General features: G+C 41.2%; 2 protein-coding genes across 6 annotated transcripts in view; one reads left to right on the forward strand and one right to left on the reverse strand.

The window, feature by feature from the left end:
* The first annotated feature begins 9,987 nt into the window (after positions 1–9,987).
* Positions 9,988–107,767, forward strand: RBM33 (RNA binding motif protein 33). Of its 5 annotated transcripts, none has more exons than XM_079300298.1 (19): positions 9,988–10,259; positions 21,514–21,592; positions 26,938–26,986; positions 28,812–28,888; positions 31,351–31,651; positions 32,741–32,851; positions 39,439–39,610; positions 44,456–44,664; positions 46,448–46,754; positions 51,840–51,898; positions 67,613–67,772; positions 68,660–68,991; positions 69,444–69,680; positions 70,435–70,740; positions 77,983–78,612; positions 91,480–91,683; positions 93,071–93,259; positions 104,287–104,375; positions 104,559–107,767. In XM_079300298.1, the coding sequence occupies exons 1-19, from the start codon at positions 10,232–10,234 to the stop codon at positions 104,605–104,607; spliced, it is 3,588 nt and encodes a 1,195-aa protein (XP_079156424.1). In that variant the 5' UTR covers positions 9,988–10,231; the 3' UTR covers positions 104,608–107,767. The 5 variants fall into 5 exon arrangements, with proteins under 5 accessions (XP_079156424.1, XP_079156425.1, XP_079156427.1 ...); XM_079300299.1 differs by having other exon boundaries at positions 46,598–46,754; XM_079300300.1 differs by lacking the exon at positions 91,480–91,683 and having other exon boundaries at positions 9,989–10,259; positions 46,598–46,754.
* A 26,706-nt stretch (positions 107,768–134,473) lies between these two features.
* The window catches only part of SHH (sonic hedgehog signaling molecule), a 9,778-nt gene continuing 72 nt past the window's right edge, over positions 134,474–144,179 (reverse strand). Inside the window, exons 1-3 of the mRNA XM_079302966.1 lie at positions 143,520–144,179; positions 138,605–138,866; positions 134,474–135,178 (exon numbers count right to left, since the gene is read on the reverse strand). The exon at positions 143,520–144,179 is cut by the window's right edge and continues 72 nt beyond it. Coding sequence (XP_079159092.1) covers positions 134,496–135,178; positions 138,605–138,866; positions 143,520–143,828 — 1,254 coding nt within the window. The 5' untranslated portion in view covers positions 143,829–144,179 and the 3' untranslated portion in view covers positions 134,474–134,495. The remainder of the gene's footprint in view (positions 135,179–138,604; positions 138,867–143,519) is intronic.

Here is a 144,179-nt window from a genome sequence, read left to right on the forward strand (position 1 = left end):
TTTTTCTTCATTATTTTCTCACATTATACAAGGTATCCTTATCACTGTTGGATGATGAATGTAATGTTAACTATATATAATTTAATAAATTTATGCCATTATTGACACCAAAATAAAACCTGAGATTGCATCACACTACTGTGATTTTATTATACTGTAAGTACAGTTTCAAACATAATAGGATTTATTCGTAGCATATTTACTCCGCTGAAGTGAGCATAAATATGTAAATATCTAAGGCTTAAACTGGGAATTGCCTACTGCTGCTTTCAAGTCATGCAGCACTCTCTGCACTCTAAATACAGGCTGACAGCAGAAATGGCAGAACTGCACTTCCAAGGAAAGTATTACAGAAGGATCAACCTTGCATATCATTACCTTACCCCTGACTCCTAATACAGAATGACAGTGGACACACAGTTGAAGCTTTCACACTACTTTAATGGAACAACTACAGAGAGAGAGCAAGAGAGCACACATTGCTGATTGGGGCAGCTCCCTCTGGAGTGGGATTTCAAGGAAGAGAAATCTCTTTTATAAGATACCATTCAAATGTACTAAGGAAAATAATTTCATGTTGAAATACATGTAAGTGAAGGGGTGTTGAATTTGTTCCCAGGTTGTCAGAGAAGAAGAGGACAGCAGAAGTGCCTGCAAGAAACACTCAGACAAAATCTTTTTCTGAGTGAAATAAACATGAATTGTGTGGTGGGAAAGTTATTCTGCTGTGGATAAAGCTTCACTGGCTTCTCTGGAGGATGAGGCAGCAGAGACCTGTTTCAAAGGCTTGCAGGCATGAGAGGTTACACCAATGTGAAGGAACTCCATGTGGGTTATATTAAAGTGAAAGGACCCTGCTTATAGCTATCTCAGAGGCAGAAATCTCAATCAGTTTTCAAAGTTGCAAATAAATAAGTAAAAAGACAGAGTAGAATTGCTCACGGGGCAATTACTGGAGGGTAGTTGGAGCAACAGAGAATAATACCAACTTTGCAGCTGGAATTTCAGATCTAAGCAAATACCTGAGTGATCAACTTTGGTCATGTACATATTTTAATTCACACTTTTTCACTCACTTATTGTCTCTGTGCCAGATAGTTTTTAAGAATGGGAATCAATTGCCCATAAAAGGTGTCATATTGTCAAGAATGGAAATGAAATCCCCTGGTTCCTGAACAAACAGACTCAAAGCAGCACTACAAACTTCTGCTCACCGCTGAGGCAATGTGCCTCTCGTGTAACCTGGAGGGTATCTCTCATTATAATTGCTACTCAGTCCTGGCTTGAATTGCTCCAAGCTCTTCTAATACAATCTGATCCCTTCAGACTCTGCTTTACTGCCCTTGTTCAAGCATGAAGAATTCAAGCTGGAACAGGTGCAGAGCAGGATGATTAACAATCTGGGGAACAGGGGGTCTTTCACAAGCAGAGCTGCCAACGCTATCAATTTATGTGGTAGACAACTGCTTTGGGCAGTAACCTACTGGATTTCCAGTATGTGGCAGCTTAGGTTCTTGGATGCCTGGAAATTCAGGAGAATTTCACAGAGTATACACAAAGCAACTTGAGGTGGAATGAGTCTGAATGTCCCTGGTCCCAGAAGGGGCACAGGGTCAATTGGTGGCTGTGACTTCTGGACTGGCAAGGACAGAGTGGTCCAAGGAGGTGGTAAAGACTGACTGATGTCTGGGCTTACATGGGAATGGAAATGAAAAACACTGGGAAGGAAGAAATGTCACTGTGCTAAAAGATAGAATCAGCATGGAAGAAAAAATAAGTATGGACTGGCCAGGGATACAGTCATACTGTAAACTGGAGATACCAGGTAATTCTGAGTGTACAGATGTTGAACAACAGCCTTCCTCTAGGGGAGGGGGAGGCAACAGCCCAGCTACTCCTAAAAAGAGCTTGAGCCTTTATGAAACATTTCTATTAAAAAAGTGTCTGTAACATTAGGGATTAAATCAGCTAAATCCAAAGATCCTGTCCTGTGTTCAACCATGCAGTGGCCCTTAAGCGTGCTTTTCTCATAAAAAACATATGCCACTCTCTCCTTCCTCTGGAATTTCCTCTGTGTTTTTCTCTACTGAGCATTAGAAGTAGTATTATTTTGTGTTTTCCAGTGTGTGCATCTTATTCTAAGTGCCACTTTTTTTTATTAGCCTTAATTTCTTTATAATTCTGCTTATATGTCTTTACATCACTTAAGTAAAAGACTAGAGAATTAGATACAATTTAGCTTAGTTGACACAGTTTTAAAATAGTTTAAAGTAACTAAATAGTTAAAATAACTAAAATAGTTTATTAAAATAACTGTGTTGAAAATACTTTTCCCTCATTTTTTGTCTATTGTGCAACCACAATTTTTTCTAAACTTCACAGTATAATCACAATTGTAACTCTCTGAAATAGTAAATGAATTAATCATTTTTATGGCCATGGGATCATGAAGCCCCTGGAAAATCTCCTGGAAATCAGAGGCTGTATTTCTACTTCATCTAAGAGCTGGTACATTGTGAATAAAAATGACATAAATCCTACTAATTTCACACAGTGAAGGCCACTGGCAACATCCCTCCCTACTACAACCTCCCTTACAAAAATCCATCTGAATCTTTAATACTAGGTCATGAAGAAAAAAAACAACCTAGAACTTAAAAAATAAGGTCTTTTCAATTAAAGATTTAAAAGCAGAAGGCACCTTATGTACCTTTTCCTTATCTTTCAGATAAAGACCTCTTGGGTAAGCTTGGTAAATCCTTATCTGCTAGATAAAGGGCCACTATGACGGGCCTTATCGCTTAATTAAATCCCAGTACTATGTACAATGAAGTCAATAATTTGTTATACAAGATAGCACTTCAACCTGTGCATTGGATAATGCATCTCTATCTGTTCCCTGTACCTCAGCCCACTGTAATGGGTCATGTTCCATAACCTGCTCCTGGGCTGCCAGGAATTCATTAAAAAAAAGAGTACCCAGCTTAACGTGGACAGGCTGTGATAAATAAATATGTTGCATCAACTAGACAAATTAAAATCCCCAAATGATTTGATACATAAGCCCTAATTCTATAATTCTTCCTTGTAAGGAATGTAGGTGAATGTAAAAAAATTGTGGATTTTGGACCAAATAAAATACTGGTTCTGCCAATGACCGAATCGTAAAAATAGGATAACCAAAGTTAATGTTAGAAGGTGTTGCAAAATCTGTGGACTAAATGTAGCTAGAGAAAAAACTACATGATAATGTTTAAATCCTGACCATCCTTGTGTTCATCAAGGTTCACATCACTCATTGCATTTACATCCACACATATCAGGATGGAAAGAGAAACTAATCAATAACAGCTCTAGCAACTATCACCGCATATCAACTGGAAAGGTCTTGCTGAATGTAAACCCAGTTCAAATGATTCTGTTTTCTACACAAATATATTTCCATAAAGCAGTCTAATACTCGCAATCCTTCATTTCACTAATTGGCTTATTAGTGAGGTGCTAGAGTGATCTGTTTGTGAGTCTGGCAACAACACTTTTGTACATATGGAAAACCCATAAAACCAGGTGCATTGTATCTCTGAGTCTTTGAAGGAGCCCATTGTAGCCCAAGCCTAGTACCCATTATGCCCAGCAAGCACAGAAATGGCTTAGTTCTGTAATAATGCACTGAAGCTCTCCAAGCCAGGAGTCTTTTCCTGGAAAGTGTGGAAAATGTTGGACTCAAGATCTGCTAGCAGCACTAATCTTGCCCAGTACTATAAAAATAGAGACTCTATGGCTGGGATTTATTTCCCTTCACTTTGACCAAGAGAGGTCTCCCATGGCTAAAAACCACCATTCAGCTCATCTAATGTAACTGAGTGAAGGAGGTTACACAAGGAGCTTAGCTCTGACCTGTACACAACCAGAGGCTGAGAACACTTATCCTCTCCTTAGGAAGAAGCCCTGAGGAGAAGCTGAGTATGGAGATGCAAGGCAAGATGTCTGTCTGTGAAGGAGGGGACATTAAAATTCTCAGGTGCTCAGTAAGACAAAAGGTCCAGATGAGGATGTGGTTCATGCTGAAGGTGCTGAGAGCATTGGAGTGTGTTGTCTTTACTAATTTATGCCAATGATGTGTTCAGACCTGCACCCTCAATGTTACGCAGAGACAATCCTAGCCACTGGGATAAACCACAAACTGACTCTAGATTATGGCACTCCAAAGCACCCCCATTAGGATTATTCTGTAAATTTAGCATCTCCACACATTTAAAGGGTTTATTGCATGTTTATCACATTCTGCTTTCATAAAGCTGAGAGTGCAAAAACTGCTTCCAGGAACTGCTGGTATTGATGCCTGGCTAAATATGCTCTAAGTTGCTTGAGCTGTGTGCAGGAGTTCCTGGATTTCACAGCTGGCTACTTCTAGCAAATTGTACTCCTTTCTGTGCATAGTCCCAGAGGATTTGCCCATAAATGCATAGACCTAGTTCTTGCATGTCTGGCAAACTCTTCTTGTATGCTTGCCAAGTTTTAAAGGGCAAGGAATCAACAGCTGATAATTTATGCCAGGAACCTACAATGATCCAAACTCACCCCTTGTGTAATTCTGGTAAAGACAGCAGAGTTCCAGGGGAGAAGTTGTTGGCTTAGCAAAGCAAATTTTCACTGACATTTGAGAAATACACAGTATCAATTAAAGCAGAGCTAATTATTGCTACTATTATTTGCATTGCAGTCGTTCCCAGAGGCTTTTAACGGGATTATAGCCTTCTGGCACAAGGAATTTTTAGGAATGTGAGCTCATATCTGGAAGTTTGTACAGGATTGCTGACATTTGGTACCTGTGTACAATGCTCAGAGGGGCTCCTCACAGGTATGCTTTGCTCACAGGTATGGGTCACAGGAACCTGAGCCACAGGAGTTCCCTGTGATGCTCTGAGGTTTCCTAGAGCCATCACATGCCCTCCTGCTCTTCTCAGCCTGGCTTGTGTCCAGAGAAAGCAAGTTCTTCCCAAAGCTGAGCATTTGGGCAAGACCAACAGTGCTGTACTTTGGCTCCTTGTCAGGAAGGCTTGGGAGACACTCCTAACCTTTATTTATTCTGATATGTTTATCATGGGATACCACCATGATAAACCTTCACCTAAGAATGGGAGATCTTTGACATTATCCACTACATTGAGTCATTCTTGAAAGGAAGGGCTGCCTTACATTTGTCAACTTTCATCCTGATTCATGTGCTGTCCCTGATCCTGGTGAAATGAAGCAAAGTTTAGTAAGATTTCCAGCATGCAGACTGAAAAAAAACCCCTAGAAATAAACCACTGTAAAACATTTAACACTTGGATTTCCTTAGTGTTTCTTGATTTCTTTTCACTAGATTCCTAAAATAGATTGCAAACACTGAGGCCCAGAGCACTACCCAGGCTTCTGAGTGCTGCTCTGTTCAGAACCCAAAGTACAGCCCAAACCCCTCTGCAGCCAGTTGGAGCTGGTAAAAATTTATATATTTTACACTACAAGAAAGTATGTGTTCTGTTGAGATTTTGATCTTTGGTGGTTGACCAGCTTTCTAGGGACTCCACACGTGACACATCAGTAACACATTTGACATGTTGCTCATTCAGGTCATTCCTCAGCTCACAAGCTCTCCTGTTCTCCACCCTCACAGCTGCTTCAGGGGTCCCAGGGTCACATTGCTCTGAAGAAATTATAGCTGAAATAAAATGCATCAAGTGGATTGCAGACTACAAGGCAGATAAATTGCAACAAGGGGATAAATATGTAACAAGAATGCAAGAGGAATCAGAAAGAAAAATTACAGGGAAACCAAAATTGGATACACACAAACACTGTTCTGAAACCACAGTTAGTCATGGGGCTGTAACACATTCAGAAATGTTTCTGTTCAAAGTTTATCACCAGTGTTTTTCATATACTTTGTCTTAATCTTCATACTACTCTCTTTCCTTAGTAAGACATTGATTAGTTTTTAAGTCTCTGCAATTTCCTAATCTGCCTCAGTCCTTCCAGGAGATTGCCTCAAAGGGAAAGCACCTTTCACCAGTGTCTCTCTTTCAAGAGGTACTGCTGCTTCCTGTGATTGCAGTCACTGCCAACAGGTCACAGCTCAGGCCCAGTGACACCTACAAGAGAGTAAATTTGTTTTTGCACCCCTGATTTGTACACTTTAAATGCAGAATTTCCTGTCGGGCATGACAGAACATTTGCTGTATCACAAGATATTGATGAAATAACTCAAGAAGTGTTTAGTGTCTGGTTTGGACTTGACCCAAAGCCAGGTTTAACTTTGGATGGAAGACGGTACCTCAGAGTGAGTGTCACTGAGAGGTTCAGCACAAGGAGGTTATGAGCCAAATCCATGACTGGATCACCCATCTGGGCCAGCCTGCCATGCTGTGAAAATTCAGTCTGTGGTTCAAAAGTATATTTTGTCTATGGAATTAGGAACCATTTGCTATAGATTCTAAACACCTCAAATTTATTCCAAGTGTTTAATGGAATTAAATTTGGAAGGTTACTGTACTGGATTTCTAATTGATTTTTAACCATTCTAGAGTGCAAAAACAAATAATGATTTAAATATAAAAACAATTTTTAAAAAGATTATGTCTGCTCCAGAAATAAATCACAAGTTATTTTGAAACTAAAATGTTAACATCCAAAGCCACTGCAAATAAAAATGATAATGACTATTACTGTGGAAATAGGTTAATGTAGGAAAGTTAGGATATAACAATTTTCACTGAAAGGTTTAAAAGAAGAAATCTGAGGCAGGAAATGCAAAGCCACCTGCTCCAGTAATGCAATGAGTGCAGAACCAGGATTACTGGATGTTGAGTTCTCTCTCTGTCATTTGCTTAATCCCCTTGCAAGATAATCTGTTGCATTCCTGACTGCAACAGGGTTTGCTTGGAAGACACACAGGCAAATATATTATTTATGCAGAACTTCCAAAAGTAAGTTTTAAACTGATGATGAATTAGTTCACATAAAATAATTTTAATTCTTGAGTTCCAGAAGCTGTATGTTAACTTACCAAAAAGACACGAGCACATTTGCATTTTATAGCATGTCATTTTATAGCATGGTGTAGATAATACAGAGAAAAATTTGTAGTTTTTTATACAGAATCCAGAGCAAGTATAGCTCCTGGAATTTGAAAATTAACAGAAAGTTCTGAGTGAAGATGAGTAGAGTCACCATATCTATCTCTGTCCTTCCAGGACACAATAGTTAAGTGTCCTGTTATACCTCTGTAACACTGGACTGGTCTGTTAAGAAGATGGTAAGTTGGTTTCTGTTTGGACTATCAGTCAAAAAAAATTGCTACTAAAATGAGAAAAAATATAGAGCATAAAATATCTATAAAATGCACTCTTCAACATATCTAAATTCCACAAAGCTACCCATTGTGAACACTGTTTATGTTCAACAATTTCCCAGCATCCAACAAAAGGGATACAGAGAATTTTAACAAGAGAGCTTGTGAATTGTGACAGGCTGCAGCTGAGCCTTGCCCCACACAGCCTTTAAAGGGCCCAGGAAACCTCTTCCCTTGCCAGGAAAACCTTTTGTATTGCAAACCAGCTTCAGGAAAAACAGATCAATACCAAGAAGCAATTGGTGAACTCCTGGCCCCCCACTGAAATCATCGTGGGTTTTTACCATTGGTTGCTGTCTTCACTTATTGACTGTATGTCAGGCAATCAGAGCTAGTCTGATGGACCACACATTAAATTATCAGCATGCATCACCTACCAATGGCCTGTTTCCCAAATTACAGATAGAATTTGGCTGAGTTTGTAGGAATACATAAAGAATAGCTGTATGGTTGTGAAGAAAACCTGAAAAATGAGATCAAATGCAATGTAGAGACAAGTCTGCAGGGAGCACAGAACAAAGTGACATGAGAACTTCCCTATTCTCATAGCGAGGGTTTAATCAGATAACGCTGATAATTTAAATACTAACATTGTTAATTATTTCCATGAGGACTTGTCCACCTGGGAAAGTTTTGCCGTTTACTTGAACTAGTCCTGTTATAGTAGGCTCCATTAAACTGTTTTAGGTCAGATTTGGTTTCCTTACAAGTAGCATAACCTAGAAGTTTGTTTTATATCATGGCATAATTTTATATTGCATTTAACCTGTCCTGTGCAGAAGTCTGGATTCCCCTGTTAAAACTTGGAGAAGTGAGGAAGGAAAAGTTGAAAGAAAAACTTTTTGGTAATTACTTTTGGTAATTACTTTTCTGATCAGTGATCCAAAGTGATATACTCACTGGGTCCTTTGAAAATGAGAGGGGAGCATGTAGCCAAGCAGCCAGGAGGGCAGTGCTTGGAGTGCCAGCAGGAAGGGATTCCCAGCTGGCAGTGAACTAAACTGAGCATGCTGTATCATCGAACCTGTAAAGAGAGAACTTGGGTGAGGTGTGAGTGGGGAAGGAAGAACCACACGATCTGAACATCTTCAGTTCAATTAATACATGGGTTAACTTCCCTGCATGCTCAAGCCTTGAAAGATGGGGGACCACAGATCTACAAAACACATCCTGACCCATGCCCTTCATGCTGTATTTAATTCATTAACTCATGAGGTTTTTTGTCACCCATGAGGCAGCTGGTGGTGGTTCAAGCTGGACCGTGACTCCTGAGGCCTCGATACAGCCCAACGTGTCGAGTTTGGGACCTTCCATTCAGGAAAGACCCGCTGGAGCGGCTCCACAGAAAGGCGAGGAAGCGGGGAAGGGTCCGGAGCCGGGAGAAGGGTCTGGAGCCGGGGAAGGGTCTGGAGCCGGGAGAGAATCTGGCGCCGGGGAAGGGTCTGGAGCCGGGAGAAGGGTCTGGAGCCGGGGAAGGGTCCGGAGCCGGGGAAGGGTCCGGAGCCGGGGGAAGGGTCTGGAGCCGGGGAAGGGTCTGGAGCCGGGGAAGGGTCCGGAGCCGGGAGAAGGGTCCGGAGCCGGGAGAAGGGTCTGGAGCCGGGGAAGGGTCTGGAGCCGGGAGAAGGGTCCGGAGCCGGGAGAAGGGTCCGGAGCCGGGAGAAGGGTCTGGAGCCGGGGAAGGGTCTGGAGCCGGGAGAAGGGTCCGGAGCGGGGGAAGGGTCCGGAGCCGGGGGAAGGGTCTGGAGCCGGAGAAGGGTCCGGAGCCGGGAGAAGGGTCCGGAGCCGGGAGAAGGGTCCGGAGCCGGGGGAAGGGTCCGGAGCCGGGAGAAGGGTCCGGAGCCGGGAGAAGGGTCCGGAGCCGGGAGAAGGGTCCGGAGCCGGGGGAAGGGTCCGGAGCAGCTGCGGCAGCTGCCGGTTTTCGGCCTGCAGAACAGGGACCGGGACCTCATCACTCTCTACACCCACTGAAAGGAGGGTTTTAAAGCAACCTGCGATAGGACAAGAGGAAATAGTCTTAAACTGCACCAGGGGAGGAAGTTCAGGTTGCACAAAAAGGCCGATTAGAGATTGGAATGGGCTGCCCAGGGTGGTGGAGTCACCGCTCCTGGAAGCGTTTAAGGCACGACTGGACGTAGCACTCAGTGCTGTGGTGTAATCGGTATGCTGGCGTTCCGCCATGGGTTGAACTCGATGATCTCAGAGGTCTTTCCCAACGTAACCGAGTCCGTGATTCAGTGTGAGCCGCGCATTTCAGAGGCGGTACGAGGAGTCACCCACGTCCGCAAGAGACACGTACAGACCCCCCAGCAGGGAGCCTTTCCCTCGCATTCTCGCTGCATATCTAGGCCAGCGGAACCTGCCCCGGCTCAGCAACCCTTCTCGCAGCCGGGACAGCGAACCCTACCCGCGTCGTGTCCCGTCCCGTCCCCTCCCGTGCCCCGCCCCAGCCGCCATTCCTCCCTCACACCGCCCCGCGCACGCGCCCCGCCCGCCCCTCGGCCGCGCACGCGCGCAGCCCTCCCGCTCCGCGCACGCGCGGGGGGCGCCGGCCTGGCCAACCAGCGGCGCGCGCCGCCCGCCCGCCCCCGCCGCGGAGGAGGGAGCGAGGTCCGCCGCCGTCCCAGCATGCAGCGCGGCGGCGACGGCGGTGGCGGCCGCCATGTTGTGCTAGTTTGTTGTTCACGGGCGGCGGGAGCGGGGCCCGCCGGGCGCTGAATCCGAGCCCTTCCCGGCCCCTTGCCCGTGTCCTTCGCCGCGGCACCGGCACCCCCCGCTCCGGCGGGCGGCACCGCGGCTCTGCCGCCACCCGCCGCCGCCGCCTGGGCCGGGCGCAGAGCCATGGCTGCCGCGCTGGGAGGAGGCGCAGGTGGGTGCTGGGGGCCGCTCGGGGCAGCGTGCGGGGCGCCGCGGGCTCCTCGGGGCCGGCTCGGGCAGCGGGGCCGCTCGGGGCGGCGTGCGGGGCGCCGCGGGCTCCTTGGGGCCGGCTCGGGCAGCGGGGCCGCTCGGGGCGGCGTGCGGGGAGCCGCGGGCTCCTCGGGGCCGGCTCGGGCAGCGGGGCCGCTCGGGGCGGCGTGCGGGGCGCCGCGGGCTCCTTGGGGCCGGCTCGGGGCCGGGCTGGGGGCGGCGCGTCCCGCGTGGTCCGGGCTCGGGAGCAGGAGCGGCCCTGGCAGCGCCGAGTCCCGGCGGCGCCGCTCCGGCCCCCGTCGTGCGGCGCTGGGAGCTGCTGTGGCCGCTCGGCCGGGACAAGCCCCGGAGGGACACCTGAGTGCGGGGACTTCGGGGGGCGTGGGTGTGTTTTATTGAAAAATATTCCAGAATCACAGGAGCAGTTAGATTGGAAAACACCTGAGACTATCCAGTCCAACCGGACATCACCGTATCAACTAAACCATGGCACTAAGTGACACGTCCAGTCTTTTCTTAACCACCTTTAGGGATGGTGGGTATTTTTTCACATAGTTTTTGCAGGTACAGGTGTATGGCTTGAAAAACACGTCTGTAATCTGCGGAGTAGTTATAATTTGTTTCACAGACTGTCCAGAAGTAGAAGATCTTGAAAAGTGTAAAATGAAGTCGGTGCTTGACTCCAAGACTCCTAGGTGTTAGTTCCACTGTGCTTCTATATGACTACGGGCATCTCTACACGTGGCATTTTAATAGACAGTTTAAAACCCTCTGTGGTTCTGACTAAGCAAACTTTAGAATATTTAGTTGGGTGATTAAAAGAAAGTCATTCAGGGGTCTCTCCAGAGTGTTCAGGAGAGATACAGTTGAGAGGATATGTGTGTTTTCTGTGCTTGCTTTCATTGGGAGTAGCAGTTTTTGATAAAGACTGATCAGAGTGCTCAGGTGACCCACCTGTCCTTGTCTGTACAAGAGTTTTTGGTGATTCAGTCTCTGTAAGTTGTTGTCGAGGAGGAGAGGGGTGGATGGTTCAGTGCTCACCCAGCTGAGGGATCTGCTCCATGGTTGGTTTGATGGTAACAAGGCAAAAATAAAAAGACGCTTTTATGGCAAGACTTGCCATACATTAAATCTTACAAAGAAATTCCCAAATTTAGGAGTTGAGTTTGAGAACAAGACTAGGAAGAACAGCACTACTGGTAAAATAACAAGTAGTTTAATACCTTGAGCATTTTTCTAATAGTATTAAATATACTGCAATATTGGAGTTACTTTTTAAAAATATTAGTGCTAATTTCTGTGGTTCAGATCTGTGGTTCCACTTGTGAGGTGGAAGTAAGGCTGCCATTCATGTACTAGATGGAAGTTTTTGTGGTATTTTAAGGATAGAGTAATTTAAAGAAATTATCACTTTGGAAGCATTTTAGTTCTTTTGGTTAAAACTGCTTCAGGTTGAGTGAACGGTGCTTTCAAGGATGTGTACTGCAGCAGAAGGCCTTCAACAGTGGTGAAACTACAATTTCAAGGCTGATTTTTGTTGTTGTTGTGGAGTTCCATTTGTGTCCAAGGGTGAATTGGGATCCCTTTGTTCTAAGTGGGCACAAGCAGTGGTTTGTTCCTGGTTCACACTGTGCTCATCAGTAAATGGTGCCACTTAAAGGTGATCCCTGTCCCATTTAGACAGTGTTTGTTTAGTCTTGGTGATCACTGTGCAACACTTGCTGAGTGGAGGAACCCACGGGTCACACACTTATGTCCATGTGACTACTCAGGGAAAATTCCTGGTTGAGGTTGTTAAATACACATTTAAAGCCCAGTCAAGAAAACTTAGAACTTACAGAAATTGAATATGCAGCTGTTTTTTAGAAAGGGACTGCTGCCTAAAGTCAGCAGTGGTATCATGCGAAAGAAGCTCTGAACTAAGTGGTTTTGGTCATTAAAAGTTTTAACTGTAGGAACTAATGTTTGGGATTTCATTTTTGAATTTTTGGGGTGAGGGAAAGACTTTAAAATACAGACATAACAGCACCCCGTTGTTTTCTTTAAAAAAAAAAAAAGCTAATCATGGTAAAATAGTACAAAATAGGTATTGGAAATACAAATTAGTGTGAATTTGATGACAAATTTATGATGACAAAAAAATGATGACAAAAAAATAGCTGACAAAATTAGTTAGTTTTGGCTTTCAGGATGCAGATTTAAAGTTTAAATCCTCTGTAAGGGTGTGTTACTGAGAATGAAATATGGAATGTCTGCATTGGCTGAACATTTACATGTATTTGATGGAAGTAAGGTGATTTGGCTATTGAATAGCATGCATGGACTCCTTGGTAATTTCTAATCTTTAAAGCTTTGAGGAAATACTGGCATGATTCTTAAGAATAAAGCATTCACAAGTACTTTTGTGACCAGATGTGTTGATGCAGCAAAGCTCTCTAAGGATGAGGGTTAAGGCTCTTTTGGTGTTTGGTTTCACAAACTAGAAAGTTTTGAAGTGATGGTCTGGGAGGTCTTTCCGAGTAATTCATAGTTGCATAATAGTTGGCAAATTCTTTAGCTAATCAGCCTGATTCAACCTGCTTCTAATTCTAGAATGGCTGCACGTTGAAACATGAAAAGTCGAGGTGGGTGTGCTAGTGATAAGGGACCTTGAGGGCTCATTAAGACAATGGTTCCAAAACTTTGTTCCAATTTTACTTACAAAAGCAGAACCAGAGGAAACACTGAATATTGATTAACATGATCTTAAAGGATGAGTATGGAGAGGATGGGGCTTTCTCTTCACAAGGAGAAGACCCCGAGGAGAAGACAGGTGATAATGGCTGTGAATTGCACCAGGAGAGGCTTCACTTGCTACAAGAAAGACTTAACGGGGAGAATAATCAATCACTGGAAAATTTTCCTCAGGGGCATGATGGAACCTCTGTTACTGGAGGAATTGAGGATATGTAGATAAATTATCTCATCTAGGCTCCCTTTTTCATGGGAGGCCAGGTGGTGTTGGAGGGTCCCTTCAAACCTGGACTGTTACGTGATTTATTGATATAAAGTAACAACCATTTTGTATAGATGCTGAAATTTTTTGTTGCTATTTAGTGCAGTCAGTGTGCAGCTAGTCTCATTTAGGGAGAGATGTTTACAGGTTAAACAACAAACCATGTTCAAAAGAAAGCAAGGAGCACTTTTTCATTGTCTGCCGTACTGCAATAAGGGAAAATTTTTATAAATTTTCATCCTTTCAAATTAGTTTACTTCTGATCGATGACAATAGCCTTGAAGACTTTGGGTGGAGATGTCCTTGAGTTGTGAGTCATGACATGGGATGGGGAGGAGGAGTTGGGAAGGAGTTGACACGTGTCCCTTCCTGCTGGAAGTCCTGTACCAAGAGTAGCAGAGTGGGTGTCTTTACCTCTGAGGCTGTCATCAGCTGCATTTCATTTGAGCATGTGTGAGGTTTGCTGTTGCACTCAGCAGTGTGAGGACTTCAAAAGCCTCTTGTGAAGCAGCTGATAAAAAGTGGAGAAAAGCTGATACTGCTGGCACAGCATGTGTGGTAAATTCTGTGTGTTGTGGGTCACTGTCCAAGGATGTGGTAAAAATTGCCCAGTGTGACAGATTTAGTTGAACTTGCTGTACTTTGTATCCATGGACTGGAAATAGATTCTGATTTCTGCCTATGTAGTGTACACACTAAAACTCCAAGTCCTAAAGGCCTATAGAGTTTACAGTTCATGAAATAATGTGCTCAGGGGTGTACCAAGAATTAGTGGCCTCGTGTTGTACTTAGTGTTGTACTAAGAACTAGTGCCAGAAAACAATGCTACTTCAATGTGCTTGAGGCAGGGAGCTCTCCTTTAAACACAGCAATTTTTAATCTCTCTGCTTTTTTGACAAGGTTTCAGTCTTCTGAATGTTTTGTCTTTTCAGGTCATCTGAAATAAGCATAGCCTTAGTATCAGTTGATTTTACAAAAGCCAGGCCCAACTTTTTTGTATCAAATATTAAATCTCAGATTTTAGGTCGTATAGAATTTGTTATCCAGAATTATTTAAATGATGGCTGTCCCAGGCTCGACCAAAAAACTCCAAGTAAATGATGTGATTCATCCTGTGTTATGTTGTGCTGTAATGCAGCCTCAGTTTTAACTAGAATTTTTGGTTGCTGTGAAAGATGCTGGAGAGTTTCTGGAGAGTTGCAGTTTCTCATCAGCATCCAAATCCATATGGGAACCAAACTCAAGTGGATTTTATTTAAACTCTTGGCCTTCCTTTGCTGTTCAGCATTAGTAAACCAAGGACTATGGCACTTTTGGATTTCCAGAGCAAATATATTTTCTAGTTTAATCAGACTTTGAAAGTAATTTTTTTTTTTTTTTTTGTGGCTTGGTAGTTTTGTGTTTATATGTAATTAATTAATTAAAAAAAAAAAAGGAAGAAGAAAACCCTATTTCTTTCAAGCACCGATTACAAAATTTCAGTTCCAGACAGCATATCATAATTAGTTCTGATCTTGCATATTGCTAGTGACTTGCTTTGCATACCAACTCTAAAAAAAAGTTAGTTTTAAGAAGATAAAAATAATTTCTCCACAGTAGAACTTTTCTTTTTGCTTTATTTCTTTGAGGAAGCTTTGTCTGTAGGAATAATTTGGAAACAAAACATGAAATACATTAATTGAGGAATGTGGTAGGCAGTTGTTAGGTTGTTGTACTTAGTCACCGAGTACTTAAGGCTTCTGTGAGTAATTGTTTACTGATATCAAGACTGCCTGGTGTCTGTTCCTGAACAGATAAACTGAACTGTTTGTGTTTGAGTGTGCTTTATTTGTGTGTAATGTGGTAGTAAGACTGAACATGATTTTTGTGATGTGTAGAGAAGTTGATTTTTTATTTTTGTAATAACTGGGACTGGATTAGTATTTGGCTCCATGAGGGGTTTGGTTTGTGGCCCAGACTTGGATTCAGAAATTCCTGTTGACCTTGGGGGTTTTTGCTGCCAGATGCTGTCAGGATTTGTTACCCGAAGTTTTTGTTCAACTGGTGTTAATAGCACAGACTATGCTACAGACACAGACAGACTCATGAAACCTGTTATTTTATGTAGCAAGAGATACCAAAATTCAGTTCTCTGATTAGTTGTTTTTACATGGTGTGCTCAGGTGAAAATCAAGTTTTTACAATTCCTGTGTGTTGTGTAACCTTTGGCAATGAAATATGAAGAAAAATATTTTGTAGAAATAAACTATTACATAAAGACAGTCTGGTAAAATGTTTTTATCTGGAATCTTGCTCTTGAAATGCTGTTGTCATGTTTAGTGTTTTGTATGGGGATGGAGCAAGATGGGCTTGTTATATTCATTTCTCTATGTGAAGAATAGATAAATGGTGTTTTCTCATGTGGTAAATGGCTTTTTCTCCTCAAATTTTATTTTATTTTTTATTTTACTAGCTCCCTTACCTATCATATAGAATCATATTTGGCTTATTTTTATTTTAAGCAGTGGGTTTTAGTTACTTCATTGAAAAATGTGTTGGATAAAGAGTGTGTAGAACACTTTAACCATTGAACTATAGATCATTGTGGCATCTCCATCTTGTTTTGGATAAGGAGAAGTCTTCAGTGCCATTTCAGTGCCTAAAACTACAATAATAAGCTTTGTGTTCATGAAAGTGAAATGTTGAAGCCAACCAGAATACAGAATTTTGTAGTTTGTGAGACAACATCTGCTTAGTGTTCCAGAAATCTTTCAGGTGTGGGTCTGGGAGGACTAAAAGTGCAGTTGTCAAATGTTTTCCTTACTCCAGAAGTCTTGGCCATCTCATTGCAGTGAAATATTCCATCGTAGCAACAGTTGCTATGTGTGACTACCTTTTTAGGCTGTTAGTACCATTTTAAGATGTTAAGAGCTCTGCAGTGTTCTGCTGATTCACCTCCTACGCTTGTGAGACTTGACTGTACAGCTTAAGATTTCCATTTTACACAGAAAAAATAGTGAGGGTTTTATTGGAGGAGTGTTCACAGAGTTAGAAACTGCCATCAGCAGAGCCAGAAAAGAAGTGAGGCTTGTATTTTGTGAATTTCTGATGTGGATGATCTGTTCTCATTGAACAGAAAATATACCAGTTTTGGCCATGTACCATAAAATCAGAACATAAGCTGTATTTAACAACCTGTATCACTGCTGGTGCAGCACCAGAGTAAATATAAAAAAATAGAAACCTTTTAGTGTGAGGCCCAAATATGTTTGTGTTTATTGCACTTCACAGCTGGCCAGAGCCTTCCATGGCAGGCTGCTGTAACAAATCAGCATCCTGAAACTTCCCTGCCACTGTGATCACAGTGCTTTCCTTAGAACTGCAGTAGGAAGAGCCAAGTGGTGAATTGGTTTAATTTTCCCCTCTTTAACTGTTCTGCTTCCTTATTCCTTATTGATGCTTTTCTGGTGTTCGATAGGCCTCATTTGATTTGCTGTGGGGTTCTTTTTGTTTTAATTGCTAGTTTTGCCTAGAAATTAGAGAGGGCTTAGTGTGTTTAGAGATCACCTGTCAGCATCTTGCAGTTGGTACCCAGCTGATGGCACAAGCATCACCTTGAGGAAGAGCTGTGGCCAGTGCCTGGTGTGTCCTAGCAATAGTTGCTGTGTAGGGCTGCAGCAAGACTGCTGGAAGAGATACTGAACTTCTTCCCTGCCATAGACATTTTAATGCTTTAAAAGCTTATGTTCATGGTTTGCCACCATCCATTTTTTCCTTACTATCTTCCACACAGTAGTATTGAGAATTATTTTAAAGAAACTTAAACTTTGCCTGTTGCTGACAGTGATTGTGTACTCTGCTGATGCTGAGTGGTTTTATTTCTGTACAAGTTAATGTTCTACAGGCATTTAACCACCCATGACACAAACTTGACTTACGAGTTTCTCAAGGAGAAGCAGCTGTAAATGTTACATTGATTGTTATTTACTGGTGTATTGCGATGTTACTGCCTAGAAAAATAAGTCTGTGTGGTTTCTGCAATGGACAGAAAATGATGCCTCCTGAGGTTGGTTAGGTATCACATCACATTGCAGGTGCAAGGCTGAGTCCATTTCAGAGCTGCTGTCTCACAAGTAACGTGGCACAGAATGCTGTTTGTAGATGTGTGACTGTTGTGAACTCATTTTCTAAAGGAAAGCTACAATCTGCTCTGGTTGGCTCTGACATTCCTTAATGTCAAAATGGCATAATTTGTAATGCTCATTTTCAGTGTCAGCTGTCATAGAACAAATAAGCATAAGAAAGAAAAGCTGTCTCCTCCTGTCCTGAAGATCTTTGTATCATGTGTGTTGAGATGGGGAGAGAAGAGATGGGAACAGGGAGGTGAATGTGGAGCAGATATTGCAAGCTGTGGTCACTACAGGCAAATGGAACAGTCATTTTTGAGGATTTTGTGTGCATCCTCCTAGAAGGCAGTGGAGGAAAAGAGCTTTGCTGGATGTAATTCAGCTTTGAATTTTGGTAGAAGTTGCTCATAAATAAGGAATAAGATGTGAGTAAGTTGGAAGGTTTGGAAGAGCTAGAGGGTGGAGGTTCATGATGTTGGCTGAGTGGTGAGAGTTCAGGTCCACACTAGAAACCTGCCAGGAACTAGGACCTTCCTTTGCTACAGTTCCTTCACTAGCAGCAATAATAGGTTGAAATTTTTATGGCTGTGAAACTTTGATATCTGGATTAGAAAAGTCAACTGTGAGTTGTATCAAAAAGTGTTTCCACTGTCATGTGGAGAGAAGGGGTTTGGCGTGTGATTTTGTGTTGTCTAGATTTAAACCTGTCTGGAGTGAAGGTCCATCTCTGGATTGTGTGCTAAGAGCTCAGATCTTCAAGTGCTCTTTATTTATAGTACAGTTTAAGTGCTAAAGGGGTGCCTGGTATGAGCAAATATATTTTGTAAGCAGACATAGCTTAAAAAGAATTTCCTGTCTTCCTGATGGTGGTCATTGTCTTGAGCTGTGTTAGGCAATATGTGGACACTTGTTATTTGGGCTGCTGCCAAACCATTTGCTTTACCTTAAAAAATAATCTTTGGTGGTGGTTACATCAAGTTAGTGGATTACTGTAATCCAGCTGTAAGAACAGTGTCAGTGCAGGATATTTGTGTCCTTAAAATGTCAGTGCACTACGACAGTCACTGCAGCAAGGTTTTGAATGACCATAAAAGAGCATTGTGGCCTCTTTTTTTTTTTTTTTTTTTTTTTTTTTTTTTTTTTTTTTTTTTTTTTTTTTTTTTTTTCCCCAGAGACCACAGAATTATTTCATTTAGTGTTCAAGAGGAAATACTTATGTATTTCTTTAGCTTTCCTCTGTGAGTGAAATAGGAATTGGAAGAGGAGGTTGCAATATGTAAATATTTGAGCAGAGAAATGTAAAACAAATGTTTTCAATTGTTTTAGCTCATGTAAATGAATTAAAATATAAAAGATTAATAAAAATAGAGATATATCTGTTCATAGTAAAGTGGAGAACCTGATCAAGGAGGATTTTAAAATCTACTGTTTCAAAATAAGAGTTGCCACATTTGTTTCAGGTTGCATCATAATTCATACTGAGCACTATTTCTTTCTTAGCTATTTATGATTGAAATTTCTGTTCTTAATATAGTGATGTTGCAAGATCTGGATTTTCTGTTTTTAATGTTTTTACCTTCTTTTAAACTTCCATCAGTCACTGATACTGATATTTTGATAAGATAAAGTGAGAGGTGAGTAGGTTTGTCATTGCACATGGGAGATACTTAAAGTTACTGGGCTGAGTTTTAAGAGCTGGAGACAGATTTGGTTTTGGAGATTTATCACAAAAAACAACCAAACAAAAAATCCACTTGAATAAAATAGTTCTTCCTTGGCAGTGTACTTGGTCAAAGAGTTGAATGAATATAGACTCTGGAGGATGAGTGGATTTATGGCATCTTAGTGATCCCAAATCTGAGTGTCACTGCAAGGACTGGATTGCTTGACCTCCTGTATTTTGCAGACCATTAAACTGCAGAAAATTTCCCTCTGTGTTGAGCATAACTTTTATTTTCCCACTTGTTTGATTCTTACCAAAGTTGTTAAAATGTGGGGAAAAGAGTGAATCTAGGTGTGCATTCTTGGGCTGTAGTCAGAGAAGGGGAGAGTGGAGGTTGAGTGTATATGAAGGTATGTGCTTCCATTTTCCAGGTGACAAGACATGTTGTCTGAAGAGACCAAATTTCCTTTGCATATTCTTGCAGAGAAACTGAAGCTTTTATATTTTTAAGTAGCAAAATTGTCATTTGCAAACTAAGCTATGCAAGAGGAAGTGGCAGGCTAAATTAGGGTATTTGTTGAGAAAAATATGGAACAGCAGTTGTTTCTTGGAAGTCAAGTGCATGTTCAGGTACAGAGTATAATCTGCTTCAATGACTTCTGGTGGTTTTACTGCCCCAGTTGGGATGACTGATGGTCCTTCCACCTGACTTCTCTGTTCTGTGTTATATTGCTGGTGCTGACCTGCCCTGTGCTGACCTGACGTTTACTCCTGTTTTCTAAGTGCCTTTGCAGGCTCAGTGTTAGTGGATAAATTTGTGGCCTCCAAGGCAAGCAAAGATTTGGCAGATGATATTGCCTTCACCTCCATTGCACCTCAGTTTCATGCATTTCTGGGGAACTGCTGTTTTTGGCAGAATTTGCCAGTGATTTAGCTCATGCTCTGGTGATCCTTGTCACAACAGCGAGAAGAGGCAAAGCTGTATAGTACATTCTGGGATTTTTTTTATTGTTGAGGAATGGAGATGTCAGTTGATAGTGGCTGACCATGAGCCAGAAGTGTGCCCAGGTGACAAGAAGGCCATCTTGGTTTGTGTGTGTGGCCAGCAGGGCAAAGGCTGTGGCCACCCCTTTTTGCTCAATACTGATAAGGCCACATCTCAAATCCTGTGTTCAGTTTTAGGCCTCTCACTACAAGAAACACCCTGAGGTGCTGGAGTGTGTCCAGAGAAGGGCAGGAAAGTTAGTGCAGGGTCTGGAGCACAAGTCTGACAAGGAGCAGCTGAGGGAGCTGCTGGGGGTCAGCCTGAAGAAAATGAGGTTCAGGGTGACCTTACTGCTCTCTACACCCACCTGAGAGTGAATCGTGATTTTAAAGAGTTGAGATTTTTGGCTAAGGGTTAGAAGCAATTCATATTGATCAGAGTGTAAGTTAGATAAACAAATGATTGGTTAATGGTTATTAGATGCTTAAGCTAGAGATAATAGAGGTATTGTTTGCCATTATGAGCTTGTTTCACTTTTGTTTATAGAAAGAGATGGAGTAAGTGAACTGTTACAAGAGCAGGTTGAAACCAGTAGAACAATGACTAGCACCTGGACTTTATACCAATCAATCACAAAGCAGCAGGGGACCTTGGATTGTGCCAGAGGGTCATGGAGACCTGATGAAGACATTCCTTACTTTGTCCTTCAAGACCACTGACCCAATTCGAGACAACCAACCCAATTCAAGAGAAGAATTGTGCATACATGAAGGACTATTGGCCTCATTTTAATACAGAGCAGGGATGGGAGGTGCTGGGGTTATGCATATGTATTGTATGGAAAACTTTGGGAAATAAATAGAGGGCAAGGAACCTTGTATGGGTCTGCCACATCTCTAGGGGACTGCCCCTGTGCAGCCTGCTGGCATCTTAATAAACAAACCACTCTCTGACTTTAGCTAGTTGGAGAGTCTGTGTCCGTGAGCATATCGGTTTTAATGATTCAAGAGGAGCCAGGTGGGTCTGTCTCTTTCCGAGGTGGCAAGGGACAGGATGAGAGGAAGTGGCCTCAAGTGCCAAGAGAAGTTTAGACTGGATGTTTGAAAGAACTGTAAAGCTTTGGAACAGGCTTCCCAGGGGAGTGGAGTCATCATCCCTGGAAGGGTTCAAAAACCATGTGGATATGGCGCTTGAGGACATGGTTTAATGGTGAGCATGGTGGTGGGGCAGGGTTGATGTTGAACCTGGCAATCTTACAGATCTTTTCCAACATTAATGGTTCTATAATCATATGCTGGTATTCATTTGTTTTCTTCATGTTAGTTGAAAAGTAGAAGAAGGTATTGTTGCATCTTCTGAGCAACATGCACATCCCCACACCCACCCAGAAAATCTCATCTGTGTGGTTGCTTTGGCAACCTTTCATTTCAGTAAGAATTATTTAATGTAGTCACCTTTTTTTTACAGATGATGACTTTGATCAGTTTGATAAGCCTGGTGCAGAAAGGTCTTGGAGAAGAAGAGCTGGAGATGATGACTGGGACAGGTAGGTAGAGTATTTTCATGCCCAGTTTGTATATGCTGAATTGCATTGTTCTGTTTTCCCATTCTGGCATTTTGTACTCTAACATTTAGAGCAGTGCACATTTAGATTCTAATGAAGATGTTGGTTGTTTTGTATGTGTCAGCCAATGCTAGATTGTGCCAAACATGTGCTTGCCTTGAGGAATATAAAGCATTGTGAAGAGATGCCATTTAAAATTGGATAAATGCAAACTATTCGCAGCGTGTAATTTTGCAATTAATGTTTCGGTTTTGCTTTTAAATATTTAGTAGACCTAGGTGATTTAAATAGAATTTGCTAGTACTTGAATTTGCCCAACTTAATTTTTAAAATATTTTTTTTACTTGTTTAAATTCTTATCCTCAAACTTCTACTTCAGTTTTAAATTGGGGAAGAGGAGGAGAGCTTAGGCATGGGCTTCTTCAACAATATGACTGTTTTAAATATTTAGAAGTTTGTGTGCTCTGGGTTATTTTGGGGGAGAATATATGTTCTTTTATGAGACAGGAATCAAGCTACACTGTTCTGCTCTTTTTGGGAGAAAACTTTCCTCTTATTTCTGTTATTTTTCTGTGATTCCTTTTTAGTAATACGCTTGTTCAGACTTGGCCAGTGGTTTTCACTCTAAAAGGGGGAAAAAATATTCCAAGTAGATTTGTCTTCTCTAATAATCACTCAAGTGATTGCAGTAAACAGATTTTACTGTAAGTAGTTTTCCACTGAGCTGATCCCTTGGAATATATCAACTGCTCTACATTTATTGTTATTCCAGAGGCATTAGTTTCCTCTTCCTTGGCTTTCTGCTAGGTTGAGTGGATAGCTTTCATTGCTTCAGGAGATGAGTCTGTGGCTGAGGAATTTGGACAGTAGCTCTGGTACATACAGGGTGTTCTGCTGTGTGCTGGAGAGCAGTGTCTGCTCTCTGTCAGGGTTGGATGCTGAAGTGCACCAAGGAGCTGCTCTGGGTTTGAGAGTGTAATTAAAATAACTTATCTAGGCTGGGTCACTCCTGTGCTGCCTTCTATCCCCAGGACTGGCTATTCAGAAACCTTAAAATCAGTATTACAGGCAGAATGTTTTGTATTAGAATATTTTCTGAACTTGTGGCCTTTGTTGCATGAATGGGTGAGCTCTTAGCTGCTGACGGGTTACATTTGGGTTTAGCTGCCCTACTCATCATTTGAGAAAATTTGGAACAGTCAAGCAGCTGTTGCATCAGGAGTTGGAAGCTTTTACCTGGTGGTAAACTCCTTGTTCAAAGCTGGTTTTAGTGGGGCTTTACAATAGTTTGAGTATTTTCACCAAGCTGAGACTTTGAAGTATACAAGGACTTAGTTTTAGGAAAAAGTTTTGTGTTTTCTATTAGCTGTATTTAATTAAAGAGAAGTGATCAAAAATTCAGTAGTGAAATTGTGAGGTGAGTGGTTTCAGGTAGAGAGCAGAGGATTCTAGAGTTTAATCTTGCTGATTATTTCAGAAATTTTATTTTACAACTGTATCTAATAAAATGCTATTTGCATGTGATGGAATATTTTTTGGTTAATGTTATTCTCTTCAGATTGCAAAGCTATCTTTATAAGTGTTGAGTTTTATTACAAATGCTGTACATGAGTTTGTTGTCTAATGTAATTACTTGAGAGTTTTACCTACTGGCCTAATTCAGTATAGAACATAGTTTCTTGAAGGTGGAAAAAAGGCTGGATGAACACAGTCTCAGTGTTTTAATCCTTTATGGCTTGTTTTCAACTGAAGCATCATTGGTGTGGGGGAGAGGTGGAGTTCTGCTAGTCACACATCTTCATCAGCCATCAGCTCTTACTGGGTTGTTACTTGACTGAGCTCCATCCCCCAGTCACTTAAATAATCTTGAGTTTTCAGATCTCTGTCTTTTCTCAAACCCTGGAGGGTGTCAACTGAGAGTTGAAAGACCCCAGTTATTTGGGAGTACAAATGTGACATTGTTCTTGGAGAATTCTTCCCATTTTTTTACAAATTATTTTCCTGTAACATTTGTGTCCTTGCTACTGCTCATGTTTAATGAAGCATGCTTATGAAATTGGAGACTTAAAAGGGCAGTCTGATGTCCTTATCATGTTAAGTTGTACATTTATCTCATTAAGTAGCCCAAAACTTGGCTTTGGGAAGAAACCTGCATTCTGGTGCTCCCCTTCAAGGTGACAGGGCAGATTTAGTAGCTGATTTTTGCTGAAATTCACTTGTTCAGATCATTCTTTGAGATTACTGATTTCTCTGTGCTGGCTGGAAACTTACCACCTTTTATTATCTGCTATTCACTGCTATTTTTTTATTTGAGAAAGCTAAATTTATTCACTGAGGAAAACGTTGGGTATTGGGAGTTGGGAAGAGGAGGAAAATCTGTCTCTTTCTTGTAAGAGCAGCAACCCCAAAATTATCTTAACCCAAAATTTCCTAGTATTTTTGTCTTGATGATAGCAAGGGTGAGATGCTTTTGGTACTAGCATAGGTGTGTACTTTTATTCCAGTTTAATTTATTCTGTGTGGATTGGAGTGGAAATTGCAGCCATTCATTTTTGTCTGTTTCTCTCAGCTATCCTAAGATCTGTTAGTGTCTGGAGTTTTCTGTTTGTTTGCTTTGTTTATTAGTCAGTTTTAGTCCTTGTGGTCCCTCTTTTTTCTATAGACAACTTCAGATTTGGCAACTTGAAAGGAACTTGAGATAGCTCCACTTTCCTGTGCAGGCTTTTCACTGTTACTTTGTTTATTCAAAAAGTTACTCAAGGTAATTTTTCTTCCTCTAATTTATCAATGAAAATACTGAATGACATTGAATATTTTAATAAGTTTTGAAGGGCAACCTGTGAACTACTTTTTCCTTCTGATACAAACTTCTTTTATATCCCAGTGTTAATTTTTTTTTTTTACTATCTAGCAATAGGCCAGAGTTTCAAAAAGTCTAGAATATGTCTGCAGTTAATTCTAGAGATAAAATGTGAATTTTTTCTAAGTAACCACATCAAGGACTCTTTTTAGTAATGTTGCAAATAGGCCTAGGTATGTATAGATAATTAATTTAATCTGAATTTCTTGTTACCTGAGTTTGGTTTTTGTCTTTGAATGCTGCTGTAACATATGCCCTTGCCATTTCATGGAATTTCTGTAGTGCAGTTTTATTAAAAGCTGTCAATGGTGGACCATAGTGCTGGGAAATATTTTCAATTTTGGTGCATTTGGCAGTTGAAAAGATTAGTGATTTTTTTTTTTTTTCTTTTTTTTTAGAGACAGAATTGAAGTAGGAAATTCTTGTGCAACCATTTCTGTTACATAGCATTTCCTGTCTCTGAAAGAGAAGGCTGAAATTCTCGTCAGTTTGCTCTTTGGAATGTGTGATGTGTCTTATCTCCCAGTTTTTGTTTAATATTACATTGAGCACAAGAGGATTACTATTTGTTAATGTTCAGTCATTCCTGTAACTATTTGTGATGAATAACAGTGTATAAATTTTGGATACTGATGATAGTGTCCTATTTAGGGCTTATTTGGCTATCATTTGTTCTTTGCTAGCCCACAAGATTTTTGCAACTTTCACTCCCATTTCTCTTCGATATTATCTGTACAGTAATGGGCTCTGAAAGAGATTGGTGCATCTGCAAAAAAAAAAAACTGATTTGTTTTGGGATTGCCTCCCCTTTTTCAAGTATTTGCCATGTAGTTCTAAGGGACTCTTACACAAATTTCTTTTCAGTTTATATAGACCATTCTCACTCGTGATGATTTGATTTTTATATACTACCTAAGGCATGGTGGTTTTTCTTTTTTTTTTAAGGTGTGCAAGTAGAAATAGTCTCGAAGTACATCTCCTATTTCAAATCAGTGACATCTCCTTTTAGTCTTGATACACGTATTCTAATACATGCTTTTGTCAGTGACAAGTGTTTATTATAGAAGGGGAATCTGGTCATCCCTGCCAGTAGATAATTCTTTCACTGAAGGAAGAATGAAATTAAGCAATTTTTCTAAAGTTTAGCTCACCTAGAATGTAGTTCCTTGTATTGAATCATATTTATGGAGCAGTTGCACTGTGATGGTAGGAGTGTTTAAACCAATATTTCTGTGCTTCCTGAATTCTTGGGCACAAATTAAAAATTGATGAAGCATGAATTTGATTTTTGTTACCCTGCAAATACGTAACATATTACCCTGAACTTGAGGAGAAAGGAATAAAATATTTATGAAAGATCAAGGCTTAAACCTGGCCTTTAGGAAGTATCCAGGTGAGTCATGATTTTAAAGAGTTAAGATTTTGGTTAAGGATAGAAGCAGTTTCCATGACCAAGATGTAAGTTAGGTAGGCAAATGATTTAGGTAGGTTAATGATTACTAGGTGCTTAAGCTAGAGCTAAATGTTATATTGTTTGCTGTTATGAGCTGGCGTGTAGGAGAAAGTGGAGTAAGTGAACCGTTAGAAAAACAGACTGGAACCAGTAAGAACAATGGCCAGCACCTGGACTGTATCAATTAATCACTAAGCAGGGAGCCTTGCATCATGCCAGAGAGTCACAGAGACCTGGTGAAGACTCTCCTGACTTCATCCTTTGAGACCACTGACCCACTTCAAAACCACTGAGCCAGCTCAGGAGAAGAATTGCACACACGTGCAGGACTAACAGCCTCATTGTGAATGGGATGGGAGGTGCTGGGTTGTGCATATTGTATGGAGGATCTTGGGAAATAGAGGGCAAGGAACCTTGTCTAGGGTGGAAGCTTCTTTTGGAGGTCACTCCCATGCTACCTACCAGTGAATAAACACACAACTTTCTAACTTTAATTACTTAGAGGGTCTTTGGCCATGATTGTATTGGTTTTAATGATTCCCAGCTCCTTGCTGAGGTGCAGCTTGGGACACATGGGGACCTGTAGACTGAGTCCTGCCCACAGGATGTCTCATGTGCTCCCTGCGGAGCTGGAAATCAGCAATTTGGACAAAATGGGTTTGCACAATGTGTCCAAATGGCCTTGAAGGAGTGATCTGGAATGGCTGTGTTTTGGCTGACTGTGCTGTACTTGGCTAGGTTTCTCTGCTGTGTTTAGTTGAGGGGATATGGGAAGGACAGGATATAGAAATGAAATGACTGTGCAACAGCAGACGTTTTTAATATATGAGTTCTGTTTTTTTCACTGAAAATACATACTTTTTATTCGCTGAATGCTTTGCTAAAATAGCCTTTGTGGTGGCTGGACAGCAGTTCTCCTTGGAGCAATTTCTTAAGGCATATGCCCTGTAAGGTTTTTGGTTTTGTTTTTCTGAAAGTCAGCTTCTTAAATTTCAATTTGTTACTGTTTTACAGTGAACTTGATGATGACTTGCTTGGAGAGGATTTGCTAACAGGAAAAAAGGTAAGAGATGTGCATTGAAGTGAATTGTTGCAGATATTTAGATGTGAATGTTGTTCAGCATAGCCAGTTCAGGGTTTTGGTTTGACCTCATGTATTTTACAGTCACTTCCCCAAAGCCTGACACAGCCACAGGTACCTGAGGTCTGCCTTACTGCCAGAGCATTCTGCACCAGGGATTTGTTTCCTTTTGTGAAATACCTCCAAGTATGGCTTTTAAAATAAAACTTAGAGAATTTTTTTTTTCAAGCCAGTTAGGTCTCCTGAATGCTGATTAGCATGATGGATAATTTAATCCAAGTGCCAGTTTCCTTGCTATTAAAAATCATTTCTCAAAATACCAGCAGTATTTACCACAGAGGGAATAAAAAAAGCAGTCAGTGTTGTGTGTGAAAGTTCACACTCAGTGTGCACAATCTGCTTCTTTGCTGTCTGATGAGCAGGCAGAGAATTTCCCCTTTTAAAGTGAGGGGAAAAATATGAGAGCAGCTAAAACTGGGAAACATAAACAAGTTTTCCCCATGTCTGCTATAGACTTTTCCTGCTGATACCTATTTCCAGGATTGACCTGTAAAAAGAGCTATCTTTGGATTTGCCAGATACCAGTAGGAGAAGACAGGACTTCTGTTTGTGAAATCAAATTGACTGGTCACTTCTTTCTGTATTTTATCTTCTAAATGAGCTAATTTTGAAAGTAGTTTTTGAAGTTTTAGTTAGAGATGAATAGGTTGTTAAGAAACTCAGCTTTATTAAGAATTGAATTTTATTTGTTACAGTTTTTTATAACTATCCTCTATATGATATGTTGGAAGTTAGCTTCTTGAAATTATTACAGCTTCTGTAAGCATTTCCTATTAAAGATAGGAAATTCCTTATTCTCATTTGCTGGTTTGAAGAGAATAAAATTCCACAGTATAATTATTAGAGATGTTTGTTACACAGTTACCAAAATCAGAAGCAGTTATCATTGAATGGGGGTGATAAAGCTACTTACTTATCTTTAAAAAATATATTTATAAATACTAAGCAGTACTTGATTCTGTAGTGTATTATGGTTTTTTGTGCTTTTTCTATTCTTCTTTTTTACTTTACCATGTTATAGGGCAGTATCCGTGGGTATGGACTCATGTGGTGGGGTAATAATGGACTTCTCAGAAAGTTTTCCCTGAGTTATTTAGGCTAATCTTCCTTCTACTTAATCTCATCCCAATACTTTGAGATAAATCTGTCATTGTATAACCTTTCTAGCCCTATTAGGGGTTGGAATTGTTGCTCAGAACTGCAGTTCTCTCCCTAGGGGGTAATTTAAAAAAAACAAACAAAAGCAACTGAAAGTTGTTTAATTTGACAGACAGATCAGGAGGAGACACGGTATTTTCTTCTAATTTTTTTGTCATAATAATTGTTTCTCAGTTTTCTTTATCATATCCTTTCCTCCAGCCTCCTGTCTCTCTTCTCTGGAAGTTGCTGTTCATGCATTTTCTTGACTTGCCTAATGCATCAAGGTCACAAGGCTGTGTACAAAAGCTAACCTTTCTTCTTCCTGGTCTGTCTTAAGTGACTTATCATCTTTGGCTGTATTTGAGAGAGCATCAGTAAAAAAGAAGTGCTGTTAGACAGGCAAATTTGAGTTCTGAAAATTTCTGTAGGATTGTCAAAGATGTATTTTAAGATTTGTGATCTTGTGTTTTTTCTCATGGAATTAGGTAATTTCTTTGAAAATATGGTCTTAGTTTGGGATGTGTTCTTCATTAAGGATATTTAGTGTTCAGTGCTTAGTTAAAAGTTTGTATTTTTATGTTCATGATTGACTTTTTTTGAAACCTAGAATCAGTCAGACTTGTCAGATGAGGAGCTGAATGATGATCTTCTGCAAAGTGACAATGAAGAGGAGCAAGAATTTCGGTATTTCTTTTTTGTATCTTATTTTGGATTACTCAAAGCTATGAATGACTCATTGCTAATAACTAATAACCACTAAACTAAAGTTATTGGTATATACTTAAAATAGTTTTGCTTTTTACCTAGCCAGCTACTTAGTGATGTATATGTAATGTACTCAGTAATGCTCTTAACATTCCAGTAAAATAATTTATTTTAATCTAACAAATTTATTCAAATCTCTGAAAAGCTTATAAGAAGAAATTGTGTCATCTGCTGTGCATATAGAATTAATTATAAGTGCTTACAGAGCTTTCTGTACTGCCTCAGTATTGCTTACTGTGGTAAGCTTCCTTTTCCTGATGCCAAGATGATTTTTTGCTGGTTTTTTTGTATCATTTATGTTACTTTTATGTAGCCTCTGTACTCTTAGCATGCATACTTGTAATTCCTAAAATATGATCATTTAGCATAATCCTAGTATCCTGTTAGGCCAGGAGACCAAACATCCATTGTAGTTGGAGGCTGGAAAACCCCACGCTATCTTGAGAAACCAAAGTCCTGTCTAGAATCCATCCTGTAAACAAGAGATTTGGCCCATCCAGGGGGAATTCCTTGGGGTGGGAGGATATCATGCTATCCATTCAAATCTCTTATTGGGCTACCTTTGTTAGATATGCTAATTTGTAAGGTCTGTAAAATGGTATATGCAGTTTATTGTGTGTGTGCATGTTGGCACATTCCCTTTTGGTGAAGTGCTGCACCATAAGGATCCTTACTAAATACCAAGGTAAAAACCCTTTATTCCTTAACTGTGTCTGGCTCTTAAATTTTAGGATTAAGGGAAATGCATCACTCCTATATAGTCCTTTTATGCCTTCTTTCTTTTGAAAATCTTACTTCCCAAGATTCCAAAGAGGGGAATTTGTGACTTAAATATTTGTGTACAATTACATAGCAGAAAATTTTGAACAGACTTAATAGACTGGAGTAGATATTTCCATGAGAGTTTACTGAGGATCCTGCCCTGTGAATACCCTGTGGTAATACAGCTCTTCAGCTGAATTATGGGCATTACAAGTCAAAATGAGTGTGTTGTTTTTACTTTTCAAACTGGACTGAAGTAGGAGAGGAGATGCTTGTGATGCCAAAGTGTTGCAGTGCCATTGCTGCTTTTAATGGCCTGTTGTTCCAGCTTTCCCCTATTGCATGCTGTGCAGGGCATGTCATCTGAAGGGCTATGAGTATATGTAAATGCATAACATACATAGGTGTATCTCCATCTCAGATCTCCTGTCTTGAGCTGTAATTAGGATAAGGACTCCTGTGTATGTTGAACTGATGAGGATGTGATAAAATGCACCACCATCAACCTCTTCATTGGCTACCATTTTCCTCCTTGCAGGAGTGAGGGTTGGACTGCTCCAGTTACAGTTCTTGGCTGTTTTTTTGCTGTATGTCCTCCTTGAGACCTGTGGGTAGTAGGGATGGTGTGACCAAACACAGCTGTGATAAATTATCTCAAATGTGGTAATATTGCTCAGTGGAAGCAGGCTTCTGTAGACAAGTTTTACACATTTAGCAGTTTTATTGCCAGAGAGAGCCTTTCCCTTCCCCTTATGTTTCCAGTCAACCCTATGCTTTTCTAGTTGGGAGGATAATGATAATCCTGCATAATGTCTTCACTTTTATGTTAAATCTTCTTAGAGATGCAAATATCTCAAAGCTGCCTGGATCTTGTTTCCCTAAACTTAGGAAAATGGAGGATAATAATAATGTTATTTGAAAAAAATACATTATTTGTGTTCTTTATACTTGGAGCTGTCAAATCAAGGACTAGTCTGCTGTTGGTTATTTGCTTTTTTGTGTTGGCACTAACTTTTGTAAATAGTAAACTCTTAGCTTTGCTTTGCCTGACTGCAGGTTATTAACTCACTAGTTTTTGTATGTATTTTTTTATTTTGGTGTCTGTGCTGATTGTCTTAAGAATGTCTTAATCATTTAAATTGCAGTTCTTGACTATTTATTCTATATTAAGTAGAACATGAAATATATCATAAAAATGCAATTGAATTCAAGATAATGAAGAATGACCAATGTTAATACATTAAGTAAAAAGTATTTTACTAGTGTATTCTGAAAGATTGTGAAAACAGATGCAGTTATATAAATTTTGTGTATTTCTATTTTGTTAGTCTTGGAATAAAACTTGAATCTGGTCTGCTTTGGTTACCAAGCAGGACTTCTGCCAGCTTGACCTGCTAAACCATCTGGTTGGTTTGATTCCCCTGGTCAAATAGCCTGCAGCTGGTGATAAGCTGCATTTTAGTATGCATTATGAGAACATGGCATAGAGTCAAATAGTGAATGGGGTATAATTCTATCCACCAACTTGGAGATTTCATGTTTGTTGGCTTTGTTTTGCTAAATCTTTGTGAGTAGTTTCCAGTTAGACTTCAGCCTCTGAATTTCTCCCTGTCCCCCAGATCTCCAGGTGTCACAGTGAGCCTCAATGCCACATCTGGCATCCTGACATCATATGAACTCTCAGAGTCCATCAACGATCCCTCACTGGAACATGAGTCTGAGTATGACCAAGGGGAAGATGAAATTGGTTATGACAAATCTGAAGCACCTGAAGAATATGCCTCTGAGTATGCAGAGGAAGGACATTATGAAGGCAATGATCCTGAACTGACAGAAGACCAAATAGAATATGGGGAAGAGCCTGGAGAAGAAGATGAAGTGCTAGACCTTGAAATCAATGAACCCCTAGATGAATTTCCAGTGAGTTTCCTTCTTTTGTATCTTCAAAGATAACATTGCTTCACGTGCATAGGGTTTTAGACTGATTTAAAATCTGTTTGCCTCCCTAGGGAGGAGGGGAAATTAGACCTATTATCACTGTCTGCCAGTTTCTTTATCTAGGCTGTGACAAAGTTTGTGTTGACAGCTTGTTTGGCGGTAGGTAATGCTCCTTTGTCATGCTGGAAAGCAGTTGAGAATCATGACCTTGAGGATTGTATCCTTAAGGAAGAAAACAGCTTTGTGTGGTGGAGATACTGCCAATTGTTAGAAGTACTTAATGCAAAAGCTTTTATCCAGGCTTTAGACAAGATCTGATAAAGTCCTTCGAAGGTGAAAAGATTATTGACCTGCTAAAGACATCTTTAAGGTGCTAATATCCCAAAGTGATTGATGTCCTGCTTGTTCATCCTTTTTGTAACTGAGAGCTGTCTAAACCTGAATAAAGAGATTGGAGGTTAGTTCAGAAAATGTCACCTGCATAATTCGATATAATTTAAGCAGTGTAAGTGCATTAAGAACATGCACTGGCTTTAATTGCTAATGAAATGATTTAATCTTAATTAAACTGTGTGTGATCAGTGAGGTGTTTGAAAACACAAGCTACCTTAAGCAAGATTTTGCTTTTGTTTTTTGTTCATAATTTTTCAGAGTTGAACCTACTTATATGCAAGCACTTGCACAATGCTTTAAGAATGTTTGTTTGATGGGGTAAAATCTGATGTTAATGTATATATGCTGTAGATGGGTGTTTCCTGTAAGAAAGTCCTGTTGTGTTTGCTTCATAAATTTATAATCAGTATAAATCAGGATGCAGATGTATAGAAATAGTTGGGGCAAACAGTATTAAATGGGATCTTTATGATCACATTGCTGGGATATGAATGGAAGCTGTTTTGATTTGGATAATATTGAAATTATTGTCCAGTTCAAAGCCCTGCTCATTATGGTGTATGTTGCCATACTGAGAGGTGCAATGCTTCTCTTCCACTCTGGAAGCTGTAGCAATGCAGTCAGACTCCACCTGTTCAATTGGCCTTGTGTCTTTCACCTTCCTGTTTCCTGCTTTAGGATGAAGATTACATGCAATCATACAATGAGCGAGCAATGGAAGAACAAGGAGGGTATGCAGCTGGTGAGGAGTTGGAAGAATCCCAGACAATGGCTAATGAATCAGAAGAGGTATGCCATAAATTTAATTGAAACTCTAACTAGTTTTGTTACAGTTTGATTTTGTAGAATTGTGCATACTGCTGGGTAAGAATTTATGCAACTGCCAGTGTTGAATTATTGGTGGAATTCTATGTATAAAATGAATTGTGATAACATCTATATTGTCAGATACATCAGATTTCTTCTTCCCCTTAGGATTAAAATCATAAGGGAGAGCTCAAAATGTTAATTTAGTCTTGGCTTCAACATTAGAAACTTCAGGGGCCTGTTTGGGTAGGAAATAACAGTAATACTGCAGTCTGGTAAATCTCCAAGAGCTATGGTGCTTCCCTTTACCAGATAGGTCACTGGTGCTGTTGGGATGTAAATACACTTCTTGGGTATCTTTGGTACACCCCTTTGTGGAGGAGTGTAAGTGTGGAAGGTTTGGTATTTTAGGCAGGCAAAGGTGAGGTTGTTGTTTTGAAAGTTGTGTTGAGACTGCAATTCCTGTGAGATTTATCTTTGAGAAAAATTGATGAGTTCCTTCATTTGCAATAAGAAAGCTTGTGCCAAAGTCTGCCAAGTATGCATTCAAACTAATTATAGCCTGGTAATGATGCCTAAAGGTTTTTTAGCTTATGTATTTTTCATATATTTATAGCCTTGTAGATTTTTAATATATGTATAACTTTCAGTATTTTTCCTGCCCTCTCTCACAGTTAAACAAACCTTTGCTATACGTTCTTGAAATTCTGTTCAGTCTTATTCTTAAGAAAAGAGTTCCTAACAAGGACGTGTTATATTCTACCAGAACCTAAGAGACATAACAAAAAGATAGGGCAAAAAGCCCCTGGACCAGCTGGCCCAGGGCTGGATTACTGGGGTAACTGATTTCCTATTGGATGTACTGGCTAGATATACTAACTAATTAACCCTACAAAAATTGTAGAAATCCTGTGTCATGCATGTGCAATCTCATATTTTGTTCACCTGCAAGCTTACTTAAAGTAATTGCTTTTTTTTTATTTTGCCACTTTAACTCTGTTGCAAAGTTTTTTCTTTTGTTATTAGGCAAGAGTATCACAACTGTTTTTAATTTGCAGCAAGTTTTTGATGTAAGGTTTTTTTTCCTTTCCCCACCAGGAATCTGCTTTAATATTACTTTTATTCCAGTTCTTAATTAAATAGGATTGAATGGATTACCTGCTGAGAAGTGTAGTCAGAGTGTATTTCCTCTTTGGAGCTTTAACTCATCAGGAAATTAATTCCTCAAAGACACAGCAGCATTACTGTATGAAGTTCTGACAACTGGGTGTGCTGTGATGCTCCAGTTGTATCAAACCTATCTTGGTAAAACATTTTTTGGTAGGTGGAGATCTGCATTGAAAGGGACCACCTGCATCGTTCAGCCTTCACTGTTGCAAGCATAACATCTTGCACCAATACACATAGTTAATTTCCTATTTCCTAGTAATAAATCTACCCTTCAAAAGAACTGTGATATCCTTGCACACTTTTTATTCCTTCACTGAATTGGTGATAGACAATTTTGTTTTGGTGTTTTGGAGGTTCATTTGTGGTGTCTGCCACCACAGTTTGAGATGATGGACTCAACACACATCATGTAAAATTAAATATATAGCTGGGATTCACTGCCAAACTTACTGCTGTAAAAAAGCACAGCTTCATTTTGAGAGTATGAATTCTAGAATGAGAATTATCTAATATTTACATTGTCTGAATTTGACTGAAATTTGTTTCATTCAAAAGGTGCCATCAGTGTGAGTTTTTAATTGATTTTGTAAATTGAGCTTTAATAGAATTTGTTCATCATATAAGGTGAATGTTTTGGCCATACCTTCAGTTACTTTACATTTTATCTTTATTCTGTTGGTTTGTAGATTGTCACAGGTTTCTTTTTTCCAACATAGTACCATCTTTTTGTTCCTGTATTGTTTTGTATGGATCTTGCTTCCATTGGCAGTAGGCTCACAGTTGCACTCTCTAAAGAAGAATATCATCATGACAGAGAACCTTTGTAAAGTATTCACTTCTGTTCATTGCATGGTTAGATGCCTGCCTCCAGCTCTGAAGAGTTTTGTTCTTTATTCTAGTGTTATGTAACAGCACTTTTCCTTAAATCTCATAACATTCAATACTTGTAAACAAGGCTAAGGGTTGGTGTTGTGCAACACAACAGTGGAGCTGTCATGGATGTGGTACAAAGAAAGAGCATTATCATCTTGTGGTTGAAATTTGGCATCTGAATAACAGAGAGGGGGTGTTGGATGGTGTTTTAAGTGTTTACCACATTAAAACCAACTAAAGCCTCTTTATGATATTGATGGAGTAAACTTTGGTAAACCCAGAGAAAAGCCAACTGGGTGGGGAGACCAGGAAATAAGGGAGGTGAGACAATTGTTACAAGTAGCATTCAGGTGGGAGAAGTGAGGACTAGGCTGGTAAAGTTTGTTTTTGAAACAATACTTAAAATTGCAGAACTTGGATTTTAAATTAATAACACGCCGTGTGGCTTCCTTGAAAAATTTAGCAGTGCTTCAGAAGATATTTCTGCCTTCCTGCAGTAAAGCAAAACCCAACACCCAGAAATTTCACAAGTGAATAGGTGGGGTAGAACAGCCACATGAGGTATCATGTCCTAAATATTTTAGAGGAAAAATATCACTAATTACTTCTGTGAAATGTTCATAAAAAATAAACCTCATGAAAATAGTATTCATAATGCCTTTGACTTCACAGATTACTTTCAATATAAAACAATGATGGGGGATTTGTCATTGCATAATTTAAACCGCGTCTTGGGTTATGCTGATAAGAAATAAAGAGTACTTTAATCAAGAAAACATTTCATGAGGAAGTGCTGCATACTGCTTTTCTTTTGATAGGATATAGGTTTGGAAAAAAAAACAACAAATGTCTGTCTGAATTGTCCCATATTTGTTTAGCCAGAACTTCTGCACTTTAGTTCTGTTGTTCAAATGTGAAAACACTACCTACCAGCATGGAGGAAAGTGGTGAAAAGAGTGCAAATCAAAACAGCCAATTTAAAACATATTTTAAGGCACTAAGATTTATTTTTTTGGTTCCATTTTTCATCTATGAGAGGTGCCCGTGAAATAGGTATAATATCCTTTTACCTACCCTTTTGTTTCTTGATCTTCTGGGATTGAACAATAGCTGCTTCTTCAGTGTTTACCTGTAGTAGATGCCTCCACCACCTTTTTTATGGGTTGGTTGTGAAAGTTGTTTCACCTTTAATTTAGTTGGTTTTGCACATCTGTGTGGATCTGGCACATCTGGATTAGGAATCTCTGGCACAAAACTCTCCTGAACATTGGGAGGATCATGCTGTCAGTGTTTCTGCTGCTTCCCTTGAGCTGTGTCTGTTGCCATTCCTGCAGCAGCCTGTGAGCTGTTCAGGGCAGGAGCACTCCCTCCTCCTCCACAGCAGATCATAACCCAGAGTGAGGAGCTCTGCTCCCTGGCTGGGATGTAAGGAATAGTTATTTAGTGAGGATGGCAGGAACCCCTGACCTTGTGGCAGAAGAAAGGTCATTCTGTTTCTATGTAAGGGTCAGCAAAGCTCTTTGGTAGCTTTGTGCAAGGTGTCATAGTGGGAAGTGTGAAGCTGCCTTTGAGGAGAGCTGCTGAGAAGCCAGGGCTGCTGAGTCCAGTCCAGTGACCTCAAGTGGCCATTCAAGGACTGTTTGTACATATGCAGAGATATTAATGATTAGCAAGTACTGAAGCCAATCCTGTAAGTAATAATAGGTCTTAATTCTTTGTCTGCAGTTGTCTTTTTGGAACATAGAATCCATTCATGCTGTAATCTTGGCAAAACAGCTCCTTCTGTTCTGCTGGAAGCTGGAAAAGGTCATGTAGGAATCTTGCATTTTACAGCTGCAGAAGAAACTGCAGGGGAAGGGTGTGTGCTCCTACCCTGCTCAGCCCATCTTTGCTGCAAATGTATAGAGCGAATGTATGGGTGGCTGTCAGACATGTTTGTGTCTCCATTGCATAAATCCCTCAACAAAAGGTGTAATCAGATTTGGACATGGGTCAGTTGCCATTCTCTGGCACTGTCTTGCCTTCATGTCTGCTTTTTTATTGGCTCCGTTAATTTTTTTTTTTTTTTTTTTGTCTTTGATATTTAATGCTTGTATTGCTGTTGATGGTTAATGGGTGGCATGAGCATTATGTTGGTGAATAAGGTGAGTCAGACCTAGACTTCAGGATTGGTCTAAGTGGGTAAGAGTAAAATAGTGTTAGTCTAGACAAGTTTGAGATTTTTTTTTTTATTGTTCTGTAGGTAAGTAGTTGTCTGATAGTCTGTCAAAACTTGTGATATTTTGTTTTTAAAATTCATTTCCCCCCTCCCCCGGATGAATAATTGTCAAAATGCAACAGAATTTCTACAGGGAATTTTTAACTACCATTTCATTAAAACTTAGCAGAAGTTTTCAGGACAGTGTAGACTTTGTTACCCTTTCTAGTCCCAATACTGAAGTGTGAGCTACACATAGACCTTGCATGATTAAGTTTAACACTCACAGATGAGATTTGACTGAGACCAGTCTTTGATTAATCAAAACCAGAATTCCACAGTAGCTTTTGAGGGCCATTGATGTAGAGAGTGGATGTGTCTGGGGTTTATTCTTCAGAGTAAAGCAGGAGGCTCAGTGTAGTGTAAGCATGTCTTGCCAAACAGCTTTTCCAGTTCTGTCTTCCAAATCCTGCCCCTGAAGGAAAAGTTTCTAAAAAGAAAAGCAAGACAGTAAAATTATGGGCTTTGTGATATTTATAAAAGCACAGGTTTGATAGAGATACTGCTACACCTTGCTCTTTTGGGAGTCCCTCTTTTCAAAGTAAAATGCCAGCCCTGTCTATCGGTGTTGTTTGTTTTCATTAAACCATGTTAGCATCTCTTTCCTTGCTAACATCCCTCCTCTGTTCCACAAGTATCAACTGCTTGCCCTCGAAGGTATTTTGATTATATGTGGATATGTTAATTAGGCCAGTGGTGCTCAGTTTGGGTTTGCTTTTGAGGTTTGGATTTCTTTCAGTCTTGAAGGTTGTTTTTTTTCCCTCCTGCTTTGCCTGCTGTTTTTACCTGCTTTTTAAAAATATATGATAAAATTGTTACACCAAAATAAATATATTTGTAACGTGAAAGCCTTAAAGCCTTTTGTAAAAATTGACTCTTTCTTAGCTATGTCTTCAAGCAGTTTTATGAGGTCAGGAAATATAGTGCTTAAAGGTTTGTCTGGAATGGATAAAACACAGCTTGGGATCAGTAACCCATTGAAGCCCTATAGCTAAGTATATAGATCATTTATTCACCAGACCAAAGCTGGAGTAGCTTTCAGCTTGAGTTCATAAGGTTTGTGGTCTTTTAAAGCAGAAGCTGTCTTGCCAGGTCACTCTGCCTCTGATTTTTCTTCCCACATTTCTTTTTGGTTATGGATGAAGTTAGGCTGCTGGATAGGGAAATTTGCAATCTCTTGCACAATTATGCTATTAATTCTTTCTTGATTTGTGATTTAATATCTGTCCACATGACTGTCACACTTGCTGTGCCTTTCTCATATAAATTTCTGCACTGATCTGGTTAATTAGAAGATTAAACCATTTTTGCATGTTAGATTTGGCTCATTTTTTAACTGTCCTCAAGCAGCATAAAATTTATGATGTATTTAGTGGCTTTGCATAGAATTAAAATGCATGTGCAGGCTGTAAGAACTGAACAAGTAGGTTTGTACAAGAAATAATCAAATACCCAGTAACCAAAATTTTTATGGAGAATCACACGGTATTAGAACGTTTTTAATTTTCAGATGTAGAAATCCAGTATAACTTGTGTAATGCTCTGGCCTGCATGGGAAAATTAAATTTTTTTTTAAAGTTTCTATTAGTTTGAAGGAGAGGGATCCATTTTCATTTTGAACATTGTTTTATTTAAATAAATGTTCTCTGTTTTAGAGAGAACTGAACAGTAAATTCTGGAAGCATTCCAGTAGCACCTAGAATACAAATTTAGTATTTTCAGATTTATCCAATCCTATTCTCAGTTTCCCTATCAATTACTGAATTGAAACTTGAAAGTATTTGAGGAGTAAAGTAAATGCATGCATAGCTAGAGGAGTGGGATTGAGATGCAAGGTTATCTTTGTTGTTGGTTGGGTTTTTTTAACAGCATGGTATTGACAGTTGTTAAAAGATGAAAAAAAATAGGATTTTACTGTTCCTGTTATTTTGAACCAAGGTTTGTATCACAGTCAATTCATTGATAAAATGTCAGTCTGTGTGCAGAAGTACCTAGTAATCAGATGGAGGTTCTAACTGGAGTTTCAATATTCCCTTAAATATTACAGCAAATTTATTTTCTAAATAGATTTTACTTTACTATTTATTATATAGTACATATATTTTTATAAATAAAGATAAACATCAAGCTCTTAAATGTTCATTGAATTATATATGAGCACAACTTATAAAAATTAAAGAGGGGCTTTTAAGGAAAGATTTGCTTTTGATACTGTTTACAAGAAACGTGGTTTTTTGAGGCTGCATGTCCTCTGGTTTTTGTGCTTTAGGCAGCTATTGGATCTCTGGAACTTCAAGAAGAAACAAAAGAAGAATCTGATGAAGAGGAGGATGATGATGAAGAGTCTGGACGATTACGTTTCAAAACTGAACGGAAAGAAGGAACCATCATCAGGCTCTCAGATGTGACAAGAGAAAGGAGAAACATTCCAGAAACTTTGGGTGAGATTTTTCTGGCAATGGATTGCCACAATTTGCAAAAACTTGCACAAAATTTGCAGAGCTGTAATGAGTGATAGTAAAGAGCAAAGGGTATTTTAGTTGAAGTGCATTCCAAATGTGTTCACAGCCGTAAGACTGTATTTCTATGAATCACATTGAGATTGCATCTTGTTTATATAAAAGGTGCTGGTGGCTTTGCTAAACAGAATATTTTAAAAACAAGAGGGCACTCAAATAACTAAATTTCTACACATAATTGCAAGGTAAATGACAATTGCATTTGTTTTCATATATCTGTGGATTTATTCCTTAATTTAATATAGAAACAAGACCAGCCAATAAGGAGAAAACCTGTAGTGGAGCTTGACTGTTAATAGAAGAGTGATTTGAATTAGACTTTTAAGTCTAATTCTAGGTGATCTGAGATGTAGCTCTTTGGAGTGAATGATTGGCAAAAACACAATATTGCTGTTGTGAAATGGTTTCTATTCATACTAGTTTTTCTTAATAATCTGTTGATAGAGACCAGATAATTGACATGTGGTAGAAGGTTAAACCACAAAAAATTCTGTTTGCATATAAATACCTGCTTCCTTTTAAGATTATAGAGCAAATTTTTACAGCTGCTATGGTTAAAAAATGAAATTTCATTGCAGACCTACATCTCCTTACTCTAAAATATGAACATAGTTCAGAAAACACTTAAAGAGGAATTAACATTTCAGTTGAAGTTACAAACGTAATTTCAATCCTGTCACATTTTGGTGACCTTTTGTGACAGCTTGTCTCTATTGGAGGAGTGCATTCTTACTTACTGATTAAAGATGTCATTTGAAACCATTTTATTACCAGCAATAGTGAAATTAATCTTGACACTTAGAGACACTAGAAAAATAATTGCTGATTCACTGCATTAACTGTGTGTGTGAGAACTGTACAGTCAAGATGAGACAAAGTGTAAAAAAGGTAGAAAGATATAAAAAAGATGGTAAAAAGAGGTAAAAATACAGTGTTCTCAGTAATGTAGCTAAGATATTTCCTAAACATTTTTTTCATCCTAGATAAGTTAAAGATTGGTTTTTCAAAGTTCAGAAGAGGGGTATTGTAGGACAGCTTTGCAATTGATTTCTAGCAATACTAAGTTGGTCACCTTTGATAAGAAATGCATATCTTCTTTTAGTGCCTGAGGTGAAGTCTTCTCAGAGTGGGAATTGTCATTATTCTCATGGTATAGTTACCTGTTAAGCAATGTGGAGAGGAAAAATGTATTTGGTATTACCAAATTAAAGTATTCCCTCTGTATCTGATCAAAAATACACAACCCAAACCCTCAGATTTATGCATAACCAATTGCCAGGTGCTAACAAAGGTCAGTTGGATGTGGCAGTAATTCTTGTTATGCCCTGCTTAGTTTGCTTCTGCTCACTGTGATGCCTCGTGGCTGAGATTTCAGGCTGGGCTAGGAAATTTAAATAAGTGTTTTAATTTGTCCAGTTGCTCTGTATCCAGAAGCACAGAGTATAATCAGTTTGCAGATCTGGATGATGAGGAGAAATGACATCAAACTGCATGTATATGTAAATGAATATGTATTTGTAGTTATGCATGAGTTCTTAGCCAGGGAGAAGCTGTATTCTTGTGAGTACCTGAGCCCAGGGAGGGAAAGACAATCTCTTCTTCCAGTGCTCATCACTTCTTTTCTTGAGCAGTCTGAGGTTTCAGGGAAGCAGGGACTGTTTTTGTTGCTTCCCTCCTTGCAAAACCATCTCCCATGCCATCTCCTCTGCTTGATACCTGTGTGTGGGACACAATGCTCTCATATTCAGTATGCAGCCTTGCATAATAGAGCTGACTATATTTTGCTGTGTGGTGATGTGTAGCTACATGCAGCACTTGAGGTGCTCATGGCATCAGTCTCAATTTTTGGAGGAAGGTTCTGAACCTGCACTTCAGTGTCTAAGCAAAATCCTTCATAGGTAGGACAGTTGCCCTCAGTGGCATGTGGGGGAAGTGTGCTCAATGTTGATGTAATCTTTTTTATTTTTAAAATCCATTGGTTATGTTGTACTTCTGTGGTCACAGATGTAGTATGAATGTGAATTTGTGTGTGGTTTTGTTTGGGGTGTTTTTTTTCCAAAGTTGATGCTCCATGTGTTCCCTAGTCTGCCTGAAAAACTGAGCGTGGTGACTGTGTCTTTAAGGACATGGCCTGAAGAGTTTGAGAAATTTTGTGTAAAGTGGGGAGGAAAATAATTTATGTATTTTAAAGAGAGTGATTCTGCACATCCAGAGTTGACAGACTTGACTTTGTATGGATGCTGTCATCCCTTCCCCAAGCTTAATCAGCACAGTGCTCTGAAGGAATTTTGATTGGAGCAGCCCATTCTTTCTTCCAAAGTTGTTTCTATTCCGTGTCTCTCAATGTTTGCTTAAGAGGCTGAGAGACTTGGCCATGGTCTTGTTTTTTAGGAAGCCTAGCTCTGTTCCCAGGTTCATTAAAAATTGCTTTCCTCAGGTGTGATTTCTAAGCTATTTATTAGGAACTCAGTTCTTACCTTGCTTGACCATCAGTGGTATGTACTTGTTGCAGTGACTGAACTTTATTTTCAGGCTAGAGTCTTGCTGAGTTCAGGGTTGAAGTGTGGAAGGTGGCAGAGAAATTGGCCCTGCCTGTCCTGTTCCTGGGGAAACACAACAGCTGTCCAAGCAGCAGCACAGCCGAGGTGCCCTGCAGGGCTTGGATCATTTCTGAATAAAGGAAAGGGAGTTATTCTTTTGCAACATAGTGGCACTGTTTCACCCCATGGATATATGGGACATTGCAGCCTGTCTTTCAGGCAGGTGAGGTCAAAGCCCACATTGGCCCTTCCATGTTGTGGGGTCTGAAGAAACACAACTTGGCTGCAGGTGTGGACAAAGAGTTTTGCACTCAGAGCTCAGTTTTTCCCATCTAACTGCTTTTCACCTTTTTTGATCCCTGTCAGCCAATGATGGCTATAGCAGTTGTTTTACTTGCATCTAATACTTTTGATTGCTTTGGGCAAGAGTACATATCTCTTAATTTTTTTCAGAAATGCATATTTGATACCTGAGACTTGAGGGATTGTGGTTCCTTCCCTCATTCTAAGCATTCTGTAAGATTTTCCTGATAAAGCCTGATTGTCTTGGGCTCTGCTGTGCAGGTGGCTTGAGGGCAAAGGTAGCATTTCATAGGAGTATTTAAGGCTTTATGCCATTCAGTTGTGGTGTCAGAGTGGAGAGAAAAGGAGGTAACTTGTCTCATCACCAATGTGCAAAAATGAAATGGGAAACTCTAGCAGATCTTGGGCTTTCAGAAGTCTGTCGTGTATGCTGTGTTCTTACAGGCCACCAGCAAGTTCAGAACTTTTAAAAATTAAAAAGCTCCTGCTTTGTGGAGGAGCTGAATACTTCTGAAAACTAGGACATGCAAATTTGCAGTCTTTGCAGCTCAGTCTTGCTGGCAGTTTTTGTAGCCAAGTAGGAAAAACTGCCACAGAGGGAATGCTCAGTGCTCACCCTTTTCTGCCCTTCTGTCAATCCTCAACTTCAAAGACTAATAGAGATTACTTATGAAGATGTTTAAGATGGTGCTTTAAGTAGCTTTGGCCTTTAGACTCACAAGAAATTGTAAAAATTTTCTAATTGATTTAGTTATGTATTCTTGGGAGAGTGTATGTAGGGGTATGGAGACAGAGTGGTAATGTCTCCTGACAGATACTAATTACTTTAATTCTCTTATTCAGATACTTTGGCCACTGTGTGTAGTATTGACAAGCAAATACCATATTAATTCAAAATATGCTTCTGTTTTCAGGAGCATGTTTGTTTTTAGTAGTTTAATTTTGCCTTGTTAGAGGCAGAAATCAGCATTAGGGGTAACAAAGGATCTGACTAGCATGTGACAAGAGATTCAGCTGCATGTTTGAGTTAGTTGATTACCCCTAATAAGTGATTGAAACCTGGTGAGTGGTTCTACTTATACTTCCATGGTGTGTTTCCTGAAGTCTCTTGTAGACTTTTTCTGTTTTCAAGTGATGTCATTACCTGGGTCTATTACTGCATCATTTCTTGCTTAGTGTTGTCAGCATTGTCCAAAATTTCAAGCAGATTTGTCATCTTGCTGAGTACTATGTGTTCTCTGGTGTTTACCTGTGATGTGAGTTGGGTGGGTATTATCAGCAGCCATGTGTTTGACTTGAGCTGAGCACAGATTTCAACATGTGCTCTCTCTTCAGCAGAATTACTACATGTGAAGTACAGCTGGTTCTTAAATCACAAAATAAAAATTTAAGTGTACAACAAAACAAAAATTAAGTAGTTATGTACTAGAAACACTTCAACAAGCAGAATGTATTTCTTTGGAACAGGTCAATGTGCAGAAGAGTCTGATAAATCAGTTTATATGGAAAACTCAACAGACCCTTTACTGTAAAGTTTACTTCAGATTCACTATCTTGCCTGACATCTGCAAATAAGATGTTAAAGATAATAAAACTTTGAAAGGAGCCACAGTCTCCTCTTGGAGCAGAAGGCAGATTTCAGTACCATCTTCAAACAGAAAACAATCAAACCTTTTTGTTCATGTTTGTTTCATTTATCTGCTGCTTTTTGCCTGTGCAGAAGACAGGAGTATCTGTGCTTTTTCCTTTTAAAAATGTCTTTAATGAAATGTTAACATGCCACCTAAAGGAGATCAAAGTGCCTGCAAATTTTATGTTAGTTGCAGGGATTCTTCTGCAATTCTGACAGTATTTTATTTGTCATTGTGTTTTTCTGCCTTTTCAGCACAAAGCTAAAATATTTCCCCCTTTTCTCTCTCAACAGAGCTTTCTGCAGAAGCCCAAGCAGCATTACGGGAATTTGAAGAGAGAGAGAGGCAGCTTAAGCAGGGCAGATACGGCTCCAGGAGAGGAGGGAGAAGAGGAGGCTCAGTCATGTGCCATGGAATGGGAGAACAAAGGAGAGACAATAATGATAGGGGAAGAATGAAGGATCACAGGCCTGCACTGCTGCCAAACCAGCCATCAGCAATGGTACCTTTTAATCCTTAGTATTCTTTGAGCATCCTTCCAGGAAATTGTGGAAAAATGCATTTTAAATCATGAATCTTTGCAAAGGTGGAATATTTATTCCAGTGTAGACCTTCTGCTCTTTCAGGGCTTTGTTAGGCAGTATGGGTTTTGTGTGGTGTGATGATTGTAAAGGATGTGCTTTGTCCTGTTACTGGCTTCATCTTGAGCAGTCTCAAGACCTCCAAATGAAAAGTGCATTTTGTCTGATGGGTCACAGTCAGACTTATCTTTTGGTTTGCATGGGAATGTAGGAAAAGCTGAGTTTCTCTAAGAAGTCTACATGCAACATGGAAACATGTACAGTCCCACATTATTCATAATAATGTAGTTTAAAAAGTACAATTCTCTAAAATGCTTCTTGGGTTCTGTCAAAGTAATTTTTTTTGCTGATACTTCTTTAAAAAAATCTATTTGCATGTAATCTGTGCTACTATGGAGGTAACTAAAATCCTAGGACAGTAATTCAGCACTTCACTACTAGATAAGTTATTATTTTGGGATTTCAAGTGAAATTTAGCTTTGTTACTACTTTCATTTTCTCTGCTGTGCTTTGTATCACAATATAAAAGTCTTTACATTTTCCATCAAAAAAAGCTTACAAAGGCCAAGACCAAGCAGCAAGTGATCAGGAAGTTAACACTTATTTTTGTTCACTGTCATAACATATACTGGAAGTTGAGATTGTAGAACAAGTCTGTGCATGTCTTTACAGGACAAGGTCATCTGTGTTAAACAGAGATGATTTTTTCCAAGATCAGTAAGTAGGTGCTGGTCACTGGCAGGGATTGGTGGATATCTTGAGAGCCCTGCAGTAGTACATTCTGTGCTTTTTAAGCAGTGGAGGTTGAATAATTGTTTTTCTGTTTTGCTGCAGTCCTTGGAAGCTATTTTGATTTTAAATGTAAATATTATTGTGTTCATCACAGTATCTTGTGCATACTATGTAGCTGCTTTGCTTTATATGTGCTGCTGCTGAAAGAAACAATGTCACACCTTTGTTGCTTAAAGGTTGCCTCTTTGGGTATCTTCTTGCACTGCCATTTGGAAGTTACTGAGGTCTAGTAACAGTGACTTGGGAAGCAGAAGAATGTCTCTAAAAAGAGACATAGTATTTTTTTATTAGCACTGATTTTCGCCATTTGTTTGTGAGAGTTAAGCAGCAAGAGACTTTCTTCTATGTTTGGAAAGATACCCTCGAAAGGTATTTTCAAATGAGTGCCTTTCTTCAAGCAGAATGGATAGGTGTGCTGCACTGATATTGAAGAGTATTTGGATTTGTGCTGCACTGATATCTGAATTTGTATTTTGACTTGTTCTAGTGCTAAATCTGTTGTCTCAGAGAGGCTGTTCTATACATGAGAGAAGGTAGTGGATTTGTTTTGATCCTAGGACTCAGATTTCTAGTGATCTTCACATAACCCTTACTGCAGTTAATAACACTGACATATGCAAAACCCTGACATGAAACTAGAGAGTTTCACTGTTAAAAATGAGTGAATGTGTGTGCATTCCCTGTGCTTCTTTGCTATTTGCTGTCCCCTTCTTCATGTGAATGTTTTTGATTGCTCCTTTGCTTTTCTGTGCTGGTGGTTTTTAGTGGTTCCAGTTGATTATAGGGAAAAGAAGTTTCTCTGTTCATAATTGGCCTTAATTGTTCTCCAGAGATGTCTTGGTTTTGTGCTCATTTATGTCAGGATATTTTAACTTTAAAGCCTAGTGACTCTGTTCTTTTGTCTGACTTTAGACTCACTCACAGAGGTTAATTCCAACACACCAGCAACCTGTTATGAGTCTGTTCCAGCAGCAACAGCAGCAGCAGCAACAACAACAACAGCAACAGCAGCAGCAACAACAGCAGCAGCAGCAACAGTTACAATCTCTGCTTCCTTTACAGCATCAGCATCATTCTTCTCCTCCTCCAGGGCTACATATGCCCCCTCAGATAGAAACACCTCGAATAATGATGACTCCTCCTCCAGTGACACCTCAGCAACCGAAGAACATACACATAAATCCTCATTTCAAGGGGACAGTAGTGACGCCTGTGCAAGGTGAGCTTTCAGAGCAGCTTCCCAGTCATGCAAGCGTGACTCATCTCATTCTTTGCCAGAGATGGAACAATTTGTTTGTTTATCACTTCATGGAAATGTGCTTCAGGCTGCTGTTTTTTTTCTTGAAGCTTGAAACAAATGTTTTGCCTGAAGTAAGACATTATGTTGTTGGACTGTGACCAACTGAACAAGCAAAGCCTTTTCATCTTTTATCATGTTTGCTATTCTAATGTAAAACCTGAGAAGAGCAGTAAAAGTGAGAAGTGAAAAGAGGATGTGATTTTTCAAAAAACAATAATTGTCAATTTTCAAAACTAGGAAAGTACTACAATTGGTGAATTTCCCAGGACCATCTACTCGTTTTGGTGAGAGGGTACTGAGGTACTCCTTGCAATGTAATTGCTTTGTGGAAGATACCAGTTGCTGTCCTTATTTCACAAGATGCTTGCCCTCAATTCTCCTTTCACAGACTCACTTATGTAATTGTTTTGATTTGCAAATATGCACATAGGTTTTTTCTCTAAGTTAGCACAAACAATTGGACTACACTTCTGAGGGTAGCTCTCAGCAAAGCTGTTCATGTTACTGATTATTTAGAAAGTGTTTAATCCCAAAGAGGGTTAGAAAAAGAGAGACCTGCTTATGCTTAGTTCTGACTACGCTGGGACAAGAAAAACTAAATAAATATTTATGCATATTTACCATTAGGTTTTCTGTATTTTCTCCTCCTCCATGTCAGCAGAACTCCTAGCCAGTGCTATCTTTGCTTTGTTGATTTGACCAATGAAAAGTAGGGATTTGGCAGGGTAAAATATTGTCAGTATACGAAGGTCTGTGCTTCTCACAGATGGCTTTGTAGTAGCTGGTCAGAGAGCTTATTTTGCTTTTCCCTGTGGTGCTTCCCACCAAATCATGCATCAGGACAGATTATCTGGAAACACTCCAAAAGAACCTTTACTTGTGGATTTGTACCTTCTGTGCATTTTTCTAGTACTACCAAAGCAAGTTACTGTTTAATAAGAGGTAAAAATTGCTTTTAGACAATTCTAGATGCTTTTTCTCTGTCCCTGTGAAACAGTATCAGATCTTTTCTATGTAGGTAAGCAAATGTGATTGTAATCCTGGAAATGGCTTCTGAGGGTTTGTGTTTTGCCTAATGTCAAAAGTGTCGTGGTGTATTTTCTTTCTTCTGTTTGAGGAGGGTTTTTTTCACATTACTGGGCAGCTTTAGGCTCTTCTCAGCTTTACCACTATGTCTGTGTCACTGTAGCTATTGGAGGTCTCTTGATTGCTCTTGTTCATAGTCTGTTTTTCAGTCTTCATGCACATCCTCATTTCCAGAAAGTTGTGTACCTCCTGCAGATTAGGAAATCTTCGGTATTGAATTTGTAAGGAGGAAATGTGCACATTCATTTCTTGACTTGTAAAAGTGCAGATGTTCTCTTAGACTGAGCAGCCCTGGATAATGAGTGGTCGATTGTTGAATGGTGTTAAAACCTGCATTCAGCAAGGACATTCTTTGCTCTGTGTATTGATGGCAGCTGCTTCTTATGAAATCCCTTTGTGCCATTCATTTTACTGAAAGAATCCTTGGCAAGACTACTGAATTTTTCTGCTAATAGGTGTGCAGCATACTATTAAATACAATGTTTTAAGTCACTGTAGAAATTTTATCTTCTTGATTAGAGTGTTGGAAACTAAGTTTTCTGCAGTGACTGAAAGTAGTGGCCATCTCAGTCTTAATCTGGATGTTACATAAAAGTAAACGTACACATAAGGAAAATGTATTGGAAATTAGCATAATTGTAAAGTTTTCAATGATATTTGCATATTAAGGTGAATTTTAAAGCAGTCACTGCAGGCAAATGGTAGATAGAAATTCCAGTTTAGGGAGTGCTGTTCCAAACTTCCTCTTAAAAAGTCTTCCTTTAATCTATCTACTTGAAGCCCCAGTAGGCAAAGACTGGTTTTTGACAACAAAAGGATGTGTTTCACTTGGAGCATCATTTCTTTCAGGATAACTGGAAGGATGAAAGATCAGATTAACTTTGTGTTGTGATGATGTCCTGCCCCTTCTTGGCTGAACATATTTCCAGATACATGAGGGGCTTTACACATTGGAGAATACAGTCAGATAGGTGCAAAGTTTATTGGGATTCTTTTGTTGGAAATGTGATGCCTGGAAGCTAAAAATGCCATGTCTGGAAGTGCATGATATGCACACTTAGGTTCTGGCAATTTTAATGGTGTGCTGTCATGTTTTAGTGTAGACTGGCATTTTTTCCTCTCTAATTTTATGGCAGGATAAAGCTCACACACTTCTAATTGTCAGCACCAGGGACACTTTTCTTAACCGTAGATGATAGAAATACAGTTTTTAAACATCTTTTTGGTTTGAGTTAGTCTTGAAATACATCGATTGTATCAGTATTTTCTAAAATAGACTCAAACTCCTGTAAATTGTTACAAAATTTTCATGCGAATAAAATACCATGTATAGGAGCTCTGGTTGAGAACTACTTCAGCCTGAAAAGGAGAAGAAGCACTGCTGAGGAATCCTATCATTGGCTTAGTCCTTTGATGTTTCAAAGGCAAATCTCTTCACAGTAGCCACCATCTCCCTGCCCAGCCTTGAATTCTGATTTGGAAAAATAGTTACTTTCAAGTCTGTTTTGTTTCAAACGAATTGGTACTATTTTTAGTCGTTGAAGCTTCATAAATGATTAAGGACTTGGTCTATAAAGCCTCTAAAAAATGAGCCTCTGTGGATACCTGCTGCAGGTACTGTGCAGTTGGTCTTCAGCTGTGCCTCCTGTAGCATTTGAATCCCATATCTTTTAGCTTTTCTCATAGTTTTCTCTTTGTGTCCTGTTCTACAAATTAGTTTTGAATTGTAGGTAGTAATTTTTGCTGAATGTGTGTCCAAACTTGGGTATGATCAATTTATTAGTGCTGAAGGACTGTACACAGATGTGCTATGAAATACTGATTTAATCTGTGATAATAGGTGTTGCATTTTTTCTCCTTAAATGTTTATACCACATATAACTATTTCAGGGATACTGTGGTGCTGCCAAAATTGACATGAACTAATGAGCAGTTTATGGCAGCTCAGTATGCCATTTACCTTTTGAAAATTGTTTGGTGTCTTGGGAAAAATCACATTGTAATTCTCCTGAATAATCAGTGTGGGAATTGCTTCTTCATCTTTTCAAGTATAGCATTGGAATTTATAGCAATTTAAGAAGCAATTTAATTTTCTTAAAATAGTGTCTTACACCATGCTGTGTCTTATTTTTTAAACATACTTTTCACACCTATGGAATATTTGCCATCAAAAAAATGAGGGTTTGAGAATTCTTTGCTTCTTAAGGAAGTGTCCAAGGATTGAAAGGGCACAGAGTTTGAACTACTATCTTCCATGAGTATGAAATTAATTTGTTTAAAATATATAAATATATGACTACTTCTGGAAGCATGATACTGAAATAGACTCTAGTGCTCTGTTCAGTTGACTTTTCTCTCCATTTCCCACCTTATGCTGTTTTTCTCAGTGCCTCTTTGACCTGTAACACCTGAACTATTTTAGGACTAGGTCTGTCAAGAGCATCCTATCAGTTTTTTTTTCCATGTGGCCATGGCTGTTTGATACCGACAGATGTTTGTTAGAAGCCAAGATGAAACTATTCCAGTCATTTTCTCGTGTAATGTGATACAAAGTTTGCCCACAGTCCTCCCGTGCTGAAAGACTGCTGCAATTAGTTTACCCCATCAGTCTCTGAACCAGCAAACCACAAGTACTTAAGAAAAGTGGATAGAAGCCAGACATGGACATGAACTGAAAAAAGACCCCCACTAATGCATTAGTTCATGTGCCTTGGTTACCAAGGGAAAAGGGATTTTGGAGGCATCTTAGCAAACCTCTTTGTTGGAAAATGCACCCAACTTTTCTCTCAAACTAGCAGCATTTCTTAATATCTTTCCTGCTCTGTAACACAGTAGCTGTCTGCAAAGTCAGTGTTTAACCCTGCCTGGAAAATGTTTCCGTATCACTTTCAGAACTGCTAAAACAAACTGGAGAAGAAACTTACTAAAAGCTTTTAGTAAATGAGCAAACACTTTGCGTGGTTTGAAATGCTTTATTTAATTTCTCTAGGCCTTCTGTTTAACATGGAAATGTTAAATGTTTTTAACCACTTAGACAACTCTGATGGGAAATAAAAAGTGCACTGGAAAATGGGAAAGCTGTCTTTACACATTGTATTCAGATTCGAATATAGGTTCAGTTCCCAAGGTGATCCAGCTGTAGCACTTTGTGCATTTTTGCCATAACATTAAATGAATGTTTTGGGAAACAGCTTTTTATGACTAGCCTTTCAAAGTGCAGGATTTGTAAGGACAAATCATTAATGTTCATCCCCCTGAAGTACTAGTCTTGGAGGTTATTTTTTCAGGAAAGGTCTCCTAATTCTTCTTGGTATCTCTGTGCAATCCCAGTCATCTGAGATCAGCAGTTCTGTGATCACAGTTACCCACACCACTGCTGGTGGCAAGGCCAGACTAAGTAGTTTTTGTGTGCTGTTAATTGCAGCTGCCTGCCTCATTTTCCCCTCATGAGCAGTGGTTTTATACCAGTTAGTGTCTCTCATATTCATGCTTCTTGTGTGGCTTGGTGGTGAGACTGGGAGATGCCTAGGAAATGTTGAGTGGCGTGAAGTTGAGAAGGCAAATTAATCATGTACCCTTCTATTTGAAACATGAAATTATTGTTAGTGTCTCTGTCAGCTTTGTCTAAGAGATGTCTTTGGCTGAATAACTATTCTAGTTTGCCTTCCTGCAACAAGGAGCAATTTAATTCTGGAAAATGCAGAACTAAATTATGTAAATTAACTAGGAGAAGCTTAATTGCCCTGTTGCATGTTGCAGGGGAGGGAACGGTTGCTCGAAGTTAATTGTAGGAACTGTGACATGTGAGAGGAAAAGTAGCAGATTTTAAAAATGGCTTTTTATTGCAACTCCTTTTGGAAATAACTACAACAACTGTTAGGTAAAACAAATGGTGTTAAAAGGTGTTTCTTGTTTCAGTGCCCTTGCTGCCAGTTCCTGCCCAACCAAGACCTGCTGTAGGACCCCAGAGATTTCCTGTGAGTAGCAGCTGTTTCTTCTTTTCTGATATGGATGAGCATACATTTGCAAGGAAATATTAATATAGCAAATAAAAGCTGTTCTAGTGAAATATAATTTTAAGGATTTGTAAATATTGACAATACACTCTGCAGTTGAAAATGTTTGTTAAAAGCTTAAGGTCAATGGATTTTTGAGAGTAGAATTAATTCTGTTTAACTGTAAAATTGTTGAACCAGTCTCTCCAGTGGGAAAGGCATGAATGCATCTTGTCTTAAGGAATATGGGCTTCATTTTATTACTCGACTCTTTCTGTATAAATAGAATTCTTATTTTATTTGATATAATAAAAGGCTATTTGAAATAATCCCTAAGCTTAAAAAGCAGTAATATGTATTATTGTAAAATGCAGCAATCATTTTTATCATTACTAAAGGTATTTCAACAGCCTGATCTTTTTTTATATAAAAAAAAACCAGGCATTGCATGATCTTTCTTTCTTTTATGTTGCTAATTTTGAAAACAAACAAGACACTTAGCTGCTTCACTAGGCTAATTTCACTTCATAGTTTTTTAACTCCATGAATGGAAAGAGAGTGCATGCTTCTGGAACTTCTATCATCATTTCAGTTTTGTTATCCTAAATTTCTAGTGAAGTGCTTAGCAGAGTATTAAAATAAGCAAATTACCTAGGATGCAATATTACCTGAAATATTTTCAAGTAAAAACCTGTATATTATGCTTCCCAAATATACATAAAACACAAAAACTGCCTTGTTGATGTGTGTGGTGTTGAGGGAGGAAAATATATGTCTGAACTTCTGTGTATTATCACAAAGTAAATTACTGACATAGAGATCAGATGTGCTGGAAAGAAGTAGATTTCAGAAACCTGCTGTGACTTTTGATTGCCCAGTATGGACCTACTTTTTAATGCAGAATATTTTACATACAGGATGTATAACTGAGGAATTGTGATATCTGGATTTTGCAGAGAAACAGTCTTTACATTGCTGCATTCCTTCTGTGACATCTTAAAAAATTAAGCTGAAACCTACAGTTTCATTAAGTAATTTCATGTTACATTTTATCTTCAGTGAAATATTTCTGAGCTTTTTAAAATTAAAAATAATGTGATTTTTAGAGGGAATAGTTTTCTTCAGCCTTTAGAACCTTATTTACATTTTGAAAGTAATTTTAATTGTTATTTTTATGAAAACAAGTGTCTTCCATTTGTTTTTCTTTGATACTAAGTTGATTCACCAATAAACACAATTTGGGATGGAAAAGAAGTTAAAGGATAAGGGATATCTGTAAAGACATTGTAATTGGCATCTTTGAAGTGTGTTTACATCAGTGTAGAAAAATCGGAAATTAATTTTTTTTTTTAATTGAGTGCGAAATTAGATTTTAGTTCTGTTCACTTTTGGGGTTGCAAGTTGAGAGAAGTATTGCAAACCTAACTAACCTGTATGCAGCAGTTTTTAAAAGGGAATAAAGGAAATGGAACATTTTTGGTAGGACTCTTGCTCCTTTTGCCTGGAGGAAAAACTTGACTGCTTGCTGCCTTTTTTATTTATATAAGCAATGCACCAGATAAGAGCCAGTGTAATTAAATTTTCATTAAGAGGAGGAGAAGGATCTGGCACTGTCATTTGGTTACCCTGGCTGGTTGTTTTTTTACTTCAGCAGTAACATGCTGCATGACCCTGAGAAACTTGTTTCATCTTTCCATAGCTCACTGAGTTATAAAGTGGACTTCCCTTATGGAGTACTTTATAAATTTTGCATAGGTTATCAGTCATATTAGGATTAGGAATTAAGTGTCACTGTGTACATATCTCATGTTTGTTTTATTAAATGTAGTATGTTAGCTCTTGAGCTGAAGACAAATTTACTTTCTGACTAAGGTTTCATCTTGCAGAACTACCTTTTTTGCTGTTACATGTCAGATGCCTTTGTGTTATTATAATTCACTTGTTTATGTATAAATGTTGATTTAAAGCAATGCAGCCATAGTTAGACAATTTTGACATGCCTTTTGAAAAAGATCAAAGACTTACTCCAGACTACATACAGTTCATTCTGCTTTTTCTTCATTGTGTAAAGAATCTCTGGATATACAATAACTTGCATGTGCTCTTGTTTTCAGGATTGCATAATCAAAGGATAATAGTTAACTGATTTTTCTGATTGCTTTGCTCCTAAAAGATAATGGGGTTAGAACTAAATATTTGCAGTCTGCTTTCCCCTTGAACTTTGAACTGGATGGTTTCTTTTGCCTGAACATGGCAGAGGTGGAAACATGAGAAGTAATTAAATTCTTGCAAGAAGAGACCAGATGTGGGCAATGCCATAACTGAAGGAAAAATTTGTTCCTGACTTTCTATCTAATGTAGGAGAGAATCCTCTCAGTGCAAAGTGAGCTCCAAATATAGGAAGAACTTCAATCAGAGCTAATCAATTGGCAGTCATAAATCTATTGGAAACCAGGTGTTGTTAATTTAGGGCTGATGAAATGACTTGTAACCATGTAATGGTTAATTCTTACAACCTTCTGCAGAAGGATGTAATTGAAGGGTTGAACAAAGTTGTAATGAGCATGTTAACATATGGTGTGAGACCTAAATTATAGGAAATAATGTAGTGCTGTGTCAGGCTGGTGTTGATCAGGACTGAACCTGCTTACAGTGGGGGCTGATTAAATTCCCTTAACCTTGGATCTCAATTTTAATATTTCAGGGTAGAGCTCATGGTTCAATTATTTCTTTCTTAAAACTTAACTCCTGGAATGTTTAGAGAGGGAGTACTGGAAAAGATGCAAGGGAATGAATCTGTGTTGCCTACCAGAGTTACTTTAACACTTACAGTAATCTTGATTGCTGGATTCAAGTTGGTTTATCTGTTACTGTGTCAGCATTTGAGGTGACTTGGTGTGAATGGTTTTTCAAGGGTATGTGCAACTGATAAGGACTGAATGAATGGTGGATGTGAGGTGTCCCAACTGAGAAACATGGTGAACTTGTGGGATCAGGGAGTTGAGGATGTGAGTTCTGTTTGTCTGAATTGTACAGTACTCGTGGCTGTAGCTCACAGTAATCCAGTCTTCAGGCATGGTTTGAATTAACCTGGACCTGTGCAAGTGCCAAGTGCATGTTTTCTTTAAACAGTTTCAAGAATAGATTAAATAATCTCTTTGGCAGAGTCCTTCTGCTGGTCTGGCTTTATCATCTGCCTTTGCTTTGAGGTGGTTAAGAGGCCTTTTCCAGAGTTCCTGTCCCAGTGTCACAGTTGGTATTTCACAATGATCTGCTCTGGGGACTGATCCATTTGAAGGAATGTCACTGAAGACTTTATTCACTTTATTCACAGATTGCTGTTACGGGTCTCCTGAACTTTTCATGTGTTTTCTGACCAATTTACTCATTCTTGTGGATGCTTCAGTGAAGTGAAAGGAGCTGGAGGGTTTTATATTACACAAGAGGGACCACTATGATTCCTGTCCTTCATCCAGTGTTTGTTATTTGGGCTAATTTCTCTTTAAATTCCTATGTTCTGTAAAGACAGATGGGGTAAAACAAGAGAAGAGAAAAATAAATAGAAAATGGAAGAGGTATTTCTAAACACTTCATATTATATCAAGGCTGCTGCTAGCTGACTATTTTCAGAGCATTAATGAGTATGAAGCTGGAAATTAAGGAATGAAAAAATCTGGATCATCAACTTATCTGAGTCCACCAGCACATTCCATGTCTAAAATACTTCAATGTTTGCCTGAAGAAAAATATAAAAAAGCTTCAAACATTATTTATTTAACTTAATGAACACTGAAGTAATCATACTGCATGACACAGGTGCAGTATTTTATGGACATACAGAAGTGAAAGAAGTGTTGTCATGCCCACATTGAGATGGATAGTAGCAGAGGGAAGATGTCAGTGTTCTTCAGCCAGGAATTGTGAGGTATCCTTAGCATCCAGATTTGTGGCTGGAGTGTGGGGCATTTGGAGAGAAGAGGAGGCTGCAGAGAACCTGCATCCCACTGCTAAAGGCAGAAGAGAGGGATTCCTCAGGTCTGAGATGATTCCCCTCTGTCCCTCCTCTGAAGCTGCTGCAGGGAGAGCAGAGCCTGTTAATGGAGCTGTATGCCTTTGGCCAGGAAAACTTTCAGGAACCTGGGATAAACTCTCATTTAGCTGTTGTCCTTAAGCTATCACCTTGGGTGTGATGTGAACTGGGCAGGTGTCCAGCCCACAAACACCTTTAATCAACTTGAGTTGCAGAGATGAAGTTGGGAACAGTCTGAAGTGGCACCAAGCACAAGATGAAGTGGCATCAGTGTCTATTTGACTAATTTGTGCCAGAAAGGCTTTGCTGTTTTTTAATGTACAAATCTTTTCTCTTTTGATGGGACACCTTAGTGCACTGGAAGGGGTGTCTCAGATAACTTTTGGTTTCATGTCTGAAGAAGCTAAATTGTAAAACATATATTATGTCTTAGTATTTTTAAGACTTTATTAGGGGTAATTTATCCATAGGCCCTTGTGACTAGCCTATGTTGTTTATCTTTTTTATTCCCAGGAGTTTGGAAATTATTTGTTTTTGAAACTTAGAACTTGTTTTTAAAATAATCTTTATCTCAAATACATTTTTTTCCCTTAAACAGGAAATACCTTAACTTTTTTCTTGTTCTCATTTAACATGCTTCCATTTGATCTCCAGCACATTAGGTGGTATCTCAAATGGATGCTGTGAAAGGTAGTTGATTAGTTTTGATTAATTTTTTGCACCATTTCTGGAAACAATAGTTTTATTTCTGAGCTTTCAAGTGTTCTTTGTGTTCCAGACACTGTTTTTAAACACTTCTTTACAATTTAATCTGTGAGGGATTTTTAAACAGGTGACCAGTCATTGCTCAAAACAGAGGTTGCTGTCCTTCATGGCCAATTGCTTGAAACATTTGTTTTAAAAACCCAATGTATTAGTGCTGTACAAATTAATTATAAAAGATACATTAGAATACAGCTTACTTTTTTTTTCCCAGGTGATCCTTGGACTGACATGGATCACACCACCATCATTTCATCAAGTATGGGTTGGCTTAATGGTGTTACAGCAGGCCTGTGTCTGTGGCACCACCTCTTAGAGGATATAGAAGCAGGAATTTCCAGTGCTTTTGAAAACAAAACTCCTGGCAAAAGTGTTTGCTGTGAGTTATGGGAAATGCAAATAGGGAGGAAATTTTCCCCCCATTGTTTCAAATTCAATCATGAGTTGCTACTTGAGTAAGGGGTTTTTAGCAATTATTATTTATGTGGGCTTATATTCTGCAGTACTCATAGTAAGGAAAAATTATAAACAGTCCTGCATCTGACCACAGGCAGTCATTTAAAACTGGTATTTGCTAACCAGTACACAGTACATGTTTGCAGCTGTATGTATGGAGACAAACTGTTAATGGAAATAAGAAGCCAGTTGTGAAAATGATTCTCTTACTTCCTCACAATTATTTTGCTTTAGCTATGGCTTCACTATAATGAGTAGCAGTAAATGAAATTTTCCCTCTATCGCTGTGTAGTAGTGGCAGATCACAGGTAGTGTAGAAAGCATTTTGTTTTCATTTAACAGAATACATGGTATCAGGTGGTGTTGATTGACATTTCTTGGATACTGCTTTACACAGCATTTCATGCAAATCATGTTTGAATGAGACTGCTGCATCAAATTACATTTCTTTCAGATTATAGCCCTTGCAGATGTGAGATGTGAGGGCTTGTTCAGCAGCTAGCAAAAGGCTTTGGTTTTTAACAGGTACTGTTCTCACAACTTGACTGCAAAGCTCTGTAATTATAGCACTTAAGATAGTGAAGGAATGATGGGCACTTTCTCTTATCAGATCTATAAGTAGTAGCAAGCAAATGCAGCATGAGATCGCTCCAGCTGTCAAGTATTGTCAGGCTGCCATAGAGGGAATGCAGTTTAAAATGCAGGTGACATAATACCCAACATCCTCCATTTGCTAGTGGGCTTCTGATTAATCACGATTACCATACATTATCATACCATCAAATTTAATCATATCAATGAATTCCCATCTGCAGGAGGAGCAGCAGCAGCTAAACATGATGGTAACAGCTATTAAATAAGAGAGAAATGGCTGGTATCTAAATGCAGTAACCCTTTAACTTGTCATGTTGGCTCCAGTGTGCATGTGCTCTGTAGACAGTCAAATGGAGCAGAAAACTTGTGCATTTATATTTTGTACTTACTGCCAGTTATCTTTCTGTTAGGTGATTGCTGTTTAGCACAGCCTAAGAAAACCAGTATTGTAGATTTTTTTTTTTTTTTTTTACACTGTGTTAATGGCAGTAAATCTCAGCTAAGTATCTGCTAAACACAGAATCACAGAATGGCTGAGGATGAGGGGACCTTTGGAGGTCACCTGTCCATCCCTCTGCTCAAGCAGGGCCACCTGAAGCCAGCTGCCCAGGACCATGTGTGGATGGCTTTTGAATATTTCCAAGCATGGTGCAAGTGCTCAGGCACCCTCACAGTAACAAAGTTTTTTTATAGGTTGTACTTTGGTTTTTCTATATTTCTGTGAATGAAATGTGAAGCTTAAAAAAAAAAAGAAACACTTTAAGCAAAGTGCATTTTTTTATCCATGCAAAGAGGAGAAAAGTATTATGCATATGCTATTCTGCCATTAATTAAACACTGTTAAAGAGTTACTTTGCAAAAATCAAGACTTGTAAAGAAATCCAATTAAAATATGCAGTCTGCTGAATATAATACAGTAAGAGTAATCTAGAGCTTAACCAGTGAATAGAGAACTAAAATGTATCTATTATAATACTAGAGAGTATTACATGATAGTAATCTTAAGCTATTTCACTGAGATGAGAAAATGGACTTTTAAAATAGAACTCAGTACATTTGTGTCATCACAATACGAAAAAGAATAAATTTATAAACTGGTGTTTATTCACCTTCTGTGCCTTCAGTTCTTGGGAATTCTTTAGAATGTGAAAATGCTTACTTTTGTTATAAAGCAGTAAGTCACTACTGTTACAATCAAATAAGGCAAATCAGAGAGTTATTAGGTGTTGACTATAGGATACCCAAAAATGATTAAAATGTTCTGGCCTTTTAACCCAATGCATAAATAACACCTGCAGGCATACTGGGGACTCTTGAGTATATAAAGTTCTGACATCAATGTGATTGTCAAGTCAGAGATGTGCAGAACACCTCAAAAATGAGATTCCCTAACAGAACTAAAGATCATCAATCCAGCAATTTGATTACTGAATAATCAGGTCCTTTTCATAGTCCAGGTAAGCAGCAGTTCTCTTTTTTGTTTTCTATAAAGCTGTCTGCTTCTTAACTTTTTCTGTAGCAGCCTGACTATTTTTTGTTAAAGGGAGAAGTATTATCCCCAGGTCACACTGAAGTTCTCAGATTGTTTTTAAATAAATTGTAACTGCAACTTCAAGCTTGGAGTGTGATGTAGAAATCTTGAATTTGATATTCATAATCCAGTTTAGTTGTAGCCTCAAGAATTGTTAGTGAATTGCAGACCACCAAGACACACGTAAACATCATGATAATATTTCTGTGGGGCAGTTTCTGCAAAGTCCAAGGGAAAGGTCTTATCTCATTAGTTCTGACAAGAGGAGTTCCTGATTTTTTACACATCCATAAAACTGTTAGCTTTCAGCACAAAAACTATGCTGGAGGATTTGACTTCTACTAAATGATTATGAAATCCCCATCTTTCAAGGGAGAGTTAATTGTTCTAAATGATACTAATGTTTTCTCCCCAATTTGTTTGTATTGTGCTTAATCTTAAAAGTTAGAGCGCACTGTACAAAAATAGTTATGCACTCTTCTACACCCCACTCCTGCAGAAGATTGCAAACTTAAGTGAAACTGAATCTTCTAGATGAATTAGTTTAAGAATTTAATGTTAAAGATACTCCTTAGGTTTGTGATTTGAGAGGTTTGGGTTTACTTTTCCTTCAGTCTGTGCAAGTTGCAGCAGCTTGTCTGTCCCACTGTTTCTCAGTATGGTCTGTCTGCTGGGGGCACTCTTCCTTCATCCATATAGATGGATGGGAGTGTGGGGTTTTTGCACATTCAGCACTTTCAATTAGGAGTTTAAATCTGGAGTTGGGATCTTGTTACCAGTACATTTTCTGTGTCTGTATTCTATTAAGGACTCTCTGAAGCAGAAGTTCTCCTGTGAAGTGGTTGCTTATGGGCCTGTCTTCTTTGTTGCTTCTCTTAGAAACAGCATTTGCAATATGAATCTGTTTGTGCTGGATGTATTATGGGGATGCCCTGAAACTTGCTGAAAAGGGACACTTTTAGTATAAAATAGTTCTCATTTTTATCTTTAGTCTTCTGAACAGTTAGAGATTGTCAGTCTGCTGGCAATCTCTCTCTGTATTGCCTGCGTCACTTATTTTAGCTGTTTGATCATGAGTTGGCTTAAATAACAGAGGATTCCATGCCTTTCTTTCTTTGCTTTTACTGATTTACCATGTTGGCTGAGTTCTGTTTTGCTACCCTAAACAGTGAAATAGGGCATTGATTTCTCTTATAGATGATCTGTACTTCTGCCTAAGTCTCCCAGCACTCTTCCTTATCTCTTGGAGTTGTGTAGTGTCAAAGAGGAGCTTGTCCAAGTTGTGTGGTACATTTTAATATTAAAATTTCTTTCAGTTCAGTTGAAAATATCAAGCCATTCTCTCTGACTCAGTCTGCCTGCCAGGATATGTGCAGTCCACAGACTTGAATCAGTGCTTGGCTATCTGTGTACAATCTTCCCTCAGAAATTATATTCTAACAACTTTGAAAAGACTCGTATATGTGTAACATAAAAGTGTTGTCTGGACTGTAGTGGGTACTCTGAACTTTTTTGTCCATGATTGGCGTGAATTCAAGGTGTGCCTTTTGTATTAGGTGATCTTACCCTAGATCTTTTGAGAAAACCATGGTGTTTGCTGGGCTTAGTTCACCTTGATGGACTTATGTGATTGCCATAGACATCAGAGGAACAATAGTGATCATTGAAGCTGTATTTAAAGAGTATCAAAAATCATTGTATAATAATAAATTTCCATGAGTCATTCCTTTCTGTATGCTGTGCAAACTAAAACTATATACTGTGAAACTTGAAGATCCATGTTTTGTGGAAGATACTGATACATATTTCTACTTGTAAATTTTTGAACCTTATCCAAGATATATGAACTGGGTTTCCTACACAAGAGGATAAAAAGTCAGTTCCTTGCACAGAAGATAGGTAGTTTAGGAAAGCTTTTTGAAAAGTCTGGGGGCTGCTGAAATAAGAGGATTAACATCTTGTGACAGATGGCTATAGTTTTAATTGTCATAGGTTATAGTGGTCATTATTCTTTGCATTTAAACCATATAAGAAGAATTAACTGAGTGGCCCTGCTTAACTGTCAATGGGGTTCTCCTAGCTCTTTGCATTTTAAGTGAGATTAATAAATGAAAACATGTTGTACAGGCAGGGTGTATTTTATTGAAAGATTCATGAAGTTTCAATGACATTGTTAAGGTATTTAATTAGTCTCATGAAAAAAGTAGAGTGACCCTTTTAGAGAAGCTGATAAATCATATAATAGCTGTTAGATCCTCTTTATTCCTTGCTTTATAAGATTAACTTTGTGCTAAGCAATTTATGCTAAGTTTTCCCTTTTATTGGTAACCAAAGTTATCTGTGCTTCATGAATAGATTATTGGAGATAACATCATGTAATTAACAAGAGATGCAGAAAAGTAAAAGTACAATTTGTGTAAGAATTGTATGAGAGAAAATGTTAATTTCTTAACTAGGAAGGATATTTAAAGGGATAAAAGGAAGGCAAAATAGTGCAGTTCTTTGAAAGGATTAAAGTAACCTTATCTCGTGTTCTTTCAGAAGGTGGGATTGCATGAGTGTGTGAAAGTCATGTTCAATGAGCTATTCACAACTCTAATGAATTGTAGACACAAGTTTGCATTGCCTTTTTTTTTTCCAAAAGTGATTGATAAGGTGTAGGTTATGCCTTAGCTATACTGAATAATTGAAATTAGTAAAAGGGGAAATTGTACAATCTGCAGTTATTCAGAGTTGTGTAAATACGTCAGTCTGAAGTGCAGTAAATTATGGTGTGTGTGGGAGGAAGAGTGGGTACATCTTTTTGTAAGAATAAACAGCACAAAATCAAAATTTAAAACAAAATACCTGCCAGTAGCACTGCAGTGTGGTGTTGTCTTCTCCTTTGAAGTATTTCTGAAATGTCTGTGTTTGTTCTCTTAAGAAATCAACTAAGAATCCAATTTCCAATGTATTTTCCTTTAGACCTCAGGTGTTATGTTCTTATGCACCACCTTTTTTTTTTTTTCCTTGAATTTTCAAAATAAAATTTCACGAGGTTAAATTAAATTATGGAGTTCAGAGCTTTCCTTAAAAACAGGAAAAGATACAGACACCTGCTGGGTTGCTCTTAGGGACATTTGGTAGCTGTCATGGTAACCATTTCTGAATGGATGTGAACCAACCTTGTGGAATCTCCCTGGGAAGATACATAAATTTTTGTCCTTTCCCTTTGTGTTACAGTTGGTCCTAATGTTGGACTGGGATGTAAAACCTTGGAACTGTGGCTGATCATATGAATTTGCAATTTTATTTTGTTAGGTTGAAACCTGTTAGCTTAAAAATTGGTGTTCTGAACACTGAGTAAGGAAATTTCCTGCAAGATTTAATGATGGTGAAGTAATAGTTAAAATGTTTTTTTGCAGGGACTCTTAGCTGATGTCTGTACTGAATAGTTTGGTGTAATTTAAAACTGTCCGGATAGCAAAACCATGAAAAATGCGAGTAACTACTGTGCATATAAAGATTTATTATGCATCTATGTTACAGTATGCTTATTTTATCAAAAACAGACCATTATGAAACCTGGCTTTTGCACCTGCTCTTCATTAATTTTTGAAGTTAAATAGCTTTGAGTGGTCTTTTCTACCCAATACCAGAGGGCACTTGGGGGTTATTAACAACAAATACTTGCTGAATGTAGAGTTTAACGTTTGTGGTAAAATAATCCACTACTAAAATTGTAGTTTAACTACTCTTAAGCACAAAAAGAATACCCCACCAGAAAAAAAACAAGTCCACCCTCAAAAGCTTTAAGCAATGGAAAACTGTTATAGTATTTTTATTTTGGTTTTAGGGCACTTAGAATTTGACATAAGTAAAAGTTGAAGTGGTAGTATGGTGGTATTTCTATTGAATTGGAAAAAGAAGTAATGTCATTTGAGAATAATAGATAAAGACATAATTTAGAAAAATACCTATTATAATTTATATATTTTATTCTTTTAAAAAAGTTCATATGTGTCTGGAAGAAGTTGAACATTTAAGTTTTAGTTTCACATATAGTGCATGATATGAATCAGCCACACAATTGAATTCCTATTGGAAGCTTTTTCAGAAGAAAAAGCTCAGTAATTTAAGATATGAAAATATAAGCTTCCCCCTCCCTGTTTTACTGTTACTTATGGCAGAAGTTTTTATCTTTAGGGATATAGAAGCAAAGCTGATGTAGGAAGTAAGTGGAGGTCAGTCTGTCATGACTGTAAGAAGGAAAAGAATCAAGCTAATTTTCTTTTTTAGAAGCAAACATTGGTAATTCATTTTTCAGCAAATAACAAATGTCTTTGCAATTAATTTTGCATGATTGGCCTTTGGTTATCAGCCAAGAAATGTGATCAGTCATAATTTAGTAGTTTTTCAAAATGTCATATACACAAAGTTAAAATCTGCTCAGCAATCAAATAACTAGCTATTTGTTAGTAAACCTGGAATTTTAAAAAGTGGAAGAAAACCTAGAGTTCTAACTGCTAGGGCTGAAAAAAGAGGCCAATAGGAAGAGTTCCAAACTTCAGATACTACCTTCTTGCTCTTTCTTGGACTGTTCTTAGAATTATTTTCACCAAACTTGTGTAGCAGCATGTGCTTATATAACATATACTTCTAACTAGAGAAAAAAATTCTTAATGTATCTTAGTGAGCATTTGTTGAAGTTTTTTGACACCAGCTTTTGGATAAGAGTTGGATACCTGTTATTTTGTGTTAAACCCATGCAGCTATTTAGAGGACACTAAATGTGTTGTTTCTTAAGATGGATGGACGCCTTTCCAGAGGATCACAGAGGGCTTGAAATCAGCATTGTTAATATTTTTAGCAGTAAAATGTCTTGCTGGTTATTGGTTCGTGTATTTTTTTTTTTTTTTTGTAAATAAATTATAATATCACTTTTTTAAAAAGTGTGAGCTTTCTTAGACCTAAAATGACCTTGTATTGCTCGGTTCTAAAACTTACCTAAAGCTTATTTCATAAAGATTTGTTTCTTTATTTTGGGAAATATACAGCTGCTCTCAATGTGTGTAATACTAATAGATTTCAGTGGCCTAAACCAAGATATGCTGGCCTCATTTTAAATCCTTTCAGTTGAAATTTTCCAAATGCTTTCATTGCAAGACTAAAATAGTGGAAAAATACTCTTGTGCCCAAGTGAGCTATTTAGAAATGTTTTTATATTGCTCAGTTTCCAAGGAAGAAAATTGAGTTTGGCTGCAACTGAGGATGTTTCAGTACATAAGGGCTGTGTGAAATTCAACAGGACTTTCCATGCATTTGCAATTCAGGGCTGCCTTAGGAGGAGATAAATCTGGGCATAATAATGAGGGTACAGGTTGGCAGGAGAGGGAAGGCTGGTACAAATAATTGTTTATTTAAGATAAACATACTGGATTTTTTTCAACCTGTGCCTGCTGCTTCTCTGGCAGGAAGAGGAGGGGAGATGGTGTATATACAGGCAAGGAAAACAGGGGCTGAGTGAAGCAAGTAGGAGCTCTTGACCAGCTGCCACAACACAAGACCACCAGCTTGGAGTCTGGAAGCTGGATCCATGCTGGGATTAGGAACCAGTGGACAGAATGAGACACAATGGGAGTGAGAGAATGTGTCTGAAGGAGTGAAAGACCTTCACTCCAGCACCAGGAGAACAAAAAGGCAAATTGGGCAGGAAATTAATAAGGAGGAAGATGCTTGAGACTGGGTTACAAATGTGGTTGAGAAGCAGAGATGGCTCCTTATTTTGTAGCCTAAGCCTGTTGCCTTTCAGTCTAGCACTAAAACTGAAGTTTGGGAGTGAGAGGAGAGACTGGTAAGGATCTGTTACCTTGAGCAGGGCAGAATACATGGAGATTGAAAGAAGTAGGTAGAGGAGACTGTGATCAGTGCTCTGCCATTTGGTGCTTGGAACCAAGCCCAGACAGATCATTGCTGCTGCCAGTTCTTCAGCTCGGGTGGCAGATATGTGACACTTAAGATTTATTAGTCCAGGTTTCAGTAAGTTTCCACATAATTTGTTTTTTGCTGGCTATTTTACAAATGACTAAGATAAGTGTGGGCGTATGTCTAGGGAAAAATATGAGGAATTTGAGACCTGCTGAGTTAAGCTCTCTAAAAATGGGGAAAAAATATTGTCAGGACCCAAGATGCAAGATGAGCATGTGACTACGTGCTGTAACTCAGGTGCAAGATTAAAACCATCTTGTGTGCAACTGCCCTGTTGAACTGGATTCTCCCATGCTCCTGTTGCAATGACCTTATGCATTATCCACTGGTAAACTAATGACTAAATAGCTAAAAATGAGTTTTCTGGGTGCCTCCCTCAAGGGTATGTAGCATGTGGAAGGGCTGTGTATTCTCTGGGATTGCAGTGAGAGCAATACTTTGAGAAATAGGCTTTTATCACCAAGGCTTGTGCAATGAGCAGTGTATCTAACCTTAGTTTGAAAGTAGCTCTGGCAGCTCCTGTGTGCAGTGATGCTGGAGGTGTTTTGGGAGTGAAGGGTCAGGATCCTCAAGGTGTGTGTTCAGTTGATCTTTTGTCAGGCAGCTGGTGCTGTCCTGCTCAACATGAGGGAAGAGCAGTGCAGTTGAACATCCTTGTTCAGCTAAACCTGAAAAGGTCTTTATGAAACAAGTAAATTTCACTTTTTTCTATCTCAAAGAACTCTTTCTTGTTCCAACTGCTGTTGTTTGCAGACAGCAAATTCAAAGGTAGTAGTCAGTTCCAAGGTGGCAGGAATGATGTGTTTTAACTCTTCACTAGCAAAAGTGTAGAGTTCCTCCTACAAACATGTGTGTTATGAGGACTGTCATGCTTGGGTGTAATATAATGTCTTTTCACTAAATGAAATACCCACAGGAGACTGGCTGACTGGAAGCACTGGCAAGGGGATATAGACCCTTTAATCTCTAGGAATGTTAATGTATTTACGGTTGATGGCTGTATAATGACATAAAATAAGTAGTCCCAGTTTTGGTCCCAAATAACAAGTCTTAGTATCTCACATATCCCCATTCAGGTGTTTCAGGAAGGCCATAGATTTAATAATGGATCTGATCCTTGGTGCTTCTCACCTACTTACTTGGGCCTTGCCAGTCTCAGCTGTATAGTGCTGATAGGGGGCTGTAAAGCAGCTCTGTCTTGTGCTGCTTTGATAGTGAGTATGCTTCAGGGTCATTGTTGCTGTGTGAGAAATTCTTATCCTAAAATTCCAGTCGTCTTCATGCAGTACAAATATGATAGGGTGAGACTGTGCATACCCTTGATGAGGGCAACTCAAGAGATAAAGGGTAAGCTACTGCAGCTTAGTTGTTTGACCCTTTTCTGATGATGATACTTCAGTCTAGCAGGGAGTTTTTGTTTGGAAAAGCTTGTCTTGAGCAATACAAGTTTTAACTTTCAAGGTGAGCATCACATGTATACAGAGTAGATCCCACCACTGATTTCACAATCTTTATTAAGAGGAAAGCAAGGATGTTCACAGATTACTTTCATTACTTGATTTACTCAATAAGGAAGTGGTTGAGAATATAATTCATGCAAAACAAAGCTTACTCTGTATATCAGAGGTTGCCAATGTATTTTGTCAACTTTTGATATTAAAAAAAAAATTCTGGTGTGAATTACTCAATTGAGTGTGTCTTCTGCAGAATTCTACTTTTGTATTAACATACTGCTTCCTGCAATATGCAAGGCATTAAGAAAAGAAAAAATCCAATGCCTTACTGGAGGAAAGAAAATTTTATACTATTATAGTGGTTCAGATGCTAAACTGTGAATAGACAGAAATGTTACTCTCCTCTTAATTCTTTTAGAAAGATGATTTCTTCAATTTTCTGGGTGCCATAAATTGTCTGTCTCCCCTCCCCCCCCCTCCCCTTTTTTTTTTTTTTTGTAAAGCTGCTCCCTTCTGTAGCTTACAATGTGCTGAATTGATGATGAAGAAAAGTATGGTTTATGAAGATAAATGTCAGGAATGTCTTCTAAAGTAGACATTCAGATTTTTTTGGATTAATGGGAAAGAAGGTCAATAATTGCATGGATTTCAATAAGCTTGAGAAGAAATGGCATTCCTGTGGTGCTAGTGATTATTAAACATTGTGAATTCATTTCAAGATACTGTACTGGGGTTTAATATATCTTCCATTGTGAAGGAATGACTCAGTGAGGGCTGTCAATTTGTACAGGTGATAGGAGATAATTCATGCAGCAATTGTATTTTTAAGAGAAAAAAGTTATAGCAGACAATACGTAAGTTTCTGTATGGTAGCCTTAATTTTAATCTGCCTTATGAAACAGGGCCCTCCAGACTTCCAGCAGCATGCGCCTGGACCAGTTCCTACCAACTTCTCCCAAGCCCCGAGGCTGCCAATCCAGGACCAGTGGAGAGGGCCACCCCCACCCCCTCCACCACTCCCTCCTCCACCTCCTCAGGACAGAGATCCTTTCTTCTTAGCAGGTGAGCATTTCAATCCCATTGCCAGTTAACACCCACCTTTTTAGAGTGACTCTGCATTGTGACTGTGTATCCCACAACTTGAAAATGTTGAGAGGAACCTGAAGGCTGGAAGATCTCATTTGATCTAGCCAGGCTGGTACTTGCCAGAAATTCTAGTTGTCTAGTATATTTTTTACTTCTTTTGATGTGGATTTTTACCTTTTTTTAATATGTCTTCACCTATAGCTACCATTATATTTAGATAGATACAAAAATAATTAATATCTAAGTGATTATTGGGATGTAGTTGTTGCACTTTGTTATATTGTGGATAACAAGCTCTCCATACACTTGGGTTTCCTCTTGTAACTCTTTAAACTGCCTGGACTGTGTGTAAGAAATTTGTTAAGGTTAGATGAAATTATACAGCCTAGCAAACAAAAGAGAGGGTAAGTGCATGTTTATATTTTACCATATATGTGTAATGTGTGTGTATATATATATATATATAATACTTTACAAATATTTGCACATGTACAATATGTAAAAATGTGCTAAATACCTGGTCAACAAATGGTGTCAATGCTTTATGAGTCTTCTGTGGTTTTAATCGCTGGAATCCTTCATTGATTTTGATAAAGTAGAGTTTCCAAAAGGTATTGCCGATTCCAGCAAAGCACCAGTTGTGCTGGTCTTTCAAGGAAGGATCAATTCCTTTTATACACAAGTGACAGGAGCAAGAGAAACACAGCCTTGAGGGCAGCTCTTATAATTAAAACATCCTATACAGTTTTGCGTTGTGCAAATTTGAGGTTACTTTCCGAAAGTAACTAGATAGCGTTTTATGTTTCCAAAACGTGTTTGTGTCCGGGGAGGTTGTCATTTAATCAGTTCTCTCATTCCCGCAGATCCGAGGTTCCCCGGTCATCCCTTGTTCGAGCAGCGCAGCCCCCCGCCGCCTCCGCCTCCCCCGCTGCTGAACAGCGCCCACCCCGTCCCCACGCAGAGCCCGCTGCCCTTCAGCCCGCCCGGGCCCGCCTTCAGCCAGCCGGGCCAGCAGCCCGTGTATCCCCGGGAGCGGCCGGTGCGGCCCAGCATGCAGCCGCAGGGCCCGGTGGGGATCCTGCACTTCAACCAGCCGGGCTCTGCCGCCCCGCGCCCCTTCATCCCCCCGCGGCAGCAGTTCCTGCAGGCGCCGGGACAGCCCTTCCTGTCCCCGCACACGCAGCCCAGCATGCAGGTACGGGCCGGGCAGCAGCGAGCCGGAGCCATCGGCACTGCAGGGCCGCCGGCACGGTCCTGTGCTACTGCTGCGCTGGGGGGGAGAGAGGGAGAGAGAGAGGGATGGATCTGCTCGGTGCCGGTGCCGAGCCCTGCCCGGGGCCGCGCGGGGCGGCAGCGCCCTCTGCCGGCAGCGAGCTGCGGCGCCGCTGGGAGCGGGGCAGCGCTCTGGGGATGCGCAGAAAGCCGGGATAGCGTCATTAGAAAACGGTGCAGAGGACAGGAACCCTTGAATTCCGCTTACTGTACAACGAACTTAAACTGCTTCTGTTGGTCTGGTTTTTTCCTCTGTATGATTTTAGTTCAACATGATTCATAGCTACTTACAGTTCTAAGGTCTTGGGAGGCTGGAGCTGCTTTTTGGGAGTTTATTACCTTGAAACTAAAGTTGTTTTTTTTTTTCATTTGAAGGGTCCCATGCATCCTCCATTACAGCCTCAGCCACAACCTCAGCCTCAGCAGCACCATCACCAGCAGCCTCAGCAGCATCATCACCAGCAGCAGCAGCATCACCATCTCCAAGGGCCCCCACAGCCCCTGATGCCCATGAACCAGCCACAGTTCAGGCCTCACATGCAAGCCACACAGCAGCAGCCAAATAACAGGATGCAGTGTCAGCCACGACAGGGTCCAATGAAGCCAAGGCATGTAAGTACCCTGTACATCAGTGTCCTGCATGAGTAGCAGCCATATAAGCACAGGTTTCAAAACTCACCAACGTGGATTTTCAGTTCTATTTATTCCCTTCCTGCTCTTTCCCTTACTTTTACCATTTCTGGCTCATTTTCTGCCTCGATTGTTTTATAATCTGCATTGAAGAAGACCATGGGTATCTTTCTTTTCTCCTCCCGTCTTCAGTGTTCTTTTTGATTTGGGTCCAGTAGGAGATGTTGTAGTTGCCCAAGAACTAGCAGTGAAGGGGTTATGAAAGATAGGTTTGCTTTATAAGGCTTTAAAACTGCTGCTAGTCTTTGACTAGCCCAGTTGGGAGCCCAGTTCTGTGACACTCTTTTGATTTGAAGGGCTATCTGTTGATCAGTTTTCTGGTTCAGATAATGCCTCTTGTGTCTTGTGAGCTTCCTCCAATGCAGCATATTCTGCTGCTTGTTAGCTTGGGTAGCACAACAGCCTGAAGCAGTGCTCAAGAAAATATAACTATAGTTTATCATAATTGCTTCGATTAGGAAAGGAAATGACACAGCAATTCCAGTTTCTGAGAATGGTGTTAAACAAGTGATATTAAATTTTGCTTTTAATTAGGAAAAAAAGGTTATTAAAATGTTCTCACTCTTCGCAAAGCTTGTTTCCCCAAACTGAACTAAATCAGGAAAATATGAAACCAGCACCATTTCAGGCCGGTTTGTGGTGGAAATCAGCAGTTTGTTTCCTTTCTGCTTCTCAGAGTACCCCATCACAGAGCATTGCCAAGCGCTCCAGTCAGCAGCTGCAGCCGAGCGCTGCCAGGAACAGCAACCTGCGGGAGCTGCCCATCGCCCCGGCGCACGCCCTGGAGACGAGCGGCGCCCGCCGCGGCTGCGCCCCGGCCACACAGGCCAGAGCCACGGGCAGCGCCCCGCCTGCCGCCCGGCCGGCCACCGCCACCGCCACCGCCACCGCCACCGCCGGCTCCCAGGGGCGGCCCGACAGCAGAGCCAAGGCAGCCCCTACAGTGGCCCAGGCAAAGTCAGAGGGAAAAGCTGAAACAGAGGTAAGGGAATTTTTTATTTGTTTTTTTTTGCTGAAACAAAAGGCCAAAAAATACACAACAAGAAACAAAGCTCCCACCTTTAAGAAACTTTTCTAGTCTGATTTATGAACTGGAAGCATGCTCAATAAATTACCCACCAGATATTTTTTGGTGCCACTAGAGGCCTCCCTTCTGAATTGCACTTTTCTCTTCTATTGCAGCAGCAGAGATAGTCTCCATTGGCATGAAAGGTCTGGAATGTTGGCAAGGCTATGTTGAATTTGTTTTGCAGGAGGAATCGTCATTTCTACTAGGAAAAGGCAGATTTTGAGTAAAGGTGTTTAGTGGTACAAGTCTCTTACATACTTTTTTTCCCTATTTTTATCTTTGGGAGTTATAATTTATTTTCAGATGATTGTATTCTGAAAGCCTCTTCTTTGTTGTTTTCCATGATGTTGTATGGCTCAAAGGAAAAAAGAAGGCTATTTGGAGAGCTGTTTTCTTCATGCTGTTTCCTTTAGGCTGTTCAGTCTCTACTAGGCCTTGAGTATTCATGCAGGAGATCATAGCTGTGCTGTCCATGGCACTTCTTGCTTTTGAAAATCTTTTTATGAAACCTTTTCATGTAAGGGAAAAGAGGAGATGCTTTTAAGCTTTCTGTTTTGGAGAAAGTGATGTTGTTTGCTCTGCTGGTATGCTGCACAATTGAAATAATCAGATGCCAGTGTTTTCAGCTTCACTGGATCATGTCATGTGAACAGATGAGCATTTCCCAGCACAGATCTCCTGGAAGCTGGAGAAGACTCTCCATGAGCTCTGTTACTTTGGGAGATAGGGTAGGATTGGACTGATGGTTCTCTTTATCCTGAGCATGATGGCTGCATGCACCCTGTGTGCTTTGTCAGGCTATTCTGTGAAGAGCTGTAAACCTTTGTAGTTACAGTTAACCATGAATCTTGTCTCAAGAACCAGCTTTTCTTCAACAGCCATTGAGAGCTTTAATTGTGATAATGCTGTCTTCCTTTTAAGCTGCTCATGATTAGCTTTTCATCTTGTTCTTGAATTAGAGATGGTCATAACTAATTTTCACAAATGAGGCACAAAAGAAACCCAAAGCTATCAGTGTTTGACCTCCTGTGCATTTGCTTTTCAATGCAAATGAAAAAAAATAATCCTTTTTTTTAGCTTTCAATTTTCACCTTTTTTTGGAAAAAATATTTAAGTGATCTCTTTCCCCTCAATTCAGTCTCTTAGAACAATCTCAGTCACAGAAAATGCAGTGCCTCATAGAGAAGCCTTGTGTTTCAGGCAATTAGTAAGGTAAGAATTGAAAAATCAGCCACAGGCCTCCCCATCTAAAACATCTTGAAGTTATTCTGTAGTGTAGTTATATGAAAATTAAGGCATTAGTTCTGAAGTATCTGTGGCAGTATTTAGAAAAAGAAAAAATATTGTAATTTTTTTTTTTTAATTAAATGAATTAGAAACCTAAACAAACAACTCCAAAGCAGTCATCTTGTCTCCATTTTACATTTTAAACATACTCTAGCCTTTGGTTATCAAACCAAATTCTTGGTGTATTACATATAAAGCTTTCTTTTTATTTCTCTGTCAAAACTCATTGAAAAAATTTGAATACCTGTTTCATGCAAGTTTTTGCAAAGCAGAATAAAAAAACAGGGTTGTCTTGGAAAAAATGAATTCTCCTAGTAAAGCCCTTGTAGAGAAATTTGGCAAGCAGTAGGAGAGTGTGACTGTGCAAACAGAACCTTCTCCTTCCAAAGCACACCTGGAACAGAGCCTGGTGCTGCAAACAGTGTAATAGCAGTTGTCCCATTTCTGCTGTGCCTCTGCAGTGGTCTCGTGTCACTCCTACAGATGGGAATGCTGCACTAAAAATGTTCATTTACAAGCATTTAATCATAGTCTTCACTGTGTTTGTAACATAGGTTATTACATATCTCTCCTTAGGCATATTGCAATGTTTTGCAGTCTTTTTTGTGTGTTTTTATTGTAATTAGCTGACTTCATCCTGTTCTTTTGCTTTTGATGACAATGAGAAAGAGTTAAGTTCTGTCACCTTTTTTAGCTGTGTGGCACATAACTGAATTGGGCAGGTTATTTTGCAAGTGTCTTCAACTGGAAAATTAAGACTTTTCTTTGCATCTTTCTTCCTAAAAAGTCAGTGGCTGTCTTTATGAGTGGCCTATCATTCAGGAAGCACCAAAAAAAAATACAGCAATATTGGCTGTCAGAGGTTTTGCTCACCCTGGATATAGATATTTGAAAGGTTTGCAACATGAGCAACTAGAAGATTAAAAACTGTATTAATGGCATGCTTGTGCTCCTGTGAGGCTGCAAAATAGTGACCTTAAATGCCTGTCCAGAATAGCTTTTACTCCCCAGGATTGAAATTATATATCCTCAGTGTGAAACATCATTTTGTCATGGAAATAGGAAAGTCTGGATGATGTGGGCCTAATTCTGCTCCTGTTGAAGTCAGCTTGGGATAAGAGGAATTAAGACAGTATTAAGCATTTTTGAGTTTAAATAAGAGGGAGAATGGAGAAAGATGATGTGTCTTTAGGAGAAATGGATATTTGAGCTCAGAACAAGAGGGAAATTAGTAGAGCACTGCATAGTCACTGGTGTTCTGATGTTAGTACTTACACTGGGCATCATGTACTTGATGTACTGAAAGAACACCTTCATATTCCATTCTTCCAAATCCAGGAAATTGTGAGTCTAAGTTGTTGGATGTTAGGTTGCTGTCTTTTCTAACAACACTTGCAATATGGAAAATAGTTGCTGCATTAAATTACTAGATCAAATCTATCTGAATATTTTAATCTTTTTGGAAATGAACTACCTGAAAAATTGTAAATGTTTAAACTAAAATTTTCTCCAGTTTAAATAACTTGTCTTCTAAATTTTTGTAATGAATAATTTTCTGTCTTGTGCTTAGAGGAGTCTTACCACAGTTTTTGTTTCCAGCTGGAAATTAGCAAGTGGGCATTGTGCTTCTTGGAGTAATTTGTAACCTTGTTCTTCACTCTCTCCCTGTTGTACAAGATGTACAGCACCTCTGTTCTGCAGGGTGTCTCATAACACCAGCTCCTGAGCCTAGGAAGGTATTAGCAGTATGAAGTGTGTGTACATAGGTACCCTTTAATTCACATATCTTGTGGGTTTGAACACAAACAGCCAAATGATGCAATTTGGATCTGGTTGCACTTTTTGCAAACAGTTGACATGAATTTTTAGACAAATTATTCTAGCCTCTTAGGTTTTTAATATTACAGCTTAAAAAAATAAAGACAAGACTTGCATAGATTTGTGTTTATGCCACAGATCAAACCATTTTGATTGCTCTGTTCTTGCCTGCATTTTACTGAGACACATAAGTGATCCCAGTTGCACGATTCCTTTTTTGTTCTTTGGGAGCCAACCAGACCATTAATGGTGTCTGTTTCTTATGACCCTGCATTTAGTTCTGTTAGTTGGCAGTTAATCCTGCAGACCTCTGAAAATGCATAGATTTGTTTTTCTTTTTAATTGACTGCATGAAAAGCAAGCTACTGGTACTAGGACTTATATTGCAGTAGAAAGTTTAATCCCTTGATTTAGAGTGTGTCCTTGCTGTCTTTTCCTAAGTCATCAGTGTCATTCTTTAAGGATGTGGGATGCTGCTTCTCTTGCTGGTGCTCTTCAGCTAGATTCAGGAAAGCAGCCTGTAAATGCTTTCTTTTGATGCTTTCCATCAAAACTGCCTTGGACCTTAAGGCAGAAGAACCTACAGCTAAGGCTCAGTTTTCCTTCAAACCCCAGTGAAAGGTATTGTGTTAAAGCTGTTCAAAGATGAATGAGAATTTCTACTTTTAAAAAAAAAGGCAAAGAAAACAAACTCAAAACCTGGCAGAAAAAAGCCCCCCACAAAACCAAGTCCATGTCTGGCCTTTTGTACTCTGCAGCCTCCTGTAAAACAAGGAGCCATATACATGAACAATGTACCATTTCTTCATGTTGTGGAGTTTTCTACCTAAAACATGTGAAGCTTAATAGTTTATCTAGGGAAAAGGCTGTTCCATTTTTTTCTGCTTTTCACCTACAAACAATGTTGCTTCCAGACACAGATGTGAAAATGATGCTGGTTTGAACTTTGAAGAATGTGTACTTTCTCCCAGTTCATTCTGTAGGCAAAATGTTTGCTTGCCTTGCCCTTTTCCCCTTTTCTTTGGCACTGCTATTATTTGTTGTAGGAATCTATACTATGCTTACTAAACTAATGGGATGGGAATCATTGGCAGTAGGCATTGTGTCCTGTGTTCATCTTGACCCTGTCTTGCCTGTTCCATATGTTGAATGTCCTTGTGACATACTGTATGTCATTTATATGTGTTGTACATCATATATGTACCCCCACTCTTGAGGATGGTGTGTATAAGGTGCTCTTAAAGCTGAGGAGGAAGGATTTAACTGCCCATTTTCATCCTCAGTCTGTACTCTTAGGCCATTGTACAACTAAATTGAGTTAAATATGACTTCTAGTGGAGATACTTAGTTAATCATCACAGGACCTTTATATTACCTTCCTCTAGCTGCAAGGGTTTTTGTTTAGAATTTAGCTGTATTAGTAACTTGCTTTTGAAGGATGTAGGTCTACCTGTAGCCTGTTAACAGACTGATCTGCAGTTGTCATATAACCATCTTGATGCTTGTTTTTAACCCTTAAGAAGGAATTGGCTTCCTAGGATCATTACTAATTTCCTGAGTTAAGGAAAGAAAGGTTTGATTGTTTGAGATCAGGTTGCCTGAATATTCTACTAAGTATTCTTCAGACTTCACATGTGTTGGTAATAGAGTTTGTCAGTCATCTTTTTGTGTGTTATTCTGGCATAGTTGGAATCAGTGTATCTGTCCAAAGGCTGTTGCAGGGATGTATTAGCCAGAGTCTCTTGGGATGTTCATTCCTTGTCTGCTGGCAGGACTCATTTGAGTGTGCTGCAAAGTGTAATGTTTGAGTTGGTGTTCTGAGCCTACTACATTGTGATCTGCATTTCTCAAGCCCTTCAGAACTTGTTAGGTGAAAAAATGAACAAATCCCTCATAATGAAGGGCACTGGTGGAAATGATGGTCTCATAAAGACTCATGCTGCAGTATTCTGATTGAACATAAGGGGGGAAAAATTACAGGGCTGCCTCCAAAAGTAAACTTGGTATTGGCTCATGGCATCCATCAGGTTTGTTTAGATAAATTGTAGAATACTATGATCTAAGCCAAAGCAGGTGAATAAACTAATACATTAAGTGAAACAAGTTTTCCCTCTAAACAATTGTAGTAATTGTGATAGTCAGTGTCCCTGAAAATGACTGAAAATTTTATTAATTGTATCAGGAGCTGCATAGCAGCCCATCCTCCTCCTAGCCAGAGTTTGTGTTTTCTCATCTTTTGCAAACTGTTTTTAAGTGTCTTGATCTTTCTCTGTATTTTTTAAGGGTCATATTATACTTTTTTGCTACAATCCAGCATCTCTAGTTGTCAATACAAGATGAAATATTTGGGTTTCCTCCTGTAAAAGTATGTTTCTGTGCCATCTATCAACACAGAGCTCTAATTTAGTTGTCACAGTGATTATTAATCACCACCATCATGTTCCATGATGTACATCTGAGTAGATGCAGCATTCTCATGCAAAGAGCTGTGTTAGACCTCATCCATAAACTGCAACCCATACTTAAAAATAAATACAAATTGTAAAAATGCAATTTGGTTAGTCTTATTTAGCCTTTGCTTAGGTTTCTGATTAGATACTAATTAAATGCTTGTAATTGGACTTCTAATTTGAGACAATGAGCTGGTTTTTGGTAACTGTGAAAATAATCCCTTTCAATACCTGCTCAGGGAAGAAGCAGCTACAGCTGAAGGAAACAAGCATCCAGGATTTGTGCATCTGGCTGCTGTGAGTGCAAATCTGACTCTGCTGGGCTTTCACATCCATGAACCAGCATTATGGCGGAATCTGTTCTGCTGAATGTTTTCTTGGGTTGGGGAGGATTCTGGATTAAAAGCACTTGAATATAAAAAAAACCAAGCCTTCAAATCACACATTTGTGTCACATATGTTCAAAAAATGGCAGTTGTATTGAAAACAGTTTATACCCAGTTGCTGCAAGATATGTAAAGGTTCATCATGAATTCCCAATTTTTGAGGAATATTTTAATACTCTTTATGCATTAGTTTACCAGCATGCAAAGTATCATTAGTTGAAGAGTCTATTGTTAGCATTTTGAGTAGCCTATTGTGCTCATTACCATTTGTAAGCATTCTCTGTCTTAATATTTCAAATGGTTGAAAAGAGAGAAATAATATAATAGAAAAAGTATTCTTCCTAATTTAAAATAATATGTGATTTTACTGCAAGAACCATTTGATTTCTTTTCCAGGATGATGAGAATCTGCATTTCCTTGACTCTTGTCCATTTTTATGCAGCTTTTCATAGGAACCTGTTCTGCCAGAGTTGAAGAATCTTTAGAAAGGTTATTTGATGGTGTGCAGTACTTTCAGAGGGGCCCAGGGCTGGAATATTAAAGGCATTCTCTATATACCATTAATATTCCAACACTGCGTTTGGCAACATTTTGATTCTGAAGAGAGTGCATGAGTTCAAGGTCAGAGAGATTGACTTGTGCTGTTCATTATAACCAATTATTGTGTGACAAATGAGTTTGAGATCAGGCTTAAAATTCTGTGAGAAAAATCAATAGTTCTAATCAGGGCCTTTCAGGTCATTTACCACCCTACCTTTTGTTACTTTGTCAGAAAAGAGCAAGATAAAACCTGTGTGACAGTGGGTTGCCTCTGTATTGTTACCTTCTATTTGAAACATATTTTGATATCTTGAATTATATTAATAGTTTAATTGGTTTTGGAAACTTTTAAATTAGTTCCAATTTGTAAAACTTTTTTTATTATTTTTATTTTTTAGTATTCTGACCAGATTTCTCAAGTGGTATTAAAGCTTTTCTGTCTAGGAAGTGGTATATCAAAGTCCTAAAACAGATTTGAGCTGTTTGTCTGTAATGAATAGCAAATAAACCTTAGCAGCACATACACTCCATTAATAGCCTTGCTTTGGTATCAGAGAAAATTCAAAAAGCTCTTCAGGGTTACAGCTTTACATCTGAAGCAATTTCATGTTGTTTTGACCAAGCTGGGCATCTGTTTAGAATTTTGTGAATTAATTTGTGTTTTCCTTTGTAGTATCCAGACGAAGATGAAGAAACTCGGTTGTATCGTTTGAAGATAGAGGAGCAGAAGCGGCTGAGAGAGGAGATCCTGAAGCAGAAGGAGCTGAGACGGCAGCAGCAGGCTGGGGCCAGGAAGAGAGAGCTGCTGGAGAGACTTGCCCAGCAGCAGCAGCAGCAGCAGCAGCCTTGCTCCCAGCAGTCCTACATGCAGCACGAGGAGGATTCCTCGGAGTTCCCCACCAACGGCAGCCCCTACATACCCCACTCCGGCCTGCAGACCCGGCACAACGTGAAAAACAGACTCCTGGTTAGAAAGCAAGACGCGGTAGTTGCAAACATCCACCCCAAACCCACAGACTTCCCGCAGGGCGCGGGGGACGGGCAGTACCAAGGACAGCAGATGAAGGCGGTGAAGCAGCTGAGGCCCGCCAGAGCGGCTGCCGGCAGCCAGCCCCAGGCAGCGCAGAAAGCGCCGCCGAGCAAACCCGCGGCAGCGCTGCCCGCGGCTCGAGTGGCCTCCGTCCCCGCCAGGCCCCAGGAGCAGAAGCCGGGCGTGAAAAGGACAGTGATGCAGCGGACAAACAGTGCTAGTGATGGGCCCCATGGCGCCAGCAAAGTCAGGGTCATTAAGTTGTCAGGAGGGGTAAGTTTACAAGGCTCATCTCATCTGTGTGTCTCCTCGTGGTTTGTTTCTGTGTGTTTGACTCTGTGTAATCCCAAAATAAAAAATGGGCCTGAGCTGGTGAGGGAAGGAAGAGGTTTAGCCTGCCTAATAGTCTATATATTATATTTTCAGAACTGTAATTTATTAGGAGTTATTAAACAATTAGTGTTTCCTGTAATGCTTTACTGCCAGGCAGTTACCAATGAAATATTGAAATGCTCCTTTCTTTTAAGTTGTAACTTGGAGTCTGAAATCTGAAAGACTGCTCAGTTGAGCTCGTTTTGCTTAAGGTTGGTAGGTCTGATAATTTCTCAGAGAAAAGAATTTAGGTGACTGTATTTAATTAAGGTTTGGTTAAAAAGAACCTGCTTATTTGGTAAGTGAGGCCACCTAATTCAGTTGTGTGCAGATGTTGATATTGACATGGTTTCTACTCAGGGGAAGATGGTTTTGGCTGTCTTGGGAAGCAGGTTATGAAACTAATGTAAGCAGTATGTTGCAGGGGGTGTTTTCTGTTAGAGGCTGGGTTTAAAACGTTGCCATTTCACTTCTGCATCTAAATGAGATTTCCTTATCTCTTGATGAGGGGTCTTTTATCTGCAGTGTGTCCCTTGAGCACTGGTGTGGAGGACTCACAATTGTCCTCACAATTGAGGACAGTGTACCTATTTATAATCTGGGGTTTTGGTGAGAAAGTGTCTCAACCAAATTTCTTTTGTCTTAATGAAAAGACAAGTTAATTTGTTAGGGCTCTAAAGAAACTTAAGATGAGTGGACATAGGGATCATGTTGTTGGTGATTGAAGTCTGTCCTTGGGTTTATGCTGAAGAGGAAAGAATGACGTGATGTAACAGCACATCAGAGGTGTTTTCCTGGAAGAATGCTTTAAAATTATTTGGAGAATTTTACAAGGAAAAGAAAACAGTGTGTAACAGGGACTGGACAAGGCTTTGGAGACTAGGCTTTACTCTGTAAAAATGGGGAGGAAGTTGAAATGCCAGTGTCTTAACTACTTTTTATGAATGTTTTTCTACAGTTCATAAAATTTAATTGCACTCAGAACTGTGAATTGTATAATGAGTGTGTGGTCTCCCCAAATACTAACACAGGGCATTATTGACTACATAGACATCTTGCACGTCAGGTTGTTGTCAGTTCCAATTCCTCAGAGATGGTGACTTAAGTACAGAAGAATAAAGTACAGGAAGCTGAAAGAAATTAATCCTGTTGAGCTAAAAATATTTATATATAAGTATGTCTGCAGGAATCCCAGTGGCCTGCAAGAGGTATGACAGGTTTGTGATTCATGCATAATGGAATAAAGCAGTCATGCACAACTTCTTTTATTATGTGGTGAAACAAAACAATGCCAGTCACAACTTAGAGTTCCTCATAACAAATAGTTGTCAGTGCCCACAGCATTCACAATGAAATAGTTTTTATCACAGTGCTCTATTTCAGAAACCCATGAATGATTTGTTTCAGATAAGTCTCATGGTAAGCAAGAGCAATTAGCTTAATTAAATGCATATGTAACTCCTCTTTCATTGTGTACAGAAGGAGATTTATTCTGTCCTCCTTAATTCCCAGATATTGAGGTTTCAGCAAGGTGAAGCAGGTTTTTACATGTAGCCTTTGTCACTTGTCATGTTGGCATGGACTTCTTAAGTTTCCTTCCAGCTGTGGGAGACTGAAAGGGAGCATTGCAGTTAGCTGTTAACACTGATTAAGATAGTTGATCAATTTTTAGTCAGTCAGTGAGAAGCTGAATCTGTGACTGTATTTTTTTGACCGTAGAAGGACAAAAATTCAAATTGAGCAGCAGGGCAGACAATCTTGTAGTCCATTTTAAGAGGAGTTAAAAGGTGCTTGGATTCCAAATACTATCACAATTGGAGATTACACTTATTTTTCCACTGCTTTAGTCCTGCTACATGCTTTGTCTTTTTTATTATAACCTTTTCCTGAGCACTGAATGTAAAGCAAAAGCCAGATCTCATTTTCCCTAGCCATTCTCCTCAGCAGGTAATGGTGCTTCCTTGTGCTCCCTGCCTTTGGCCAAAGGCTTGCTGGTATCTCTTACCTGTGTGCACTGGCTCAATCCTGCAGCTAAGCATTCCCTGCCCTTGCTCTCTATGTAATTCCTTGTACTCATTTCCTGTCTTGGGTTCTTTTGTGCAGAGATGTTTTGAATACATTTGTACAAGTGAGATGGCTCATGATTAGACAAAATGCAGGTTCTCTTGAAGCTTTCTGGGTTTGAGTGAAGACCTGTCAGGTGTCTGGTGTTGCAGCCGTGCACAGCACCATTGGGGAGCTCTCAGCTGAAGGAGCTGCTGGAGTCTAGAGCTGTACTAACTCTAGACCAAGCTGGCCTAAACCAGAAACTGGTAACAAGGACTGTTGCTAATTCAGTAGGGCCATCTGTAGAAGCAGGATTCAGTGGTTTGGTGTTGCTGATGATGTGTTTTGTGTAACAGTTGAGCAGTGTGGTTGGTGTATTGGTGAGAACTCTGGAGTACAGATACTGTCAGAAGAGAATGGCTTCTTTTCTTGAGGGCAGTGTCTTTGCCAGCTGAGCTTTTGTCTGTGTTGCTGGGCACAGTAGTGCTGCTGAAGGACCCTTTGGTCCTTAGGAAGATAAAATGGTCTTTCATATCCTTCCACAATATTCTTTTGTGAGAAGATTTTACTTTTGGAATTTTAAGAATTACCATGTAAATTCCAGTCATATTTTAACTTGTTCAGTTTTCCTGATGCATAAGATGCCCTAAATTATGACTTCTCATTCTTCAGGAAAATGAAAGTAGAAAATGATTCAGCATTTCCAGTATGTCAGACTAAGTCTGTGTATCAAGGTGTCACATTAGGTACTGTCAATAATGATTTTGTCTGTTGATGCTTTTTCATTTTTTAAATAAATCCCACCCTTCACCTTTCCCCCAATACTGATTTGCTTATTCCTTTCTAGTATACATGTAATATATGTAGGAGTGCCAGTAAAGTGAATTTTAATTACTCCTTTAAATGTTATGTTCCTGTAAAATTAGGCAGAGGGACTCGAAATTTTTTTGTTGCTGGTTTGGTTTTGGATTGAGTTTTTTGGGGGAAGGGGGATGGTTTTGGGGAATTTTGGGGTTTTTTTTGGTTGCTTTGTTTTTGGTTTTGTTCTTGGTTTTATTTTTTCCAAGGAGCCCAGATATCTTTTGATGTGCTTTATTTTTATGGCATTTCCTCAGAACTGTCCTTTTCAGATACAAGAGCTCAGTGTATTCACTGAGAATTCATACTTGTAAATTTTACTAATAAAGCATCTCAGACTTGCCAGATTTGCTGAGGAGCCTGAAGTCAATCCTAAAGTTAGTTGTAAGTATAAAGTCAATGAGAATGTAGGAAAGAAACACCCTAATAAATCACTTCAAAATGTAATCATAAAATTACAGAAAATAAGGGTGAAAAGAGTGTTGAACTAATTTGTCTTGAAGGGGAGGGGATGAACTCTGTAGTACTCTTGACAGATTTGTCCAACCTTTTTCTGAGATCTCATTGCAGATTTCCTAGGTCATCTGTTGCAGTATCAAATGTGTACATTTAGGAGAATTTTCTCAATGACCAAATAATATTTTCTTGCTGTAATTTTGAATTTCTTACTATTAGTATTATACTTGAAGGGAGATGGGAAAGAATTTCTCTCTTTGTGCCTCTCTTTTTAAAGATATCTCAACTGTTTCTGAGCTCTAATATCTTTCATTCTCTCTTGATGAGTCATGTTTTCTAATACCTTGGCTGTTTGTGGTGCTCTTTTGGCTCTCTGTCATCAATCTGTCTGTTAAGAGTTCTAGTACCAAATGCAATGGAGTTCCTTAGGTCAATATATTGAGAGTTGTTTTAGTCCTGGAAGAACAGGTTTGTACCAGCTATAACCTTAGATATCTTAAGATCATATAAAATATGTGCTGAACATGTTTTCTATTTAGTTGGAGGTTCTGTGGTAAATTACAATATCTAAAATCTCTGTATCATTGTCATCTTATGTTGTTGTTGAATGATTTTTCTCTTAGCCAGAAAATGTCCTGCCATGCTCAGAGAGCTGTGTGTCTGTCCCAAAGGCCTGAAAATGCTGGTTCTTATGCTGCACCAAGAATACACCAATCTTTGTCTCTGTGGAAGGCTGCACAATGAGGGTTTTTTCATAAATACATATATAGATAAAAATACATAAAAATTTGGTGTTCCCTGTTGCGTTACAAGCAGTATCCTAATTCCTGAAATCCTGAAATGCTTCATATGAAAAGCTTGAAAAATGGGCTGGCAAGTTCTTCTGTTTGAAAAGCCTGTCACAAAAAAAAGTTATTGGATTGCAAAAACAAGATGAAAATGGAAGATGGACAACTTGGACCATATTTCAAGCAACTGGGAAGTGTGAGATGAATATGGAGTTCTAAATAAGGAAAAAAATATAATGATTGAGATGATTCTTGTTTGATAATGTAACCTTATCAATCAACTTTGTTAAATGTTTGTACATGTTTCTAATTGCATGTATGTGTTCAAGATTAATTAAAAATATTTGACTTGAAAGCTTTTTAGCGCCTTTCATCTAAATATGTCAGGAATTGCAAACACTAAGAACTGTGGCATTTGTATGGGAAGTTCATGAGGGAGCCCTTTCCCCAATCCTTGACCAAGGAACTCTTGCCCTGTAGGGTCCTATAAGATTTTAAGAAATGGGAGAATGGCTTTGGTGTTTATTTGTATCCCACAGTTTGAAGGAGGCGTGGGCAGCACCCACTGAGTGGCTGAGGAGCTGCAGGAGCCTTTTCTGAGTGCCCAGGTACCATGGCAAAATGGGCAAGACCTCTGAAGCAGCAGTAATGTAAATGCTGTTGAAGAAAGATTCTGCGTGCCACAACCTGCAAGATTTCACTCTGGAAATATTTCACAAATGGATGTTAGTTTCTTAATTGTGAGAAACTGTTGAAGTGTGTCCAGGGGAGGCCACAAAGTTGGTAAGGGGGACTGGAGCACCTCCCCTCAAAAGACAGGATGAGAAAGTTGGGGCTGTTCTTCCTGGAGAAGAGATGGCTCCAAGGAGACCTTATAGAACCTTCCCAAAGGGGCTGCAAGAGAGCTGAAGAGGGACTTGTTACCAGGGCATGGAGTGGTACATAGGACAAGGGGAGTTCACACTGAAGAAGGGTGTATTTACACTGGATATTGGGAAGAAGTTTTTTCCTGTGAGCCTGATGAGAAACTGGAACAGGTTGCCCAGAGAAGCTGTGGATGCTCCATCCTGGAAGTGTTGAAGGCCAGATTGGATGGGGCTTTGAGCAGCCTGGTCTAGGAGAAGGTGTCCCTACCCATGGTAGGAACATTTGAAATTGAGTAATAGACTGTGTCCTCCCAGACCTCCAGTGAGGATGGTCCCTATGGAGACAGACTGTTTCATGGAGTGGGGTCAGGAGTTGGACTGTGCTGTACTCTTTAAGCCATATTTGATTACTGGGAAAAGGAAATAAAGGGGCATGTGTGGGCACACTTAGTGAGTGAAAATTAAGGTGACAGCCAAGCCAGACACAGGTAATGCATTTTATGGGCTTCTCATAAAATGCATGAAAAGAGAAAGAGATACTTACTTAAATTGAATCTGAGTTTGCTATGGACAACTTGGATCTAAAATGCAGTAAAGTATTTTCTATTGCAGACTGCAGAACAGGTTTCTCCTTTTCCTCAGGAGACTTTTAAATTGTATGTTGAAGGAGAGTACAGCTTGCTCCTGAACACCCAGAAAGCACAGCCGTTTGTTGCTTGTCACTCTTGTTAAGTCTCAAAGGACAGTTTCTTTGCCATCATAAATGTTATAGTGCAGAATTTGTATTTGTAGGATGTTGGTGTTACAGAGTATCTTGGAGCCCTGTTTCCTGATAAAGACAGCTGTGACACCACTGAAGTGCTTTACAAAGAGAAAGAATCAGATTTCATATGAAAATGCAATCTGTTTACTTGGGAGGTTAGCTTGCAGAGTTGTACAGTTTAACGTTTTGAGAAGTCATATCCCTCTGTTGAAAAGTTGGACCAGTTGGAATAGGCTCTTAGTGCAGAGGTTTGGCTCTTGAGTCAGGAATGTTTGGGGTGGGAGGGAGTGGGGGTTGTCTTTATTAAGACTGACCAGGAGCTTCAGGCAGGACATAAGAGGGATTTAACTTGCCAGAAGTTTTAAGCTTCAAGGAACATGAACTAGAAAGGCCAGATACAGCACGAGAAGGGGAGTTCTAGCTGTACAGATTTCTGGTATCCAGTACTGCCTTTCTGTGCCATAACTGGTGTCCAGCTGGGAGATGCTCCTCCAGCAGCTCTGGGCCATCACAAGTTTTGTACCACTGATGTTTTCCAACAGGAGATGTTTCTCTTGGTCTTTTCTCTGCATGTCCAGGCTTTGTACAAAATTCTCTGTACAAAAACCTCTCCGACTGGAGGCTGAAAAGCAAACGAGGAAACTTTGCTTAAAACATTGTTTATATGTGTTATATATCATGCAGACAACACAAAACTGAAGGCATTTCTGGGACTATTAGACATGTCTATTCCAGAACCTTGATTTTGCTGTAGGTTTGACATCTATTTTTTATTATTTTTTTCGTAATGAGTGGGTGGGTACTAAAAACCATGCAGTTGTGATTCAGTGTGATTCAAGCTGTGCTTCTGTCACTCCCAGTGAAACTTCATGCAGCATGGGTATGGCTGGGACTCTCTTTGGCCAGTCCTTTTCCATGCCTTAGTTCTCCTTTGAGGTGGATGAGGAGATACTTCAGTCAGGAATTGTGTTAGTACATGGGATTAAATGGAATTAGAGGCTTTTTCTCCAAGACATTTTCTTCTTGCTGTTCTGACTTTTCATAGACCATTAGGCTCAGAAGATACTCATCACATCATGACTCACTGGAACAGTGTTTTATCACAGGAAGGGAACTATTTCTGCGTTTATTATTCTGTTATTTATTTATGGCATAGTCTGTGTTCTTGCTTGGGTTAAGTTTGGATTATACAAAAATTTTAGGCTGGGAAAAATAACCTCTCAGTCACTAACCAGCATCAGAAGTCTTTTTTTCTCTGGTGTGAACTGGGAATGATTTGGCTCTTTCATCACTTTTGTAGTCTGATGTAACTTATTGCCGTGTGTACTTTGAGTCAAAACTAGCCCATTAATATGTCTTAAACCACTTGTTAATGATGAGTTGTCTATTGATAGAGTGGCATTTTCTAGCCTGATGGGAAAGCAGTTTTCTTAACCACTGCAATTCTTTTTAAAAAAAAAACAAACCAAAAGAACCTTTTAAAGGTCCTAGAAGGCCTGGAAAAAAAAAAGGTCTCCAGGTGTTTCTCATTGGCATTTGACAGATTGGAAACAGATCGTCAACTGTTCAGAAACAGTTCTTGGTCATGTCACTGGGTTGTGGGATATTTGGCAAGTGATTAGGCTTCCTATTCCCAGAGCCCAGTCTGTCAGCCAGCTGTATCAAAGTGGTGAAGCATTTGGAGCACCAGGCAAAGAGAAATAGCTCATTATTAGGGGTTTGCTTTTAATACGTGTTCCTGATAACTACAGTGAAAAAATACTCGTATTGTTAGATGAAAGTCACTGTTGTTCTGTGTGGTTTTTGCTTTGCAGTTCTTTCTCTTTGTTAGGTGGGGATCACAACTGTGTTTGTAGATTCTGTTCTGCTACGGTCAGTTGCACTATCAGTTTAAATACAAGTTTACCTGTGGAAACCTACATAGCTCATGAATAGTCATTTCTCTTGTCCTGATAGTAAAGATGAATTTAATAACTGAAAAGAAGTTTTTCTTCTCCAACTACTGTGATGCTTTAAAGGTACTAATTTCTAGAAATATTGATTTAATCTGATGAGGAGTTTCTCCTTTTTTTTTCCAGAAATCAATCACAGTACAGTTTTGAACTGAGATTTCCCTACAAGATTTAAGTCTTCATCGTGCTACAGAGAATTGGAGTTGCAATGCATCTCAGAAAAGCTGACAGCATTTTGCTTCTCTGTGTTATTTTTACACAAATCAAGCAGAGTTTATTTATTCCCTTATCCGGCATGCGCATCCCTTTGCTATTGGAGGATTTTGAATTAGCTTTACAAAGATTACATGGATAGACACAGCATTGTGGTAGTTAATAGAAACCTGTGCAGTGAGGTCTGTGGGCTGCAAGATCACTAACAGTGCCAATGACAGTGAAGTATGGCCTTATCGAAGGGAGAATTCATAAGAGGCTGCCCTGGGACACTGCACCACTGTCCTTGTGTGTATCCTGACAATGTTATCTGTCCTCTCAGTACGGAGTATCAAATGTCTGTCACGAGTACAGAAATTAATTTAATGTCACCTGAAGACATGCAATTAATCTTTTCGAGGTTTTCATAATACCTTTACAGAAAGAGTTGCCAGTTTGGCGGATTTGGATTTTGGGGTTTAGCAGAAGATAAGGAAAATTAATTTTTCATCAGGGTTAATACAAGCTAGCAGGGCCACAAAGGCTGAGAAAAATGGTTTGGGAATTTGTCAAGTGTTGTCACTCTAGAATAATGCTGCTTAACGTCTGATAGGTGTAATCAAGAGTTGAGATTTCTATAGAAGGGGATTAATCAATTTGCTCACTACAGAATGCAAGTTGGTGATACCATTCCTTCATGGGGTTTAAGAATGAAAATAAGATTTGATCTGTCAAATTGCAAGCAGCTCTGACAGTATCAATAGGCATTTTTATCAGTACATTTTAAAGCATTTGTTATAAATAAATTTGTCCTGCTAATGTTGATGGCAAATAAACTTCATCTTCATCATAAAACTGTCGTGATGATTATGACAGAGGGCTCTAGCTTGCTAAATTCAAGCAGTCCTTCATCAAATTCTGCTTTTAGAAGATTTGTGATCTCCTGTTTGACAGAATTCTTTCTATGTTGCTCAAAACACAACACTGACTATATATAGATCTGTATAGTGAAAGGCTGATGAAAAACAGCCTTGATAGGTATCAGTGAATTGGTTCTAAAAGTCATGGCCATTGAAAGGCATCAGTTCTTTTTGTTGGTCTAGTTTCAGGTCAAACTGTAGATTCTTCCAGAGCAGAGGTTTTGAAAAACATTCACCATGTAAATCGAATCCTTTTACCTCAATCTTTTGAGCTTTGTTTATAAACACACAGTATTTGAAGTTAGCCTGTTTTGGCACTCACAATATTTCAGTACTTGAAATTTGAAAGATACTTTCTATACTTTCCCCTGAACAGAACTCCTGCAACTTAAATAAAGGCATTTTCATTACTCCAGCTTAAATTCAGTAACAGGAAAGTTACTTTCCTAGCCAGATCTTAGGAATGCAGACCCTTTGTAAAACTTGGAAATTTGGAGCTCAAAACTCCGGATGATTTATAATAGTGAAATTAGGGAGTAGACAGTAAGAGGAAAACACTCTTCCTTCATTGATTTGCAGACAAAGAATGAACATTCATTTTCTGCATAGGACTTTAGAGGAAATTTGAAGTATAAAATCAGAGCTTGTATCACTCAGTCCCACGTCTCTGTGGTCGACTGAGGTGTTCTACCCTGGGTCAAAGTTCTGTACATCAAGTTATGTTAGGCTATGATGATGAATGAATGCATCTCTGAAAGATTTAATGCAGCCCTATTGTAAAATACACTTGGAAAGAAAATGTATTTTGAAATGGGAAGGCTTAAAATTTTAATACTTCCCTCTGTTGCTGCATATTTAAATCTGGGGAGGGCAGTGATGTAAGCTGATGAAAAATAACAATGCAGAAATTGATTTTAGGAAAAGCAAAAGTTGATTCAAGATGAGTTAGATCTGAGACATTTGAAGTAGAAGAGATGTTAGCAATTTAGCTTCTGTGATTCAGATGTCATTTGAGGTAGCTACTGCTGTACAGCTTCAGTGGACTTACCTGCTTGCCTGTAATTTGCTGTGTGTTTTGGTGCCAGTTCCTTGTACAGCTCACAAGGGATCATCAGGAGTCAGCACATGTACAGTCATCTTTATAACTGCATGTCCTTCCCTCCAAAGTGTCACTGTTTTCCTGTGAGCATGTGACTTGTCAGTAATTTTGTAGCTCTAAATCCAAAAGTTAAAAAGCTCTTTTCAGGTGTTTTACTTGACTTGACTCGACTCTTAATTGTATCTGGAAAAGCCACTCGTTGTCTTGTTTAGAAGTTTAAAGAATGATGGTGGTGGTGAGAGTAATTTGCCACTACACAGGTTGTTCATTTTGGCTGGAACAGTGTTTGTCCTTGCACTATCTTTAACTAGTGAAAAAGGGATTGTAGCTAAAATGCTTCTTCTGTGTTGTTTTGCTTGTTTGCATATGTCACTTAGCAGTCACATTTGGTTTTTATTTTAAGAAAACCACCAGGTTTTATCTTCAGTTGAAGCCAGGCTGCCTGGAACAGGAACTAATGTTTTGCTGATTTACTCAGCTCTGTTAGGCACTGTGTCACTGACTCACAGACCTCTCTTGAGAAGCAGTGCTGCAGTTTTGTCTCTGCTTCCCCTCTTTGAGGCATCTCAAAACCAGTAAATGTTCAGAGCAGTAATGTAAAACAAGGGATTGATCCAATTGCCTTTCCTTTCCTTATTTTCCCAGGAACAAGCAAAGCTTGTTCCATATCCTTTCTTCATTGTTTTCTGTAGGTTTTCTTATTTCTGAAATGGATCAATTCATTAAAAAGTTCAGAGCTTTCCACCTTTTCAGACTCTGGCAGAAGCATCTTGGTAGCAGCAAGGACCCATGGTAGCATTTGAGACCACAGCAGCAAACAAACCCCATCAGATTTTTCATCAGTGCAAACCAATGTTGTATGCTAATGCCTTTGACTCTGTTTCAGTTCTCTGTTCAGTTTATACAGTTTTATTTGGTGATAATTGAGCTTGGTAGTTAAATATTGGGTGGTTGTTGGCCATCCTAGACTTTTATGTGAAATGATTATTTGCTTTTGAAGTTTCAGTAATGAGCATGTTGGATGTGTTTTGCACCTGAGGGCTTTGCTCTCAAGATGCTCTTCCAATGTCCTGGGATCGTTTTTTTGGCTTGGAAAGAAATTGTTGCAAATATTTATGGTTCTCACAGCAGGCATTTAGCAGAGATTAGATTTTAACTCCCAGTTATTGCATTTAAATTCCTCCTAGAATTTTTTTGTTCCTTTTGATTTCATCATCTTCTAGCTGCTGTAGGGTTGAATAAAAGAAATTGTCTGATGAAGGAATAGAGCTTATGGTGATGCTGATATCAGAATTAATACTAAAATGAGGAGGATTTAATGCTGTTAAGGTTTTGTGCATTTGTTTGAGTTTTTCAGGAGTGCTCTTCCTTTTATATTTTTGAATACAAATTAAAGAGAAACTGAACGGAAAGCTTTATAATTTCTCACTAATTGTTGCTCTCAAAGGTTTATATACAAAACTTTCAGTGAAGACTTGGTGCCATCCAGTTCAGTAGAGGAAAAATCATGTTTGTGATTAGAGGTGGAAAAGACAGATGCAGATTTCTATTGCTTTGCCATTTTAGACATTGTGGACAAATGCCATGATGAGCTTTAGGATATTCCCTGTGACAGATTGTGCTTTTGAGATGTAGTGCAAGGAAGTTTGAAGCTCATTTATCATGGGATTTAAGTACTTGAGTTCCTTAGAAGTTATGGCCTGCATATACTTTATAATGCAGAAACCTTGATTTAGAGGTGTAAGTTGTGAACTACTGAACTTGCAAACATGAGACTGGCCTATTTGCCACAGACTATTTCTTATCAAATCTTAGCTGAGGCTTAGTAACCAATCCTCAAGAGGTGTTTCTTTTGCTTTTCTTTAATGTACAGAGGTATTTGTATTCTCAGTGAAAATAATCTTACTGTTAGGCCATAAGTCTGTTCCTTTTGTACCCTTGGGTTTTGTCTCCTTATCCACAAGAAATGTGTCAGTTAGCATGAAACTCTGGTTTGTGATGTGTTATAGTTGCAAAAGAGTTTTGGCTTGTGAGCATTTAAGGGAAAAGAAAACCCTATATAAATGAAGATGCTTTCATAATATTTTACTTTTTTCCCTTAGATGTGCCTTCTGTTTGAGAGCTTTTGTGGGGTTACCAAAGCTTGGTTAGGGAGTTAGTCAGAGCCTTTCCCCTGCAGATAAAATGTTCTCTGGTATTTATTTGAGGTCTAAAGTTGAAGTCCTGTCGAGGTATAGATACTGCTGTTGAAACCATGCAGTAATACAGTGCACATCAGTACAGTGTCCGAGGAAGGGGGCTGCTTAAAAAGCTGCTGGTATAGAAGTTGGCAGAATGAGTATGCATTTCAAAATAAATACCAGTTTTTAGCTAAAGAGAGGTTGGAGGTTTAAAGATGAACAGAGCATTTGCCTGGTTCTTCCAGCCTCTGCAGTTCTTTGCTCCTCCTTTTGCAATGTGTCTGTCTCTGTTTGTATTAAAAAAAGAAAGAAAAATAATTTTAAAAACCCACACACCATAGATCATGTAACCTGGAAGGAAGAATGATTTGAAAAGAGGAGTGAAAACATCTTGTTCCTTTGTATATGAGAAGACATGATTGACCATTATAATTATAATAAAGCCTGAACAAAGTAACTGTTCAGAAAGCACAGATTTATTTGAGGCTGAGGTGCAATTTCCAGGCTGAGCCTTTGCACGCAGCCACCAGTTTGCTTTAGCAGGCAGAGCCTGGACACTGTGAGCGAGCTGGAATGTGGCAGGAGTGTGCTCAGGGCGAGGGTGTGCAGTGCCTGGACACTGAGCCGCTGTTGTGTTGTTGATTTCAGCAGGGGGGAGAGGATGCTGGCTTTTTTCACCCAGAGGGCCAACCCCAGCGGCCTCAGCAACCCCCGGAGCCGAAACAGCAGCCAGTGCGGAAGGTCACATTGACAAAGGGAATGCAGCAGCACCAACAGCAGCAGCAGGCACAGATCCATTCACCAGCTCCTCAAGGAGTCAAAAACATCCAGGGAATCCACCAGCCTAAAAAGGTGATTTTTAGATGCATATTGCTGCTAGAAGTTTCACTGTCTAGCTGTGTTACTCCGTTAATAACCAGCATTCTGTTTGTCAATTGCTAGCGCAGGGCTGCGTGACCCAGGAGATGCATAATTGCATATAAAGCTTTTAATCTAGAGAGACTTGTTTGTACCCAGCACAGACTGGCAGTGCCTGCAGGTTGCTTCATCTGCTGACGTTCTGGCCAGCTCAGCACTCCCTGGGGAAGTGCGTGTGTCCCGAGACAGCTACTGGAGGGGATGGTAACCAACGTGCTTTCTGGCTTTAAAGCCAAGTGGTTTGTTGAAGTTGTGTTTAAGATTTTATTTTAGCTGTTTCCTGCATATGTAGGAGCACACAGCAACTGTTTCAGGATGCTCTTTGCTGGATCCCCAAAGCTGGTATCACTCAGAACAGTTGGTGATCTTGTAACTTGATTTTTGCACTCATCAGACACTGGTAGGAGGCAGGGAAGGGACAGGGTGGCAGTGGCCTTCTCAGCATTTGCAAGCTGGCACACTCCTTGAAACTAGCTGGCATTTTGGCTTTGAAGTTAGTTCTTGGTTTTGAACTGTTGGCCATAATCTTCCTGTTTCACATATGGATACAAGTTTTGTTGCTGATGTCATGGGCTTTCCAAGTAGGCATCAGGAAACTCTGTTGAATGTTGACTGGGTGTTAAGTGTTAACTCTGTTTAATGTTTGTTACTCTGTTTCATTGTTATTTTCCCACTCTCTGACTGTTCAACATTTAATTTGCAATAATTAAATCCATGCATTTCCTGCTCCAGAGTACAGGAGAGAGGAATGAAAAATGTTATTGTAAAGTTATTTAGCCTTATGTGAATAAAACTCCATTCTGGTAAAAGACCAAGAGTTGGTAGCAGTAGGGACTGAAGGTGCTTGAAGCGCTCTGCTGATCTTGTGAGTACATTAAATTCAACTGTGGGTTAAGAATAGATAAAGGAGAGGGATCACCTGTTGGGTTTTTTTGTCCAGACTCAAAATGTGGGAGCTGAGCACATGCTGCTGATGTGATCAGTGTTGAAAGCCAGGCTATATATTTTTTGTCTGAGATCCTCCACTGCTTGATTGATCAATTTGTGCTAGAGCTGAGGCTTCTAGGATGAATGCAAAATATATATATATATAAGTCAGTATAGAACTTGTTATCCTGCTAGAAGAGGTTTGTATAAGCAGTGGATGAATATGTTAATAAGTGGCCTTTCAAATCAGCAAACAGCAACAAGCTGTTTTAAATCAACGTATACTTTAATCAAGTCTTCAAGTAAATAGCCAACTTTTATATCCTCTGTCAAGTGCAGCAAGCAGAGTCAGTGGGTAAGTAAATCAAAATATTGTTACTTTTGTTGTTGGCAGGTCATTATGCACGGCAGAGGCAGAGGAGTAGCAGGCCAGATGGGCCGAGGACGCTTGATGCCAAATAAACAGAACCTGCGAGTGGTGGAGTGCAAACCTCAGCCCTGTATTGTGTCAGTTGAAGGGCTTTCTTCATCAACTACTGATGTCCAACTGAAAAACCTGCTGATGTCAGTGGGACCCATTCAGGTAGGTCAACCTTGGTTTATCATTTTTGTGCCAAAAGGCTTTCATTCCGGAAAGCTCAATTAATTCCCTGACACTAAATACAATGCGTGTTTGTTGGTAATTTATGTTTGAAGGCACCCCCACCCACACCAGCTACCCCTGGTAGCAAAGACAAGCCCGTGATGATATTGCAGCACAGGAGGCACGGTAGGATTTTGCTAACCATCACATTCCTGCTGCAAAATTCTCCATTTTGGAGTTTCTGTGCTATGTTGTTTTCTTAGGCAATACAAGCCTGTCCATTCTGTGAGGTTGTTAAAGCCAGATGGTCATATCAAAGCAAATATATTTTGGGTGCTGTCCTTGCATATTGTTGACTTGCACCTACTGTCCTTTTTGACATTTACCTTTTCCTGTCGCTGCAGTCCTGTACAAGCACCTAATGACTCAGTGGACATTTTATACTGTGTAGCATCCTCTACTTTTTCAGGTGAAAACACAGTCTTCTTTGGAGGATTTTATTGATCCTTAATTTTTTAGAAGGTTCTCTTCAATTGGGACCTGTGAGCAAGGTTATGACATGCACACACTGTTGTGTCTGCTGTGCAGCTTCTGTTCACAAACTGCCTCCTGGAACCGATGTGTCAGTTAAATGACTTGAGGAAAGCAGGAGGTTTTCAAAGCAGTGAAAGGCTTAGGGAGGCCCTGTCTGATTTGTTGTTACTGCATTTAAAAATCAGTCAATGAATAATGAAAAATACAGGTGAGAAATATTTTTCCTTTTGGCAGGAACAACATTTTCAGACAAATGCAATGCATGAGTTGGAGGTGTTCTGAGAGACTTCTTTATTACTGGGATCATCTATCTGTTGCAAAACACACTGCTCTCCTAAAGATGAACACTCTGCCTCACTTGTTCCTAATTTAGTAAATGGAATAATGCTGAATTATTTACGTCATCAATTCAGAGAGGTTTAATTTGTTTGGGAAAGCAAAACTACTCTCGCAAAATACTTTGTGCCTTCGTGTTCTCTAGTACTCTTGGAAATTATTCATACAGTTCCAAAGCACATTTATTCAGTGTTTACTTGCTAAATCTTGCATGAGAATATTAGAAGGAGATTAATAGAAACCCTGCAAGGAAATCTCACAATTGAGAGAAGTTATTGAGAATGTGCTAAAAAATGTATTCAGTACTTGCTGTTTCATAGCAGAGTCCAAACCCTGGTCTCTCAATTCAATGTCACAGGCCAATTTAGAAGGATGTACTTACAGGAGAAAAAACAATGACTAATTTTCTACTGGGATTTGATGCATATCTATGCTCTCCAGAACTTGTATTGTTGCAGCAGAATCAACTGTACCTTTGGAAATTATGCTTTCTGAGTCATTATCCATTTTCACCTTACAAGAAATCTAGAAGTAGTACTACTTGAACAAGATGCCTGAATTTAGCTAATGATGCAGAATGCTCTCGTGCTAATTCTGCACTTGAATTTCAAGTCTGACTTGTAGAAGGCTGGAAATTTCCTGTTTTATTTGAGGCTAAATGATGTTTCACAAGTATGAATGGTGAGATATGCAGGAAAAAAGTGATGTTTTTGTAAGAAGAATATGAGACTGGTTCCACCATCTGTAATACTTAGCTTTTTGATTTTGTTTTTTAATGGTACCATAAGAGGTGGTACCACAGAAGTGTTAATGCACCAAATGAGGAAGATGCAGCAACAATTTAAGTGACTTGTAGGACAAGAATGGAAAACACAATGTTTGAAAATCTGCATTGTTGCTATCCAGAGCATTTAGTTTTATACAGGCAGAAGTACACGAGTGGATTTTCTCCTGGCTGTAAATTCATGTTTTAACTGTTGTTTGTGCTCAGTGCTGTATAAAATCCCCTGCAGGTGGGAGGGTTGGGAGGCTCTGATAGCAAAGGGATACTCAATTATTTCCTCATTCTTCCTTTAATGGGTGTTTCATGTAAGGGATTTTGCAGGGAGGAGTGCTGAAGTGAGCTGCTGAAGAGAGCCCAGCAGTGGCTGGGAGGGCTCTTTCCATGCAGGCTTTGGGGGTTCCTGTGTGAGAGGCAAGGACCAGAGCAAACAGATCTTGGGTAGTGCAGAGCTCTGGTCCTCTAAGGTGAAGTGTTGGAGCTTGATAGACTGAAATAGGAGGCATTTGGGGAGATGGCAGCAGTGAGAAAATAGCAAGGTGTGAAATTCTAGCGGCTTTTGTTGAAATTAGGCAAGGTGCCCTGGTTTTTAGCTGGTGTCTGATGAAGCTGAAGAAATAGTGAGAGGAGGGAAAGGTGAGTCAGTTCTATCTGACTCAGTCTTTAAGATGTAGAATATCCTGTCTTCAGCTGTTGACTACATCCACCGAAATTTTCCTTAAGGAACTGAACTCTTTTGAGATCGAGATTTTAATTTTATTTGTGTCCAGGGGAAATAAGTGTGTTGAACTCATGCTTATTTTTTTGCAATTGTGAAGGAAATTTAAATCAAAACTTAAGGAGTTTTCTTCATACCTGGATAGTGTCTTGAAATGACAAATATCCAACCCCCAAATCCCTGTTAATGGTAAGGATTCACAAACTGTAGGACATACATCTCTGATGTTAAACATCTCTTCAAAGCAAGGTGCAAACACAGCTCAGAAATCTGAGGATCTTGTTTATCAAGTTCTGCTGCAGTCAGGATGTGAATATGGGAGTGGCTGTACTGAGGAGGAAGAAATACTTCCAAGAATCTCCTTTTTCTTTGACAATAAGAATAGACCATGAGCACTTGTCCCACCTGGTGGAGGACCTGTACTTAATCTCCTTTAATGCTGAGGCATCTGTAAAGGAACTGATCTCCCACCAGTTCTCATTGCCAAATATCCTCAATTTGTTACAGTGTGATCATCCTGTGTGTCTTTCCTCAGAAAGTGAATATTTGCTGGCATAACAGTTTTAAGTTGTGGGAAAAGTCTATAATCTATCAATGGAGTTAATATGGATGAAGAGATTACTTTGCTTTTCTGGGTCCAAAAGACTTGGGGTTTTATTTTTAGTTTTTTATTGTCACTATCATTCTTGAGGTACAAGTACCTTGCACAGACCTTGAAAACTTCCCTCAGTTTATGATGTTCAGTGCTCCAGGCTTTGCCATTCAGCTTTTATTGTGGTATTCTGTGAGTCACAGCTTGGGAATAACTGGGCATGCCTGAGACAGGATGGGGGAAACTTGGAGCTGAAGTTGGAAATTTGGCATTTTTCCTTCCCATACTCTAGAAATGGGGAAAATTATCTTTTCCCATATATAACCTTTCAAATACCTTTGCCTGATCACTGAAAACTTTTTAATTCTCATCCCACTTCACTAAAGGTGCTCTATTATTAACACAGGAAAATAAAATACCATTAGATTCTCTTGACATTGACTATATTAAAATCTTCTGGGCTCCAGGAACATCCCCTTTATTATAGCTGCCTTTTACAACTCAAACATGATGAAATTAGCAGAAGCACTTCCTTCAGCATAACACTTTGCTGTCATAATCTTTGTGGAGAGGATAAGCTTTCAGAAGCAAATAATGTACCTGTAGTAAAATCTCATTGCTGATTCTAAAATAATTATGTGTTAAAAATAAAATCATGTATTCCAGAGTGTTGGAAAGTACAGAAGATTTCTGAGCACATCACTAAGCTAAAGCCTCCTGAGGACAGTGGTGGAGCAGTGACATTCAATGCACATCCATCCGGAACCGCTTGATAAAGTAGATTACTAATAAGTTGCAAAGGTCATGAGAAACAGCACTCAGGGTTTTTTTGGTTGGTTTTTTTTTTTTTTTGTGCTCTTGAATCTAGGTTTAATGTTTATACTGTGTAAAGAGACTTGTGCTCATCTAGTTATTGCCACCCTCAGATGAATTTTTTAAGGATGGTGGCAGGTGGAGTAGAGCGTTTTCTAGATCTCCAGGTAATCTGAGTACTGAGGGAATTGTTCTTTGGAAGGATTTCATCATCATCATCTTTAATTATGTTTTCTTACATCACATAGATGCAAAAATAAAACATCAGTGCAAAATCTCAGTATTTGTGGAGATTTAAGATCATAAATTCTGATGCTTAAAAGAGAAAAAAAGGAAAGATAGACTGTTATATATCAGAAATAATGAGAATGTTGGGATTGCAGGTGTACTTTGAATAGTTCTGTAGATAAAGGTTTTTACTCTGCTAACACTGTCATTTCTGATCTGGGAAAGGAAAAGCAGTTCCAGTGCTGATGTGCCTTTGCTTTCTTGGAGTGACAGTGCTACCTAGTGCTCAGCTGGTGTAAAGGCAGCCACAGCCAGCCCTGCCCTGGCTGCATCCCAAGTGCTGGGTTTGTCTGAGTTCACAGAGGCAGCAGTGGAAATGCCATGGATGCACACACCCAGAACATGGGTGCTCTTGCAGGTCAGCAGGGGGATTCTCTTCTGGCATAAGGTGCTCAAGCTGGTGTGGGGCACACTTTGGTCTTTCTACATGTGAAAACATTTCCAGCTGTTGCAGAAGCTATGGGAAAAGAGATGGCCAGTCCTGCTCTCTCCTTGGGGCTGGGGGGAAAGAAGAGCAGCTCCTGCTCCTTGTCTGTCCACTTCAGCCTTGCTGTGGAGCTGTGTGTGAGTGACAGATGCCCAGCTCAGGGACAGAACAGCCTTTCCCTATGACACCCTGCAAATGGAAAAAGAAAGCTGAATACTTTTGAGGGCAGATAGGAAGAAGTCAGAGGTGGCAGAAAAGAAGGAAGGAGCAACAGAAGGTGAAAGAGATCAATTGCAACAGCTGAGGGTGAAATAAAAACATTCTGTCCCAGCCTCTCTGCCTGCTGGTAATGGCTGGGAAGTGTCACTGCCAGGAAAGATGCTTCAGGTGTTGGGAGACTGTGAGGGCGATGAAAACACATCTGCATTTATTGATGGGAGAGAAGAAAAAAATAGAGTCTGATCTTTCTGTTCAGAAGGTGCCTGCTGTGCTGCTATTTGACTTGTTCCAGAGCAGCTTGGGTCCCACACTAGAGATGATGTTAGCTGGGGAAGTTTGCTTTATTTTTTGCATAGACTTGATTTTTAGCAGCTTTATGTGAGCTGCCACTCCTAATCCCAAACCTACTGGTAAACTGAACATATGGTCTGCTGGATAGTCCTTTTACTTCAGTGAGAGAAATTAGTTAAAGGAGGAAACTCATTTCCCATGTGTCTCCTATAGCTGAAACGAGTGCTTCCCCCAGTCTCATTCCTGCCTGCTTGGATTCCATCTCCCAGTGCTCTGTTACCTCCCTTTTAACTTCATACTCTCTGTGTAACATCTGAGAGTTTTGGTGTCAAAGGTGTTTGCATTCTGCACACAGTCTCTTCCTGTGTACTTGAGAATGTCCTGCTGTTTGTCTCAAGGCCCTTGGTTTTGCAGTGGAGCTTTACTAGAGATTAATGTGCTGCTGTGATCATACTGGCTATTTTGATATTGTACAAGGTAGTGCAAATTTAATTACAGAGCTTGGATAGAGGAGAAATTTGAGGGCAGTGTAGATCTTCAGGCTTAAGGAAATATATTCAGAGGGAATGATCCTTTTATGATATTCATGCTTTAGTCACTGGTTGGTAATAGTTCAGTTGCAGTAAAAGCCAGAACTTCTGATTATTTGTTTAAGTTGTTGAGTTAAATATGTTTTAAAACAGCTTGTAAGCAAGCTCTCAATAAAAAGTATGATTATTAAATACTGAGTTTCTTAAACTTTCCATTCAGCCTAAGATCTGCATCTTCCCATGGCAGTGCCTAAGCAGAAAAAGGAGACAGTCATGATCAGTATGAGCTCTTTGCTTTCTAAATCCCTTCCATGTAAAATACTCTTCTTCACTATAAACTAGCTTTTTATTTTTAATGCTAGAAATATGTCAGAATGTAATCTCTGTTCACCAGAGTCAGACAGGAACATGCTCAGAATACCTGTGACCTCAGGCTGCTATCAGGAAGTGCTGCATGGTAGATCTCTACAGCCAAATCTCTAAAGTAACCAGTCATTTGAAATCCCTTGCAAGTTATTGTATGTATTGTCAATCCTTTCCACCTGAGTGGATCCCAGAAGAGGTTTTCATCCTCTGGTGAACATCTGACTAGGTCAACTGAAAGAGAAGATGTGAATGAAGTTGTTTTCTCAGGGCTGTGACATTTGGGAGGATTGTGGTATTTCAGTTTAGGGGCTCATGATGGGAGATTCTGGAGTTGCAGTGTGGCAATAGGGAAGTCTCCTGTGGAGGGACAGTGAGGGCCCTCCCATTAAATGAGTGATGCTTGCTGGAACCAGAGACAGTGCTGCATCCTGCCCTGCCTCCCACCACTGGCCTTCCAACATCTGTAGGTCACAGAATAAAACCAAACTCTGATCAAATTGAGGTTTCATGCTTTTGGGAAACATAGAACACATTTTGTTGTTACAATGAAGATCATAACACCAAGGATTGCTGTAGGAGTATTTGTTCTTTGAAAATGAAAATCAGCTGTTATTAGTCCTGTGTGGTGCTTGTAGCTGCTTTGTGGTGCTGCCTCAGGTCTGAAACCAGCACACTGAATTACTTTTGAGAAATGTGTATTGGATTTGCATGGCCACGTTTTTGTACTGGGGCTCTGCAGGGGTGGCTTCTGTGAGAAGCTGCCTGAAGGTTCCCCTGTGTCTGATGGAGCCAATGCCAACCAACTTCAGGATGGACTCACCACTGGTGAGTTTTCTGTTTTCAAAAGAGAAGAGGGGTTGTTGAATATTATCACTGAAAAAAAACCAGCTGCCAAATTATTCAAAAAGGATGAAAATAATTAAGTTAAACTAGCAAGGTAACATGATTAAGAGTTGCAAAATGAATGAATTTTTGGATGTATATTCCTAGTTTGTGTGTTTGGAATCAACAAAAGCAGAAGCTGATGCAGTAAGTCTTTGAGATAATGCCTTGAATATTTTGAGCTAATAAAATACCACAGGGTACAAAAGGAGTGGTTTTTTCTGACAGCTGTTAACACCATCTAAATGTAGGATCAACTCTAAACTTCAAATCACCCCAAATTTGAAAAGACAGAAATAATGCAGTAGGATGAACATGCAATAATTTTACTTCAGTTTCTGCTGAAGTGGAGCTCTTAATTTCTATGCCCAGCCTGTCTGCTTAGGACCTACACCTGTGGTGAATGTGTTGTGTGCCTTATAATCAATGTTCTTAAAACATAAAACTCAGAGCTTGTTTAGTTAAGTAAGAAGGTATTGTCCCAAAATCAGAACATAAATAAATCTTTGTTAGCTGAATGCATAATGTTCACACTTGCAAGTCATGATAGATGAGGGTTTGTTTGAAAACATGGCAGAGATGGTGGCATTTCAGGCTGTGGTCACATCTTCAGAGTAACTTAGCTTAGTGAGTGTCTCTTGTTAAAACAAAAACAGAAGGTTTTTTTTTTTAATCTATACCCAGAGGAGGTATATATACCTCATGTACCTTAACAAACATGAAGTGATTATGCATAATTTTTGCTGACAGTCTGAGCACTGCAGAGGCTGAGAATTTAAATTAAACCCTTTTTTTTTTTTTCCAGAAAGTTTCCAGCTGGAACAATAATGTTTGTGTAGCATTAGTTTATCCTTTGTTTGGCAGTCCTTAATTCTTGGTTTTAAATCTAGGTATGTGTAACTGCAGCAATTGAGAAGATGCTGCCTTACCCAGGCAGGGTGATGGGTTATCTTTAGACAGTTCAGTGAAGGATCAGATGGGTTGGATTTTGTTTCCAATTGACCAGTGTAATTAAATCTGATAAAGATGCTTTTGAGTAAACTTACCCAAGAACCGATGCCTTGTTGCCAAAGCAGTTGAGTATTAAAATGCATTTAGTGTTTTGTGTTTTTATTGCTTTTCTTTTTTGTTTTACTTCAGAAAATAAAGCAGTCCTACAGTGTAAGAACACAGTACCCAAACTAGTCAGTCAATAAACTTATTAATTCATAAGAAAGTATAAATGAGTTATCTATAATAATATTTAGATGCTTTGCCTAATTTTCTTAATAAGTCTGTACAACACCAGAATGTCTTCCTTTAGTCAATTTTTTTACATGCTAATTACTGAGAAACTTGTTAATAATTCATCATCATGCTTGTATAAACTGCAAAATCAAATTTTGCTTTTGTACCTCTCAAGAATATTAATGCAATAATAGCTCAGTTCTTGTGGGAAAAGCCACCAAACAGAGCTTCTCTTCTTCAGCTGATCACAACAGGGGTCTGGAGCTTAAAGCACTGGGAGAATCTGCTGTGGTAGTTGAGTGAGACCTGACATTGTGGGGAGGATCAGCTGGCAGCAGGAGAGCTGAGAGTGGTCTGGAGAGGGGAGGGAAGCAGTTGGCAGCAGGACATGCAGGGTGCAGCTGCAAGGATGCATCCCTGAGTTCTTGTACAGTTCCTCTTGTTGAACTCTTCACTGAAATATTCATCCTTCTAGTGATTCAAATCTGTTTTTATCCTACTAGAAGTGTTGACTTCTTTTAAAGGAACAAATTTTTTGTTTGGTTGGTTTTTTTTAGTTTTTTAGTAATTTAGAGATACCTTTGTTGACAACTCTTAAAGTTTGTTCTTTCAAAATCTTATTTAAGGGCTGTGTTTAATTTTTAGTCTTCTAAGCATAGTCCTCAGTGACAGGACTTACTTAGATTGTGGTTCTTTCTTTCTAAGCAAGAAAAGTGGTGTCAGGAAAATGTGTGTTAAGATCTAGTTCTATAAATCATAAAAAAGTGAGATCAGTAAGGGAGGAGAACACAAACTTCAGCATCTGTCACTTATTCCTGCAGATAAACCTGCAGGTGCATTGAGCTTTATCCAGGTCTTTCACTGCTGCTTTCTGCAGCATGACTGCATTCTTGATGGCAAAATGTACTTAACTGTGTCAAGAGCATTCTGATTTAGAAAGATAGAAAAATCATCCACTGAGGGGGTTTTTTTAAAGCTAAATCCTATTTCTACCAGCTCAGAAACAGAGATATTGCAGTGATTTAGGTATACCTTTTCATCATAGCAGCTTTCCAAAAACTATAAAATGAAAATTAACCTGCTGATGCTTATCAGATTGCTGAATCCTTTAACTTTTACTCAGCTTTCACTTTGAAATCACAGGCTGGTGGAAATACTAAACATCTGTGATTTTCCTGAAGAGAGGAAAGTTTTCTGTCAGTTACAAGAAGTTGCAAAATTAATTGCTTCAAAATCACAGATAGGTAAGTTATAGAAAGTGGCAAAGCTGAATTCTCAGGTTTAGATACAAAGAAATACGACTTATCAGGTGCTGTGGCTCTTGTTAAATACACATCTTACCAAGAGAGTCTTAAGTGTTCAAAAAAGATAGAAGTATACAATTTTAATAGCAAATTTCATTTAGACATTTGACATCTTTCTTAAAATGCTCCATTAGATTGAATGGACAGGGAACATATTAGAACAGATTACTAAGAGATACCAAAGTTTGTCACCCTCAAAATGTATTGAGTGGGTTGTATGTTGTTCCCCAAGGAATCATTGCTTTCTCTAAACATCTGTGGTACTTCTTTAACAGTCTAGATGAGGGTAGAGAATTTTTGAAGGTCAAGTTAGACTGACCATCAGAGGGCTGGAATCATCCAAGTGTGGGGCATGCAGCTGAATTCCAGGCAAAAGGCAGGAATAAAGAATTATGTTCATTCTTATCCATCAGGAGGTCATAATCTAGCAAAATTTTAAGGTGTCCATATGTATATGTGTGTATGTGTATATATATCTAAATCTCAATGTTAAACTGTATTGCCTATAGAAACTCAGAGAAAAGTAGAATGTTAATAATTCTTTATTCTGCATCCAAAGCCATAAGAACTACTGGAAGCTGAATCAGAGCAATTCTGTCTTTAATGTGCTGCAGCACAGGCTATTAAACATCCAGAACTTTCTGTGAGATGTTGGAATCACTGTGGAACTGTGAAATTTTGATTGAAGCTTTCAGATGTTTTAACTTCATTACTCTGAAATCTCTGGCCTGTGTTCACAGGCAGCAGGATTTCAGGATCATATTTCCATCCTGAGTATTCTGTGATGCTGAATACTTGCTGGATGTTCTCACTCATTGTTGGATATGTAGCTGTTTAATGTGTAAAGCTTCATCTTCTTGAATTTCTGAAGTATCTTTTGGAAAAAATATTCTATTATAACTGAAGGGCTAACTCACAGCATAAAGTTTGATCTTCCTAAGTGTGAAAACATCTCTTTACCAAGGCCACAGGACTCTCTCTGGGATCAGCCTGCCCTGTACTTGCTGCTGCAAGCAGGGAATAAGTTCATGAGTTCTCCAGAGCCCTAGCTGAGGTGTGCTGTCAGTTTGGAGAGCTCAGTGCCACCTAGGGGGTTTGTCACTGTTCAAGTGTTGTGAATTGCTGCTCTCATGGTATGGGAGGCACGACTCAGGTGGGGAGATGTGTGTTGTATGGAGGACTTGAATGTGGTGACCTAATCCATCTCAGTGGGGTTTTGTGGTGGTATCTGTCAAAAGCTGGCCACTTGTTTTATTAAAACAGTGTGAAGGTATGCAGTTGAGAGAACTTGAACTTTTTATGTTTCTGCCCTCTTTAACCTATGGAAAACCCTGATCCCTTAACGTACATCAGGTAAATGACTGCAGGTGCTTGGGTGGGCACTTGAGCCCTGACCAGTTGAATCCTCCTTACTTGGTGGGAGTTTGGCTGTGGGGTTTTGCTCACCTGCATAGATTGAATTGAAGAGTTGTCACCTTTGCTTAACAAGTGCTGGTCTGGGTTTTCCAGGTGGAAATAATACCAACTCAAACACCCTCATCTGGGACCCCGACTGCAGTCTCAGAAGTCTCCAGTCTATTCTTTTATTTATATAGAAATATATTTCTGAATAAAGAAATGCAACAGCATTTCAGTGGGTTTCATGCAAAATGAGGGGCTATTGTGAAGTGGATCTTGAAGTGAATATTTAAACTATGTTTTGGTTTTTTGTCTCTGCAGAGTTTACAGATGCTCCCTCAACAACGGAAAGCCATAGCAAAATTCAAGGAGCCAGCACATGCTTTAGCATTTCAACAGAAATTCCACAGGTAAATAATGAAACATTGCTGCTGCCCCTGATTCCTTCCTTCCTTTCAGAAGATAAAATCAGTCTCCTCTGGCTCAGTGTTTCTTTAATCCAATCAAGCATCTCTCAATAAGTGACCTTCATAGAAGCTCCGTGCCAGAATCAGTCTGAGCACCACATTTAACTTTCTTTTAACTTTTAACAGGCACATGATAGATCTGTCCCACATCAACGTGGCACTGATTGTGGAGTGATGTCTGCTGAGAGAAGCCCCTGCACCTGCCTCAGTGTACTGTGGAGCTACAGACTCACAGTGGGAAGTCCATAGGGCTGGGAGCCCTGTCAGCTCAGTCTGTAACTGCTCTCTTGAATTACAGCAAGCACCAAGGTGACCTCCAGGAGAGGTGAATTCCAGAGGATCTGCAAAGGTGGAATTTCTGTTCGGTTTCTTCACATTCTGTTGTAACCACATGGAATTAGAGAATTTTTTTTTTTCAAAATGCTTTCAATGCATGTAGACATTGTTCTTCAAGATGCTACTGTGTGACCACAGTGACTTGAGAGAGAACGATTACAACGAAAGATTTAAAAAACTTTCTCCATAGCAAAGAATATTTGATAATGGTTGCTCTTATCTTCAGTGCAAGGTATTTGAATGAAAACTCATTTTTCTAAACAAATTAGTTGCATTGTATACCTGAGAGCACAGAAGGTATTCTTGCATAGATTTGAACATGGTCTGCTTTGCTGAATAGCAGTTTGCTGAGAAGCTTTGGAGGTGACACTGGAAAATTGTAGTTTTGATTTTTGTAAATAAGTCTGTCTTTGCATTTTTCTGTTCCAACATAGCCTTCCATCTCTTTCCAACTCCACTTATTTCCTGAAACCCTTTGTAGGAGGAATAACACTGCTGTATTTTCCCTTGGTTTTTAAAAACAAGGATCTTCGTCCTTCAGTAGCATTGTGGGGTAGTGAACTCAGAGTTGTAATTAGGTTGTTTTAAATAATTCTGCTAGATGCAAGGAAAAAGAAATATTTGGTGGGTCACTTCAAAAATGTTATTCAGGAAGAGTGGTGCATTCCTGATAGTTCTTTTGGGCTAGTGTTTCATGGTTGCCTCGTGCTTTATTTTGATCAGGCTTTTTTTTTTTTGAGATTTATTTTGTGATAAATGATGGACAGTAAGAAACCCATAACTGAAAGAACTTGTTTTGATGTGGTGTTTCTGATACATAAAGGACTATAAGGACATTGTGAATCTCCTGGTGAACATGTCAGTTCCCAAAAATGCCATGCAAACATTAAGGAGCTTATATTTTATTCAAAGTAAAATTCGTAATATTTCCTTTTGGTTAGAACCATCCAGACGGGGTTGCCAAAGGAACAATTTTTTCAGTTACTTCTGAATAAACTTATTAAAATGTCATCTTTATATTGGATTCCAGTTTTTATGAACATTTCCTTAGTTTTTAGACCATGTTTTGCTTCATGCTTTATTTTAAGAAAACGCTTAAGCACTCCACCTAGTTTTTGAAGGGGGGGACTTCCAGAATTGTAGGTTTGTTACCTGAGTGACTGCAAAAAACACTATGGGTGTGAAATAAAAGAGCTGTAAATGGGGTCCAAAATAGGCATTCCAAGCTGGAAGGGATGAGCTAAGCAAATTTATAGACCTTTTTTTAATAGTATCTTTTTTTTTGATGACTTAATGGCACAGATACCTAATTGGCTTTCTTCCATTTTGATCCAGATTTTCAATTAAGTAAAAGTTACCAAAAATATTGAGGGAATAAGTACTGTCAAAAGTCTTCTAAGTAGACCTGCTTTCTGTTCATTGAAATAACATAGAGTAACATGGTGCTTAGGAAATACTCTTTAAGTCCATTTGAAACTTAGTGACAGGACACAGTCACAGAATGAGAATCTTTTCATGGAAGCAAAATTTACACCCACCTGTATGATTCATGTGTAATGTTTAGTGACAGCCACAGTTGCTGTACATGAGTGCTGTTAGTGCTTTGGGGTAGAGCCAAGCCCAGGACAGAGCATGAGCTGCAGGTAGGAAGTGCCCAGTGGCACCAGCCCCAGAGAGCTGCAGATTGATCAGCCCAGGCTGTTTAACCCCTCACACCATCAGCCCTGGTGCCTCCTCAGGTTATGTCACTTCTATTCTTAAGAAATAACTGCTTTTCTTTAAAACAAGGCATTGAACTGTTGCTCATCCCACTGTTAGGGAGCAGCTTCTCTGCAGTGAGCAGGACAAGGAGACATCTCAGAGTGGAGTTATAGTAGTGCATGTCTGGAAATGTGGGATAGATGCAAACACCAGACAGGCCAGCAGCTGAGTTCAGCAGTAGGAACATCTGCAGTTGATCAGCTGTCCTGTCAGAAGCAAACATTATTGGGGTTAGAGGGTTTCTTGGAGCCTAAGAATATGGGTTTGATTCAAAAGTCAAAGAGGTTTGTAGAAATGCTCCTGCTTTGGGTTTTGAATCCATCCCAAAGAGCCTGAGGTTCAGCCAACTTAAGTTTTAAAAATTTTTATTCAGTTGGGTTTTTAATTTTTTTTTTTTTTTGAGACAAATGTGTGGCTTTGGAATAAAGATACAAAATGGCCTCATATCTATTTAAATGAAGGAGTGATGTGAGCAATGTCTGTTTAATGAGTAGATGCATCCTTTTTAACAGCAGTTGCAGATTATTGCTTGTGCAATAGACAGAGTATGGGTGGATTGCTGGGGGTTAATTCAGCTGCTTACTGCAGTGCCTGGGTACCTTCCTTCATGTAAACATGCCATATGTATGTATGTCTATACTTGTTTTATTATACACATACATACATACCCACACCCTGTGTTGTCACCATATCTCTAATATCCTAAAAACCTCAGTAGCAAAAGTAGCAGCTAGGTGAGTCATTTTTGAAAATGTTTGTGTTCTCTAACTTCTCAAATCCTAACTTAAAAGTGGATCTCTTGGCATTGATTGGTTTGGATGATACAGCTCCTTTAGATCCATTTGTTGTCTCCTCCCAAAAAACCCAAAGGCAGTAGAAGTAAAGCTAGACAGACGTGTTCTTGATGTGTTCTCTTCCAGCACAGAGTTAAATCTGAGCATTTTAAGTTAACTTTCCTGGAAGATCTGTTGCAACCATTATCTTGTTCTTTCTTTGTAGTAAATCCACAATATGATGCAAAATGGAAAAAAAAAAAAGAGAAGGCATTTAATGTAGTATGTAAATATTGAACTTTTAAAATTAAAATGCTACTCAAAGTGCTTACAGTCAACCACATCTTAGCTATTTGTTAGTTTTTTGTGTTGTCTTATCTAAATTTAAATGGATATGGTTCCATAAATGTTGATGTGTTTTTGTGTATATCTTCAAATTTTTATAAAGATGCTAGTAAGTCAATACATATATCCTGATCTGTGTATTATTTGTTTAGTTTTTATTAGCATAATTTTATAATTATTTAAATAGGCAACTCCAGTAGATGGTTATATGAAGTCAGCTTTAGTTTTTTTTTTTCAAGTTACTTAATTTCCATCTTGTACCACTGGAAAATTCACTTTATAACTATTCATATTTTGCCTTGACTAAAATACTGAATTACCCATATGATCTGTGGTATTTTAATAGAATGTTCTACTTCTTTTTTTTTTTTTTTTTAATTAAAAAAAACCCTAAAACAACTCTGTCCTTTAACTTCTGAGGGGAAATGCAGTGCACTGTCAGAGCAGGGCACGGGGTCTCTCTGGGTTTGTTCCATTGTGCTGTTTGCAGGTACAAATCAGGTCTGTGGTGTAATACTGTCCTCAAAAGTTGGGGCTGTTCTGGTTTCACTGTTTTGGTTTCACGGTTTTGGTTTCACACCTTGGCCAGGTTGGTGCCACACTGGGCACACTCAGGGTCCTTGCTGCAGGCAGGGCACCAGGACAGGTCTGTAGCATTTCCATAGCCAGAGGGATGCTGTGCTCAGCCTCACGTGTCCCCAGTGTGACTTTGGGAAGGAGGAGTGGACACAAGCACCCCCTCTGCACTGTCCTTGGGTATCTACAGGTTAAATCTGAAGATTCACTTCAGGTTTCCACATTTCTGTAAAGAAGTGCTTCTAGCCTTTAAAATGCCAAGCAGACTGAGCATTTTAATTCACTAATGTTAGGTTTCCAACTGCAAGGATACAGATGAGAGTAAAACTGAAGGTTATTTCAGAATATTCTTGGAGGTCCTCATAGGTTTGTTTTTTTGACGTCAGCTACTGGGGATAAGAAAATACCTTTTACTTGGTGCTAATTTTTTTTTCTTTTTTTAAACATAGAATCTTTTATCTGTGTAGGTTGAAATGGTGCAGCTTCCCTGGAAGCTGCTGCAGTCACTTGCTGCCATTTGCACTCAGTAGCTGCGTGTCTGTATGTGTGTGTGCTTGTGTCACCCTTGTAGCTGGGGTGAGAGGGGGGTGGGAGCCTATGGGGTTTCTTCTTTTGAGGGTTTTTTTGGGGGTTTTTTTTTGTTTTGGATTTTTTTTTTTTTTTTTTTTTTTTTTTTTTTGCCTACTGGGGGGTTACCCTGGATTTATCCTCTGGCATAGTATTGTGATGTTCCTGTCCCTTGTGTAGTACTGTCTGTGATGCAAGTCGTGGTACTTGAGGGTAGATATCTGGCTTCACCTGGTCACTGTCAAAAAGGCATTTTTTTGTTCAGAGAGACATAAACCTTTTTTTAATGCATTTTTTTATGCTTTTGTTTTTGGGTTTGTTTTTTTTAACATCATGGCAGATGAGAAAGTAAATGTAAAGGAAAGAAATCTTGAACAGATTGCAGAAAGTTAGCTGTATTATAAAGGTCATTTAGGGTAACATAGTGCTTTTGTTTCAATGTTACCTTAAATGATACCTTGCCCTCTAGTTAATTCATAAACATAATACTTGAAAGTATTTTATCTTAAATTAGTATCAAATCCTAAGGATTTTCTGTAAGGTTTTTTTGTAACCTGATTTTTAATCATGGAGATAACTTACTGTCCACATGAGCACAGGGGCTTGTGTACAAAACCAGATTCATATTGGATCCTTGCGTATGCCAACTTCTGGTATAAAATGGTTGGGAAGGATCATTTTGTTCTTTATAACGCTGCTCTTGGCAGGGTTGGGTTTTTAATTTGAAACAAATAAACTCCCTTTTCTACATCTCTGCTTATTTTGATGGAAAGTATGGTCCTTATTGCACTAAAGAAAACCTCAGGTGGAAAGTTAATCTCGGGGTCTTTAGGTGCCTGTGTTGCTCTCTGCTTTCTTGGTTGGATGCACTGATTTTTCTAACTAACTGGAAATGGGCTTTATAGATACACTTTTTCAACAGGTTACACTGCTTTTATTTTATGTAACAGCACTTGTGTTCAGTGGTTTTTACCATCTAAACTTTAAAAAAGTATTGCAGATTACAAATACTTTTGTAAAAGCACCTGTGTACAGTTAAATGTAGCTGTATTGCAATGTTGTGTGTAGTCACTTGGAAGATCAAACACTGCTGTATTGATGTTGTGTTTGTTCAGGATTTTCTTTGTGTGCATCTAATGGATTTTAATATGCATGGTATTTTTTTCCTAGTGTCTGTCAGACTGAGCTTGGAACCTTACAGTTTTATTTCTATTTTCAGAATAACAAAACCATTTGTTTGCAGGTTTTCTTTTTCAGATGATGAAACTTCTTTCAGCAGTTTAACTTCTAATTAATAGACATTTTCACTTACAGATCCAGCAGAGACCAGACACTAATACTTATTTATTTGCAGCTGATCTTCTGTACCATTGCATATAATTTTATTTATAAAGGAGCCTTTGGATTAAGTCAGCATTCTTTTTTGTGTGGTACCCTTTGCTTCTCTGCTATTCTTTTTCTCATTTCCATCACATTTGCCCCCATTTTTCCATTTCCACAAGGATGTTTGTATCCTTGTTATGTTCCTGCACTTTACACTGTTCATTTCTCTGTTTTTGGTTTGGTTTTTTTTCCTGAGTTCATTGCATTCAATCTTCTGCTCTGTCTTCTGTTCTTCCAGCTCTTTTGAGGGTACTTGAACCCCAGATGTCCTGCCCTGAAATCCACCATGCTGTACTTTTCTTTGCAGACTCTGGTGCCTGAAGTTGAGGTGCTTTGGTGCAGGTATCACCCCTTAGGCCATGCAGCCCGTCCCAGAGCACTGGAGAAGCATCACTTAACACTTTTGCTTTGCAGTTTTACCCATGCTGGGGAATGTAGACATTTCCTTTACATGCTTGAGCATTTAGCCAGGCTAAGCAGGATTAACAACTATTTTATCCTTTTCACTTTTTCAGGAGCTCTGTTCTTGAATTCAGTGATAGTAATAGCACTTTTTGTTATTGCCACCTAGAAATACCAACACTGTCGACACGATTCTGCCTCCTATTACTATTACTGAATGTGATCCTTCCTAACCTGTAAAATCCTAAGCAGTGTGTATATATATATACATATATCTATATTTGGGTGATTTGTGAATCATTTCCAATGTACTGCTCTAATCTGGATTGCAGAGTTTGTTTATTAGCAGTTCAGGATATAAATTCAGCAGCCGACTGTATCACACTGACTGCACTGGGAGTGCATCTGCCTCCTGTTTTCTACAGCATCATCTGCACAAGGTGTGCACTGCTGATTGCTTGAGTGTAATGCTGGACTATACCAAAACCTCCACGTGCATAAGAGATCTTTGTCATGCCTATTTAAGTGAATGTAAAAATGGAAACACAAAGATGATCTCATGTACAAATTTTTTTACATGTAATTCCATGTTTGAAATGTGAACATGTAAATATATTTATTGTACCTAAAATATGTCAATAAAACCTGATCTTTATAATTTCCTGTGTTGTTGTTTGATGTACAACTTCAAACATGTCAAAAAAAGCTTCATGGATTATTTTACCATTTTTATTATGGTATCATCTCTGGGCTTACTTTTACATCAGCAGCCTAGCACAGGGTTCTTCCCCATCTGTACAAAGGTGCCCCAGATGAAAACAAAAGTGACTGAGGGTGGAAGGAACCTGTGCTTGTGTGGCTGGTTCAAAGGGTCTGGAAGATAAGAGAGGTCTCTTAAAAAGAGATAATATACATACAAGAGGAAAGCTTCTGAATGTTAAAGCTTTTTAGCTATACTGACATGTCTAATAAAAGATCTCTACTTTCAAATATTACTTATCTTAGTTCATGACATAAAGAGGAGCTCTTGGCAAGCTCAGTTTGGTCACCATCATTTATTTCCTGAACACAATTATATCATCATAAATGGAGGCTAATTCCACTGGCCTGTTGTAGATTGAGAAAAGAAGTCAGAATTAGCTGTCACACTTCATAAGGTTTTTTAGTAGTTTATTAACATTATTCACAAAGTTTAATGTAAAAATCCTGGCATCACATGTGATCCAGTGTATTTCCAGGGAAGCTTTGCTAGATCTCAAGAGAGTGTTGTTCCATGGGGCAGATAATGACACCCCAGGATGGTTCTTCTGCTGCTGGCCTGATGGAGGACACACAGCAACCAGCAGCACAGTGACCTTAGAAGGCTCATCAGGGTTTAAAAATTGCCTCTGATTCAGTGATTTAAATAGAGAGACACTAAGAATAGCCATCTTTGTCATCAAAGTTCCAGCTTTGTTTTCAACCTGTGATTGTCACGTATGAACAGTGGGAGCACACTGTAAACACCTGACTGCAGCATCATCTCTTCCACATCTTATCCTCCAGAGAAGGCTCCAAACCAAAGTAACCTCACCAAAATCCCTCAAAACCTGAACTTAAAGAGTCCTGTCTCCTCACTGCCTTGTACCACCTTTCTCTGCCCCTTTCAGTCTGGGGCAGGAATTTGTGTTTTATTGAAGTTGAAGCACCACAGAGCATCAGTTCCCTTCTACTCCTGCCATTAACTGAGTGGGTTGAACATTGCACAGCACAGGGGAAGAACAAGCTCTCTTCTCAAGAGGGCAGGTGAGGATTGGGCATAAAAGTCTGTTGGTCTTCAGAAGTTAAAATGTTCTGCTGATGAATTTGTAATTTTGTAAGATTGTAGGATTCATGCAGGGATGTGCTTTGAGAGCTGGAAGGCTGACAACCAGAGAGATAAAATCAATGTGGCTGGAAAATGGTTCCTGAGGGGATGGAAAGGGAGTGACCAAGGGAGGTGCGAGCAAACCTTTAAAATCAAATCTTGAGATGCCTGCTGGTGTGCTTCAGAAATTGGTCTTGATTGACTGTAATTAGTTTGTAATGATTTGGGCAGGAAGAGTTGGAGTGTGCTCACCAAGCGTGTTGGGAGACAGCTGAGGGAGGGCTCAGATGAGCAGGAGGATTGGAGGAATTGGATGAACTAGAGAATTAGAATAATAGAGGTGAGATTAAATTTAATCTTGCAAAGTGCAAAGCTGTGCACTCTGGTATTAATAAATAAGGATTTTTGCTGTAAGAATCACTGGGAAAAGAGGAAGAGCAGTGAATTAATTGCATATATCTGATCTATAGATAGGGTGATCTTTGAGTAAAAAGGTTGGATGCATCAGGCACTTCCTGAATTGAGTTATTAGCATGTGTATGTGTGGTATGAGGATTTAGTGCTGGACTTCAAAAATTGCAACCCAATCAACCACCTCCCTAAGTAGAAAAACCCTGTGAATATTTATTTTGGGAAGCTTTTTTGAATGGTTCATCTATCAAAGATTTCCTCTACTTTTGCTCTGCACATTCAGCCTTTCAAAGACCAGGGCTTAAGCTGCAGAAAACATCCTTAGCTGGGTTCAATGAGAATTGACTTGTCACACGGAGCCACTGCTCCTTGGTTTCAGATGTCAGTTCTGGTAACTGCTGAATATACATTAAATATTTTCACCCATCCATGCTGTTCTGAAAAGATCCCAGGGGAATGTGTGCTTTCAACTGGTGAAAAATTAAAGATGCTGACCAGGAAAATTATTCTGTGGAGATGCTGTTGGCATTGGGATGCTGTGGGGAGAACTTGGGACTTAAGCATTTCTATTTCTTCCAGTCCTGTATGCCACTGATTGTTATTTAATTAACAACCTCTTCATTAAATTACTGATGAGAGGATTCTCCCTTCATAAAAAGAATTTTAAGATAGCACAAGGATGTACTGAATAGCCCCACAGCCTTTTCCAATCCTGTTTTCTTGGGTCTCAAACAAACCAGGCTGTGCCTTCTGAAACTGGGATGTTCCTTGCTGCAGCAAGGCCAGTAAGAGCAGAGGGAGAGGGGTCTGGGAGACTTTTTCCTACATTTCTCTGCAGTGAGTCAAGTCCCTTCCACAGCCTTGATTAACGTGGATCCTACTGCAGGACTTGAAAAATGGGGAAATAGCTAAAAGCTTCAGAGAAAAAAAAAGGAAGGCAGCTCTTAAATTTGTCTTCATAAGACTCAAAGGGTATTCAGGGGGTTGGGATGTCCGGCTGCTCTTAGAGCCCTCAGTCAATTCTTCATCACTTTTTATAATTTTCTTATTTAAAAAAATTGTTACTGCTATCATTATTAACCTTATTATTGAAATTGGCACTTCAGCAAACTGTAGCTGGATGCAAAATCTGAGTCATATGGACTGGATAGAGTTTGAGAACCCTGGCATTGTACATATGTCCTTTTCTGTTTCTAGCCTGGACTTTTGTGGGGTAAAACCAGTCCTGGAAGCCAAATCCCAGTTAACTGATGAGAAGATAATTTCTCTATATATTCTCCATCTTAAATAATGCCACAAAAGGGTCTCTGCAAAGTGACACCCACAGTTCCTACTGCTTTAAACCTTTCAGACTGTTTAAAGGTGCTTGCTTATTGCACAGGGTTTGTGTTTGTTAGCTTGAGTCAGGAGAATTCAAGGATTGCATCAAAACAGGGAAGATGTGGTTGTTTCCAAGTGCTCCCTGTGCTCCTGGTAATCAGCCCTGTGCAGAGGGAGGATGCACACTGCTCTTAGTGGGGGTGAGGGGCAGGAGGAATGTAATCATCCCTCATCAGCGAGACCCTCAATCACTGCACTTGAAACAGCTGGGGGTACGTAACCTCATCTTCATTTGAAAATTTTAGTACCTTTTCTCTTAGCAGCCTCCATTTTATGCTTTTTTTTTTTTTTTTTTCTTCCCCTCATAAATTTTTATGATTTTTTTTTTTTTTCCTAAGAAGAATTTATGGGCGAAGTGGCAGAGACCGTGTGAAATGTGGAAGAGCTGAAAGGCTATCAGGGTGGTAAATGAGGCTAAATGGTTCTCTGCCACCAGCTGTGTGGAGTTCAGTGATTGAGCCTAACTGACAAGAAATAATTACCCCTCTCAGGGAGGTGAAATGGGTCCTCACATGTGAATGCTGCTGATGAAGGGGCTGTCCCTGAGCAGGCAGGATCCTTCCTGACGGTTTTTATGCCACATCTTGGCAGCTTGAACCCCGTGCCAACATCCTGCACTGAGGTTTTCTTGCACGGGGTGATGTCCTTCAGTGACTCAGCACATCCCTGCTGCCCTTGAACCCAGGGAGATTCAAAACCCTGACACAGCATCCTGCAGGGATGAGCCCAGAGCCAAGATATTCCCTGCATTATTGATTAAAACTGGCAAATGTCTCTTAGCCTGTTTTATTTCAAAGCAAGAGCCCTCCTGTTTCTTATTGCAAAGATGTGCATAAGGATCTAAAAGCACCTGGCTTTTTTCTTCTTGTCCAATCAATTGCAAGGAGCAAATATGATAAGTGCATTTGTTTGCAAGAAGGAAAGGAAAGGAAAGGAAAGGAAAGGAAAGGAAAGGAAAGGAAAGGAAAGGAAAGGAAAGGAAAGGAAAGGAAAGGAAAGGAAAGGAAAGGAAAGGAAAGGAAAGGAAAGGAAAGGAAAGGAAAGGAAAGGAAAGGAAAGGAAAGGAAAGGAAAGGAAAGGAAAGGAAAGGAAAGGAAAGGAAAGGGGAAAGGGTTTGTGGTGGTCCAGTCTTAAACCTGAGTCCTCACAGATCATGCTGAAGCCTTAAAAAAAAAATAAAAAACAGGGAAAAAAAAGCAAAACACACAAATCAAACCCCAAAGATTTTGGGTATGCAAGAAACATGAATTCAAACACAAAAGCACTATGGCAATAGTTTGAATGCCTCTGTATTTCCCTGGCTTTATTAGCTCTGTCACTGATTTGATGACAATGCAAACACTTGGATACATTGGAAATTATGTATCTGATTCTAATTAATTTATACTGTTCAAGAGCCCATCCAGGCTCATGCTGTGTACTGCCCAAGGGAAAACAGGGCAGTGCCATCCCAGGGCAGCTCAGGAGGGTGGGAGGAGGCTCTTTGGCAGCCTGACAGCTCTCTGACATTGCCATCACTCCCGTTTCTGCAGAGGCCGTGGCTGTGGTCACCAGATGGCTGCCGAGAGCCACCGTGGTGCCACAGGGCTTGGTGAGCTCAGCAGGGAGGGAACAGCTCAGCCAGGCTCTGCGTCAGTCTCTGTTTCATTGCTCCTCTTTCATGTGGCTGTTTCTGGTGAGACTCTGCATTTTCAGGTGAGAATTTTGCCTGTGAAATGTCCTGTGGGTTGTAACAGGCTGGTTAGTGCACAGTGTCACCAGTTTAGACTCTCCTGATGAGAGGTGCTGCCTTCTTGACTTCTTCCCCCTTGGTTTGACCTTGGAAGGAGATGGGGTGGGCACACAAAGCAGCATGTGGGAGACTGCTGAGCCCCAGAGGCAGCATCCTCTGAGCACCCTCTGAGCATCCTCTGAGCATCCTCTGAGCATCCTCTGAGTATCCTCTGAGCATCCTCTGAGCATCCTCTGAGCACCCTCTGAGCACCCTCTGAGCATCCTCTGAGCATCCTCTGAGCACCCTCTGAGCATCCTCTGAGCATCTCGTTCCTGGCAGCTGCTGCATCTTCACTTTCCCCCTCCTCTCATGAAGCAGGTGATTTACTGAGCACAGAAATACTTGTATTATCATAATAGTATCAATAAATACCCCCAAATACCTAAAAATATTCTAAAACAACCCAAAAATCCCACAGAAAGAACCAGCCAACCCATCAAATGAAAAGAGCCAGCCAGGAAAGCCTCTGTATTCCCAGCCACCATCAGTTCCTCACAAGCTCCTGGCCACCAGTGTGGCCCAGCAGCTCTCCCAGCTTCATGTGTCTGCTGAAACACAGACACTGAGGACAGGACTTTGCCCATGTGAACCCACAGTGCCTGATGACTGTACCATTCCTTAAGTGCCTTTCTGTAGTACTCAGTATAATTTTCTCCATCATTTTTCCAGGAACTGATGTTGAGCTAAGAGTCTGTAGTTCCCTGGTCTTCCCTCACACAGTTTTTTATACTGAGTAGCTCTCATCAGGAGGAGCCTTCCCCAGACTTCCAGGACTTCTGGCAATTCCCTGAGAAATTCCCCTCCAGGACTCCTCACTCCCCTCCCAAATTCTCCCTGAACTGTGCTGCCTCTTCTGGCACAGCCATGGGGTGGGGGAGCCTGTCCCACCTCACAAGGGACTCCTCCATCCCAGGAAGGGCCTGTGCCCATCTCTGATCCCTTTTATGGGTTAGAGATCCTTTTGCAGTGCTTACCTTCCCCTTCCTCCTCCTGTCCTGCAGTAAGATGTGATGGAGGGACGTGCACAGAGTGATGGGTGGGCACAAGTCAAGCCATGCTGGGCCACCAGGGAGGAGTGAGGGGATCAGGTGCTGGTTGTTCTGGAGTTTTGCTTGCTCCTGCCCAGCCCAGAAGTGCCAGGAGAGGAGCCTGGTGTGCTGGGAGCTGTGCAGGGGGTGGATGAGCTGCCCAGCTGGGCACTGCCAAACTTCCCAGGAGAACAGAGGGTAGGGAGAGCAAGATGTGTTTCCCACAGGAATAAGGTTCTTGTGCCATGATTTGAAACACCCTAGAGAAACACACAAAAAACCCCAACCCTTGTTGTAGTTTTATATCAGAATTGTTTACACCAAATTCCCAGAATATTCTCAGACAACAAGTTTTAGCATGTGATTTTTACATCAGACTGAGCCAGAGACGTAACCAGACTGAAACCTATTTACAGGAACTAATTACCAGTGTTTTGGGTAGGGATTTTTATTTTTTTCCTCCTGGCATCCCCAACAGTCTTTGGAGAGAAGCATAATGAGCAATAAGGAAGCAGGCAGCTCTGGGAGCTCAGCCTGCTGCAGTCTGGGTGCTGGGCAGGGCAATCCTGCAGGACACAGCTCACATGCCATGCCAGCTTCCTCCTGGGGTAGATCAAAGTGCCACAGAGCCACAGAATGGCTTAGGTTGGAAAGGACCCCTAAGATGCCAAGTCCAGGTGTTAACCCAGCACTGCCAAGCTCACCACTAAACTGTGTCCCCAGGTGCCACATCTACATGTCCTATAAACACCCCCAGGGATGGGGACTCCACCACTGCCATGGGCAGCCTGTGCCCATGACACCCCTCTCTGTGAAGCAATTCTTTCTTAAAATCCAGTATAAACCTCCCCTGGTGGAACTGGAGGCCACTTGCCCTCATCCTGTCACTTTTTCCTTGGGAGAAGAGCCTGACCCCCACCTGGCTGTGACCTCCTTTCAGGTGGGTGTACAGAGTGATGAGGTCTGTCCTGAGCCTCCTTTCCTCCAGATTCAGGAGATCAGGCAGAAAACAATAATTTAACTGGAGTTGCTTCTCAGTTGCAGAGTTTGAGGGATGCCAGAGGCTGGTGCTGTGTGGCAGAGCAGAGGATTAATGCAGGAGAGGTGGGAGGAATGAGAGGAGATTGCTGCTACTGAAACTCCTTTACCTGCTGGCAGAGGGCAGGAAAAACTATAACACACCATGAGCTGGGTCACTGAGACTGCTTCTTTGCATTTCACAGAACCAAAAATTACCAGACCCTTGTTCTGGTTGAGACATTTTAGGACCAATGTTGTCATTTGGTGCTGATGAAGTCCTGACTGTCATACTAACCTGGAAAAGGGATTTGGATCATAGTGGGAAAGAGGGGCAGCACCTGCAGTGTGGTCTCCATACTGCTGGCTGCTTTCTAAATGAGCTTCATTATACACATAATTAAAGGAAAATAGTTGAATGCTGCTTAGCCATGTTTTAGGGGTATTAATTTCAAGATTAAGGGCACCTGGAGATTAAATTAATTAACTCACAATCGAATCAGGTAAATTATCAGTTTCTTTACCTGGAAGGAAGTTGAAAAGAGGGAAGGTTTTAGTTCAATAATAACTGTGGATATGTTAGAGAGTGGATTCTTGAACCAAAGGAAACTCACTATGAGAAATAGTGAACTGGGCACCAAACTGGACAAGGGAAAAGCTGAGTGGCAGGATGGGCTTCAAGGTTTGGCCAGGCAGAAGTCCCTTCATCATGCTGGGAAGAATCTGGGCTCTGGCTCTGAGCTGTGCACTCTGTCCATGCAGGAACCACTCAAAACTGGACCCTGCACCAGGGGCTGCCTGTGCACCCTTCTGTGGTGGGTGATGCTCCTGGACAGGAGCAGAGCTGGCCTGAGGCTGACTGCAGCAGCCCACCCTGGCTGAGGTCACAGCCCCACTTCCTACCCACAGCACATCAGCTCTGACTGCAGACACAAAAATAACATCAGCCAGAAGTGAGCACCTCACCTGGACACCCCATCCAGGTGTGCACATCTGTCCTGGAGCTCTTTCCTGCCAGACCCCTGGGCTGGATTTACCAGATTTGATTTACCAGGGCTTGGGCTGGGGATCTTCAGAGTGACCTGAGGGCTGCTCCAACACCCACAGGTCAGCCCTGGAAATCTCTCCTGACATGCAAGTGCAAGCTAAACACTGCTTTAAATAACAAATAATTATCTGTAGAGATATGTGTGAAACCTGTTGAAATTCCTGGAGAGAGTGATGTGCTGCTGAATGTTTGTTTTTCCATGGCTGGTGTGACTGACCAGGATAAATGTACATAAAGGATGAGCAGCAGAGGGCCAGTCTCTAACCCTCCCTCTTTCAGGGTACACAAGCCCCTTCCTATATTTTTCCTATATCTCCATCATCGTCAGACTCACTCGAATTCTTAGCAAAAAAATCAACTTAAAAAACCCTTTTTTTCCTGTGCCTATGTGCTTCTTCCCAAAGCTTTGTCCCCAACTCTGGTGGAAATGCCTCATCTGATACCTCTTAGCATCATATTGGGTTTCTGCACAGGCATGCTACATTCCTGATGATTTTGTGGATGTGGTTAATGCCTGTAGGACTCTGTTCTCCCTTCTTGTCTCCCATTTCTAACAAGAATAACTTTTTATTTGCAAGGAGAACCTCTGATTATCATTTTCTCTTAATTTCTGTTGTTTGGTCAAGGTGGTCTCCTGATTCCTGGTGAGTATTTTGGTCACATTTATTGACTGTGTCAGCTTTCCTCTTGTCACCCACCATTACACTAAACTCCTAAATTTCTGCCAGGGCATTAGAGTAGATAAGTGAAACAATCAATGTGTGAGAAAATCCATTTGTCTCTTCATTCCATTTTCACAGTGAGCTCTTCACAGCCCCATTGCCAAGCCTTCAGCCTGCACATCAGCCTTGCCTGTTTCCATCCTCTGGGGCTGAGGTAGCACATATTAATGTAAATTCACCTTAGATCAATTGTTCTCTCTAAAAATAAAATAAAATGGCTGACTTTATCAAAAAAACATTCTACATTAACTGACCCAGTCTGGTGCAATAAATCCCATTCTCTGTTCAGCTCTCAATCTTTGATCCTTTTTTCATCTAAAACCTCTTCTGTTTTTTGTGCAATACCAGGGTCAAGACATTTAGTTTGTGCTTGCTCAGGCACTCTCCTTCCCACCACAAATTAGAGTTTCTACTTTCACAGTTGCCCTGCCAGCACAGCTGATTTGATGGACCTGGGTAGTATCATTCTCTCTGGATGTTACCTCAAATTCTGGTTGCTGTCTGCTCTTGGGTGGAGAGCAGCAACTCTTCTTGGTTCAGGGCTTAAAGGGACAAACTGAATTTCTCTGGTGGATCCAGCTATTTTCCATGTGTATCCATGACCATTTCTCTGTTTCTCCCTTCCCAGTACCAGCATTCTCCTGGAAACCACAGCAAGGTGCTTTTCAAGCTGTGCTTCAGTTATCCTTGACTTGCTCCTCTCTGCAGGGTGAATGAAGCTCTCCCTGCCCAGCTTCACCTTTACCTGGGCATTCCAACAACCTTTAGCTTATTCCTGTGCAAAGTCAAGCTACAAAATCTGGTTTATAGGAATTTACCTTGTGACCCTCCAAAAAGATTGGCTTCTTTTCTGCTCAGAGGATTGCCAGCTCCAGGAGTGAGGTCTGCCTGCAGATATGTGTCAGGGCCTGCCTTGTGCAAGGGTGTCTGAAGAGGGCTGGAAATGAATTTTCAACACTTTTCAGGTATCACAAAATTGGCTAAACCACAGACACAGTGCAGGAGGACACAGGGAGAAGAGCCATTAGTCCTTCAACACCTTCAAATGGCTTCACTGTGCTTTCAGGCACTGTCCTTTCCATTAGTGTTAGGTTCTGTTGGTAAACACTCTTTTCTTTTGCTTTTGGACCCAAAATGTGCCTGGCAGCTTGTGCAGCCCCACCAGGCCCAGAGAACCTTGAGTTGTTATAATATATTATATATAAAATATAATATATATAACATCTGTCTTATATATTACATATTAATTTATATATCATTATTGTGTATATGATGTTATAATATGTATATGATAATATTTATGTTACAATATTTTGACTCTCTCCCCTCTGGGATGAGGGAAGTCTGGGGTTTGGCTCCCTTGGGAGATGCTGGGGAGGAGCTGAAGAGGCTCCTCAGTCCCAGTGTTTGCCCCTCCTCTCTCTTCCTTCCCTTTGGCATTTCCAAACCCACTCTTGGGTACCAAGGCAGGAGCCCCAGGTCCCCACTGGTGGTTGTGAGGAATCTCACATGGTGCAGCACTGATTTCTCCAGGCTCTTTGGCACCTGCACCCCACCCCTGCTTCCAGCCCCAGTGAATCCACCAAGGTATTTTCTAAGGAACAGATTGCCAGACTCTTTCCCTTAGGAAAATTTTCCTTCAGACAGCAGTGAACCTTTTATAAAACACTCAGCACCACTCTGTGTCTCCTTCTTCAAGCAAGTGCCCGTGGAGGGCTGGGGTGAGTTCCACACTTGTGGACAGGCTGAGCTGGGTGGGCTGGGACCCAGCTGGCTGATTTGCACTCTTCCATGGTTTCCAGCATCAAAGAATTTCAATGTTCCACTCTGCTACTTTTGAATCATCTCCTGATCCCCATTTCAACTGTGCAGACTTCACCATGACATAAATACAGCTGCAAGTTTTATTTTAATTTCCTTTTTTTTTTTTTTTTTTTTTTTAACATTTCAGGTTCGTGTGTTTAACATTTTTGCTGCAGACAATGAAAGCTAGAAGATAACTTGTAAAAACCAACACAATCTGGAATTGACATGCAAACACATGCTCACAGAGTCAAATTTGAAAATCCCTCTGAGGTTATTCAAAACAAACAAAAGTTTAGCAAAAATACTCTAAATGGTCAACCTATTATGCAGTGTTGTTATGTGAGAAGTTCTGTCATCAAGACAATATTTCAGCAGCTTTAGACAGATGAGATTTCTAAAGGGGATTTCTAATTTGTATTTGTTTTTAATTTGAGGTTTGGATCACAGCAGCAGCAACAATTTGTTTTGTTTTGTATTTATGGCTGCACATGTTTAAAATGGTAAATCTGCACTGACCTATTAGACCACAAAAGTGAAACTAGCTTCTGTATTCTCTCATTCCTTAGCTGGAAAAATAAAACCACAGCATGCATGTGTAAAATAAATCATATTTTTACAGCTTTCAGGGTTGGTAACCAAAGGCTATGCAAGTATTTGGATTATCACAGCCCTGGCTTTAAAAAGAGGAAATGGTTCTTTACCAGAAAGTGATTCTTTCAGGACAAAATGCATTTTTCTGGCTGCTGCCTTTCATTAAAATGATATCATTTAATCCAAAATGAAAATGAAATTTATAAGGAGCTTAATAAAATGTGCATGTTTCTTTGTGAAAGAAATTAACTGAAGCACAGAAGGATTCTGGTTTGCTTTAACACCAATAAAGACACCTCAGCCTAGAAGATAATTCACATTTAGCACCAGATCATGCAGTGCTGAGCCCCCTGCCTTTTCTTACCCACCTACTTTGATTGGTTTTGCTGCTCACAACAAATAAAAATGTTTCCCTTCAGTCTCTAAGCCTTAAAAGCAAACAGAGATTGAGCCATATTTGACTTCACACAGAAATGTGGATGGGAGCTGTTGCTTGGCCCCTCTGTGGAAGGTTTACCCAGGCAGAGCAGAGCCTGGGCTGGGGCTGGATTCATTATGGGGAGATAAATAGGTTTTCTCTGGCTGATTTCTAGCCCTGGACAAACACATGCATCATTTTACTCCTTCAAGTTGCTCCATGCCTCAGGATGGAGGAGGCTGAACTCAAAGATGCTCCTGAGCAATGGCAGAGAAACCATACCTGACAAATACAGCCCAACACTCAGGTCCAACCTGGGCATTTTGGGGGCAGAGGTTATTAGGAATAGAGCCTGCTTTCCCACCATGGGCACCCCAGAGAGGCAGGGGGTCCCCAGCATCCCTGGCAGGGCTGGTGGGGCAGGCAGAGGGTCAGGCTGAGACAGCATTGCAAAACTCCTCACTGCCATGTGAACTCCTGAAGTGTCAGGAATGTGCCCAGTAGGACTGGCTGCTGGGAGTGGAAGGTGCTGACAAATCCAGGGGGAAAAAAGGATCTTTATTGCAAGTGGGTGATCAGGCTGGCACTGACCACAACAAGGGAGCTCATTCCATTACAGTGGCTGTGGCAATTGAAAATTACAGGGAATGCAAAATCAGCCCTGGACATGATTCAAAGAGCAATTTGTTCCCAGCATGGCCATCGTGGAGAGCTGACAGCAGGGAGAGAAAAACAGAAGCAATGTTCTTGTCCCTCTTCCTGCAGATGTCAAACCTCATGGTCTTTAAAAGACATAGAGATAGGGCAGGAAAGAATCTGAGGCCAGAGACTGATTCTTCAAAATATGAATGAAACCACAGCAGCTGTGTGGGTTCTCTTCTGGTGGGAATGGGGTCCTGGTTTTCACCCAGCTCTGATTCACAAATTGACACATCCAAGCTGTGAAGGACTTGTTTTTAAATATCTGTATTCTGAGTCCCAGCAGACCTCAGCATCTCCTGAGCATCTCCTTCGTGCCCATCCCAGTCTCCTGTGCCAGAGGGATCAATGATTTTTTCTGCCTTCCCCATCCCTGAAATATCCCTGGGGAATACTGGGAGAGAGCACACAGCCATCTTGCTGCTGACAGATCTTCTCCTGCATTGCCTCTGAATGATGACATCCCATTTCTAACCCCCTTTGGTATTGATTTTCATGGTAAACCAACGTAATTTGGCTGATACACAATTTTCATTTCCCCCACCGCTGATGAATTGTAACATCCTCTCTCTCTCTATGCTCTTTTTAAAAAAACCCTTAATAGTCTGGGAGAGGAAAGATGACCTTGTAGAGGTGATAATCTCTCTGGTTGAACCTGGGGATGGATAAGGCTTAGCCCCACAACAACACTCCCTACACAACTGGTAATAATTTTGTGATCAGCCTGTGACTGTTCCAAAAAATAGGAACAAATGAGTTAAATCACAATTCTAGTGCACTTCCTATCCTGTCTATTCCCAAAGAACAGCACGTCAGCAATGCCAGAAGACACATGGATGATAAGTTCCTAATAAATTCATTGTGTTGCTGATTTTTAACAGACTGATAAAAACACTTTTCAACAATGAGCAGCTTGCATGAAAAAAAAAAAATAGGTAGAGTTTGGAAAAATATTCTACACTCAAATTGCAAGAATTGCTATTGTAAAGGCTGCTCCTTGCTGTAATTTTGCATTAATCAGGTATTGATTGGATTTTTACCAGCTGAGAGAGCAGCACACATCCCCTCTCACCCTGAGCTCAGTGCAGGCAGCTGCCAAGCTGCATGGTTAACAGGGAATCACTAGAGGTCACTTTGATTCCATCTAATGCAACAAAGCCTGAAAGGTCTGGGGGATTGTTTCTGCCTTTTTTGTTGTTGTTGTGAGACACTTTTTTTGCACATGTGGATAAGACTTGTTAATAGAAGCTCCTTGGGCTGAATTTTATTCTGGTATCAAGAGTGAAACTTTGAAGAAGCTTATAAAGCTGTGTCTATGCTCATCAAGAGGAAATTTGGCTATGAGTTTGTATTTTAATATGAAACATCTTCTACTGGATTTGATATTCCTAATAGCAGATGTGATTATTTAACTCTCAATAAATAGTTCTGTCCTGTCAGGATCCATATAAATATGAAAAAAATAACTCTGATGTATAATCTACTAGAAGATATTCCAATTTTCCTGTATTTTCAGTTACACCCAAATGAGAAGTAACATTTAGGTATATTTCATTCCTTGCTTCACTTGATAAACAAAGTGCAGACATTTCCTTGCTAAGAGAAAAAAACACCCCTAAAGAGGAACACCTTGTGAAAAAAAAAAAACAACCAAACTTCACTGTACAAGAGGAGTCCAAACTTGGTCTTTTTTCACATTTGTAAAGTGACAATTTGGTCCCTCCTCAGGGTTCTATAGGATGAAATCTCACTTTTCTTCCATTTTGGACATTTGATACACTTTAGTCTTACCCTTCAAGCTTCTTTTGTCACAGGTTCACGAGTGCCTGAGCCCCAGGTGAGGAACCCATGGCACATCTCCCTCAGGAATGCCCCACTGCTGTCCAGATGTCTGTGGCTGTGTCCCTGATGGGGCAGGGATATCCCCCTGCCCTGATGAGTGCCAGCATCCTGCCTGTTTCCAAATGCAGAGGGTTTAATCCTGTTTGGGGAAAGGCATAAACACTTTGCATGCTCAGGATCTTGGTGGTGCTTAGGTCCTTCTAGCTGCACATAGATCAGCTTGGCTGCAACCAGCAGATCCCACAAAGCTTCACCTTCTCTCTGCTCTGGTATTGTTCAGCTGCTGCTGGAAGGCACCAGAGCACCTGAGGTATCTGCATCACCCCATGCACTGATGGGTACCAGCTGCATCCACCACCAGCTCAGCACTGACAAAAGCAAGACTCCAGAGCTGACTTGAAATGAAAATGTTTCAGAAAGGATTGTCCTTTTCCCTGTGCTCAGTGCAGAGGATGTCTGTACTTGTGCTTGGGAGCCAAGGACAGCACCCAAGATGCTGCCTTGTCACAGTGCTCAGTGCAGAGACCAGGGCACCTGCTCCCTGTGAAAAATCCCTTTCACATCCACACCAAAGGCAGGTCTGAGTGACCCCCTGGAGTGTCCATGAGTGATTCTCTGGAGTGTCCATGAGTGACCCCCTGGAGTGTCCATGAGTGACTCCCTGGAGTGTCCATGAGTGGCTCCCTGGTGTGTCCATGAGTGATTCCCTGGTGTGTCCATGAGTGACCCCCTGGTGTGTCCACAAGTGACTCCCTGATGTGCCCATGAGTGACTCCCTGGTGTGTCCATGAGTGATTCCCTGGAGTGTCCATGAGTGACTCCCTGATGTGTCCATGAGTGACTCCCTGGAGTGTCCATGAGTGACTCCCTGGAGTGTCCATGAGTGACTGGGGAGCAGAGGGTGGGAGAGCTGTGGCTGCTCTGATGGTTTGGAAGGTGGGAGGTTTCCAAAATCCCCCAAAGCCCCAAGCAAGAAGTCTATGTTGGGTAAGTGTCAGGGCAAGCCTCCATCCATGGCTCCTTGCCTTGGGGAGCAGATGGTCTTGGTCTCCTGCTATCTCTCCTGGAAACACATCACTTCTTCCCTTCCACCCTGCACACATTAATGGAAATTTCTTTCCAGGGACAGCTCTCCACGATGCTCCCTCTGCCCTCCACAGCTTTTTACCCCCATGGCACTGCATGTCCCACTCTAGATCACATCAAGCAATGTGGTGAGCACCCCTCCCATGAGCATCTATTTTCTCCCTTCCTTCCCCGGGGGGAAAATTGAGTGGGAATAGTTTTAATTAACTACACTGTATGTGCAAGGTGTTTATACCTACACAGGCAAGGCTGAACAAGTGTGCCTTGCTCTTGGAAAGAGAGGCACTGAGGTTTGTGGCCTCTCTGAAGTCCTAATCCCACAGTGGAGAGCCAGCTCCAGAGCAAGCTCTGGGTTTGGGCTGCACTGGGCTTACCCAGCACAGAACAGAGAGAGGGGTGAATGTCTGGGCCAGAGCTTGGTCACTCTGCAGAGCTAAGGGAAGTCTAAGCACCCCAGGAACACTGGATGAGACAGAGATGCTCCAAATGGAGCCTCCCTCGTGGGGAGTGTCTGCAGAAGGCTGACATGACATTTTAGGCAGGATTCAGAAGTCAAGTCAGGACACCTACATTCAGACATATTTGCAGCTGTCTCTGTGATCTCTGGGTGCCTCAGCTCACTCATTAGTCCATAGACATCTTGTCCAGCCAGACTCCTCCAGCCAGCAGGGATCTCCTCTCCATGGAGGTACATGGAGACACAAGCAGAAGCCAAAATAATTTCTTAGCTTTGATCTAGCTGAAGCCTTGTGGGTCCTCCTTGTGATGTGTGTGTTAATGCAGAGTTTAGCATCATGCAAAAAGCCAGCTGTCCTCTTTCCCAAAGGTATTTAGAATGGACTTAAAAATCTGTCAGGAAGTGGGATTATTTTATGTATAAGGATGCCTAATACTGGCAGCTGTGAGACATCTAAAAATGATTTTTTTACTAATATATAAATTAAGAGGGCTTTCAAATAGTCTGGTTATTTGTCATTAAAGGTTTTGGACAATCCCTGCATTTCACCATGTGCCCACAGAGGAGATCCCTCAGAGTGACACATGGGCAGTAGGTGATACCTGATGCACTGTGTTTCTCATCATGCTGACCCCATAAACTGGACAAGCATCTTCAGAGATGTTTTTCTGCCCATCTCTGGTAAAGCCAGGGACACAAAAAGCCACTTGCTCAAAATCAGAAGGAACTCCATGAAAGGGGAAAGGAATAAACCTGGCTCACTCAAAGCCCAGCATTGTGCTGGCAACTTGTTTGTCTGCAATAATGTTGTTTTTTTTTACTGTTGTATCCTTCCCACAGTTATTTATAGTTTCAGTTCGTAACCAGTGGTTAATATTTTCAAGGTAGCCAAGCATGTGTCCATCCACACAGAAGATGTGACTGATCCTGCTGCACTGGTGAAGAAGTGTTGTCCATGATATTCAGGATTTTTCTGCAAGGATCAGTGGGGAGCTGTTGGCAGAGGGCAGGAAAGATGCCCTGCTGCCTTGGGAAGGAGCTCTTGCTGAGTCTACTCTGCAAGGCTCTGGGTGAATTTGCAAAGCTGTTACCTTCTCCTGAAGATGCCCTATATTGGATTTTCATGGATATATTTATTTTTTTACTGAATTTAACCCCTCTTTTCAAAGTGCAGCGGAAAGTTCCTCAATACATGGGTTAAAACTTACTGCACTCTGGATCAAATACTGATATTTTGTGCCTCCTCCTGCACTGTTGTGCAGTGACAAAGTTCCTGGTGACTTAAGTGGGAGAGAGGCTGTGTCCTGGGAGACAAAACTTAATTGAGTGTAATACCACAGGGCACATAAAGTAGGACAACACAGTCTGACCTCATTTTGCCCATACATAACCCTGCTGACATCAGTGGGAGCTGCACACATGCAGTCAGGGGTGACATGTGCCCACTCTTGGCTGCTCTAGGAAATCCTGCCTTGCCTGATAAATTCTATTATTGCATGGTGCCAGATGAGAGTGATGGTAAAGCTGAGCAAACACAGCTCAGCTCCCTGCCTGTTTGAAGTTGTGGAAAGGCTTCTTCTGACGCTGGTGGTTGTTGGATTGAGCCCACAGTACACAGTGATTCATAATAATTTTCCTCAATGAAAGCAACCAGGTTGGTTTGTTGTTATTTGTGGGATCACATATTCATTATTTGCAAATATTTGAATGGCAGTTGGACTTTCTGATGCCTGTGAACCCCGTAGCTTGCACTGGTGTTAGCACAAAATGGTTATTCACACAAACACTGTGCCAGAACAGACTTGTTTGGTACTGTACATTTATTACACTCCTGATTCCAGAAATACTCTGCTGAGTAGGAAGAGCACCATTTGGAAAAGCCAACAAAGCTTTCACCAAACCAGTGACTATTCCAAGAGAATTGTTCATGAGCAATCCTGAGACTAATATTTATTTGCATTCATCACTGTCTAATAATTAAAACCAGTTCTTACAGCTGTAGAAAACAGAATGGGGCTGACTAACAAGGAAGAGGTGAGCTGGGTGAGTGAGGTTTCATGTCTCTGCTCAGGGCAGGCTGCAGGAGCAGCAGCAGAGCTTGGCAGAGCTCTGAATGTCCCAGATTCTGAGCCTGGGATTTCTTAAAACTAATCTTGTTTTAACTCTTTGGTTTCCTTCCTCACAGAATAAATGCAAGGAGAATATCAAGGAGGATTCTTGATAGATGCTGCATTTAGGGAAACTGTTAGCTTATGTAGCAATACCAGTTGCTCAGAGGGATGGAGGGATGTCCATCCTTGCAGACATGTGGAACTGACAGAGGGTGGCCTCCAGCAGCTTGTTTAAAGTGGTCCCAGCATGGGCTGAGATGAGACCTGGGACCACCAGAGGCTGCTTACAGCCTAAACTGCTCAAAAAAAAAAAAAAAAAAGGCCCATGAAACGCTTTAATGCTCCAAGCTAGCCAAAGCCTGATCTGTATCCTGCTTGTAAATAAGTTTCCTCTGTCCAGTGAGAGCCTAGGACTGGTCTGTGACACAGTGTCTGTCTGTCATGAGACCAAGAGGAAGTTGCTGTAATTGCACACAGATCCACTCCCATGCAGAGAACTCCATCAAAAGCCTCAAAACTTGGAATGATGCAGCATTCCCAAGCATGGTGAGCACATCCCCTTTCCCAAGCAGACATCCTGGTGCCCCAGAGGTCTGGTCCAGGTAAGCTTTGCCCTGGGGATGGGCTGAGCAGAGGGAATCCCTGTGCCATGGAGCATCCCTGCTGCCCTGTCCATGTCCAGCCCCTCCTGCCCCTGGGCAGCAGCCAGATGTGAGATTGGTGGCCCAGGAGCCCTCCACAGCCACACTGAGCATCCCTCACCACCTCTCTCCTCAGTGATACAAACAGGCATTTGTTCACACCAAACTGAGCCAATCTAATATTTATTTCACATTTAGGTCACAGGACATCAAAACCAATATTTTTACCCCAAACAGATTTTCTGGTCTTGTGGTGTCACTCCTGATTTGCAGTAATATTTGTCCAGAGAGAGGTCTTGCTTTCACTTAAAAATGAGAAGAAAATAAGTTATATAGGGTCCTGCACTCAGCTTAAAGGTGCAATTGCCTCTGCACCCAAATCACCTCTGGATACCACTCTTGATTTCACTGGAACCAGGACAAGATTATTAAACTCCTATTTCCTGGATTTGTTCACTTCTTTTCATCCCTGAAAACCAAAATTATTTAAATACATAAGCCCAAACACCCCAAATGCAAAGCATTAAAAATTATATTAAACAATCTTGGCACAAACAGTGGCTGTGGGGCTCCTATCAGATCTGAGACAACCCTGTTGCTTGTAAAGATGCATTTTTTAAAGATGATTTTTTTCCCTTTCAGCCTGCCTAGGCCAAGGATCATATTAACACTGCTCCTTTGAAAGCTCTGAAGGGCTCTGTACATGAAAAATTGACCTTTTTTTCAGTTAAGTTTGAACTAGTTTTAAGGCAGAAACTGCTGAAGAGAGAATTTCAAAAGCTTAAAAACTCTAGTGGTCCCTTATGGCTTGCAGTAATGAGTAAGATAAATGCTCTTTCTGGTTTCCTTCCCCCTGTAATTGAAATAGATGCTGTACTGGGGCTGCAAAACTGCTGCCCAATTATCACCCAACCAGGCTGATTTACATCTGCTGCTCAGCCTCAGCATGGTGTGAAATGCTCAGGAGGGCCAGTGTAAACATATTTATATCCTGGTGGGATGTGCTGAGCTCCTAATATCAGGATAATAATATTATAAATGTACAGCTATATGTGCATATATCTGTCTAAAGATCCAGCTGGGTAAACTTTCCCACATGAGGGCACAAGGAGCTGCTGGCTGAGCACAGCTCAGGTACCTGGCTGGGAAACACCTGGCTTACCCCAGTGCTTGCCTTGGATTTTAGCTGCACTGTGGGTGTGATCCTCTTTTACTGGTGCACCCAAGCTTCCCTTTGGAGGGTTTAGCTGGTGTCTGAGCACCAGGGCACTGCTTGAGCTATTGGTCAAGTAAACACCAGCTAGCCCCAGCCTCATTAGGGCCATTTCTCATGTTGGCCTGGGTGGGGGAGGTGGAGAGGACAGGCAGCTGCTGGTGGGCTGCTCTTCAGGGCCCCTCTGCCTCCCCACAGAACCCTGCCAAATGAGTTGGCTTTGCAGAGCCACACAGTGTTTCACAGGTAAATGACAGACTGTCTGTGTGGCTCTAGGTGGGAGGAGAAGGAGGCTGTGGCCACCACTTGAAACCACTCTGGCACAATTCCTGGTGTGTTTGAAGAATCCAACACCAAATCCCTCAGGATCCCCACTCTGCATTTCAGTGTCATCAGGGTAAAATCCTCAGTGTGCAATAGGAATGCCATCACATATCAGACATTTCAGGAAGTCTCTGTAATTTCTTTAATTATTCAGACAACAGAGCACAAGGATAATAGCTTCAAGTACATTCTTATACATTATTTTGACAGTAATAGATATGTATTTAGTCATAAACTATTCTGTAGCCACCACTATGTGTACATTTTATACAAACTATTGCCATACTCGGACCCTGAAATGGACAGTGACATCTCCTAGATGTTTTACACAAGTTATGACAGTACATCCTTCATACAAGAGCTGTAGCTGTGGGTTGGATCAGCCCACCTAAGGAAGCACTTCTAACACTCCACAGAGGGGTGATCCTGATGGGAGGCGCCGGAGGGAGAGGTGGAACCCAGACATGGTGAGAGGAGGACGTGGAGCTGCTTGGAACAATTGTGATGGAGAACATGGCACAGCTTTTCTCTGCTCAGTGAAACAGGCTGATCCTGGTGTAGAAGCATCTCAGCTTCTCTCACACCACAAAGTTCTGAGCTCATCTTGGCCTTTGGGTGAAGATAAATGAGGCAATGTCTGGTGTGGTCCCATCCAGGCATGTGCCTTGCCCTGGCACAAGTGTGGGCTCTGGTCTGATGGCTCTTCAATATCTCAGTTGTGATTTAGATTGAACCCCTCTGGCCAGTGGCTTTGAGTTTGATCACTGATATCCCTAAACACCTCCACCACCCAAACTCTGGAGAAGGCACCTTCCAACACGGTCATTTATTTGAGTGTGGAGGCCTTAAAAAACGGCAACCAGCTCTCAGAGCCAGGGTAAGAGAGCTCAGACACCTAGGTACTGCCCTACTAAGGCCAGACTCTTACAGCAGAGACTCATTTGTTCCATGATCACATTCTCACATTCTCCAGATCATCTGGGTTTGCAGCCCTCAGCAGACCCCAAAGGCTGGGAGCTGGCAGAGTCCAAGCTGGGTGGCAGCAGGTCCTCAGCACCCACCAGGCAGTCCAGTTCCCCCGTGCTGCCTCTCGTTGTGCAGGCTGGAGGGTGCCTTGGTTCCTCTCCTGCTGCTGCAGCTGCTTTGGTCACTCTGAAGTCTCATCACCCTGGCCGTGTCCGAGCTTTGGAGGTTGGAAGTGGGGCTGGACTAGAGGTTGACAGGAAGGAGAGACCACATCCATCTGTCAGGGCTTGACACAGCAGGGCTCGTGCGTGGAGCTCGGCCGCAGCGCTCCAGAATCTCCCAGGATTTCGGCGTGGAAGAGCATGGTCTGCACTCTGGAGATGGCCCCAGGCAGGGACATTCTGGGGGGCTGTGGAGCTGCCATCCATCCCAGCAGAGAACATGTGCCTCTGGAGCAAAAGGCCTGGTGGATCAACATCCTAGACTGGCGAGTAATGGAAACCAGAGAAAAGGTGAGCAGACATTCAAGGCAAGCTCCCTTCCGGCGCGGCCCCGGCGCAGCAGCACACACACACACAATGTTTTGCAACATTTTTAAAGGGGTCCTGGAAACCCTCCGTGGAGGAGCAGAACCTCACTGATCAGCACCTGTCAAGGATGATCCTCTCAGGGCGGGTTGGGGCTGGGGGCAGGCAGGGGACTCAGCTCCTAAAACATCTCCAGCACATTCACCCGTGGGTGGCTCGGGATGGACTCCTGCCTTACAGCTAAGGAATGTCTCTCAGGACAAATGAACAAATCTTTATCCTTTGCTTGTTTTACAAAGGGTGTTTTGCTCTGCTCTCGGTGGCCCCAAGCCCTGTGCTGTCACTCAAAGTGGCCAGTGAAATCTGGTGGTCAACTCCTTCTTCCAGCACCAGCCACGTGAATCCCTCTGACTCACCAAAGTCAAAGCCTCTCCCTCAGATTTCATCTTCTGGGCACCCGAATTGAAGTCCACTGAAATCCTGGTGTTGCCACAAGGTGAAGGCAGCTGCCTGCTTCAAAGGCAAAACTTAATTTAGCATCCTCAGAAATCAATTTTAGGAGCCCTCCACAGTCTCTAGACCAGAGTGGGAAGTGGACATGGAGCCAGGGCTGGAGCTGGAAGAGAGGAGCATCACCTGGGCAGGGATGGGGAGCCAGGGCTCTGCAAAGGGAAACCCCTCTGCTGGTCACTTGTGCAAATAAGTGAGGTTCTACTGTCAGTACAAGAGATTCCAGGTTATGCACAGATGTGATGGATTCATTTCCTTAATTAAAGAACCAAAATTAAATGTTACATCTAAATAAAATAATGGGCACTCATTTAGGCATCATGTTTCCTAAACCAATAAGCAAAAAGGAAAAAAAAAAAAAATGGGATGCACCAGGAACTCTTAGTTATTATATACTAACCAAACTGTGCATGGCACATTTTATTTCTATAAAACTATTAAAACTATTACAAAATATTCAAAAATACATTTTAGTAAATTTACAGCAGTTATTTCTCAATTTATTAATGCAAAACATCCTTTTCCCCCCTCTGTACAAACTACCATCTCCATCGTCACAGAATTGCCGCCATGTGCGCTTTTTAAAAAATATTATTTTCTAATAAACTTTTTCTGAAGTTAAAAATAACAAAGTTTCTTACGATTTTTGCAAATAAAAAGTTTGTGTAACAGTCTTGACTTCCATGAACGTGGCCAAATGATGTTTTTACAAAGCAAAACATGGAAAACTATACAGGAAATGATGTTACATTTGAAACTATTTAAATTAAAATAATATATTCTCATATTTTACACTATTTCAAAAAACGAAATGTGATTCAGTTAAGTATTGATCTCTCAAAAAAATCTAATTTACAATTCTGTGTATAAAAATATAATTTACGGACCCCCATGAAGTTTATCTTTTTTGTGTGTGTTTGTTTGTTTGTTTGCTTGTTTTTTAGACTTGCTGAAATGAAGGAGCAATGTAATGGAGAGATGGGAAAGTACAGAATTTTGCTTTCTGAAAGTCAGGACACACATGACATGTAGAAAAATAGACTCTGCGCAGTTTTGCTTGGCCTCACAAAATAATTTTTTCCCCTGTGAGTACAGTTCACATGATAATAAATTATCAAAGAAACTATTTAAGGCTCTTGAAGGTCCGGTTCATATCATTTAAAACATCTATTCAAAATACCAAAGAAATAAATATCCAGGAGAGGAGGAAAAAAAAAAAACAACCAACAAAACAAACAACAAACAAAACAAAAGAACAAATAAAAATATATATATATTTATAAACTAAACAGAACAGAACTTCCAGGGGTCTTTGTTTCCCTTTAAGTCTACTTTGGACTGTCCTACTTAATTATTATTATTTTATTATTATTATTTTTTAAGTCTTAATCCGTGCTCTCTTTTAAAAATATGCAATTTTTTTTTCTTCTTTATCTTTTTTTTTCTTTTTTTTTTTTTTTTCCATTTTTTTTTCTCTCCTTTCTTTCTCTCTGGCGGGCGGCCTCAGCTGGCCGTGGCCACCATGCCGAGCGGGTGCAGCGCCTCAGTGTCCAGCAGCCAGCTGCCGATGCGGTAGAGCAGCCGCGGGTACCAGTGGATGCCGGGCGCCGGGGGCTCGGCGGGCGGCGCGGGGCAGAGCGCGCCCAGCACGGCCTGCAGCAGCCGGAAGGGCGCGAAGGCGCGGTGCGCCCAGCCGTGCTCCTCCACCACGGCGTAGCACGACGCCAGCACGCGGTCGATGAGGATGGTGCCCTGCGCCGTCAGCGGCGCGTAGGCGCCCGACGCCTCCTCCCGCAGCGACACGCGGTGCACGGCCGCCGGCAGCAGCCGCCCGCCCTCGCCCAGCACGAAGATGCGCTGGCCCGGCCGCACGCGGCTGGCGAACAGCGCCCGCCCGCCCGCCTGCGACTGGTTGTGCTGCGGCGCCACGAACAGCAGGTGCGCCGCCGTCAGCAGCAGCCGCGCCCGCGGCTGGCGCGTCTCGATGACATAGAAGAGCTTGTGGGAGCCGTCCTCGCGGTCCAGGAAGGTGAGGAAGTCGCTGTAGAGCAGACGGCCTTCCGTGTCGGCCACCAGCACCCGGTCTCCCGGCCTCAGGTCCTTCACCAGCTTGGTCCCGCCTTTCTCCAGGTGCACCGTGGCCGAGCCGGGGAAGCAACCTCCAGATTTGGCCGCCACCGAGTTTTCTGTGCGAGGAGAGAGGCGCAGCAGGGTTAGAGGAGGTGCGTGCTGTGCTGGGGCGTGGGGGATACAGGAACTCATCACTTCCCCAGCCACCCCGACCCACCAGGAAAGCGCAGGGCACAGCCAGACTCCCCTCTGAAATTCCCCATCTATGAACACACCCCATTTGCACTCTGTGGGTCAAGAGAAAATCCCCTTCCTGCCAGATTTGAGCCAGTGCAAAATCTCTCCTGGGTTAGGAGTTACAAAAGTGATTTGTCGTATAAAGGAAATGAGCCGAAACATTTCCACTGATAAAACTGCTCCAGAACAAAATCTCTTCTGGAAAAACTTTCCATTTGACTACTGTCTTCCCTGCTCTGACACCTGATGCCAGATAATTTGCAGGCTCTGAAAGCCAAGTGGTTTTGCTGGCAAAAATTTCTTCTCTAAGCAAGTGCTTGTGCTACCAGTGCTTGGGGTCCCCACTCAGCTCTTGCTCAATAAGTGCATCTAAGGCAGCAAGCAGCAGAGAACAGCAGGAGACTTTGCCCAAGGTGCACACAAATTTTGCTCCTGCAAAGCAACAACCCAAATTTGCTTAATTCCTCTCCATCATGCTGCACAAGCCCCCATGCAGCCTCCAGCCTCCCTGCTCAGCATGGTGACTAAAGGGGCACATCCCATCCTCACAGCACCCCTGCTTGGCATCTCCAGCACTCTGCTTCAATCCTCCTTCAAAAAAGAATGAAACCTGTCTCTCTCCCCTAGAAGAAGGATGCTCTTCACTGTCTCAGAACATGTGGTCCCAGAGCAGCCCAATACCTGTGCCAGGCCCAAGCAAATGTCTCCTCCAGCTCTTGGGAGTTACTAAGAGTTTAGAGCAGCTGTTGCTGCTTGCCAGTGCTACTGAGAGGAGCAATCTCAGACTTAAATAAAGTAGCAATGAGACTCTGTCTCTCTCGCAAATTACACTTTGGAAGCTCAGCCACCTGTGGGGCCATAGGAAAACAAGTCTGCTATGTTCCAGGCGGACCTCTGTCTTAACAGAGGAGCTTGCAGGCTTCCTAACTACTTTGGGTTTTTTTAATATTGAGTAATATCCCATAGTATGTATGTTATGGTAGCAAGTGTCTTTGCTACAGCTGTTGAGATTCCCCATCCCTCCCTTGATTTTCCCTGCTTTCTCCCAGATACTCCCTATACCAGTTAAGAGACCTGATGATTTAACTCCTAAAGATAGACAGACTTTATATTTTGCCTCTGTGGCTGTTACTGAAATCCCTATGATTTAAACAAATCCTTGGAGTGCCTCCTAATGACTTTCTCAGGAAGGAAAGGAAGGGTGAAAATTAGACCGTTATTGATTTGCTAATGACTATTGCTCCTCCTTCAGAAATGAAGCAGCAAGATCTCCAAGGCCTCCCTCTTCAGGGAGGACATGGCAACAAACAAGCTATGTGCTTTATGTGGAGGCCTCTGCTAGCAAACTACACCTTCCTACAAGCTGGCGGTAAAGGTCTGGCTAGAGCTTTGTTTGCATATTCAGGGACTTGATGAATAGATGTAGTAGTGTAGCAGCTCTACAAACATGCCAGTGAATTGGCAGAGGTGTGAAAATCTGCTTCTTTGAGCAGTGCTTGTTTGGGTTCTCTAATTAAAATCCAATAAAGGATCAGCATTGTCATTCTGATTCATGTAATAAATGCAGACACTCTTGGAAGAGAGGACACTTCCATTTTTTTCCCAGCTTCTTCCCCCCCTTTTCTCCCCCTCCCTATTTGTTCAGGTGCAGAAACCCTATGTGCCAATTCACACACATACTCTCCAAAAAACCCAGGACCTTCCAAGCACTATTTGCACAGCAGAGCCACTTTTCCAAGGCACTCAAGATCTGTATTTGAATTTTAAATGTAGAAGCTTGCTCTAAATACTTGCTGTAGCGCATTATCAATGTCCCTTTTACCACCCCTGCCTTTCCCTCCTCTGTTCTGGTGACAATAATTCAGGCCTTGGGGGAACTCTTCTTTGCATTCCAGTCTCCTGGATCATACTTTTTGCAAACAGAGATCTAGATAAAGAATCTTCCTGCTGGCATTATGGGATTTAATCTTCTCATGAGATGCTCTGTCATGAAATGAGGTTTGGACAATTTAAGATCAGGCTGAGAGAGTGGAATTCAAGCCTGCTCCCTCCAGCCTCCCTCGTACAGTCACACGACCCTGCCTGACACCCTCCAAATGTTGCCCCCAAGTCCTTGTGTGCCGAATCTCAATGAGCAGCTTGGGGTGGCTCCTCTCCTTTGGACACCCTGGGGTGGATTAGGAGGTGCTCCTGGGCTAAGGTCAGAGCACACCACAATCGAACACCTTGTGCTACAAAGCCCATCTTGGCTGTTGAAAGGGCTGCTTCGGATCTCCACGCAGCTGACAGTTTTGCAGGGCCCCTTTTCGGCTAGAAAGGACCCAGGAGCTGAACAAAAGCAGTAGCAGGCTCTCAGGACAAAGCCCACATGGGCCAGGAGAGGTGCTCAGCCCCTGGGGAGCCCCAGCTGCAGTGGGGGGACATGAACCCCTCCTGCAGGTGGGCACGGCAGGGCCGGGCTGGTTTCCCTGCCATGGAGCTGCTGTCTTCCAAGCAAACAGCTATATTTAAAGAGAACCCATTATTTTCTTTTGCAGCCAAGTGTTTTCTGGCACATCCAGCAGGTTGCTGGGCTAGAGTGTGCTCTTAAAAAGAGCTTTAGATGTCATACAACTGGATGGAGGAAGGCGGTGGAGCTGGGGGAGCTGTCTCGTTAACAGATTTGCTCCCCCCAAAAACATGTCAAGCGTCAAGAAAAGGAACTCTGCCAGTCGGGGATTTCTTGCGAGCTGTTCCCGGGTTGAGACAGCGTGTGGCGTTGTAAGCACAGGGGAGGGGAGGAAAAAAAATTACGTGTACGTGTATCCCTATCTGGGAATTTCCTAGCAGCTACCGCTGAAGGAGGCTGGGGACCACGTTAGTTATTTATTTTCCTGGCCGGCTCCCACTCGGAGATTAGCGCTCGCGAGTAAGGCGTGCAGCCAGCGGGGCGGCTGGAGACGGCCGCGAGTGTTTGTGTTGAACACGCTCCTTGGGTGGGGAGAGCATCAGACCCCACGGGGGGAGGACGAGGGCGTGTGGCTGCGAGGCAGCTCTCGTGGGAAGGCTGGCCGAGCAAATCACCCAAATAAAACTGCTGTGAAAAACTGCTGCAGCTGGCTGGGCTTTTTAATTTTTTTTTTCTCTTCGCCCTCGCTCTTTCCTCTCCCCCATCTCCTCTCCGGCGGGGTCGCAGGCTGAGCCTCGGGGCTCTGCTCCCATTCCCGGGGCAGACCGGGGCATGGGGACCCTGCAGGGACCCTGCCCGGCGGCTCTCGGGGTGTCTCCCCAGTTCGACACGTCCCTGGGCAGGCTGCCCGCCTTACCTGCTTTGACGGAGCAGTGGATGTGCGCCTTGGACTCGTAGTAGACCCAGTCGAAGCCAGCCTCGACGGCCAGGCGGGCCAGCATGCCGTACTTGCTGCGGTCCCTGTCCGAGGTGGTGATGTCCACGGCGCGGCCCTCGTAGTGCAGGGACTCCTCGGAGTGGTGGCCGTCCTCGTCCCAGCCCTCGGTTACCCGCAGCTTCACCCCGGGCCACTGGTTCATCACCGAGATCGCCAGAGCGTTCAGCTTGTCCTTGCAGCGCTGCGGGGATACGGGCAGACAGGGAAGGGTCATTGTGGGGGTTCAGCAGCCAGGGGAACATCCCCCCATCGCTATCTGTACCCCTGGGCCGCATCCTGCTCTCCCTCCCCCAGAGGCCGCATTCCTGCCCTCCCCCAAATGCTCCCTGGAATGGGCTCAGCATCTTCTCCCCCGCTGCCAGGGAGGGACGGGGAGCAGGTGAGGAGGAGAAGGAGACTGAAACCTCGGGACACGGGATGAACAGAGGGCGAAACACCACGAAGACCTACAGGGACGGAACTTTCCCATTCCCTGTCACCTGCTGCGGGGTCGGGGGTGCCCCCTCCGCCGCACCGCCGGCGCTGGGGTGTGAGCGTGGCGATTCAAAGCCACCTGCACGGAGCAAATTCCTGCCTCTAAGTGCCCTGTCCCTTCCCGAGAGCAAAGTTTCTGCCCAGAACAAACACTCGCCATATATCTCTGAGTCACGAATTCCCCCCCGGAATGTCTCTGCGGGTCTTTTCAGCTTAATTCTGTGTTGAAAAGGGTATCAATACATGTTAACAGCCTTTATGTGCTGGAGGGAGGGGTGGTTTTTTTCTTCTCTCCCTTCGCCCATCACTCATTAGAGCCCTCAAAGCTGCATGGGCTGGGAGCATTCACTCTGCTTCAAACATACATCGGCGCTCGCCTACAAAGCCAAGCAAATCCATACAATAATATAGCTCTTAGTGGGAAGATGAAAAGCAAGGGAGGGCCAAGGAGGGAAGGTAAGCGGAGCAGGGATGCTATGCAAGCTAGGAGCCCCTTTGTGTAGAGTGAGACCCTTCTAACTCCGTGGAAAAAGTACTGCAGGGTTTTTCATTGACCCCTCAGAACCACCAGCCTTCCCTGGGCTGAGCTGGGCCCAGCAGCACCAGGAACACGTAGGGACCGAGTAATGAGGGACACAGGATGGGGGAAAGTGAAGAAAAGAGGTGAGCTGAAATCCTGAAAGTTCTGGGGAGATTCTCATCTTAGCCAAGCTGGGAATAGACACAGTGGCGACAGGAGAAAAAGGACTCTCTGCCCGGCAGAAACAGGAAATCAGCACCTAAAGCATTGAAAAGCGCTTGGCTAAAGGTACAGAGTATTAGAAACACACACGTTGCCAGCTTTCTTCCTCGTTTTTAATAGGAAAACAACTCGTGGATATACCCGATGTTGTTCTCTGGATGCAAACACCGATGTGGCTGTAAGCCACGGCGGGATGCAGTAAGATGCTCTTCCCACACTTTTGCTGGCCTGACTGGTATGCTTGGCCTTCTGCAGGGCCATTCTCCCCAGTGTGCTCACAGCACAACTAATAAAGGCCACGAAGTCCCCCTTTCACAGCTCCCAGGGAGGCAAAGCCCCTCCATTACCCGACGGCGCTACTTTTAGGGACGTGACAAGGTTGCTTAGCAAGGAAGTTCCCGTGTTCCCGTGTGTCCACACCAACAGCCATAAAAGTGATTCCAGCAACACACAGGTACCCGAGAGATATAAAACACAGCTGTGAGCTCACTTTGGACTCTCTGGCCTACCGTTTTATTGGACAGAGACGGCTGTTTTGGTTTCGGCACCGTTCCCGGCAGCAAAGTGCAGCAGCACAAGGAAGTTGAGTTTGATTTATTTCATTTTCTTTCCCCTCTCTCCCTCTCACACCTGAGCGGATAAATATGCTCCTTCACTGATTTACGGAGGGAAAGGGCTCTAAGGGACAGCACTGCGCGGCACGGCGATGCCCCGCACGGGAGGAGCGGGCGCGGGCAGCGCTGCGGGCAGCGCCGAGGGGCTCCGGCCGCTCCGGCCCCGCCGGCACCTCTCCCCGGCTGCAGGCGGAATAAAGAAGAAGGACTTTTCTCCCTTTTATACTGCCTGAGCTGGATTGTCAGAGTCAAAAGCCGTGAAGCCCAGACTATTTATTAATTCATCGGGTCGTGTGCCACAAATCAAGCCCAATTCTGTTCAGCCACCGTGAAGCTCAGCAGGGCTGCCTCCACTAACGCTTTGTGTGGAGGCAAAGTTGTTCAACAAGCCCTCTCCTGCCAGCTCCTAATCTCTTCACAAATGAATTGCTTGAAGGAAACACTTAACAGGTACCTGTCAGTGTAAACAACCTGGTGGGCTTCCTAAATGCCAAGTTGATCTCTAAATTCCTCACATCACGCACCGGTTGTGTGCCTGCATTACACGAGATCGCTATTTTATTTCATACAAATTCCAGCTTTATCATACTGACCTGGCCTCCTTATCTCTCTCCCGAATCCAGCCAATGGCCGGGGTGGGGGGGGAGGAAAGGGAGGAAGGGGGGAGCCCTTAGCAAACTGCTGGTGTCACCTGCAAAGTTGAGAACCTGACTTACCTACCTCTGTTTGCGTTCCTATCCCCCCACCACTACCCCCTCTGGAGTTAATATTAACTAGCGGCTAATGCATTCGGCAACCACTCTGCAAGTTTAATGATTCTGTCCATGAAAGATCTCTCCATGGTTGAAGGGCTCCCGAAGCCGGCGTTTAAAGGCTGGGATTTAACTAGAGGCTGCTGGCCGCGGGAGAGAGGGAAGGAGAGGAAAGCAAGGCAGGGAGGCCAGCGGCAGGACCGCGCCCCGGGTCGCCGAGAACCCGGCCGTGCCCGGGGTGCGGGGAGCAAGGGCAGACAGTCCTCTCGCTGCCCGGCCCCGCTCCGCTCCCCGCTCCTGCCCGGCCCAGGGCTGCCGGAGCCCCGCACGCTCCCCGACCCCGCTCCCCCACCTCTGTCCCCTCTTTGCCGCCGGGTACCCGGCCCTGCGGCCTCCCCGGCCCCGCCGCTCTCAGCCCACCTCCCCCCTTTGTGTCTAAGGCACGGGAACAAGCACTGAAGGAGAGAGGGCGGAGTGGGGGGGGGGGGGAAAGTATTTGTTTTCGTTTCGTTCGTCTGAGGGAAGTTGACAGAAGGTCAGGAGTTCAGACGCTGCCAGCTAATGCAGCGGGAGCGGCCAGCCGCGTAGCCGGCGCGGCGTGCCCCGGGAGAGCCGCGGGGCCGGGGTCAGCCCGCAGCCCGGCGCTCCCGAGCGTGCCCGGCTCCCCCCGCCCCGCTGCCCGCTCCGCCCCGCTCCGCTCCGCTCCGCAGCCGCGCACGGAGCGATGCGCCCAGCCCCGCCGGGAGCCCGTCTCCCGCGGAGCCGCCGCCGCCGCCGGGCTGCGGAGGGAAGGGTGAAACCCGAGCCGCCGCGATCGATATGCGAGGGGAGTAAGTGGAGCTGAAAATGCGAGAGAGATGCGGCTCCGGAGGCAGCGGCGGGGGCGGAGGAGCGCGGAGGGGCCGCGCCCGAGCGGGGACCGGCTCCCGCTCCGCTCCGCTCCCCTGCGCGGGGCGGCGGCGGCGGCGGGCGGAGGCGCCGCCGCGCTCCGAGGTGCGGTGCGATTTAAGGTGGTCGGGAGGAGATGCTGGCGGCCGCCGGTCCCTCGCCCCGGGAGACCCGGCAACGTGCGGAAAATCAGGCCGAGGAACGGGGAGAGTTTGGGAAATTCCACCCCCCACCCCCCCTTCTCCGCGTCCACTCCCCGCCTAGTCCTTCCAGGCGAGTCCTGCTCTAGCACTGAAGGTGGGGCTTAAATGTATTAATATTAAAAAAGCGCTGTTGACCTATATTTGGAGGAAACCCATTTCCAGTGTCTAGATTGCATGTAGTTTCTGAAACTCCTGGATTGACAGAGCAATTGACTTCACCGAGCTCTCTGTTGAGCATGAATTATAATTACGAGGTGACTCTCGGAGCGGGTCTCTCTCTCGCTTTCTCTCTCATTTATCTTTTTTCTCTTTCTTTCTTTCATTTTTTTTTCATAAAATGGTTCCGCAATCCGATTCCACCCGAAATACAATATTTACCCAGTTGTAAACCTTGTGCCATCAGATTTTTTAAAACAGAAGGTGATGCAATGCCGATAAGTTGCAAGTCCCTCCCCTATGGAAGTACCAGAGTATTGGCGGCGAGCATCCTTAAAGAAATATCAATATATTTACGCTCTGATGGGCACAATTGCAAATGATGGTATTGCAATACGAGCTATATAATACGGAATCAGATGAGGAATGGTCGATCCGGCTTCAGCTGCCTTTTGTGAGTGCACGACTGCATGCCTACTAAATTTAGAATATGCTCGCGAGGAGAACAATAATAATAAGGAAGGTTAAAATGAAATGAAAAGGAAAAAAAAAAGAGAAATTAAATAAAAAAATATATAAAATCAAGTCAGCAGGCGCAGCAACCGCGGACTACGTTTGCAATAATGAGTGGGTGGCCTGGCGGTCACTATACACTTGGGGTCCTCTGAGCTGTATGCAATTCGTTTGATCAAAGTGCATCCTTGGGGACGAATGCAAACAGCAATCTCTAACCAAGTTACAGGGAACGCCATGGCACGGTAATGACTGTAAGTATCACACAGATTCCCCCACCAAATATCCAAATAGCTCCAGCTCCAGCCCCTGCTAACTTGGCTGGATAGATGGTATTTACATTCAATGGGGAAACTAGTCGAGTTTGGAGGGGCGGGGGGAGGAGGGGGAGAGGGAAAGGGGGGGGCTTTCAAAAATACTAAGACAGATGCGTCCTTTAGGATTGCTCAGAGAGGTTAACAAACACAAATACAGGTATCTCTGTGGCTCTACCTGAGTCATCAGTCTGTCAGCTCCCGTGTTCTCTTCATCCTTAAAAATAATGTCAGGGTTGTAATTTGGGGTTAGTTCTTTAAATCTCTCGGAGTTTCTTGTGATCTTCCCTTCATATCTTCCACTGGCCCCTAGGGTCTTCTCTGCCACATTGGGAATAAACTGCTTATAGGCTAAAGGGGTCAGCTTTTTGGGGTGTCTCCTTTTTCCAATGCCCCTGCCTGGTCCACAAGTCAGCCCAGAGGAGACTAAAAGAGCGCAGATGAAGCCCACCAAGAGAATTCTTGTCAACAGCAGCATTTCGTCCATTGAATCCAATTACTTCAAAGCTCTCTGTGCCTATCCCTGGCTGTCTCTCTAGAGCTCTCTCTCCTCCTATGTCCTTGTCTGCTTTCTGAATCGTATACTATCCACCGATCCCTAGCAAGACAGGTGCTGGAATGGCAGGCTTTAGGTCGCTGATAACGGAACACATCGGAGTTTGGTCGGGAGACAGCAATCGAGAGACAAAAAAAGGGTCTGATTTTAATGGTAGCAAAGCAAGACGCTTGTGAGAGGAGTCTGCCTTTAGTTCTATATTATAGCTGCCAGGGCCGAGAGCTGATTGGCCAAGGCGAGACAAGCTTGTCTTCTGATGTTTTAACCCTCAAAAAGGCAACA

This window comes from Erithacus rubecula (genome assembly GCF_903797595.1).
Source record: "Erithacus rubecula genome assembly, chromosome: 3".
Classification (NCBI taxonomy): Eukaryota; Metazoa; Chordata; class Aves; order Passeriformes; family Muscicapidae; genus Erithacus; species Erithacus rubecula.

What these genes read in the sequence shown, in the direction of transcription:
- RBM33 (XM_079300298.1), top strand. Translation starts at nt 10,232, where the DNA reads ATGGCTGCCGCGCTGGGAGGAGGCGCAG. An exon ending in CGCGCTGGGAGGAGGCGCAG is followed by an intron (nt 10,260 to 21,513) that starts GTGGGTGCTGGG and finishes TTTTTTTTACAG; the next exon opens with ATGATGACTTTGATCAGTTT. An exon ending in GGAGATGATGACTGGGACAG is followed by an intron (nt 21,593 to 26,937) that starts GTAGGTAGAGTA and finishes ACTGTTTTACAG; the next exon opens with TGAACTTGATGATGACTTGC.